Genomic DNA, 102,595 nt, shown 5'->3' with positions numbered 1-102,595 from the left:
CCACCTGGCCTATATTACTCCCCGGTCCAAGCTACCCCTATACCCCAAATTTCAGACTCGGGGCAGATGTAGCCGCCAACACCGAACAGACAGACTTTGCTCGGGGGTCATAACTCCGAAACCAGAAGTGTTAGACTAACGCCACCTGGCCTATGCTACTCCCCGGTCCGAGCTACCCCTATACCTCAAATTTCAGACTCGGTGCAGACCTAGTGTAGCCGCCAACCCCGAACAGACCGGCTTTGCTCGGGGGTCATAACTCCGAAACCGGAAGTAGTAGACTAACGCCACCTGGCCTATGTTACTCCCCGGTCCGAGCTACCCCTATACCTCAAATTTCAGACTCGGTGCAGACCTAGTGTAGCCGCCAACCCCGAACAGACCGGCTTTGCTCGGGGGTCATAACTCCGAAACCGGAAGTAGTAGACTAACGCCACCTGGCCTATGTTACTCCCCGGTCTGAGGTAACCTTATACCCCAAATTTCAGATTCGGGGCAGATCTAGTGTAGCCGCCAACCCCGAACAGACAGACAGACAGACAAACGACAGTCACAAATATATATATAGATATATATATATATACTAGCAGGATACCCGGCTTCGCTCGGGGGTCATAACTCCGAAACCGGAAGTGGTAGACTAACGCCACCTGGCCTATGTTACTCCACGGTCCGAGCTACCCCTATACCCCAAATTTCAGACTCGGGGCAGACCTAGTGTAGCCGCCAACCCCGAACAGACAGACTTCGCTCGGAGGTCATGACTCCGAAACCGGAAGTGGTAGACTAACGCCACCTGGCCTATGTTACTCCCCGGTCCGAGCTAACCCTATACCCCAAATTTCAGACTCGGGGCAGACTTAGTGTAGCTCCGAAAGTGGTAGACTAACGCCACCTGGCCTATGTTACTCCCCGGTCCGAGCTACCCCTATACCCAAAATTTCAGACTCGGGCCAGACCTAGTGTAGCCGCCAACCCCGAACAGACCGGCTTCGCTCGGGGGTCATAACTCCGAAACCGGAAGTGGTAGACTAACGCCACATGGCCTATGTTACTCCCCGGTCCGAGCTACCCCTATACCCCAAATTTCAGACTAGGGGCAGACCTAGTGTAGCCGCCAACAGAATACCCGGCTTCGCTCAGAGGTCATAACTCCGAAACCGGAAGTGGTAGACTAACGCCATCTGGCCTAAGTTACTTCCCGGTCGGAGCTACCCCTATACCACAAATTTCAGACTCGGGGTAGACCTAGTGTAGCCGCCAACCCCGAACAGACCGGCTTCGCTCGGGGGACATAACCCCGAAACCGGAAGTGGTAGACTAACGCCACCTGGCCTATGTTACTCCCCGGTCCGAGCTACCCCTATACCCAAAATTCCAGACTCGGGGCAGACCTAGTGTAGCCGCCAACCCCGAACAGACAGACAGACAAACGACAGTCACAAATATATATATAGATAGATAGATATAGAAGATAGATTTGTTTGTTCCAAATGAAATGTCTGGTTACAATTCAAGCACAAAATCCAATTATTGCTAATTTGGAGTCAATATATGTTCAATTGAATATCCAAATATCATGTTCAAAAAGGGGGTGGGATGGGGAGGGCGAGTCAGTCTAAATGAAATTAAGACAGAGAAATTTCCTTGCAAAAACATAGATTTTACTGGTGAAATTTAATGGTGGTCTGCCTCCGGATGGGCTTTAAATGTAGTTGTCTCCCTGGACTGAAATTCTTGTCTCCAAGTCCGCTCAAATTGCGTTATGGCACCCCCCCCCCCTCAAGGTACTATAGACAATGGGCAACTACGACCCATTTATTAATTAACATTGTTTACGATAAAAAAAACTAAATGAAAATACATATTAAGATCTACAAATGATTCTCTAAATCCACTTACAGGTAATGGTGCTATTTTCAACTCTATTCTATTCAATAATTCTTACAAATTCTACAAAGTATTCAAGAATACTTTAAAAAAATGCTAAGGAATTCTACAAAAAATGGCGTCACGCTGCTTAGCATGATGGGAATTTGGAGGGAACCTTTTAATATTTTCATGCAACCTTTAACTTGTGATAACAAAACATAAATATAGAAATCGTTTCAACACCATCACAGCAGAATTTGTCGTCAGAATAACCATCACAGACGAGGACAATTTTCTATAGATTGGTCTCAACTGCAGGAATTGTCGTTAGAATATTCACCATAGAACGAATTTTGGTTAGATTATCCATCACAGCAGAATATTTGTTAGTTTATCCATCACATCAGAATTTTTAAAAAGAAATTATTTATCCTCAACCCCACCTCCCCGATTACGCTCTCCGATAATTCCTGAAGAACGCCAAATTGTATTCTGTTTATCATGGCATTTTGCCCTGGCCGATTTTGAGTATGATTTTGTCTGCCATATTTATCATTGAACCAAACTGCTTTGGTTTCTTTTGCAATTTGTTAAGGATAAATTGTAGCCCGTAAAACGTTACACCAAGAAAAAATAATAAAGCTATATGACACCATGACGTCATAGTTGGGTTCCAAAATGGCGCCTGTAAATGACAATTGACAATAAATTGTTTATTGGATAAAACACAAACATATTTTGAAGCTGCAAAATAATATACAAAAAATTATCATTTTATATAGCGTATTTCTACTGCTGATTAAAGTAATCAATGGAAAAAGAGAAATGGGGTTTAACGTCCACTCGACACAAACTAGGTCATGGTTGAATTTTATTTCAATAATTCGCTTGCGCGTAGGAGTCTTTAGCAGTGGAAGGAAACCGGAGAACAAAGAGAAAATCCACGAGGTTGAACAGGTGACCCCATTCCAATTGTCACGTACACCCAGGGAATCGAATCGAAACCACGCCAGTTGACTCAATGACAGACCTTAGGGATGGGCTTAACAGGAGTATGGTATCGGGGGTCCCGAAACTAGTTAATGTTCTTGCGTAGTTTGGAATCCCCTTTTAATCATAAATTATTTTTTTTGCCTACTATTCACATATCTGTATCATTTGCTTGATAAAGACGAGAGTATCCTCGTCGAAACGTCGCTTGGTATTAAACTCAGTAATTGTGTATCCATAAAATTGTACCGCCCCTTGTGTATCATTAGGGCCGACATTAACCACAGGTCCATTTCTGCCTGTTTTTTGTGTAGTGTCTATTGCTGAACTTGTGAAATGAATAACAGACAAAACTGAACCTGTAGATGAAATCATGTACGGACCGGGGGTCCAAGGTCACAGAACCTGGTCTCGCGAAGCGTTGCCACTTCATGGGGTTCCGATAGGATTCTCCTTGGAAAAACTGTCTGTAACTGATGTTTTCTATGATATGTCGTGATGATTCCAGCTTATGCACAAATTCTATGTCTGACAATCTTATCGGAAATTAACTGTTGAACCGCATATTGAATTCAGTAACTCGGAAAACTTTATTTTTCAAGGGATATCCAAGAGAACGCAAATCGCCATATTGGATTCTATTTTCATTGTCGCTTTACATTTACCCCATCTGGGCTATTCAAAATTAGTTTTTTGTATAGAAATTGAACTTTTCAACCTCAAAACCCCTAGCCTATAGGCTATAAGACATATTACAAGTCATATCTAACGGAAGTAAAACAAGTGCATCGCTAACGCTGCAATATACGTCCACATTCCTGCTTTGATTGATATGGTACTTTTTTAAATGAAGAGAATGAAATATGAAATGGCTGTAATATGACAAGAGGCAAAGAAGGCTAGGCGTTGGGTTTGTTTTGCCAAATTTTCAGACAAAATATTAGGAAAAAAGTGGGTGTGACACTGCCCCAGGGGGTCGGGGCATGCTGTCTTTACGGTATAAGGAATAAATATGCAAAGTTCCAAGATGATCCATTCAGAATTGCAGCCTGTAGACGATAAATACAAAAATTGGGCGTGGCTCTGCCTCTGGGCATTGGATATGGAACAATATACATAGGTACCCCCTGTTATTGAAATGATTGGTATGCTCAATTTGAACAAAATCTGTTAATTATTGCAACCTGTAGAGTATTTACCAATAAAAACTAACAAAAAAGTGGGTGTGGTACCACAACCCCGGGGGGTAGGAGAGGGGCGGGACATGCACCAAAATAGATAGTTGCTATCCTAACAGAATAAGGAATAAATATGCCAAGTTCCAAGATAATCCATTTAGAATTCCAGCCTGTAGACAAAAAACAAAAAAGTGTGACCTCTGCCCCTGGGGGTCGGGGCATTCATCGAAATGAATAGTTGATGCCCTTAAGCTATAAGGAATACATATGCCTAGTACCAAGCTGATTCATTCAGAATTGCGCCTGTAAACGACAAACACAAAAAATTGGGCGTGGCTCTGCCCTTGGGGGTCGGGACATGCAGTTGTCGTCCTTAGGCTATAAGGAATACATATCCTTCAAAGACGACCCACTAAGAATCGTGGCCTGTAGACAACACACACAGACACAAAAGAAAAAATGGGTATTCCTCTGCCCCTTGGGGTTGGGCAATCACCAAACAACAATAGGGGTCATCCTTAGGGTATAAGAAATATGTATGCAAGGTTTCAGAAGGATCTGTTAAAACTGCAGCCTGTAGGCCAAACACACGACACACAAACATTGGGCGTGGCTCTGACCCAGTTGGTCGGGCATGCACCAAGAAATAAAATAAAACCAAGTACGAAGATTCCAAACCATAAGACAGAATTCGAAGTCCTAAAAAACGTTATAGGCAAAATAGTGTATTCAAGCAAAATAGTGTAATCAGCAAATGGACAGCTCCTCGTGTACAAAATACACGAAAAACGGTGGTAACAGGTGTCCGGAAAAGTAAGCTTACCCTGCCTGGCGCCACACCCGCCATAGCTGCATCCAAACTATTAGGCGAAATGTCGGTAAACTAGCGTGATTGGCCAATGAACTATCGGTATGCAAAATGCACGCGATGAACTGTGTTAACTATGTAGTAGGCATTATCAGGGAGATAGTAATAGTATACATGTCAATTAAATATATCTAGAATAATAGCCGAGAGAGACACGTTATATTTACCAATCAAATCAATATGACGGCCATAAAACTTTTTAAAGGTTTTAATAAGTTTAGTGCGCAAGTATCCTTGTAGTTGAAGCTTAGATGACAAATGACTCGATCTACGTAAAAAATCAGAATAAAAGGAACAAGCTCTCGCGTAACGAATTAGCTGAGAGTAGTGGGAATAGGTATAAAAAAGTTTTCAAGACAATCGATTAAGAATTATGGGCTGTGGGCAACACACAGACAAACAAAAAGAAAACGGGCGTGGCACTGTCCCTGGGGTTGGGCATGCAGACCCAAACGATAGGTATGTTCCTTAGGGTACAAAGAATAGGTATGCAAAGTTTCAAGATAATACGTTAAGAAATGCGACGACAAACAAATACAAGAAATGGGCGTGGCTCTGCCCCGGGAGTTGGGCATGCACCAAAAACAATAGGGATCATCCTTAGGGTATAAGGAATAAGTATGTAAAGTTTCAAGATGATCACTTAAGAATTGTGGCCTGTAGGCGACACACGAAACACAAAAAGAAAATGGGCGTGGCTCTGACCCTGGGGGCTGGGCATGCACCCCAAACAAATACAAGAAACCGTATATCTAAAAGTCATTTTACAAAATAGCTGACATGAAAAATACATTTTTTGAGGGTTTTTGGTCCAATTCGTTATTTCAGCACATTTCGTCTCTATCACCATTTGTGTTTGAAGATTTTAAAACAAGAGTTATTCTCCCACCATTAAACACACTGATTACCAGATCACGCTCTGCGAATCTTGTTGAAGATCACCATATTGAATTGGGGGATCACGTGGCTAGGTGGGTAAGACGCAGGCAAAATTCCCTCATAGCACACTGTATGGCGTATGCCGGTCTTCATTAGTCCAGGTTAGGAGCAGAACAGTAGGACGTTAAACCCCATTTCATTTCATTTCATTTCCATATTGAATTAGAACCCAATGCACCCGTATTTTCACTGTTGACCATAACATTTATAAGATTCAGCCTGTCATCAGCTGTTGAGTATGTTTTCCCACCCAGTAAAAAGAAGGTTGGGACTCCTTCAAGAATAATTGAGTCAACATATGATACATAATAATTACCAAAATCAACGAGGCGACATATTGCAGTGAAGACTTTCAAAAATGTCAGTAGACAAACGAAAGGGGGAGGGGCAACTCTTTGTAACCGCCCCTTCACGTATTGTAAAATTTGTGTGAGCCAAGAATTATATCAATTATTCTTACCCGACTTGTCACTACTCACCTCTGTACGCATTGTACTGAGCTTTATTGTTCTGTGGTCGGGAATAAGTTATTTTAACTATCAATAACTCGACAGTAAAATGAATGGCAAGGTAAATAAGGTAGTGATTGCAGTTGCATTCGTCCTTTTAATAATGTATGTTTTGAAGGATTATTATACAGACGTTAATAATCAGGTAAGGAAATTTATAACATTATTGTGTAGCTTGAGCGATTATCGAACATCTTTTACACTATAAACCTCAGAATGCCTCGTTCGGCATTTTTGTCCAAACGTGGCAAAAACGTGCTAATAAAACTTTTGCCACAATTTTGTCACGTTTGTATGGAGTTCCAAACCGTATTTTTTTTTTAAAATTGCCATGTTTTTGGAACGAGGTATTTTGTCCAGAACGAGGCTGATCACAAGGTTGGATGCACGACTTTTCAAAAGGGTTGGGGGTGAGGTTCAGTCAAACCATATATGCTGTTCCTGTTTTTATATAATAAACGACGGGTTTAAGATGAAAACGTATCATGTATATTGAGTAGGTTGCTCGGACCAAGGGCTTTTAACACAAAATTAAGAAAACACAAAACACAAAAGAAAATCCCAAACCTTGTAACCACTAAAAAAATATATATTCCAAATATAATCCATTCTATTAAAAATAACGTCACGGTCACAGAAATTTAATTTAAACTAATGTCCAAAATATACACTGATACGATATTGGCTATTGCTGAAAAACGTGCAGCAGTAACTCTTGTGGAAAATCTTATTTTCGGTCGGGCTTTGCGGTATTATGTGAAAAACAAATCTCTGAAAATTAATGTTCACAGGGTTACAGTTAAAAATAATATAACTCTGCACAAAATACTCTGCAATTTCGATATTGGTTCTTCTTATGACTAGCCACAGCCTGTCATTACCAGTATATAAAAAACCCCTCAAAAACTCTGACTTCTCAAAAGGTCTGAGATGGAAAAGATGACCTGATAGTGTTAGAAGCCTGTGGAACATCTAACAATTGCTTAAATCCTATTTATCATATCTCTCTTCCACCATTTCCTCCTGGAATAATTTTGGAGAAGATGTTAAGCAACGTTCAACGACTAAACGTCTCTTGTTTGATTGATGATACTTATAGCATCCTGTTGGTTTTACTAACTGTTTCGTAGTTGATGATACTTATCCTGTCTTTAAATTTATCGTATGATGTTGGGTTTACATGGGGCCCCACTACTGGTGATACCTATCGTGTCCTGCTGGTTTTACTTACTGCATATTTGATTGATGATCATACTTACCCTGTCACCATCTATTGTCTTGATTAGTGATACATTTCGTGTCCTAGTTCTACTTACCGCATCTTGGATGGTGATATTTGATATGCCCCGATGGTTTAACTAACATTCTCTTAAATGATTATACTTATCGGGTTCGGTTAGTTTTACTTTCCGTTTCTTGATTGGTAATTGCTATCGTGTTCTTCTGGTTTTACCGCCTGTCTTTTTATTGGTGATACTTACCATGATCTGTGAATCTTATCGTGTCCTGTCGGTTTATCTACTTTTGATTGGCGGTTGTTATATATATTTCCTACTATTTTACCAACTATCTCTTGATTAATGGTTATATATTGTGTTCTGCTGGTTTCACTTAGTGTCTAAAAATATTTTGTGATTAGTCTTATTTACGGCCGCCATTTTGGATTTATAATGTTCCCGTCTGGAACTTAGTGAAAGCATCTAAAGGGAGTTAAGCATCTAGCTTAGTTACGGAAAGCACCACACACATTTTACTTTTGTGCTCGAGATTTCGGGAATTGCAACTTTTGATATAGTCGCCCATGGAATTATATTGAACCACCTTCACAGAAAATCTAAGAATTAAAGAGCAGCATGGTTACGGTCGATTACATCACGGATGGAAGAGAATAAGGTAAAACTAAATGATGAAAAAACCGAACCTATGCAAAATTAAGATAATGTAACGGAAGGAAACGCAAGGTTACCCTATTGTCGAAATTCCTTGGTGTAGGTCTATATCTCGAGTCAATACTTACTATCGAAACACGTTTATGACGTGGAGGCGACATGGCGTCATTTGTGTGAAGTCATCGACGCGATAATGGTTAACCCAACAGCGTTAACTGGTGTTACATAGTGTGAGAGACAGTGATAGGTAAAAGATTATAATTATCCTATGACCGCATGTGTAATAAACTCTCCACTGTTCTCTAATTGACCACACTATTGTTCATTTAATAAAGAACCAGATGCTGCCATATGTATAATGGTCAAGTTAGATAATCCGCTGATCACTAATGACGTTTACTAGCGTTAGCTGTCACACATCAATTGTTCTGAAGCCTGCCATATGCTTATAGTGAGATAATCTATCAATGACAAATGATTTAATTATGTAGTCTTTACATAAGTCATTTTGTTCCATATTATTAATTACCCGTGTTATCAAAGTGAATTTAGTATAAATTGGCTTTGGTTTTTCATGTAAATCAGACCAGCTTTGGCGGCTGACCAGGTACGACTTTATAGTAAATCTAGTATGCTAGAATAAAATGTTGCATCCAGATCATGTTTTATTTCTATTAACTCAAACTATGTTATAATCATAATTTGGTGACCGTGTCCAGCGAACAACTGAGGTTGTATGGAAAGATACAGAATAGAGTAGTGGCAGCCGAATTCTCTCCAGTTTGAACCAAGTACAGAACCAGTCAAAGTCAGAAAGGTACGTTAGCTTTGTTATTTGTTATTTTTCGTAAAAATGGCTGAACAAGGAGATGTTTCTGCGCTATTTCAAGGTTTAACTGGGGAGTTAAAAGGCTTGTCAACTACTTTAAAACACCATGGCGTTTCTCAGTTAGTCGAAACATATTCAGGGGAAAGAAAAAATTTTGAAACTTGGATAAAAAGCATAGAGAAATATGCAATTTTAGCTGAAATTGCCATTGAAAAAGTGAAATTAATCGCTTATCAATCTGGTAAAGGTTCTGTTAGTGACTTTTTAAGTAGACATTTGGCCGACAATCCAAATTGTACTTGGGAACAATTAAAAAAAGAACTATCGAACAGATATGGTTCAGTTGCTGACCCTCAGTATGATTTAGTAGTTTTACAAAACGCCCGTCAAGGTAGATACGAGAGTGTTCAGATATTTGCTGAGAGATTATTAGATTTAGCTAAAAAAGCATACAATGCACAAGAAATTGTGTTAGTACCAATACAACGACAATAGTGTTGACAAGCCATGGCCTCATTTAAGTTTTGTTGTAAGCGGTTTTGGAATACTTTTGGGAATAATTACTGGTATTTACTTACTAGTAAAATGTATTAAAAAAAGAAATGAGAAATCAGCCAAATTATACGAAAATAACAAAGAAGTCAGAGCAACGTATTCTGCTCTGACCGAGATGGTGTCGGCGAAGACCGAGGGCGAAAATGCTACAAGGAGAAGATATTAGCTCCACACCACCAAAAGAAAAGTTAATTTATCCTACGTTAACTTTGTCGTAAGAGGAAGAAAATTGATACAAATGATATACGGAACAAACTGGCTGTTCCAGTTATAGGAAATATAAATAGTTCCTGTTGAATCAACGTTGAACGGGCCTGTATATAGAAGATCTGAATAGATGTGCCGATAATTTTGTGGATCCTGTTGTTGCTGTTGTGTGTGTTTTATTTTATTCCGTGGATAATTAGTGTACACTGTGAACTATTAATGTGTTAAAATTGGATCATCATTATAACAATTTTTCAGAGGAACTTTTCAAATAATTTTATATATATATATATTACTTTTTTATATCCATTAAGGATAGGGTGATTATATTTTTTTTGTTTGTTTCACAAACTGTTGGCAATGGAGGTATTGTTACATAGTGTGAGAGACAGTGATAGGTAAAAGATTATAATTATAATATGACCGCATGTGTAATAAACTCTCCACTGTTCTCTAATTGACCACACTATTGTTCATTTAATAAAGAACCAGATGCTGCCATATGTATAATGGTCAAGTTAGATAATCCGCTGATCACTAATGACGTTTACTAGCGTTAGCTGTCACACATCAATTGTTCTGAAGCCTGCCATATGCTTATAGTGAGATAATCTATCAATGACAAATGATTTAATTATGTAGTCTTTACATAAGTCCTTTTGTTCCATATTATTAATTACCCGTGTTATCAAAGTGAATTTAGTATAAATTGGCTTTGGTTTTTCATGTAAATCAGACCAGCTTTGGCGGCTGACCAGGTACGACTTTATAGTATATCTAGTATGCTAGAATAAAATGTTGCATCCAGATCATGTTTTATTTCTATTAACTCAAACTATGTTATACTGGTTTCTTCTCCTACTGAGGACTATAGCGAACGAACAAGGTGGATTGTTTAATGGTGCATGTACGTACATTGAGAAGGCACATTTTCTGAACAGAAAGCATATAGCCACACACCTCTGGTTGGAAATCTCACCGGAACACAACCTATCCGCCCATCACGCCTCTGATGAAGTGTGTCATATAGTATGTATAATTGATTTTTCACAAATCTATACAATCTGTTGCATATAGGCTATACAATATATAACTTTATCGATTTTTAAAGTTACATTATGGAAGATTATATAAAGAGCTATTAGATCGCGCTATAATAGTTAAAAAAAAACCCTAGATGATGAAGGCTAAAGGGTATCTGAAAATTTCAGTCAAATTTCTTCACTCTAAGCCGAGAAAACCTTAAAGTCTCGATTATCCATTTTTGCGTTAATTATTAACGAACGTTAAATAGCAGATCAGATTTAAATCCTATGAAAATCGAACACATAAGACGGCATCGACAGTTGAGTCTGGTCTTTTCATGTTAATAAATGTCTAACTAATATGGAAGGGTATCGCTGCCAATATTAAAGGCTTTGCGACTATGTCGTTTCCATTGATTATATGTAAAAAGTACAATGAATAAAGTCCTAATACCGATAATGTTAAAGTCAAAATACCTCTAAGGCAAGAGTTAAATATAAAACGTCAAATGTTAAGTGTCAAATGACAAATGTTTTGTTAGAAAATGCTTTTATTGACGTGTCTACATTTTACATCTCTCTCTCTCTTTACATTTTACATTTGCGCTCTGCCACATCTCATTTGTCCCTCATGCTTTCTACATAGGTTTATTTATTCCAAACAACCAATTTATTTCAAGGTTTTGGGTTAACCAAAATGGCGTCACTGGCTTCAATCGTCACAATGGTAAAATGGCGTGTCTCCAGATCATTAATTAAAGCTTCTTGGCCATTCACCACTCCACCACAACATTATTCTACCGTGAACTGTATATAGATGGACAGGCAACGCCCACGAAGCCGCGGCAAAAAGTAAACCTGACAATCGTGACTAAAATAAAATTATCTCCCCTCGTGCAATTACCAGTATTAAGTTTAAAGTCAAAGAAACAGAAATCAATTCATAATATTTTTATTAATCTTGCTACTCTTTTTTTCAACCCATACATACATAGACTACTGACGATTGGGGTGTGAATGTATCAAAACAATGTCTTTGTTTATTTCGGACTTCGAACACACCCATGTGGATCCGGAAAAAAATGTTCTCGACAAAAACGAACCTACTAAAACACTCTTCTAATTTTTACTTCTGAACAATTAATCATCATTCCGAACATTATTATACCTGAATTTTATTTTCATAATTTTTCATTCCTTTATACATACGAGAATTTTGATTATTTAACAAAACCAAAATGCTCACAAAAACTACGAAAATATTGAAATCTATCATTTCACAATTTTGAACTGCTGCATTTGGATATTTCAAAGTTCTAAACTAGAAAAGTTCGTCACTACCGGATAGAAATACTTATCGGGTTGAAAAATTACCATGTAACCATAAGAATACCGTAAATTCTAAGGAGTTCAAGAAATTAATCTGTATAAAATCCCGCAATTGCAAAAATCACGTCGTTTGGTTTACCGTTGACATTGAGATCTCGTCGTGACTCGCGCGAGCGGCAAAGAATCGTTGCCTGTCCATCCATAAACGGTCCGTGATTTTACTTATGCTAGGTTCCCACTATCACGATTCGTGCTGCAATTGTAATCGTGGTTTAAGTCGTGTATTAATCGTGGTGATCCTATCAGGTCTTATATGCATGTATTGAGGTCAGTCGTAGCAGTCGTTGAGTTGGGTAGAGTCTAGGCAAGTCGTGGCGGTATGGGCCGGGCTTTAGGGACAATCCTATCGTAAGTCCAGTCACTAATACTGATTCGAACTGCATGATTACGGAAAACGACTCCTTTACGGATCCATTCAAACACTTAGACTCCGTTTATACGGCGAGATTTGCACGTGTGTATCATATATGTACATGCAGATCTGCTTACCTGAGTAAACTTGGCAGCAAGAACGCAATTACTTATATGCAAAGTTGATTCCTTTACGCAAATTTGCACTCGGTCTGGACTATGTGCAAATTTACTACAGCATGTGAGTAAAATTATTTTTTCTTGCCACCTGTGCAAATCTGGCCGTATAAATGCGCATCAAATTTACACACGATAGGCATCATTGTTATTTGAGGGGTTACCATTAGCTTCTATTGCTGAATGTTGGAACTTTATGAGAGCCAGAACATTTAGGTAACTATATTCATGTTCTCGCTAGCCTGGAGGTCGGATGTTCGATCCCTGCATTGGCCGAGAAAGTTCATCCTGATTTTCCAGCGTAGGTTCCCCCTTGTCAGTGATGCAGGATGGAGGGCATGACAAGGACAGCTAGCTAGTCATTCGGATCGGACGAAAAACCGAGGTGCCGTGTACACATCGGTGGGCACGTAAAAGATCCCTTGACAGTTGGAATTCGATGTAAGAGTAGGTCGTAATGCCGTTGTCCGGGCAAAACTTCCCCCATATTACACTGTATGGCGTAGCCCGTCTTCATTAGCCCAGTTAGAGGCAGGACAGTAGGACGTTAAACCCCATTCCATTTCATTTTATTTCATTTATATTCATGGTCGTAACAAAAATGATCAAATTAATGAATGTATAAGTAAGTTTTTAACCAGGTCCAACATAGTGTTTTCCAGTTTTAAACATGTTCCTTCTGATATTCTTTATGGGCTGTGTAATATTCTTGTTGTGGACAGATAGGGTAAAATAGTGAGTTTAGTGAAGAGACAAGAAGCTGACAACAGCGTGGAACTGTGCGAGATTTACTACTTCCAATTATCCCATAATATTTTATAACATGACGTCATACGTCTATATTTAGATAATTGGTTGACATCCCCCTTCTTAAGAAATTGGAATAACTTTAAAAAAAAAAAAAAAAAAGAAAATGTAACACATTGTAAAGCAAGAATGTTAATTATTTATAAGAGTTTTTAAAGTTATAGTTCACAATTTTCCAATAAGTCTAGATGGTTTCTTGACTGTCCTTCCGCTGGTTTTATTAACTGCAGCCGGTTCGGGTTGATCATATTCTAAAACGTCCTGTGTATCAGCAATTGAAACTTGTTTATCTTTACTGCTGCTATCGTGTACAATATCCTGTGTTTCGCTTGGAGCTCAGTGTCATTAAAAGTTACTGTTGTTTCCATTGGAAATTTACGTAGGAATGTACGATTTCGTCGACATCTAGATCCATCAATCGTTTGAACAATATACGACCGTGGTTCTTTTGATGGTGAAACAATAGTAGCAGGAAGCCAATTTAAATCATTTTGTGATTGTATCATAACTGTATCTCCAGAATTCAGTGGCTTTAATTCACGAGTGCCATTGTCGAAGTAGTACTTTTTAATTTCCTGTCTTCGCTTTAAGAGTTCCTTCGTTTTCTCGTTTTATAAATGATGGTAGTAGTGAACGTATAGGTCGTTCGTACAGCAATTAAGCAGGTGATGGAAGATGACTTGACAGTGGTGTCGATCGAAGAAATAGTAAAGCTATTTGTGGATCTTCCCTTGCGGCTGAACATCTTTTCAATGTTTGTTTTACAACACCAACCATTCTTTCAGTAAATCCATTATTTTGAGGATAGCGTGGACTCGGATGTAGTGTGTTTAAATCCATAGCACTTTACGAACTGTGAGAATTCGTAGCTAGAATAACATGGACAATTGTAGCTGAATAGTTCTACAGAAATTCCATGTTCAGAGAATATTTGTTTTAAATGTTGTATTACACAAGTACTAGCTTGTATAAATGGTGGTGGTGTTGGGGGGGGGGCATTTGCAATACAATTTCGTACAGATTAGATTATAATTTTCGTCGTTTGAGGGTTCACAAGGTTTTACAAACTGGAACAAAGATTGTTGAAATTCGATAGGCTTTTTTGTTTCACTAATTTAAATTATGCATTTAATTTCATACAGACCTTTGTCGTTCGAGTGCTCACAAGGTCCAAGAAAATGAAACAAAGCCCATATAACTATATTATTAATTAATTGAGATTTCTGAAATTCAATAGGCTTTTTCGTTTCACTTTTTTAAATGATGCATATAAATGTCATACAGATCGGTACATTACTCTTGAATTTATGTGTGATCGTTAATATCACTCACTAACTATCCCCTATTAAGACAAAAACTATCCATTATTTTATATTTTTTCGGACGGTTTCTGTTAATAATGAACACTTTTTTTTATAATATATGAATCATAAATATTATTGTAATATAGTGAATATTTTATTCACACCATGAGAATTACTAATCAAATTTTACATGGATCGATAAGTCGTTCGATTGAATATTTATACTGCGATGGGTTTTATTGATATTTTGTATTTTATTGCCTTTTTCATTTTTAAAATTCTTTAAAGTTTAGCCCTGTAAAATTGAGATAACAGTTACCTGTGGTCACAATAAGTTATTGTGTAGGATCGTAGGACATTCGAGCGATGGCTAGTTTTTCCACAATTGTTTGTCTTGTATCTCAGAGAATGATTGGTGAAAATTCTTTTGAATCCATGCAGCTATTTCGCTGTTGAAGCATGTGTGTACCTTTAGGTGAATCACAAAACCATGACCTTGAACATGCATATTTTCGTGGCCTTAAGTACAGCGCTTGACATGCGCCACCAGCTTGCCTGAAATATAACAAATAGCAGGATGAAAAGTTAAAATTCAAAATTCGCAATTTCTATTTATATAAATATAGAAAAAAACTGTTGCAAAAAAACTACTGTATATTACTAAAGTGGGCATGGGCGACATAAAAGTGAAAATTAAAAGTACAAACCTTAGATTTAAATACATGTTATATATTCCAACTGGACATCTACTTGGATTAGTTTCATCTTCGTGTGCTCTCGGTATTTTAGGTGCTATTTTTCTGTGCAATAAGTCTCTGCTATTTCATTTAGCAACATCTTCGGTGTATTGTAAGTACATCCCCTCATCTTCATCTATTTTAACACGAATTTGTCAATGTAATCCTAATGCATACAATAGTGTGTCTAACAGCTTTTGGGGTGTGTCTGCTCCAAGAATGCCTCGTTACCACAGTTCGTTTAATATGATGTCTGCTTGTTTGCGGGTAATCTCTTTCTTTGTCTCGACAAATCTTTTATCTTACCACCAAGAACTTGTCTCATTCCTAGGAACTCCATTCTGTCGCAAATAATGGTGGGTGGCTACAACTATTTCGCACAGCGTATCAGGATTCGCCGCCTTTTTCATTCCTCGCTTCTGCGTCAAAGTATATTAAATATTTATGTAAATCGTGTCTGTTTATTTCCAGCAGGTTGGTATCTTCAATGTTATAAGCACTAGTTGGGGACTGATTACGTTGTTTGAGCCATGTATGAAATAATCGTACAATCAACTGTGTCTTGTATTCCGTTTTCTTAGAATATTCCTTCAGCAAAAGGGCATCTAATTTAGTCTTCTCCAGCGATTTGCCAAATCTTATTGACGGAATCTTATATGTTTCTAGTCTACTCTGTTCAATGTTAATACTTGACTAATTTATCTCCATGGCAGACTTTTCAACAGATTCCGATTCTGGCGAAATATCCGAAAATAAATCAGTTTTAAGAAGACAATTTGGTTGTTTCACCTCTATAATACACTTAACTTAATACGTGATCAGTATCTTGGTTCGAAGTTTTTAAAAATAAATTGAGTCTTGCACATCGTTGTTCTGTATTTAACAATATCTCATCTAATCGAGAGTGAGTTAAACTTACTTAACTGAAGATTTTAGTAGGTATAACCATGATCAAAATAACTCATCTTCGCTTTGCCCCATGACATCAACATGTCTTCCTCTAGTGGAAATGAAATGTTTTTGACAGTCAACAAGACGCCCCTCACACTGACCATTCTCTGGCTGAATGGACGCTTTGAGTACTCTATCCATTTCTGAAAACGCGCAATAATGAGAGAGAGAAATGGGGTTTAACGTCCACTCGACACAGACTAGGTCATTTCGAGACTAACATATCGTTTAATTTTATTTCAATAAGAGGTCTTTAGCAGTGGGAGGAAACCGGAGAAAACCCACTCGGTTGGACAGGCAACCCTAGGCAGCATAGAGAATCGGGTCCTTAAGGTGTACTTTCTGTATTAAATCTATGTTTGTAATTAGTGTATTATGTATGTATTTTTCTTGTAATTAAAAAATGCACAATACATAACTAACTAGTAGATGTTGCACTCTTTTTTGGTCAGTGGTGGTGGTGGTCGGGGGAGGGGCTGAAAGAGATATGCTTTCAAAATTTGGCGGGGAAAAAAATGGAACACAGTGGCCACACATAAACAAACTACCGACGTATTATAAATATAATATTTTATCCATAGCATTAACAGACTAAAAATTATAGCTAAATTACTCCACATCTATCATAAACATTGTAATAATAAAATAAAACCAAGTACGAACAATCCAAACCATAAGACAGAATTCGAAGTCCTAAAAAACGTTATAGGCAAAATAGTGTATTCAAGCAAAATAGTGTAATCAGCAAATGGACTGCTCCTAGTGTACAAAATACACGACAAACAGTGGTAACATGTTTCCGGAAGAGTAAGCTTACCCTGCCTGGCGCCACACCTGCCATAGCTGCATCCAAACTATTAGACGAAGTGTCGGTAAAATAGCGTGATTGGCCAATGAACTATCGGTATGCAAAATGCACGCGATGAACTGTGTTAACGATGTAGTAGACATTATCAGGGAGATAGTAATAGTATACGTGACAATTAAATATATCTAGAATAATAGCCGAGAGAGACGCTTTATATTTACCAATCAAATCAATATGACGGTCATAAAACTTTTTAAAGGTTTTAATAAGTTTAGTGCGCAAGTATCCTTGTAGTTGAAGCTTATCTGACAAATGCCTCGATCAACATAAAAAATCAGAATAAAAGGAACAAGCTCTCGCGTAACGATTTAGCATAACTCTTCGGTTAAATATCATAGAATTGGGTGGCCAGATGGTTTAATGCGTTCGTGGCGTGGTTTCGATTCTTAGCTCGTATGTGACAAGGAGTAGAGTGGTCTGTCCTACCTCGTGTTTTTTACGGGTTTCCCGGTTATCCCAAACCGCGAGCAAATTTTTAATATATAATTTAATCATATAGCACACGACCAAACACCCATTCATAGGCCAATATGATTTTTCGGGATATTGATAAAATAGACACTCAAAGTTGCGGTTATGAATTACCATGATACCGTATTGTGTATGGTATTTACAAATGCACCAGCCATATTCAAGGAATTTTAACAACGCATTGTTTAGCATTCAATAGGTTAATATGGGAGAAATCGATTCCATTAGTACATTATATTATGCTAATTCTTAATGGTAATGAAAGAACAGGTGTTATTGACATACCATTTCTTCAACTTTTCATTATATAAATTTTACATTGCTAAACGTGGCAATACTGTATAAATACATAATTTATGAACAGCAGTTGTCGGCAAAATTAACCATTCTTTAATAATCGAAAGGTGGATGGGAAAATAGCATATTATTCTTTAATCGATTGGGTTTTTTGGGGGGCTGTCTGATTACGTTCAATTGAATAGTATGGGGTCATGTACACTTTACTTTAGTAACTGAACCCTCAAACTCAGAACAAAATAATGGGAAAAATTCAAAGGAAGCGAATAAGTTCGGACAGTGGAAGCAATAAGATGAACAATTTATTCCCTTCTATACTAACCAACCATAAAAAAAACCTGCTTAAAAGTACACGAATTAACACGACGCTCTAATTCCCTCAATATAACTCTCAGGTTTGTTCATGTTTGAAAATCAGTCAGACCTGGCGTCTATTCGTAAGAGCACCCCCCACCCCCAACCACACACACTGACGCCTTTAAAGCGCCACTAAAAAGTAGGCTATGGCTATCGATTGCTTATGTTATTTTTGATTCAACACCTTGTACAGATAGATATTAGTTTCGAGGAGAGAATCGCCATCAACTTTTTCACCAGTGACAAGTCTCCCATGCTGGAATTAGTGATCACTCGGTAGTTCATCCCTTGTAGTGCACTACCCGTGATCACTCGGTAGTTCATCCCTTGTAGTGCACTACCCATTTCAACAGTACATTGGAATTGTATAGGATTGAATATAGAATTCACGTGGTTTTCTTTTTGGGTCTACACTTCTATAGCCTCAGCAAATTACCTATAATAAAATGTGGTCTTCGATCTGTTCTTTCTACTTTCCACGGGTCTTTACGTGTGTCTGTTCTCGTCGCGGTTTCTCGTGCTCACTTTGATTTATAAAGAAGAGGCACTGCTGATCTCTTTATTTGGGGCAAAATTTCCGTTGTCCCCAACTGTTTTTACAACAGTGCTGTCATTATTGAGCTTTTCGTCGGGCTATAAAAATCAGCGGCATCAAGCTAACTTTCGCATACCAAACTGTTTTGCTGGAAGAGATTGTCCCATTTGATGAGATATTTCGATTTATTTCTTAACCGCCTTTTAGCACATTGTCGGTGACTCTGACGCGAGTTCCTGATCGAGTTGAAACAGTTGAAAAGACGTTTGCAACTGGCAGCTTTTGCACGGGAGAATTCATATATTGTAAACACTTCGCAGCTGTTAGTTTGGTTGCCACAGGTATTAGTAATTGCAACACAGTTCAGTGAGGGTTCGGTATTTACGCGTATTTCTATTTATACGCTTATACGCGTGGCTCCTGTACCAGTCGCTTCTGAGATTTCCTTTTGATGCTTTGTTGATCGGTTTAAACGACATACCATGTCAGCATAACATTAAAACTGCTTCCCATACTTTCCAAAACGCCACTGATTTGCCCTGGAACCGGTTCCTAGAAAATTCTTAAAAGTAAGCACAAAGTCATGCTTCACTTTTGCTTAAGTAAGAAACTTTATAAAATACCGTCTCTAGAAAATACTCAAGACCGTTCTTACGTAAGCAACAGTGATGCCTCCCCACACCATAACAGAACCACCCCCAAATCGATCATGTCTGATGACGTTAACGTCTTGGAAGCGCTCGTTTCGACGACGCCACACCCTCCTACGTCTGTCCAAAAAATCAACAGTGAACCTTGACTCATCTGAAAACATCACATTGCTCCAGCGTCGATTATCCCAGTGTTGACGATCACTACACCAACGACGTCTTGCCTGAATGTGATGATCTCTCAAACAAGGGATCACGCGAGGACGTCGGGCGCGAAGGTGACCCCTATGCAGTCGATTCCGAATCGTCTGGCCACTCACTCTCACACCAGTGTCTGTTTGAAGACGAGCGCTGATCTGATTTGCTGTGATGACACGATTTCTCAAGGCCAAGGTACGGATAAATCGATCCTGGGCTTGAGTTGTCGCCCTTGGTCGACCTGAGCGTGGTCTGTCCTGTACAGATTGTGTATCACGGTATCTGGACCATAGCCTGCTTATGACAGACTGAGAAACATTCATCGTCCGCGCCACAACCGCCTGTGTTGTGCCGATCTGTAGCATGCCAAGGGCACGTAACCTTTCATTTTGGGTAAGCCGACGCATATCAAAATTTGTTTTCTGGTCACTAAAACAATTAAACTGATGTTTCCACCCTGGAATTCAATGCCACAATGACTGTAACATTCAAAGTCAGAGTCGTGCAAATCTTGGGTTGGACCCCCATGATGATCCCAAGCATCACATGCATTCCATGCGGTAGCTATTGGTGCGTTTGGGCGTCACATGTAACTGGAAATGTTTCTTCTGTTAGGTTCTATAGTGACTTTTTCGTAGTCATTTGCATATTTTAGTATTATGCCCCCAAAATCAAATATCCCCTACTTTTTTTGAATAGTATAGATCGATGACATTAACTTCCCGGCAAATAGTCGATTTAGATGGATGTGACATATCCCCCATACACATATAAAATGTGCCACAAGCTAAAAAAAAAATAAAAAAAATAGATTGCCAGGCAACTAAATATACGCCCACAGCAGCTAAGTCTTCCGTGCGGTCAACAAGAGTTGTGGCATATTTTTTTCTATTCTGACTAAGAGTAACAACTCATTAAGTAATTATCCGAAAATCATTAGAAATGGTTTGGCTTTTAGTTCCACCCTATGCCAACTTTCAGTATACAAAATATTTAATATCATGGATTTAGCTGTTCAAGTTATCAAAATTCATTGAAAATCAATATACTCGTTCGCCGCATGACCTTAAACACTGTGTATAAATTTAAAGTCAATCGGGTATTAACTTTAGCCTCTAGAGCGTCCACAAGATATTTCAAAGCGATCAAGGGTCATAACGCTGGCAGTAATTATCGGATATCGTTGAAAAACAATAGGCTTAAACACTAAGTTTAAATTTAAAGTCAATCGGATATTAACCTTAGCCTCTAGAGCGTTCACAAGCAATTGTGGACGCCGGTCCGACGGACGGGGGCGACGACAATATACGACCACATTTCAATGTGGGGGTAAAAAAAACAAGCACATGCAAACAGACAGAATAAATGTGAGAGCGCCTGATCTTAAAGTAGCCCGCGTTGTTTACTTATTTGTAAATAAATAAAATGGTTTCAGGGTAGAAGCGAAATTTTCTATAGCATTCTTATCGAGAATATGTTTTAAAAGGATTTTCTCTTTCTTTCAATCCGGTTTCCTCCCACTGTTAAAGACCCCTACGCGCAAGCGAATTATTCAAATAAAATTGAACCATGTTTTAGTCCCGAAATAAACTAGTTTGTGTCGAGTGGACGTTAAACCCCATCTCTCTCTCTCTCTCTCTCTCTCTTTGGTCGAATAACTCTACGGTTAGTGATCTTGTTTGAAGCAGAAACAGGCTTGAGGTTGTTGGTAAGCAAGCCGTATACCTTGCTTGGGACTTGTGCTTAGATTGACAATGTTTAAGAACGAAGTTGTGCTTAAGTTTTTTCTTGGAACACATAATAACGTGATTGTGCTTACACTGAAGTCTACTTAAAATCTAAGGACAAGAACGTTGTTAAGCATTTTCTGGGAACACAAAATACGATAAGTTTACTTAAATGCAAAGTCTACTTAAAATCTAAGCACACGAACGTGTTTAAGAATTTTCTAGGAATCGGGCCCTGATTTTGATAATCGTCACGTCAGGAATGATGAAATGTTCCATTACTTAGGTACCCGTTTTATTAAGAGGTTCACATGGTCCAGTAACTCCACCAATTATAAACGTGGGGTTTTCTTGCCTTTTATAAAATATAAATATAGGTATTGCAGTTGTTAGCATAATTCATTCAAGTATAGTATGACACAATAATAAATAAAAATGGACATATATAAACAGCAGAGGGTGGGGGATAAAAGAAATAAAAACAAATAATATGGTTGTGACCCACCTTTCGTCACGATAGTCGATAAAGAAGTGTGACACAATCTTGTGTCACTGCTGTGGATTTTTTTGCCTACGTCCTACTCCTACACCGAATTCCAAATGCAAATGGTCCTTTCATGTTTACGTTTTTCGTCACACCCGAACGACCAGAAATTGTTCTTGTCAGACCCTCCGTTCTGCTCCACTGACAAGGGGACACCCCACAGGAAAATACCAAGGGTCATTGTGGGCCAATACCGATAGCGAGCTTGATGCCTCCGTGCTATAGTCCACGTGACAGGCAGATATTCATTACCAATTTGATGATTTGATTTAACTATGATTTTCAGTTAGCCTTAGGTCTAAAGTGTCCAAAATTGGTTGATGGACTTCCGGGTCACTTTGCCAAATGTCAGTTTGGCGGCCATCTTTTAAAAAAATGGACGCCGTTTTTTTTTCTTATTTGAAATAGTGCGAGTCGGGGAAGCCTCCATAACTCCTCAACAGTTTCACCTATATGGATATGTAATATATCTCAAAATGTTCATAATATAATTCTGCATCTGCTGGTATATGATATATGTTGTTTAATCAATACTATCAGTTTTAAAATAAAAGATTAATCTGAAAAAAGCAACATTTTCGATTTTTTTTTTCATGTCTGTTCGTATGTTTACTAACAAATCGTGTCCAGACCCATATAAGCCAAATTATCTGTTTGGTCAACTTAAGTGATTGAATAGATATCAGAAACATTGATCATAAAAAATAATCTCAAATATGAGTGTCCCAGATCCAAGATGGCGGAAATTCAAAATGGCGACAAAATTTCCTAAAATGGTCAATATGTCAGATAATAGTCATTTCATTGTTTGATATGACATGTACTATCCAATGAGCTTACAATTAAAGATTCATTACGTAAGATTTAGATAAAGAGCTAGCCATTCTTGCTACAATAGTTCGAAAATAGATAATGTAAAATGAATAATTTGACAATTTCATTCAAATTACTCTATTGCGAGCGAAGATATTAGCCTTTGAAGGTTTGACAAGACACGTGCAATAATTCCAACCACTGTACTGGTTGCTCGAAGCTAAGTCTCGCTCCTCCATTTTTAGATTAAATCAAAATATGACTGATACGTTCTAATTTATTTAATATCGGAGAAATCCGATGCCATCGAGAGTTGATTATGGCCTGGGTCAGTTAATTAATGTCTAAATAATAATTTAGAAAACATTTCAGGCCTACAGAAAGACCTGCAATAGGCAGATTTAGCTCTTGCACAATGTTTGTTTAATCTAAACAAAGAGTTTTAAAAATCCAAGATGGAGAAAATTCAAAATGGCGGTCAGAATTTCCATAACATGAATGACTGTTTTATATAGCTTATAATGTCTCTTTTATAAGGTTTTCAGAGTCACTGAACATGAATAAAAACTCAAAAATAATGCTGATACTGCTAAAAATGACACACACACACACACACACCCCCCCACACACACACCCCCCATAAACAATACAATGGGGCATAATATGGAATTGGTTATTTTGTATCTCACAGATCACAAGACATTTCACCAAAATAGTGAGTCATTTTAATTTCATCTACTATGCCTTTGCACCATTTTAAGCCGTATTGAGAATTATTTATGATATATCCAGTTGTTAAGAATTTAAGATCTCTTATTCGTTCAGAAATGGTAATGTGGTCCGTTTTTACATTAACGCCTCTATGCCCGGCAACTTTTGTCGTATAGTCTAGTAGGCCTGCAACCAAAATTTTTAGCTTGCTTAGAAACACAGTTCCGCTACAAGGTCCTCCCTATTAAACAAACTATACATATTTGGAAAGCTTATAACACCAGGAACACAAATCCAATTAAAATGTTTAAGGCCAGATGAAAATTGTGATAATTGTCAAGTAAATGTTATATTTATACTGACAATTGTGAAGTTTGACAAAAAAATTACACATATGATACCTAGGATAGGACAGGCTTATCTTTGCTCCGTGAACGACGGGGTTCTCTACAACCAGGCTCGAAATATCTTTTGAAAAAACTGACTGTAATTTAAATGGTACTTTCTAGAGTATATCCTGGTGTTTTTAGCTTATGCATATATCTTAATAATTCATCAAAAACGACATAAATTCATAACTACGCGAGAACATTGACTAGTTTAGGGACCCCCGAAACTATCATACTCCTTTTGAGTGTCCATCCCTGAAAAGGGAGGCAAAAGATATGATGTTAAAACGATAATTCATATATTATTTTACAGATATATATATAAAAAAAATGTCTCCTTTTTATCCAATAGACAATTTATTGTTAGTTCATGTAGAAAGATATGGTGCTTATAAACGTGTTGCAAATTTCCGTATTACATGGTAGACTTCAACGTATCATATGCACAATAGGTATTTATTTTACAAGTATAAAAAATGTTTCCGTTTTATCGAATGAACAATTTATTGTTAATTCGCGTGGAAAGATATGATGTTAAACATGTTACAACTGGTATATTAGTCGAGTATTTTACATTTTACAGAAAGTTTACGTTTAATCGAAAATTCCAATAAACAGTTTATTTTTAAGTTGAAGGGAGTGTCCTACAGGTGGTAGACCATATTAAATGCTGCTTGAATGTGTATTTTCATAAACTTTGTATGCATATAGATTATTATACTGAAGGTTCGTCTGGATAGAAAATAAGATTTTGTGTGAAACAGGTGTCCTAGAAAAAATGGGTTCACTAACATCAAATATCTGGTTCTACAAATTGTATTTGTCCCTTCTAAGCTAATACCTGTGCGGAACAAACCTTTCCGTTTCATCGAAAATTCCAATAAATAATTTAATTTTAAATTCAGTGGCTACGAAAACCCTATACATGATATATCACAAGCCCTACCTTGCATGATACTATAATAATAATAATAATAATAATAAAAACTTTATTTAATGAGGCAACGTATTTAGTTTGCAAAAAAACTAATCTTCCATAGGTCCCTCCTAAGCTACAAAGACATATATACATGTAATATCAGGATAAATTTAAAATCATTAGAAATGCAATAGCAATTTAAAGTGGGGAGTTTGATAAGTCACTCCCAAACTTCAAAACATATACATTATACAAGTAGAAAATAGGAAGAACACTATAATTACACACAACATAAAATAGAATGCAGTTGCAAGTTAAAAATAATAAGTATGTCGTCAGTTGAATATTATGGTTCCTTCAGTGTGCAAAATAAATGACTTTTCAGTTTAATCTTAAAATTTTCAACATTTTTACACATCTTTATATCAAAAGGCAGATTGTTCCATAAAAGACATGCAGAATAATGAAAAGTACGTTTCATGGATTCTGTTTTGCAATTTTGAAGAAAAAGAGATTTACTGGTCTGTGAACGGAGCAAGATATCCGTTTTGGAAACAACAGATTTTTCAATAAAATAGAAATTTAGATAAAGTGGAGTATTAAATGTAATAATTTTGAATGCTAAGACAATTTTATTGTAAAGAATCCTCTGTGTAAGGGTAAGCCAACCGAGTTTAGTAAATAAAGAGGTGGACGGAGTTTCAATCAGTGCATCAAGAATAGTTCTTGCTGCCCTCTTTTGTAATTTTAAAAGAATGTCTAATCTACTTTTGGTAGCATTTCCCCAAATAATAGAGCAATAATCAAATATTGGTAATATGTAACTGTTATAAAACAAAATTCCGGTCTCGTAAGGTAAATGATCTTTTATCTTATTTAGGAGAAATATTTTTGATGCAAGTTTTTTTAGACATATCTGCTATCTGTGCTTCCCAATTAAGGTCTTTGTCAATTTGAATTCCAAGTAATTTTGCGGTAGTAACCGTCTCAATTTTCTCACCATGGAGTGATAAAGTTAGGTTTTTCTGATTTCTTTTGTGTTTTGATGAAATCGGCATTGATTTTGTTTTCGAAGGATTGATTACCATCCCATTGTTTTCACACCATTTAGCAACCAAATAAAGATAATTTTGGAGATTATTGGCGATGGATTAAATATCTTTGTGTGAACAATGCAGGGTACTGTCATCAGCAAACAAATCTATCTGACTTGATTCAATATTGAGTGGGAGATCATTTATAAAGGTCTTTGTCAATTTGAATTCCAAGTAATTTTGCGGTAGTAACCGTCTCAATTTTCTCACCATGGAGTGATAAAGTTAGGTTTTTCTGATTTCTTTTGTGTTTTGATGAAATCGGAATTGATTTTGTTTTCGAAGGATTGATTACCATCCCATTGTTTTCACACCATTTAGCAACCAAATAGAGATAATTTTGGAGATTATTGGCGATGGATTAAATATCTGTGTGTGAACAATGCAGGGTACTGTCATCAGCAAACAAATCTATCTGACTTGATTCAATATTGAGTGGGAGATCATTTATAAAAATAAGGAATAGGAGAGGACCCAGGATCGACCCTTGTGGAACCCCGCATTTGACTGTAGTAATTGAGGAGGTAATTGATCCTAAACATACTTTTTGCTTCCGTGAGTCAAGATATGATTCAATCAAAATTTGTGAATTATTATCAAATCGATAAAGATGTAGTTTTTCAATAATAAGCTTATGATCAATGAGATCAAATGCGTTGCTAAAATCAAGATACACTATACCACTCATCGCACCATTATCGATAGCATCAAGCCAATTATCTGTCATTCGGATCGGTGCAGTAGCACATGAATGATTTGATCTAAATCCAGATTGGTAAGCATAAAGAACATTGAAGGTTTCCAAATAAGTTTGAATTTGAGTGCTCAAGTGCTTTTCGAATATCTTTGAAATTGTAGGGAGAATTGAGATTGGCCTATAATTGTTCGGATCATCTTTAGCTCCCTTGCGGTCATTTTGGACATCGGACAGAACCCCAACCGAAAATGACGTCACAGAAGTGACATAATCTCAAAATTGTCTTTAGGGACAAATTGTGACACAGAAACAACCCGTCCCCAAATATCGTTTCGATTGTGACACACTAGCTAAAAGTTCACTAAGTTTGTGCCCTGCCTCGCCGACGTTCAACATTTTAAATTTGACAGTCTACTTACGACTTTTGTTGAGTTTGCGGCCACCGCAGCTGTATAGGGAGGACCACTGGGCGTATTTATTTATGCTAATTGAATAACTTAAGAAGATCACACACATAATTTGGCTAAAATTACTCTGAACAGGATTTGGTAGTAAACTTATAAAATAAATCATGAAAACCTGGGAAAATAAAAATGCCAAAAGGTTGCTTTTTCCAGAATAATCTGTTGATTTGGAAAATATATGATTCATTCAACAACAAGTATCATATAGCACCAGAAGAAGCATTTTCTTGTGAACATTGTGAGCCACATTCCACATCCATAGGTCGATCTTTTCAGGAGTTATGAAGGTTTCCCCGATGCGCTCAATTTCAATGAAATAACGGCGGCCATCTTTAAAGATGGCCGCCAAAATGCAATTTAGCAAAGTAACCCGGAAGTCCATCAACCAAATTTCAACACTTCAGCCACCAGGCTAACTGTAAATCATGGTTGAATTTATTCATCAAATTGGTAATGATGTTCCAAAATCCCAGGTCTGTCACATGGACTACTAGCGGTCCAGTGTCTTACTCACATAGCCACCTCGGATCCCTTATATACCGATATAACATCAAACTACAGAGTGTGTTTCTCTCTAGGAATAACACATGGTGATCTGCTGGCTTTCAAGACTGCCGTCTAAGAAGCGAGGAACTTTTATTCTTGATTGGCCACCTTCAGAAAGGCCACCCTTATGTGGAATCGCTGGGGGCGAATACGAATAATATCTGGATCACCAGACATTCTTACGTATGGGTAAATAAATAAGGCTGAATATCGATATGCCCCCCCCCCCCCACACACACACACACCTATCATCTCCTCTATTCTTCACACCAAATTTTACAAAGACATGTTATAAACTGTAGCCTCTATAACGACTAGAAATTTTACTTGTTAGGTCCCCACTTACTGACTGGCCCACCGCGGCTCCCGTTCTCCACAAACAGTATGTCTAGTGTGTATAGCTGTAAATCCTGTTTAGGATACGATTTGAGGCTGATTTTCTAGGGAATAAAACTGTTATTTGGTCATAAACAGATGTTCTCTACTACAAATGAACTGAATTTTATTGTTAATATAGTTAAAATATCGATAATGTAAAGAGAATATGCTGAAAATTGCAGTCAAATTGATTCACTCTGATTCGAGAAAAACTTATGTCAAAAACACCGTAGCGTCGATTGTAATTGATACGATAATAAAAAAAAGTCTCAATTATCCAAAATAATCGGATTCAAATCTAGATGCAGGTTCCGGAGTCTGCCGAAGTTGTAATTAAATATGAAAATGTAATTAAATATGAATAAAATTGCACACAGACTAGTATGCTATCCAATGACGATATTAAATGGTATAATATTGTAATCTCCAAAGATATATAGAATGGAATCGGATTTAACGTCTTGTCAATACATGTTATACTTCAGTTCAGGGTAACATTTGGTAATCTTTATTCTATGACTTTTTGTGAAATACAAGGAAGGAGAATTTTGACAGAACAGCGTCTATCTATCTATGCTTCTTTGATTTTGAACTGCCAAGCGTTCATTTACATATATGTTATGTACATGGTTTTTTTACGTACATATGGTTCTTTTACGTCATATGGTTCTTTTACGTACATATGGTTCTTTTATATACAGGTTCTTTTATAATATACATGCTATGTACAGGGGTTTTTTTTTCATCCGAATTTCTAGACAACACCTTTCTTGTTAGAACAATATTAATGGCAAATATTTACACAACAATAACATACCGATACATTGAAAAAAGTACTCCGTTTTTCATTTTTTAACAATTACAAATTAAACATGCATTATGTAAGATTAAAATAAAGAGCTGACAGCTTTCGCAATAATATATACTATTCAAAAAAAGTAGGGGATATTTGATTTTGGAGGCATAATACTAAAATATGCAAATGACTACGAAAAAAGTCACTATAGAACCTAACAGAAGAAACATTTCCAGTTACATGTGACGCCCAAACGCACCAATAGCTACCGCATGGAATGCAGGTGATGCTTGGGATCATCATGGGGGTCCAACCCAAGATTTGCACGACTCTGACTTTGAATGTTACAGTCATTGTGGCATTGAATTCCAGGGTGGAAACATCAGTTTAATTGTTTTAGTGACCAGAAAACAAATTTTGATATGCGTCGGCTTACCCAAAATGAAAGGTTACGTGCCCTTGGCATGCTACAGATCGGCACAACACAGGCGGTTGTGGCACGGACGATGAATGTTTCTCAGTCTGTCATAAGCAGGCTATGGTCCAGATACCGTGATACACAATCTGTACAGGACAGACCACGCTCAGGGCGACAACTCAAGCCCAGGATCGATTTATCCGTACCTTGGCCTTGAGAAATCGTGTCATCACAGCAAATCAGATCAGCGCTCGTCTTCAAACAGACACTGGTGTGAGAGTGAGTGGTCAGACGATTCGGAATCGACTGCATAGGGGTCACCTTCGCGCCCGACGTCCTCGCGTGATCCCTTGTTTGAGAGATCATCACATTCAGGCAAGACGTCGTTGGTGTAGGGATCGTCAACACTGGGATAATCGACGCTGGAGCAATGTGATGTTTTCAGATGAGTCAAGGTTCACTGTTGATGTTTTGGACAGACGTAGGAGGGTGTGGCGTCGTCGAAACGAGCGCTTCCAAGACGTTAACGTCATCAGACATGATCGATTTGGGGGTGGTTCTGTTATGGTGTGGGGAGGCACCACCTTGTTGCTGGAAGAACGGCTTTACATGTTGTTGCAGGGCGTGTTACAGGCCAGTACTACCGGGACAACATCTTGGCAGTCCATGTTGTGCCGTTCGCACGACGTCATGGCCGCCGTTTCATCTTCCAGGATGACAACGCAAGATGTCACAGGGCCAGGATCGTTACAGGTTACCTCCAACAACAGAACATCACCACATTACCTTGGCCAGCACTGAGTCCCGACCTCTCCCCCCATCGAGCATGTCTGGGACATGCTTGGACAGAGGTTACGTCAAGGTCAACAACGTCCTGTCAATGTCCAAGAACTTGCTGCTGCGTTGCAACAGGAATAGGACAATCTGGACCAAATTGACCTTAGACGTCTCATTAGGAGTATGCCACGTCGGATCAATGCTTGTTTGGCAAACAGAGGAGGATTTACCCGTTACTGACTTGGTTGTGATGCTGTGGTAACTTTGCTGTTTGACCCCGGGTATCATTTTACCCTTATAATGGTCAGTCTGTGCCTTACTTAGTCTAACGATCATTTGGAATAAATCGATGAATGTGAACTTCATTTCATTTTGTCATTTGTTTCTTCGTCAGTTTCATTAGGTGACTTTAATAACACTTAAAAATCAAATATCCCCTACTTTTTTTGAATAGTATATTTAAAAAGAAAATATATAATGAAAAGAGAATATGGAACATTTCAGTAAATTTACTTCATTTCTCGATTTTAAATTTAAATTTGGAAAATTTAAGTAAAAAAAAGTTCAAGCCCTCTTTCAGATCAAAAATAAAAATATTGTGGTTTTTATTCATAATGTGGACGTATATTGCCGTCGCCCCCGTCTGTGTGTGTGTGTGCGTTTGTATATGGTGTATATCGAGGACACACATCTGAATACACACCTTCTAATCACGGACCTGTGTCAACCGAGGACGTCCTCGGTTCAACCCAGGACTTTTTGAACTAAATCTAGGACTGTAACGATGTTCAGACGCCCGGATTTAATATCCCATTTGATTTTAAGGTCGATCTGAGGTGATCCGCGTTAAGCGGTATTCTACAGTTGGGGTGTATCTTTCGTGTGTGTGATCTTAAAAGGGAAAAATATGATTATGTGTATCAAGTCCGCAGTGAGTGTTTATTGGACACGGAGTGTATCAAGTTCTCAGTTAACCGATGTCTACCATACACATCATATATGGTCACGTGGGAGAAATAAGTTATTATTTATACCATATCTAAACTTAACCGTTTTAAACCCGCACGATATTAAAAATCTAGCCATCTAGTCATTATATTACTTCTGGCGTAACTTATATTACTTATTTTTACCTGGCGTAACATATAAGATTATTGCCGAAATGATAAAGATAAAATAATGAGTAATCAACAGTTGAAATATTAATAAGTCGCGCAATTTCAAGTAGTGTTATATAATGCGTAGGTACCAATGGGCAATTTTTGCCTTGCCGATGTACTAAAGATATAAGGCATCGGGAACAGGTTTTCAGGTGTCCTAGGGGAGCTCCTGGGGCATCGCGAGCCACGTGGACCCATCGGGAGGTGTAGCACTATCATCGTTGCGACATTGTTTTTAAATTTATAGACAAGGAATAGAGAAATAAGATCGGTTAAAGAACACATTTTATCTTTACAAATTATTCTCTATTGTCAGTATAGTAGCTATGGTATGAGTTTATTTAAAACGCAAAATTAATTGTTTGTGATATAGCGTGAGAATAACAGGAAAGGGGTTTTAAGTTCAAGGATAGATTGTGTCGAAAAACATGTGACGGAAATTTGGCTTATTTGACCAATCTCTGTAATTATTTACATCATATTTGACCAATTAGATAATTGAAGATCCAAAGCCAAAAGCTACAAAACTATCATATTTGTGAGAATTCGTTAGACAGCAGCTTGGTTCTAGAAGTGAAAAGATGTAGAAGTTTCTATTCAGCAGACTCGCCCATATCGAGTCTGGCTGGCTAGGGTTTGAGATTGACTTTAGTATTGTAATCTATACTAATGCTTATATGTATCCAGCTTGATATATAAAATGTAAAAACGAACAGTTGCATTGTTATAACTACTGAGAAGACAAACGTCTTAAGAAAACAGTAAGAAGTAAATACACAACGTGAAGCAGAAGTAAAGACAGCTAGAGGCAAATTCTAGACGATAACAAGGCTACTAAGATATGTAGTAAGAAAAGATGCATGGGTCGTACGTAGGATGTGGCGATAGATTAGGATCTCCCGCTCTCCACGTCTGACAGAAGGTCCATGGTGCTACAGAGGTCACGGAAGAACTGCGAAAAGTTTCAATGCTTTCATTGTCAGGAAAATAGATCAGGAGGCATCCCCAGAGCTTTCCAGATTCACAAGGACATTCCGGGGATGCTTCCCTGGAGCTTCCGCGAAATATGCTCCGGGGCATGACCGAAGCATCGGCGATGTCTTGCTGATGTATCAGAGGACCTTTGAGGATATTTGAATCGGTGATGCCTCGGGGAAAAAGTATTCTTCAAGGAAGAATCTCGGAGCTTCCCCGTCGGGTAAACATCGGGCAAATTTTCAATACTAGCTTTGAAATTTATCGCAGTTACCCCAGGCTTCCCGATGGTTTCATATGGCCCGCGACTACTCCGAAGCATCGGCGATGTCTTGCTGACTTATCAGGCGACCTTTGAGTATATTTGAAGCAAAATATTTCGCTGAAGCTTCACTGCTCCAGGGAAGCATCTCCGGAGCTTCCCCGTCGATATGGAAAGCTGCCGGCATGCCCTCCCGGCCTGTTTTCTAGACAAAACGTCGGGAACACATCGGAAGAAATTTCAATGCCAGCTTTGAAATTTTTGGAGTTCTCCTGAGTCCTCCTAATGGTTCAACATTGCTCATGATGACCCCGAGACTTTCCCTTCACACCGGGCGCCTCGGGGGATCATCAATTTCAGTCGGTAGTATATCGCCGATGCAAAAAATGCCCAGTAGGACCTTGGCGTATGTGCCGCCGATTGAGATCTCCCGACATGAATATTCACCCGATGGTTTTGATTATCGGCAAAGGTACCCCGGAGCTTTCCCGGTTATTGGGAGCCATCCTCGATGATTCATGGCAATTGCTCGGGGCGGGGCATTCCCGGAAGTTTGTGACCATAGCCTAAGCATCAGTGCACATTCACCAGACCACTCCCGATGCTTAATAAGTTCTATTTCTGACGGGACTACTTCGTTTCTTTGGGCAAAAACATCGGGACCCATCGGGAGAAAATTTAATATCTTAAAAAGTTAAGTTCTTAAAAGTTTAAATTAACACTGTAAACCTCAGAATGCCTCGTTCGGCAATTTTGTTCAAACGTGGCAAAAATGTGTTATAATTTTTGCCACAATTTTGCCACGTTGTGGAGTATAAAGGCGCGTTCACACTGGGGGGTTAATCTGAATTGAACTCAGAATAAAGTCTTATTCCGGATTTAGGTGAAATGAAATAACGTCCTACTCTGCTCCGAACTGTGCTAATGAAGACGGGCATACGCCATACAGTGTGCTATGAGGGAAATTTTGCCTGGGCAGGGGCACTACTTCCTGATCTTATATCGAATTCCAACTGTCACAAGGGATCTTTCACGTGCACGCCAATGTGTACACGGGACCTCCGAACGACAAGACAGCTGTCCTTGCCAGGCCCTCCGTCCTGCATCACGGACAAGGGGAAACCAAGCCGGAAAATCTGGCTGAATTTTCTCGACCAATGCAGGGATCGAACACCCGACGACCTCCAGGCAAGCGAGCCAGCGTCTTACCCACTTAGCCACCGTGTCCCCGTTGAGGATGCAAATATCGATTTAAGCCGATAATGAATTTTGTTTCTAAATGTGCAGACATATTTATATCGGTTTCCGCATTGATGTTGTTAAACTTTTCCTCATACATGAACATAATCGACCCATAAGCCACGTTTATCTTGAATAACCAATCACGAGCAAGGATTTAAACACTAAAGCACCAATATAAAATATTATTTTCGGGAAAAAAATGAAAGCAACATGTCGACAAGAAGTTGATAGCTAAAACCTTTAGATCTAAAATTAACGACCACATAAAAGTTACTGATTTTATTTCCAAACACAATTGATGCATACTATTTACAGCGAGAACCCCCCAATAATTATTTCTTTTTAACGCAAGGATACTTCCCACAATTAGACTTTTGAACAATGGAGGTTATCATTTGTTTTATACACAAATAACTGATCACATGACGTGTTCGTTTGAACATGAATATAAAACATATAACGTTGCCATCTCATCATGATGGTTTAAACCACTCAATGTTCCAAATACACTGAAAAAACACTTGTGTTGGATCTCAACACAAGTACTTGTGTTAAAACTAATCTACACAAGTTATGTGTTGTTTTGCATTGCATTAACACAAACTTGTGTCGATTTATAAAATCTTGTGTGTTTTTTCATATCATTAACACAAGTAATGTGTACCTTCCACGATTTGTTTTCTTTTTAAGAAAAAAACTCCATACAAAGTCTGAATTCGGGAGTCGTCAAGTTTTAAGAAAAGTAATAAAGGGCTTAATTCACATCTCGAAAATCACATACTGTTGTTCTTCACTGGAAGGGAGTGAGTACCAATTAATCAGACAATTGCCAGACAGACTTGAATGTTAATTGGTGTTAAGTTGTCTGTATAGTTAAAATGTCTGTCTTTTTTTATTGACCCAATAAACTGATAGACCAAATGAATATATAGTGTACATGTGATTTTCAGCACCCTGGTGTTTTCGAAAATTGATTCAATGTGCAATGAACAAAAAAAATGAGTAAAACTCTTAATAATGTAATTGGTTGATGTAATCGAAATTGGACAGTATTGGTTAACTGAAAAGTAACCAATCAAATTTAATTGATCATCCACGTGTATCTCATAATCGACTTATTGATATAATGGTTCTCCAAGTTATCTATACTTTTTGTCTGCGATATCACTTCGGTGGAAGCGGACGTAAAATACAACTAACTAAGAAGAAGTATCTATACTTTAGTCATTGCGACAAATTCTTTCTTTGATATTATATCAGCGACATTCAGTTAGATGTAGTGACGTTAGCATCAACAGAGTGCTTTAGCCGTGATATTTTTTTAAAAAAAATTATAATGGTCACATAGAATACCAGACCGCAGGTTTGTAAATTTTTACAAAAAATAAAACCGTGTATTTAATTTAGCATGTATATATTGCTTCTATGTATATAATAATTCGTTTCGTTTAAAACAGTCAGATTTAGAACCACTGCCACTGACTGCACCGGAATTCTATTTATATAATGGCGCCACAAAGAAATTTTTTTTGATGTGTTCTAAAAGTGTTCCGCTAATTCAGCAATCTAATGAATCTGTCTTAATTTTTCTGAAATCGTGCTTAATTATTATTAGCTAATCGGCGCTACACCGTTGTTCAAATACTTATAATTGCAAGAAACCCCCGACTAGGACCAGCAGGTAAGAATCTGTCTTGATTTTATAGTAATGCCCGGTTGCAATTATTGGCCGCCATCTTTGATTTTTATAGACGTTCGGGCCAAAAAAAAAGGAGAAATGTATATCCAGACATGGACTATAGCTAGATACTAACTTTTGTGGTAGTTGTTTATTTGAAATGTAATCTTAATATTTCTGTAAAAGAAAAAAACAACAACAAACAAATCAGCCTTTTTTTTTATATCAATGTCATCAATGTGTAGGCCTAATAATTAGACTTTCAATGATTCAGAAGTTTCTCTACAGTTTCGTTATTTTTTTTCCAGTCATTGATGTTAGCATGTACTACACAAAGAAAAACAGGTAACAGAATTTCATTTCCTTTTAATATATTTTTTAAATAATGGCCAATAATTGTTATTGTATGTAACAGGAAAAGTATTTATCTCTGTAGAGAGAGGGCGAGTAAATGGGGTTTAAAATTCACTAAATTCACTTGACACAAACTATGCCATTCATTTCCTTGTATTAAATTGGTCGAATCAAGTAGGCCCATGCTTTAGGTCCTAGAATCAAGTAGGACGGGTAGTCTTCTTCCGTTTCCGCTCTTTTCCTGAACACTGTCTCATTCTATTGCCATCTGTGTATGTTGTGTTATATTAATTCTGCATAAACCTAGAGTTGTTGTTAGTGTTTGTCGGATAGATCCTTTATACTTACTGGCGCTAGGTAATTTTGAGGCTAATATTGTTCAATTTTATTTGAATGATTTGCTTGCGCGTACCGTAGGAGTGTAGAACATGAAAACACTTTCATGAGTCTCGAACATGAGAGAACGGTATCCATGGTAACAAGATGAATTAAATTTATACAATCTGTTACGATAACTTGTTTGGTATTGACTTCGCTATTAAGCATACTTTTGATAAATTATGACTCCGTTTTACTCCTGTTCAATTCTTTGGATGACGATTACATCACCTTTTGATACGCCCACATGGAAATGTGGTCGCATATTGTCATCGCCCTCGTCCGTAGGTTTGTCCGTCGTCTACAGACCTGATTATTTTGAAATTGATATGTTGTTTATTTTAATGAGATGAATCCTATTTAATTTCAATAATTTCCGTTAGTTTCTTCTGGAGTTATGGCCCTTGTTTCACTTTGTGAAATTCATTTGCATCTTTTAAATTAGTAAAACGAAGACGTCTATTAAATTTCTGCGATTTCCGTGAATTATGTCTAGAGTTGTGGCCCTTGTTTCACTTTTTCGAACCTTGTGAACGCGCGAACAACAAAATTATCATCCGATTTGTATGCATTATTTAAATTAGTAAAACACAAAACAAAAAAATCTGTCAAATTTCAACAATTACGGCCCTTGTTTCAGTTTGTAGAACGCGCGAACAACAAAATTATCATCCGATTTGTATGCATTATTTAAATTAGTAAAACACAAAACAAAAAAATCTGTCAAATTTCAACAATTACGGCCCTTGTTTCAGTTTGTAGAACCTTTGTAAACCCACAAACGACAAAAATTATAATCTTTTCTTGTAAATGCCCACATTACCTACAAAAGAATGAATATGCGACAATCCCTGTTGACTGAGCAAACGATTAAACTGCTGTGGGCATATGTTTCGTTGCCTGGCAACCTAACTTATTTGATGTTATACTGGCCACATACTACATCCAATTTTCGAACGGTATTAAACTTTTAAATTAATAAATGCACCCATGATGCTGTTTTCTCAGCAGTTATCGATGCGTCGACCATGTTTGTTCTCCCTCACACCAGCTATGAGGTAGTGTGGGATTTGAGAACGGGAACGTGTTCGTGAACGCATTCCAGACTGCTCAAGTCCGACAAGAACCCATTCTCCGTCCGTTCTCTGCACCGGAACACTGTTTCGAATACACCCTAGGGGTATTTAGCAAAGGGAGGAAACCGGAGGACCCGGAGAAAACCCACAAGGCTGGACAGGCGACCTTATTCCTAGTCACATTCAAGTGGGGAATCACATAATAATGGCCTATTTCAAATAAGATATTTGCATATAAAGAAAGTAGGCCTACAGCCTCTTTCAAATGTGATATTTGCATATAAAGAAAGTACAAACTTAAATCGTCAGTGCTGGATAAACTAGCCAAAGGATTCGGCTGAATCAATTGGCGCTAAACTTCACTTAGTTTATCCACTGACATACGCCCGAATCAAACATGTTTAATATATTTGGTCGAATTGTATTTGAGTGGTGTGTCCGGCTGTCCGCTTCGCCGAAGCATTCGTCTGATTTTAGAATTCATTAGCCAATCACCACTCATTTATATCGAGTGGGTATCACAAACTAGCAGTCGAACTGTGACACGGGTGCTACAGCCAACAAATTCCAACTACCATACTATCGGCTTAAATGCACGCCAATTGGACCTCAGGTTTTGTGTTCCATTGAAACGACTAGAAATGAAATGGGGTTTAACGTCCTACTATTTTGCTCCGAACTGGGCTAATGAAGACAGGCATACACCACACAGTGTGCTATGAGGGAAATTTTGCCCGGACAGCGGCACTGCGGTGTATCGAATTCCAACTGTCAAGGGATCTTTTACGTGGACGCCAACGTGTACACGGGACCTCGTTTTTTCGTATCATCCGAATGACTAGACAACTGTCCTTGTCAGGCCCTCCATCCTGCATCACTGACAAGGGGGAACCACGCCGGAAAATCTGGGTGAACTTTCTCGGCCAATGCAGGGATCGAACACCCGACCTCCAGGCTAGGGAGCCAGCGTCTTACCCACTTAGCCACCATGACGACTAGACAGGGAATCCATGCTGAAAAATCCAAATGAGCTTTCTCGGTCAACACTGAGAGCAAACCTGCAACCTCCCGGGTAGCAAGCCAGTGCCTTACACACTAAGCCACATGGCTCTCTTCTAATTACTGTGACAGTCCAGTCACATGACAAACAAGGGTTATTAAAACAGATTTTCACGGCTTCGGTAAGATCTTCGGGATTCAAATGGTTTTAGATATCACACAGTTTGTATATGGTAAGGTATCTTAAACAGTTAATTACATGTCACATATTTATATTTTTCAGTTTCCATATTAGATGCCATAGCAAATCAAAGATCATATAATAAAATAAATCAAAAAACCCAAATATGGGAAAAAAAGAGCTGAAGAAATGGTGATTTGAGCACCTATGATTTCTCATAGTTGTTTTTTGAGGGTGAGTGTTCAATTCTAATAGAAAAGATTGTTGTTGTGGTATTTTAGAATCTCACCATAATGTGTTTGGCACGATATAGCCCGGTTGGAGCTGATGTGACATAAACCTTGATTTCATTTTAATATTTTGAAATTTAAAATTCAGTTTAGTATAGTAAAACTGTGAAGTACATGTATGTGCACAGACAGAATCTTACTTATGTCCAGATACATGTAGATATGACTATCTCATCTGTGGGGACCTACGGTGACCAAGTGGGTTAGACACTGGTTCGCATATTTTAAGGTCGCGGGTTTGCAGTAAGACAATGCAGAACGGAGGGCCTTACCAGGACAGCTGTCTAGTCGTTCAGATTGAACAAAAAAACGTGGTCCCGTGTACACATTGGCGTGCATGTAAAATAGCCCCTGGCAGTTAGAATTTGATACAAGAGTAGGCCTTAGGGTCACGGTACCCGGCAAAATTTCTCTCATAGCACACTGTATGGCGTATGCCCAACCTCATTAGCCCAGTCGGAGCTGAACAGTAGGACGTAGAATCCCATTCCATTTCATTTTTTTCATTTTGTCTCATCTGTGACAAAGCAAACCAACACATTACAATACAATGTAATTAAATTAAAACTTTCATCTTGTAACTGTCGAGTCGATTTAAGTCAACTAATACATAGTATGTTTTTTTTCTCTGTTAACTACATCAGAAAGATCAAGGCAGTTGAAAATGGCTATTCATATTATGGAAACTTTTTCTCACAGAGCTTGATAATCAGGTAAAATGTAAGTAACATACATATTTGTATTTTTAATCATCAACTAGTTCTATACACTTGATTGGTAATCTAGTTATTCTTCTTGGGGAAATAGCTAGGACTCTCCTATTCAAGTCTTGGCATTCTTGATTTTTGACAATCACATCAATTGATTTTCTTCAAGTTGTGATAGACCCTATATGTATGTTTTACAGTAAATAGCAGTATAAAATTGATGGACAATATTTTACTTTTCAAATAGATTTTAATAGGTAATATCCAATTTGTTGTCGATGGAAATAAAATATAATAATCTGCCTGGGTCTGTTACTGGACAAGACACAATAAGTGTTACCCAAAGATGAAACAAAATAGAGACTCAGTCTGATGTGGCAAAATAAATTGTTTATTTAAACATTGTGAACCATAAATAGTAAGAAAGTATTCTTATTGCCTACTTTTTATTTTTTAGGCTGGAAGATTATTTGATGTATGATAACAACAAGAGATCCCAAGCATCAATTTATTTTAAAATTCTGGAAAAGAATGCATTTGACCCAATTTTTGAATATTTATTTATTGTTTTTACTGTTAAATATTCTTCCCAAACACAATTAGATTTTAATTCTCTACAGAAATTTATGTATAATATAGAATGTAAAGTGACATATTAATCACTTAGAATTTGGTCGGAAATCATAAAGTATTTAATAGGCATAATCTAGAAACCAAATGTAGATCAAATATACCCAGAATTACAAAAAACCTTGACCTACATTAAGGTGACTTTCCCTTGCTTATGAAATGAAATAGGGTTTAAGTTCCTACTTTTCTGTGTTAATATGGTGATTCTGCCCTACAACCTACTCTTATATCAAATATTTCAACTGTCAAGGGTTGTTTAAAGGGAGCCCAGGAGGGCCGAATGGTTAACACACGCACATTGGATCAGAAGGTCTGTCATTGAGTCAGATAATTCAATTGTCAAAGGTTCTTTAAAGTAAACGCAGTGGGGGTAGTTTCAATTCCGGGCTTATACCCAATTATCCCTTGCCATGTCCTACACTACTGACGTGTGGGAACTATGTCGGAAAATCCAATTGAAATTTCTCGGCCAATGCCTTATACTCACTGAACCACATTGACTCCTCCTTGTTTTTGACTTGTGATTATTTATATATATTTTGTACATATTATTTAATGTTTGCGATTTTCTCTGATATTTTTTTATTTTTCAATCCTGTAATCTTGATGCTTTGCTCCTTTTATGTACAAAATATTCATTTTGTTTGTTGTTTTTTTTCATGAGGAAAAGGTTCTACATCATTTTATTGTAGCACTTTTCAGTTTCTGAAAGTATTTCAATTTAGTGCATAATTAATCTAATTAGGGCTTGGTTTGGATGTTATTAAATTTAGATATATTTGAATTATATATTTTTGGGGTATGGGGTAGGGATCTTTCTTTTCTCAGTTCTTGTTTTCGGGTAAAGAAAAAATTAAATAGCTACTTTGTATTTTGTGATGTGGGGGAGGGAGCAAAGTATAACAAAATTTTTATTAGTATTAGAATTATATCTCTGTTTTTCTGTTAACATTTCAAATGATGTCTATTTAGTTTTGATTTGGTGGTGTTAATTTACTTTTTCCTATCATTTTATGAATAAATGATAATTTAACAAATAAAATTATTGTTACCTCATTTATCAAACGAAACGAAATAGCAGGTTTATAGTACTATAATTAAAACATTGTTATATTTTTCCCTAGGATAAAATGGTTTTTAAAGTGTCTGGCTTCGAAAATATTCAACCTGCCTTTGAAGATGAAAGGGGAGTATGGGTTGATTTTGAAGATTTCTTTTCTTTACTAAAAGCAAACTGTATGAAAACAGATAACATTAAACTGAAGAAACACAATGTCTTAAGTGCATTTAAAAGAACTGATCAAAACGTGAAGGAAATTGACAAGAAGATTTATGTTAAAAGTGTATCTATATTAAAATCATACCCATTGGCTTAGTAGAATTGTGATATAAATCAATGAAATTAAAAAAAAGGTTATTTTACTTAAATAGCTGGTATAAAGTAGAAATATACCGATGCTATAATAACTATCTAATCAATATCAAATCTTATTCTTACACTTACAAAATTCATACAATATAAAAACATAAATAAAATGAAATAGGGGGCGGGGGGAACATTCCATAGTTTTGCTCCGATCTGGCAAATAAAGACGGGCATACGCCATACAGTGTGCTTTGAGCTATAATTTGCCCAGACACCGGCTCTACAGCCTACTCCTATATTGAATTCCAACTGCCATGGGATCTTTTACTTTTGCTCCAATGTGTACACAGGTTTTTCATCCAATCCGAATGACTATACGTTATCCCTTGGCAGGCCCTCATTCGCGCCACTGACAAGGAGGAACCACTCCGGATAATCCCAATCAACTTTCTTCCTCAACGCAGGGATCGAACATGGGACCTCCAGGTTAGCGAGCCAGTGTTTACCTCACTGAGCCATCATGACTCCCGAAATAAAGTAAAAACATTTTACATACAATAAATAAAGAGACTTACCTTTAAATCAAAACAGAGTTCTAATATTGCAGTTATTAATTCAAGTGACGATTAGATGTTCGTTCGTCATTTGTTCCTGACTAACTTAAATCCTTCAAGTGTCATATTGAGTAATTTGTATATAATTAGTGTTAAGCTGTTAATAAAAATGTTATATATAAAAAGAGCTTTTTATTTTAGAAATTAAAATGTTGTCATTTGATACTCACAATGGCAGGTTTATAGCTATCAACACTTATCTAACTGAACTATTTATATCAGGCCAATAATGCCACTCAAGTTGGACATGTTGTTTAGAATAGCATTCCAGGCAATTAAAAATCAGTGAACCGGGCCAAACCCAAACATCCAAAATTTAGCTCTTTTTTCTAGATGGTCCTAGGGGTGTATTGGCTTGCTTTTCTTCTTATGGCAATGCCTAGTATTGTGCTATTTCAAGTGTAGGGAATCTAGATTTGGAGACATAATGCATGTTTGATCTGGGTGAATAGCGGCCCTATTATTTGACTTTAATCCCAAATTTCAAGACATTTGTTCTGACTTCTGACCCATTTGAGCATAATAATCTGCCTGGGTTTGTAACTGGACAAAACATGATATGTTTTATGCAAAGCTGTAACAAAATAGAGACTGTCAAGGGTTCTTTTAACGGAACCCAGGGGGAGGCGAATGGTTAACACGCGCACATTGGATCAGAAGGTCTGTCATTGAGTCAAATAATTCAATTGTCACGGGTTCTTTAAAGTGAACGCAGTGGGGGTGGTTTTGAACCGGGCTTGTACCCAATTGACCCAGCCTGTGTCGAGTGGAGGCTAAACCTCATTTCTCGCTCTCTCTTTAAAATGCATGGCAATGTGTATATGAGACCTAGGTTTATTGTCCTATCCGAACGACTATATATTGTCCCTATGCCATGTCCTACACTACTTACTTGGGGGATCTATACTGGGAAATCCAGTTGAAATTTCTCGACCAAAGCCTTATACTCACTGCCCCCCACCCCCCTGCTTATGACTTGTAATTGTATATAAATATTTTGTACATATTATTTAATATTTGCCATTTTCTCTGATATTTTTATATTTTAATCTTGAATCTTGATGCTTTGCTCCTTTTATGTACAAAATATTCATTTTGTTTGTCTTTTTTAATGAGGAAAGGGTTCTACATCATTTTATTACTCCTGCAAAATAGTGCATTTTTCTTTTGTTAGTTTTCTGTGTATGCTAGTTATTTCTAGATGCCTCACATGTCTTTATATTCTCAGTACTTGTTTTAGGGTAAAGAAAAATTTAAATACCTATTTTATATTTTGTGAAGGTGGGGGGATTTTGTCACTATATAACACAATTTTACTAATATTATTTCTGTTTTTCTGTTAATATTCCAAATGTCTATTTAGTTTTGATTTGGTGGTATTAATTTACTTTTTCCTATCATTTTATGAATAAATGATAATTTAACAAAAATAATTATTGTTACTTCATTTATCAAACTTTACAGGTTAAACAGAGCAAAAGGAGGGGTGTTGAATGGGAAAGATTGCTATACTGGATAAAAATTGGGGGGAAATACTACACAAGTTTTTGTTGATGGTTATACACAAGTTTGTTTGAAACCACACAAGTTTCAACACAAGTTTCAGAAATTTCAACACAAGCTTCAGAAATTTCAACACAAGCTTCAGAAATTTCAACACAAGTTTCAAGCTTCAGAAATTTCAACACAAGCTTCAGAAATTTCAACAATTTCAACACAAGTTTCAGAAATTTCAACACAAGTATTGTGTAGATTTTTGCACAAGTTTCAACACAAGTTTGTGTTGTTTGACAAATTTTAACACAAGTTTTGTGTTGTTTCGACATTTAACACAGGTTTGTGTTGTGTTTGTATTGTTTCAACACAAGTTTGTGTTGTTTCAACACAAGTTTGTGTTGTTTCAACACAAGTTTGTGTTGTTAAACAGAGACAGCTAACTTGTGTTGAAAACAACACAAGTTTTTTTTCAGTGAATGTTTCTTTTACATACATGTTCTTTCAAGTACATGCTATGTACAGGTTCTTTTTTCATCCGAATTTCTAGAGAATACCTTTCTTGTTAGAACAATATTAATGGCAAATATTTACACAACAATAAGATACCGATGCATAGAAAAAAGTACTCCGTTTTTCATTTTTTAACAATTACAAATTAAACATGCATTATGTAACATTAAAATAAAGAGCTGACAGCTTTCGCAATAATATTTAAAAAGAAAATAGATAATGAAAAGAGAACATGGAACATTTCAGTAAATTTACTTCATTCTGAGCAGAGCTATCGTCAATTACAAAACAGTGTAGTCACGATTGTCATTGCTACCGTTGTTACGATAATAAAAAAAATCTCGCGATTAATTAAATTATGAAGCGCAATAAATATTGTTAGGAAAAAAACAACAGATTCACTATCAGATATTTAGACTTATCTAGCTTTATTGTACCTAATTTTAAATTTAAATTTGGAAAATTGTTACATGTTATTCAAATTTAAGTAAAAAAAAGTTCAAGCCCTCTTTCAGATCAAAAATAAAAATATTGTGGCTTTGTTTTTATATAGACGGTCCTTTTGTCACTTGCAGACAGAGATACCCATTTTGCTTTGATTTTTTTAAATTTCAGATGACTCGCTTATTGTCCACAATTTCTGATGTGAAAAAAGACCAAGGTACATATTTATAAATATATTAATGATCACAAAATCGACGCCTTTTCTCAAGGGACATCTATTATCAGTTTGTACAGTGTCGTCACATCGGAACGCCTAGATGTGATTCGCCATCGGTCCCACAAATAATAATTATCTTAATCTGCCGGTCAACTACTGATGTCAAATGTTCATTTGATATATAATTTCCCGTCTTCATTAGCCCGGTTGGTGGGGAAAAGTAGGACGTTTAACCCCAATTACATTATCATTTCGATATCTAATTTGTCTAAATAATAATCCACGGTGGCGAGTAAGCTAAATATAGTATAGATCTCGTGAAAGAACGGGTCATGGCAAGATATACGGTCTGAAATTATCATCATATTATATAATACTGTTAAGGGGAAGTATCACATGCCAAGGTTGTCGGTGACGAAACGGTAATGAAAGTCGTCGTTTTGTTTTATCTTTGTTATAAGAATCATTCTACTCTCTTTTATAGGTTCGCAGAAACAAGAAATGGTAATATTTATTTTTCAAATCAATCGAATTAAAGGAGAATTCCTAGATTTTGCCGGTCATTCATTATCGTCAAGCCCTCTTGCCCCGTTACAGGAAGCAATACGACTGGCATGGTTCCGAGCACGCCATCAATGGGACATGGCGAATAATTCACTGGTCGGATGAGAGTGTCCTTTTCTTATCCATGACGGATGGCAGAGCGCGGGTATAGAGCGGGAGCCCAGGGGGTAAACCTAGCTGAAAAGTGAACCAATTTTCTCCTGTATATCATATCAATGCATGTATATCTGGTATCATCAAAATGTAAGTCTGCTAGGTTTCTGGTGGTGGGTGTGGTATTACACGCCCAAAATGCAATGCCCTCCAACTAGGCTAGATTAGCTCAAAAATGTACCACATGAAAATCGTACAGCAGTGTAACGTACATCTTCAGGTATTACAAAAACACTCTGACAGACATTTCTAGTGGTGGAGTACCCCCGACAGAGCTATGTAATTGCCAGACATTTGTAGTGGTGAGTATTCCAGACCACAGTTAGGCTAGATTAGCTGAAATCTGTACCACCTAAAACAGCTTTGGAGTTGTTCAGTATCACGACGGGAATCATAAATGACCACTGCCAGACAATTTGTGCGGTGGGTAACCACTAACAGACAAAATAAAATGGTCCAAAAAAATAAAAATTGTGCCAGGATACATAGAATACTAATACCTAGCACGTATGGAAGAGCTGATTAATGCGGTTGCAAGAACCTTTTTTTTTCAAAAACGCATTTTTAGCCCCATAAAACGTTTTTTGCCCAAAAATCAATTTCTTGCAACCGCAGTTTATCGCCTCTTCCATAGATCATAGAAAAGGTTGTAGTGCGCCAGTTTGAGAATCACCCTCTTCTCACATGGCCAATCTTTATGGACGCCATCTCTAGATTACAACGTTCGCGTGCCATTGTTGATTTTCTACGACAGGAGACCGTTGCTACACTACCATGACCAACCTGGAGCGCCGACCTGAATCCATTTGAGCATATCAGGGAAATTATTGGGCGTAAAATTCGTCAGAATAATTAGGCTGTGATTTAGCCCCGAAAATCGTTTCATCTCGTCCCAGCAAATTCCGGATGAAAATCTGACGCTTTGTTACATGAGTAAACCAGTAGGCCGTCACTGTCGCATACATTTCTTTTCCGATGCATTGCACAATACTTCTTGCACTCGAATTACGTCTCGAACTATATTTGTCAAGTGTAGCCATAATCGGGTAAAAAAATCAAATTCTTAGCCAATCAGAAACTATAAAAGCAAAGATCGTCATAGGGTCACGGGTCAATAGCCATAAATAGACCAGTGAATACCTTTTATGAGTCGTAGCACGTTGGCTTGTTTACATTTGTCAGAGAGAACTTCTCTGCAAATATGCCGGGATTACTGGATAATACCACCTGTTAAATATTGCATTGACACGGTGAAGACGGCGAAGAGAGAGAGAGAGGGGGGTCACTTCCACTCGACACAAACTAGGTATTTTCTGGAATAACGCATGGTTCCATTTTATTCCAATAATTCGCTTGCGTGTAGTGGTCTTTAGCTGTGGGAGGAAACCGGAGGACCCGGAGAAAACCCATGAGGCTGGACAGGCAACCCTTCTCCCTGTCACGTACAACCGTGGAATCTAAACCACGCCAGTGGACAGACCTTATGATACAGCGCGCACATGCTACCCATTCGGCAACCCAACCCCCCTATAAGAGGGTAAAAGATATGTATATTTATTTAAAGAAAGAGATAAAAAAAAAAATAAACAAATTGCAAATTATATAAATTTCCTCGTACACAACAATACCATACACCACTAGTATTAATGAAAAATGTATATAATAATAATAATAATAATAATAATAATAATAACATCAGCATTTATAAAGTGTATTAATACTGGAGAACGGTTTCTAATGTGCTGTTCAGGTTCTTATATTCACAGAATACATGTATTTATACACAGATCAGGTCTTGTTCCGCTATACACTGTACCAAATTAAAAGATATATACCAACCAGTAAATAAAAGTACATATAAGAGAAAAACAAACAGTAATTACCTAAGCAAAATGGTTCTAGTAAAATGAATTAGAAATGAAATGGGGTTTAACGTCCTACTGCTCTGCTCCTATACATGTACTGGGCTAATGAAGATGGGCATACGCCATACAGTGTACTATGAGGGAAATTTTGCCCGGGCACAACACTATGGCCTACGCTTATATCGAATTCCAACTACCAAGGGATCTTTTTACGTGCACACCAATGTATACACGGGACCTCGACTAGACTGCTGTCCCTGTACCTTGTCAGCCCCTCCGCCTGCACCACTGACAAGGGGAAACCGTCGGATGATGATGATGATATTGATGAAATTATGTATTTTTTATTAGTAGGCCTACGCCTGTATTTTTACACAAAAACACATACTTATGGAAAAAACAGCTACTTATTTATTTGGGCGACGTTTCGAAGAGTATTCTCTCAACGTTATCAAGCAAGATCAAAGCCAACCTTCCGATAGAAAAAACCCGCAAAATTATTGAGGCCATACAAATAAAAAGAAACAGTCCAGACCCCAACCGCGACACAGGGATATTCCTGCCTAGTGCTTATGATGAACTTATCAAATACACCTAAATTCTTCATTTTTTATTAGTTTTATTTTTTTCATTTTTCTAATATTATTATCAACTTATCAGTTATATCCACTCTATTTCTTAGATTTATTACAACTTATGGTTTATTCTAGTCTAATTGTACACTTAATCATACAGATAAATAAAGTTAATTACCATTATCTAAACAAACCATGGTATATCATAATTGTATTGTAGGTACTATACTGTCGGTAGTATTGTATCTATCATCATAGCTACTTAATTGCTTAAACTATACCCAATGGCCTCACTTAACACTTAATTAGTTTTTTGTAGAATAAACCCCTTTGATCTTGTTGTCCTGTATGGTTTCATGAATTGTTGTTATAGTTTTTCTGTATATATTGATCTCATAATTCTTGCATTACTGTATTAGCTTGATAACGTTGAGAGAATACTCTTCGAAACGTCGCCCAAATAAATAAGTACCTGTTTTTTCCATAAGTATGTGTTTTTGTGTAAAAATACAGGCGTAGGCCTACTTATAAAAAATACATAATTTCATCAATATCATCATCACTATTAAAATCAATGTCACTGTAAGCATATGTTTGGCTGTCACCTTTATATTTGAACAATATACACAAATCCATAGAAGAAAGTTTTCACTTGTAACAAATACATCTATCTGTAGTGCAGCTTGATTTACATTCACATTGAAAATTTTGTTTGGTGCTTGATCTCTGGTCATCCTAACGGCTCTATCCCTGGGGGGGGGGGGGCATTCACCACAAACAATAGGGATTTTCCTTAGGATAGAAGGAATAAGTATGTAAAGTTTCAAGGTGTAGATGACAAATAAATAAATACAAGAAATGGGCGTGGCTCTGCCACACAATAGGGATCATCCTTAGGGTATAAGGAATTCATATGGAATTTTTTCAAGACGGTCGATTAAGAATTGTGACCTGTAGGCGACACAGACACAAAAAAGGAAATGGGCGTTCTGCCCCTGGGGTTGGCATGCACCCCAAACGATAGGGGTGTTCCTTGGGGTACAAAGAATAAGTATGCAAAGTTTCGACATGATACGTTAAGAATTGCGGCCTGAAGACGACAAACAAACAAATAAAAGAAATGGGCGTGGCTCATAGGGATCATCCTTAGGGTATAAGGAATAAGTATGTAGAGATTCAAGATGATCACTTAAGAATTATGGCCTGTAGGCGACACACAAAAAGTATGCAAAGTTTCAAAATGATACGTTAAGAAATGCCGTCTGTAGACGACAAACAAACAAATACATAAAATGTGTGTGGCTCTGTCCCTGGGGTCGGGCATACATCAAAAAACAATAGGGATCATCCGTAGGGTATAAGGGATATGTATACAAAGTTTGAAGAAAATCGAGTAAGAATTGCGCCCTGTAGGCGACCAACAGACACACACACATATACATGTAAATGGTGTAAATCGAGGACTTTGACTGGATTCTCCTAATCGAGGTCTTGATAAATATTGCATGTAGCTGAAAAGCACCGTTATTTATGAACTCTATTACATTAAACGATTATGAAAAGATATAAATTATACCTCAATTTATATATTTTATGCATTTGACTTTTTACGGCAGAAATGCAAATAATTGAGGAAATACGACCGACCGAGTCCCTATGCTAGTCACGCCTAATGGAAGACATGCATGGTGTAAGTATGAGAACGCTGCCAAACGAGGTCCCTTGTCAGTCATGCAGGACGGAGGGCCTGACAAGGACAGCTGTCTAGTCCTTCGGATGAGACGAAAAACCGAGGTCCCGTGTAAACATTGGAATGCACGTAAAGGATCATTTGGCAGTTGGAATTCGATATAAGAGTAGGCGATAGTGCCGCTGCCCGGGCAAAATTTCCCTCATGGCACACTGAATGGCGTATGCCCGTCTTCATTAGCCCAGAATAGAAGCAGAACAGTAGGACGTTAAACCCCATTTCATTTCATTTCTATACTATCATACTGTGGTCTTGACACTTATTGTGGTCTTTAATCTGTAAAGAACTACGTTTTTGTCCCCCCCCCCCCCGGACCACACATGGGAAAAAATACAATATAACTGTTTAAAATTGATGTATGGCACAATTTAGCGATAGAACAGTTATTATTAATGTGATCAACCGAGGACGCATAATTTATGTTTTAATACCGACAATTGGGGACTTTGTGCATGGTAAACACCAACAACCGAGTACACACACACTCACATCCGAGGACGTTACAAGTGTATCTCAATAATATAAATTGAATGGGTTCAACACTCTATATCCGAGAACAGACCCCTTTGACACAGGAGCAGCTCACTAAAAGATTCGGCCACTTTAAACTTTTAATTTTCTAAACCAATCTGACTGAGGTAGTACAGACGATATGTGAACAATCGACTTGTGGACTTTAACCTGTAAATAACTATGTTTTTGCCCCCCCCCCCCACCTTTGACCACACATGGGAAGAACGACAATGTAACCGTTTATAATTGATTTGCGGTGCAATATCGCGATAGAACAGTTATTAATGACCAACCGAGGACGCACATTATGTTTTAATACCGACAAATGGGGACTTTGTGTATGGTGAACACCAACATCCGACTACACAAACGCTCACATCCGAGGACGTTACAAGTGTATATCAATAATATAAATTGGATGGGTTCAACATTCTATATCCAAGAACAGGCCTTCTTTTGACCACAGGAGTAGGTCACTGAAATAATATTTTTTTTTATTGATTCAGCCACTTAAACTTCTAATTTTCGAAACCAATACAAGTGAGGTCGCAGTCTGTATGTGAACAATCGATGACTCGCACACGATCGAATACACGGGAAAAATTATTTCTGGTACATTCCGGTAGCAATATACCGGTAATTTATCATCAGCATCATCATTAACATTATCATCGTCATCATCCGTTTACAATGGGCTGAAAACGATTGGAAAGGTAGAAAAATGAGAGGCCGCACAAACTCTGTAATGATCGTTTTTGTAATATTACTTATAATCATGATAACCCCAATATGGATCCTCACTGAATGATTGTTTGTAATTGTTTACAAGTTGGTACTAACTTGAATCTTCAAGATACTACCATGAATTTCCAAGGCACTAACTTGACTTCTAAGAAACAGTTTAAAGTGATAATCGCCCTTGTATTGAAGGTAAAGAGTTAGATAAAACTGATTTGTCTTAAAAATACAAAATTGTATCTTGAAATCTCAGATTAGTGTCTTGAAATTTGGTGTCCTGTGTAGCACCATGGGTCTTTCTGTCAGACGTGGAAAGTGGCACACTACTAATACCGGTCGCTACATCCTACGTATGACCCATGGATCTTTTTTCTTACTACATATCTTAGTAGCCTTGTGATCGTCTAGAATTTTCACTTTGCTTTTCCTTCACGTTGTGTATTCTCTTCTTATCTAAATAGTTAATACGTCTGTCTTCTCAGTAGTTAAGATGTTTGTCTTACTAGGAATAACAATGCAGCTGTTTTTACATTTTATATATCATAGCTGGATACATAAATACAAACATAGTAGATTACAATACTAAAGTCATTCTCTCAAGCCCTACCCAGCCAGACTCACTGGGGCGAGTCTGCTGATAGAAATTGCTACATCTTTTCCGTGCCAGAATCTGCTGTCTCTCGAATTCTCACAAGTATGATAGTTTTGTAGCTTCGGGCCCTGACGCTCAATTATCTAATTGGTCAAATATGATGTAAATAATTAGGAAGATTGGTCAATTATTCTTATTACGTCGAAACCCACCCTTATATGGACAGTGGAAACTTACCGGAGAAATTTCATACAAGATATGTTATCAACATATGGTTATCAACCACATTATGACTCTTTTTTATGTAACAATCTGTCACTCATTCGCTCATTTTGATTTAAGTAGCTACATATATGTGAATCCAATAATTTGCCTAAGATATTAATTAATTCAGTGCTACTAATTTAAAAAGCAAAAATTCTACAAAAGTTTTACACCTGGTATCTTGAAAATTCAAGTTAATATCTTGAAAATTCAAGTTATTATCCTGAAAATTCAAGTTAGTACTTTGAAAATGCAAGTTGGCATCTTGCAAATTCACGATGGCAGCTTGAAAATTCATGTAAATTCATGTAAGTAGCTTGAAATGCAAGTTTGTTTCTTGAAAGTTAAAGTTTATATCTTGAAATGTCAAGTTTATATCTGGGAATTTCAAGGTAATATCTTGAAATTTCAAGGTAATATCTTAAAATATGACCTGATGTCCACAGATAAGGACAATAAAATTCTGAAGTGAAAGCCAATGTCCCTCGATGGGGACATAAATTTTGAATACAAAATTCACTTAAATAGAAAATTGATAGAGATTCCTATGAATGTTTTCAGAAACCCCCTTTGTTCAAAAGTATTTCAGTCACATCAAATTTTCTGTGATAATTCAGAATTTTAATGAAATCAAAAACATACCTGATGAAGTGAGTATGCTGTCTGCTTCAGCAACATCCGCCATTGTCCTCTCTACCTCCAGTATGAAGAGTTCTCAGATCACCTCCCTTGATAGTTCCAAAAGGCACATTAGGAGGGTCCACTTACGGGGACAGTAGGTTTTTAGACTCTGATTAAGTTACAAAGGCAAGTGGGGTCAATTTTGTTGTTTGTTTGTCCTCAGTTGTGGACGTATTTTTTGTTTGTATAGATATTTGAAGGATTTAATGTTGATTGATTGCTTTATGGGGTCCTCTAATAATTCCCAATCTCGAATTGTTGTGGGGAAGTACGAAGTTTGGTGTAATGTTGTTCTACAATAAGGATATCTATATTGGCTAATGTTTCTTAAATTGTATTTTTTAGGTGTTTGTTGATACTATTCTAGAATGTCATATAAGTATGCTGGGTTTCTCTGATGTTTAATTTGAAAAAATGTAGTTTGTCGCTTTTGTGTACCTCTGTCTGACAATTTATTCCATCCGGTTTCAAAATAAAGCGCTTCACGAGAACAAGTTTTAGTTAGTCCAGTGACAATCCTGGCAGCTTCTAGCTGTACATTTTCAAGTTTTTCGGTATTGGAAACGTTACACCCATCCCACACTTCACATGCGTATTCCAATTTTGGCCTTATGAATATCAAATATACGTTATTTAGAGTTTTCTATTAAAGGTGAATTTTAGTTTACGCAAAATATTTAATAATTTTGAGGTTGACGAGATAATAGTTTCTATATGGATGGTCCAAGTGTTTGTGACATTTAACCACTTTAAGTGCTTGATTATCGAATATCAGACTCGGATAATTTTCTGGATTTTTTTGGAGCTAAATAAAACAGCTTTTGTTTTGTTTGGATTAAAGTTTATAGGCCAATTATTCGCCCAAATGTTGAGATTTGTTAGATCGTAGTTTAGGGACTGTTCTATCTCTGAAACTGACTGTTTGCTACACCCAAGTGCCGTGTCGTCTGCAAATAATCTAGCCACATTATGGAGTACGTCAAAAACAAAAAGGGGCCCAAAACTGATCCCTGGGGAACTCCTGATTGAAGAGTAATTTCTGATGACACAGAGCCATTTACGAATACCCGTTGAGTCCGGTCTTGGACATAACTAGACAACCACGTAATTAGCATACCTGAAACCCCATATTGGCTTAATTTGTGTATCAAACCAGGTAAATATACGCGGTCAAACGCTTTAGATATATCGCAAAAAACATAGCAGGAATATAGTTGCTTATCTGTTGCAGATGAGATATCATGATACACTTCTAAAGGTTGATAAACAGTAGAGTAGTCGGCCGAAACCCTGATTGGTATTTGTACAAGAGATTGTTTTCATGAAAGTAGTTAAACAGGTGTTTGAAAACTACCTTTTCTAATAATTTACTCAAAGTACTTAATAGGCTTATAGGTCGGTAGTTTGAAACTAGAGAGCTGTCTCCTTTTTTATAGAAAGGTAGGACATTTGCTTTTTTCCAAATTGTTGGAAAAACGCCTGATTCTAGTGATTTATTAAAGATATATTTTAATGGTACACATATTGAGGTTTTGGTATATTTCAATAACTTGTTACTAATATCAAATCCATTGGCTTTTTTCAATTTCAGTGTACTTATAACATCTGTGATTTCCCTTTCTTCGACTAAAGGAATATCAAGTAGACAATTTGTTCGCTTATTGAATTTTGGTAATTCTCCTTGCTGAGTGTTATTTGAAATTGATCCGAAATAGTTGTTAAGTAATTCAGCTTTATCAAAATTTGAATGAACAATTCTTCCATTGGGGTCTAAAAGTGGAGGAATATCATTTGATACATTTTGGCCTAATACTTTCCTTAAATTATTCAAGTAATTCTGGCTATTAGTATCGTTAGAATTCAGGAAATTTGTGATTTCTTCTTTGTATTTTGTTTTTAAAGCTTTTTAAAATTATTTACTTTATTTCAAAGCTTTTTTGTGTAACCTGTTTCTGATTCTTATCGCTCTACGTATTTCTGTATTGAACCACGGTTTATCAGTTAGTCTTATAGTTATTGATTTCTTTGGTATGTACAATGTAATATAGCTATTTAGAATTTCATAAAATTTTGAACATATAGTTATTGATTTCTTTAGTATGTACAATGTAATATAGCTATTTAGAATTTCATAAAATTTTGAACATACTAAGTTAATATCAGAATTTGCAAAGGTACTCTCCCAATCGTGTTCTTTGATAAGAGTATTTAACCTATTATAATTACCATCCTTATATACAAATATCTCCCGTTTAAAATTCCTGGGACTTGAAACTGGAAAATCTAATAATGCATAAACACCCTTATGATCGGATATGTCAGGAGTGACATTAATCGTTTCACTGGAACTAATCTGAATTTCATCATTTACTAAAATTACATCTAATACGGTTGATGACGTCAGAGTAACGCTTGTAAGTTCATCAATAACATTTCTGGGATTATTTAAAGATAAAACATCCCGTAGCTTGCAGCGTGGTGCTAGCAAGTCATCATTTAGATCACCTAAAATTACAACCTTAAGCGTGGTTTGATAGGCTAGTTCAATGGATCTTTCGAACAATGACCAGAATTCAATTGTGCTGTTTGGCGGGCGGTAAAATAAGGCAACAAGTAATACGGTGTTTTGAAATTTGCATTCCACCCAAATACTCTCTATACCTGTAACCTCAAGATCATCTGGCCGTTTGCAATAAATGGTTTTATTAACATATAATAATAATCCGCCACCATGCGACGTCCAATCCTTCCGGTATGGAGAATGGTAACCGGCCCATTTTAGAGATGAATCCAACACCTAGTTATCCAGATGAGTCTCAGTGAAACTACAAATATGGTAATCATTGACATCGTTGTATATTGTTTCAAGTTTGTGTGTATACTACGTGCATTTAAGTGATAAACTGATAGGTTTTCATTTGAATCGTGATTTGAAGGTCCAGGATTTTTATGAACGTCTCCTGATCTTAGAACTAATAAGGCTAAAATAGTACTTAGCAGACATAAAACTATTAGAGATATTATTCGACATTGCCATTTCTCAGATGCCTCGTGCTTTACTGTGTAGTAAATGTCAACTATTACAGTAGCGATGAAAATATAATGAGTGTTGCACTTACGCCAGTATTGCACGAGGGGACTGAGAAATCATCAAACAGTTAGATCTTAAATATTTAGTGGTTAGTTTTGGTGGATATAGAGACATGAGACCATGATGTAAATAACTAGTAAACAAATAAAACATATACATATATTTACAGTTAAAGCAATAGTATAATACATAAACATTGAATGTTTCGGTCTTAGTTAAGTTAATATAACAATATCGTACGATGATATCTAAAGCAGGCAATTTGGACAAAAAATGAAGATGAAAGTTAAAGTGATAATACTTAGAGGGTGGTCAGTTTAACAATCCGATATGCAATTTTGATGCAAGGACTGAGTTGACAATTATTTAGATAATTGGCTGTTTACATTTCAGTAAGTTAAATGGAATAAATTACGAAATCAAAAGTTTAAACTGAGATGATAACCCAAATAGCTAATATTTTAAGTAGATAATTGAGAACTTTTAAAAGATACGCCCATTTTAAATGCATAAATAATGTGGGCATAGTTTTATACATTCGATTCTTTTTATATCATAATTAGTTATATAATAATATAAATGTATAACTACATGTAACTATGTATTATAAACTAAACAGTGGTCTAAGCTAATATTACTCTGTAAAAGTTAGACAATAGGGAACAAACAAGTAAAATACATGTACATGACTTTACTTTACAGAAAGATTTTGTCATTGTTTTAAAAATCTAAGCAAACTTATTATTACATGAAGGTTAATTGGGGCAATGGCGAATGCATGAAACGATTTGAGGTACTATCCAGTTGGTCATCAACTTAAAGATACATTATCGGCGATTAGATTAAGAGCTGGCATCTCTCACTATAATAGTTAAAAACTAGATAATGTAAATGGAATTCGATTATCCATTTCATGATTAAATCATGAATGAAAGCTGAGCAGCAAATCGGATCCTAATCCAGTAAATATCGCAGGCTAGCGATGACATCGAGAGTTGATTATGGTCTGGATAAGTTTTAATTAATGTCTTAATTAATAATTTAGATAAAATTTCAGACCTAAAAAAGACATGCAATATGCAGATTCAGCTCTTGCAATGGATGTTTAAATATAATTAAATACGAATATATATTCATGCATTTGTAGACATTAAGAAAAACAGGAAAAATCAGTATGATGAATGAAATTGGTTCAAAAATATAAAGATACTGTCAGGCATCATTATGACTTTTTATCAGGCTGTGGGGTCGAGGCAAATCCGACAAAATCTCGTAAGGATTGTTGTTTTAATGGCCCAACTCTGTTATCAACGTCTATACAGTCGGAAGATGTGTTGATTGCAGAATGTGATAAAGTAGCTTCGTTGTAATTAAACAAAGACTTATTGAATTATTAGCTTGTGAATTTACTCTGTTTGTTGATGTATGAAAGTTATCGAAGTCCTGCTCACAGGTTATGACAATATTTCGGTCGTCTGCTAGAGGTCGTTTGTAAACTCGACCATCATACGTCCAACAGTTTTTAATTAGCTTTGATTTAAACATATCACGACATCTTTTGTAAAGTGCAGCGCGTTTACGAGTGAGGGCTCCATTGATAAATATCTTGTGAATTTGGGTGAGGTTTCTCTGTTTTAAGTTGCGTTTAGAACCATATATCCCTGCCCTGTCTCTATAACTATTGAAATGTACTATTATATCACGGCCCTTTTCTCTGCGTTTAGCATCAACCCGGTGAGTTTGGCCTGTTTTTCAGGAAGTATGTCATTGTTAATAATATTTAAAACTATATTATCAGTGTTTTCTTCAGGTGTTTCGGGGATGCCACTAAATTTTAGGCATGTTCGCCTAGAATACTGTTCTAAGTCATCGACTCGGTTCTCTAAATCATCTATACGATTGCGTAGAGGGTCTGTTAATGTTGGTTGAATTTTTTTATAATGTGGTCCATGATCAGATCTCGTTTGAATAATTCTCCAACGAACGACTTTAAGGATGATTCATTCGAAAGAACATCATCTAAAAACTCAGGAATGCTATGGGAACTGGCACTGACTCATGATTTCCGGGTTTACGTTTTATGGATACAGACCGACCTCTAAGTTTGGATACAACCGGTTCTTTCACTTTAGGCATGTTTGGTGTTTTAGTGTAAGGTTGAACGAATCTGGCTGTTACAAAATCTACTCACAACAATCTCACACAACTGAGTATATGTCAACCGAGGAAAATATCTACACTTGTAAACATCAAATATTTTAAAATCGGCTCTACATAAAGTTAATCTAATTTCACAGAACACTTCGTCTTCATACTTATCTAAGCTATGCAGTTTTTAGAACCATAATTTAAAGTATATCACTCATGATTTGTAATAACTTGCTATGACCAGGTACACGTCTAACTTCTGTCGGCCATCTTGTTTTGGGAACATTGAGGGGTTTAAACGTACAACAGGCTCTGTAATCAAATGGCAGAAAAAGAAGATAGCAGAAGATAATCAAAGAATTTACTTAGGCTTCAATATGTACGGTAAATAGATAGTAAATGTTTTGAGATTAATTAGTATGAACATGTTTTTAGTCCAATTAATATCATAAAATCACCAAGTTTGTACACGAGAAGGCATCTTCAACTTATTAACTTAATCTTTTAAGATATTAACCTAAAATTTTAACATATTAACTTAAGAGTACTTAAACTTTTAACATATTAACTTAAACGAACTTAAACTTTTAACATATTAACTTAAACTACTTTTAAACTACTAACTTGAATTTTCAAATACCGACTTGAAGTTTCAAAATACTAACTTGAATTTTCAAGATACTAACTTGAATTTTCAAGATACTAACTTACATTTTCAAGACATTTAATTGAAAACAATTAATGAATGACCAAATCTTTAACGTATCAATAGGCTACCGTAGTCCTTCATATGAAAACGAGATATTTTTGGACTAAAATTCCCCTTTATGGAACATTTGTTTATGAAACATTCATATCAAAACTCTATCAACAATTCATCAATCTAACTGTTAAAAAGATTTTCATAACAAGACAAGTTTAACTATTATGTATGTTTATTCGACATAAAACTAAAAGTTAAGACATACTACTTGCATGAAATACACTGTTTAAGGTAAGCGTGGGATCTTCCTTAACCATCAGCCATTTCCTGTAGAATGCAAAGGGCATACATGGGGACCTAGTATAACTTAAGATGTGTGGATCAAAATGTCAATAACAAAACCTAGTCTTTCACACCGAGTTCTTTGGTAATTTGGAGAATGCCAGATCACTAACTATATTTTTCACAACTAAAATAAAACAATTGCTACTGGCTTAATACGTGCTAAGAAGTGTTACTACTTGAACTTGCGCGACATCTTAATATTTCAATAATTGATTACTTATTATTTTATCCTTATCATTTCGGCAATAAGATCTTATGTTATGCCAGATACAGATAAAACGATCAAAAATTTAGCCAGAAGTAATGACTAGTTGAGTTGATTTTTAATATCGATCAACGGGTTGAAACCGGTATCTTACACAGGTCATCGGATGTTTTGTCAAAGGTGTGATAATAATAATAATAAAAAAATTAACCTTATGTAGGCTCAATTAAGTTTAGATTTAGCAGAAATAATTTATTTCTCCGACGTAACCATATATGATGTGTATAGTAGAAATCTATTAACCGAGGACTTGATATTCTCGCTGTCAAATAAACACTAAACGCGTACTTGATACACAAAATTATATATTTCATTATATATTTCATTATTTGATTTAAAAGCATTTTATAGAACAGACAGCTGGTTTATATTTTAATACCAGCGGCTGCCAGGCAGGATACGCCCACATTTTCGAGAGAAGGATAGAGAACAAGCTAAGAAGAAAGTGATTTTTCCTACAATCAAGGGCCATAATTCAGGAAATTACAATTCGATATGCGCAAATATCGAAAGGAACCGAAATCTTTGTGTTATAAACTTACATTTCAAGTTTCAACAAAATCGGATAAAAATTGTGACTTCTATAGGGTCCACAACTTTGATATACCCTATTTTTACGCTATTTGAGAACGAAGGGCGGCCATTTTATCTGTCAGTTTTGGGCCGATTTTCACGAAATTCGAACTCAGTCGTGCTTAGGGTGTAACGGTGATATAATAATACGTTTTTTTAAATCTGATAAAAATTATAACCTCTATAGGGCCCACAAGCTAAAAACGCGATTTTTCGTACAATCAGGGGCCATAAATCAGGAAGTTAAGGTCCGGTATGCACAAATATCGAAAGGAACCGAAATCTTTGGGTTATAAACTTACATTTCAAGTTTTAACAAAATCGGATAAAAATTGTGACCTCTATAGTGTCCACAACCTTGATATACCATATTTTTACGCTATTTGAGAACGAACGGCGGCCATTTTGTCTGTCAATTTTGGGTCGATTTTCACGAAATTCGAACTCAGCCGTCCTTATAGGCTAACGGTTTAAGCCCATATTTTTTCCGATACCCCTACCTATGGTAGAACAAAGGTTATTTGGTATGGTTGGAAAGGTAATTTAATCGACATTATGAAATCAGTTCTTGGGCGATTTTCAAAACGGGCTATAATAGTTATTTCTCCTGGTTTCCATAGCAACTGCAAAAAAATCCCCGATATCAACTGTATGCGTAAAATCCAACTATTTAACCATTAAAAAGCATCAGATAACTTATATTTTGTGTTTTTCTCCAGCACATTCTGTGATTTAAATAAAATAATCGCAAATTCAACATGCAATATCATTTTAGGACCAGTAATTGGCCCCTTAGCCCTACTGATCCTGTCTTTGTTGTTCTTGTAGGTGGCGCTTTTCGAAAAAAAGCTTAAGGCTCCGTCAATTCATGTACGATTGACATAAAACTAGCCATGATGGTTCCTTGGACAATTGCGCCTCAATTGACTGATTTCGGATTTGAATATGACGTCACAATTCCAAGATGACGTCACACTCAGTTTCTTGCCCACAGTATGCTACTATTTGTTATATTATATGGTTGCACAAACACAGCGGGTCCGTAGGCCATGTGTTTTATATGTTTCTTCTGTGATTGAAATACAGAGTTAAATTTATTCCGTAATATGCTATACTGATTAAAGTAATAATTACACGGTTATTTTTTTTTAAAGTAACGGTCAGCGATTTGAATATTTCTGAAAATATCCAATTCCCCATGGCCTAATCCCCGCGTTATGTGTACTAAAATTGATAATTTAACATTTAATTTAGGAAACAAAATCAAAATAATTTCAACGCTAGCTTTTCTCCCGGTTTGTATGCAATCGGATTATAAACAGAACCACCATTTAGATTTCGCGAACTCGTTAAGATGACGGGGGACGTCACCTGACAACAATCAGCCTTCTTCCGATTACAACTTCCAAGAAATATAAGCCTGTATTGTTCGCAGATTATGTCGAGCAAAAGAAGTAAAATGTAGCCTACCATTTGCATGGAATTTAGCTTCATCATGTGTCTTTCAATACCATGAATGGTATTTAACCATTTTTGGACTGATAAACGTATTAGAAATTCTTTATATCTGTACATTGCCATTCTTCGGAAAAACGTTGAATTAGTAACTGGCGATCCTTAAAAATCGTTTTACACATTCCAACGATAATTTTAACACATAGATCTTTGATATGATCTTTGAAGGATCAGTAAGTTACGCAAAACATGAGTTATCCTTACTGGATCAGTGATTACACACAGTCGATTTTCAACCGAAGACGAAGTATTGTTATACGAGACTGTAAACTGATATATGTTCGAAAAGAACTATTTTTAAGAGAAAGTGATGAAAATAGAAAATGTTTTAATTAATTCTCTACTTATCGTGTTAATGACATTGTTTCCTGGTGTAGTTTAATTCCTGTTTAATTTATGTAGCTGTTTTATATTTATGTTCCTGATGTAAATAAATTTTATTTTTACAAAACTGATATTCTGTTATCATTGCTAATAGTGTTACATTATCTGTTATTGAATATGACAAAGTTCTCAATAACTAGTATCATATTTAGACTATAATTTATACATGTAAAATATTTATTTAGAATCGGAACCAATTTGAACCTGACATCTGCGAACCCTTTGAAACTCACGTTATTGATCTACGATATAAACCATACTGTCCACTACATAAATACACGTCCAATACATATTTACGATCAAAACCAGGGGGGGGGGGAATTAATATGTATCATGCTTTGGAGAGATATGAAAAACGCTTGAACGCCCAGAAACGCCTATTGTTCCAGAAACCACAAGAAAGTGGACACAAGGGTTTTGCTGCATACAGTTGACACAGTGGATAACCATTCTCGTGTAATAATTAGAAGCGATGATACAGATGTTATTGTTCTGTCGGCTTCCTACTGTACCACCAACTATATCAATATTGATACCTGACGATGAAGGAAAATCAACTGTTCATGAAATTTAAACAAGCCTTGGAGAAAAAGTCAGCCTATGTTTACCTGCAGTATATGCATTATCTGGTTTGACAACACAGCGGAATTTTTTTTACAAACATACCTTAATAGCTTAGCCCCACAATCGGAGGGGGCCTTGAATTAACTTATGATATAATGTTCTCTGTAATAAATTTAACAAGGAACAAAACACGCGTCTGTTGTACACTTGACGAATTGCGTTACCTTGCGGCTATATTGGCATCCACTCTTCCTCGAACAGACGACGTCTTCCACTTACACACCAGATATACATGGTGCCACATCATGTGGCGAAACCAAATATCCCTTATCCAATTGATCATGGCTGGCGAAGAAATGGCGATGGTAAAGTAGTACCTGTTATATTTGTGAAGGAATCTGCGAGAACTGCACGTTTTCCCCTGTGATTCATACTCACTCTAGACTGCTTGGCCCGTGTTTCAAGACAAGTCGGGACAAGAGCCGCCAAGGCCAGCCGTTGAACCACTAAACTGTTCACCAATTACCGCCGACCCACCGTCGAAGACCCAGCCACCGCACTTGTACTGTTAAGTCCATGACACCGGGGGGAGCTAGGACGGTGTCGTTTCTCAGCCCGGAGCTACGTAAAGCCGTAGCGTCGACCAGAGCAGACAGTCCGAAGACAGGCGCGACACCTAGAGAGACGCGCTCTTCGTCTAATTACAGCCGAGGCGAAGGACTCCGAGCCGCTTGAGCGGGGTTGGGTGGCCGAATGATTAGCGCGTTGCATCATATGGTCTGTAATTGAGTCAAGTGGTGTGGCTTCGATTCCCCGGTTGTACGTGACAAGGAGTATGGTCGCCTGTCCAACCTCGTGGATTTTCTCCGGGGCCTCCGATTTCCTCCCACTGCTAAAGACCCCAACGCGCAAGCGAATTATTAAAATTTAATTGAGCCGTATATTAGCCCTAGTTTGTATCGAGTGGACGTTAAACCCAGTCCCTCGCTCTCTCTCTCTCTCCAAGTCGGTCGCAATTCGCTACACACCGGGCGAGATATATATGCCGACGGGGACGAACCCTTTCCCATGACCGAGCCCGTCCTCTGAGAAAACCATGTCCTTAATGCGTCAGGCCTCGCTCTTCATCGACGCTTTATTGAACGGCTTTCCTTATGCAGACACTGTAAATGTTATATTTGCCGGGTGCTGCAAGGGCATTATATCAAATGATGATCTTTTAAAACCGATCTGTTGGTTAAATTTACTCATTTGAATATCAAGGTAGTATTTAGAACATTTGGAATCTCGTAAAATAACAAAAAGACTATGATTTTAAGTTTCTTGGTGGACTCTTTATATGGAATAAACCATATTTTATTACGGTTTAAATATGATAAATTTATTAATCCGTTGCAATGGATTATTCAAACTCAAAATCTGTGTTTTTAAAGTAAGAATTCCGATGTTTAAATAACAAATTACTCTTTAATTGGTACCCTCATAACAATATGATAGCAATGACGTCACAATTACATCACAATGACGTCATATATGCAAATTTAGAAGTTTTGACCAAAACCAATACTGTTTCAGATGATAGTAACAAATTTTCATGTTTTTTCAGCACCATGGAGCAAGAACCAAAAATCTATCCTTACCCCCATCAAATCTATTACCGTTACAGAAACCATGACCATTGGTAAAAGTGCAAAAAAATATATTGGGCCATGTTGAAAATTTGCCCAAGAGCCAGTTTTGGGTTCTGGTGATATGACTCTATCAGGAAATATCAAAAGTGTTTTGTTCTACCCCGGGTAGGGGTATCCCGTTATTTAAGCCCCTTTTGGGGCCTTGGCCGCTAGTCTATTAGGGTGTAACGGTGATATAATAATACGTTTTTTTAAATCGGATAAAAATTATGACCTCTACAGGGTCCACAAGCTAAAAACGCGATTTTTGGTACAATCAGGGGCCATAATTCAGGAAGTTACGGTCCGATATGCGCGAATATCGAAAGGAACCGAGATCTTTGGGTTATAAACTTACATTTCAAGTTTCAACAACATTGGATAAAAATTGTGACCTCTATAGTGTCCACAACCTTCATATACCATACTTTTACGCTATTTGAGAACGAACGGCGGCCATTTTGTCTGTCAATTTTGGGCCGATTTTCACGAAATTCGAACTCAGCCATCCTTAGGGTGTAACGGTGATATAATAATACGTTTTTGTAAATCAGATAAAAATTATGACCTCTATAGGGTCCACAAGCTAAAAACGCGATTTTTGGTACAATCAGGGGCCATAATTCAGGAAGTTACGGTCCGATATACGCGAATATCGAAAGGAACCGAGATCTTTGGGTTATAAACTTACATTTCAAGTTTCAACAAAATCGGATAAAAATTGTGACCTCTATAGTGTCCACAACCTTTATATACCATATTTTTTACGCTATTTGAGAACGAACGGCGGCCATTTTTACTGTGAATTTCGGGCCGATTTTCACAAAATTCGAACTCAGCCATAATAGGGTGTAACGGTGATATAATTGAACGGTTTTTTAAATCGGATAAAAATTATGACCTCTATAGGGTCCACAAGCTAAAAACACGATTTTTGGTACAATCAGGGGCCATAATCCAGGAAGTTACGGTCCGATATGCGCGAGTATCGAAAGGAACCGAGATCTTTGGATTATCAACTTAGATTTCAAGTTTCAACAAAATCGGATAAAAATTGTGACCTCTATAGTGTCCACAACATTGATATACCATATTTTTACGCTATTTGAGAACGAACGGCGGCCATTTTGTCTGTCAATTTCGGGCCGATTTTCACGAAATTCGAACTCAGCCAACCTTTGGGTGTAACGGTGATATAATTGAACGTTTTTTTTAAATCGGATAAAAATTATGACCTCTATAGGGTCCACAAGCTAAAAACACGATTTTTGGTACAATCAGGGGCCATAATTCAGGAAGTTACGGTCCGATATGCGCGAATATCGAAAGGATCCGAGATCTTTGGATTATCAACTTGCATTTCAATTTTCAAAAAAATCTGATAAAAATTGTGACCTCTATAGTGTCCACAAGCTAAAAACGTGATTTTTCGTACAAACAGGGGCCATAATCCATGAAGTCTCAATCCGATACATGCCAATATCGAAAGGAACCGAGATCTTTTGGAGATAAACCTATATATCAAGTTTCGTCAAAATCGGATAAGAATTGTGACCTGTAGAGTGTCCACAAACAAATTGTGGACGTCCGGACGGACAGGGGTGACGGCATAATACGTCCACATGAAAATGTGGGCGTATAAAACTGGGTAATATGTAAAAGGTTTATATTTTAATAAAATATGGGTTATAAAAGATCTTTTGTATGTAAAGTACACATATGTTTCATAAATGCATAACTTTATGGATCAATTCATTCCTATTTTATTACATGAAACGATTTAGTACTCTTACTTTATCAACACGTAATGAGTTCCGAATAAACACATGGTGCATTTGTCATGGCTTTTAGTGTATGAAACATACGCCAAAGTTATATGGTGCGATGTCTAGACTATTACAAGACACAATGTAGGCCAGATGCCCCCCCCCCCACACACACACACACACGTGTTGATTGATGGTCCTTTTCGAGGACACTAGTAGACGTTTTAAACCGTATTTCGATGAAATAATTACCAATTCCAGAATGTTAATTCAGTTCTTTATCAATATTCTCCTCCTACTGTTTTTAAGAATGAGAAGAGAGGACACACACGGATGATTTTGCGCATGTCACACATCACTGACATTCAGAAACCGACGACACTGTATCAACGCCGTCTTTTGTGGTGATAAGATATGTATTTATCACCACATGTCTTCGTTACTGACTATACGAAACACCATGTATCATTCACTTAAATTAACCATCCTCGATAATGGGGACCTTCACTTAATGTATATGTGTATGACCAGATAAACATGAATCTAAAATGAGCACCCAAACACTGGACTCATGATAGATTGTAACTTGGACACGTGATAGGAGGTTTCACTAAGCTAAGAAACGGAAAAACTGTATTTTATAACTGGTGATATGAAATATGGGTCATATGCCGGATGTGGCAACCGGTTTTAGGGTATTTCCGCTTTCCACGTCTGACAGACGACCCATGGTACTACACGGGGACCGCCAGATCCAATGGTCCTTCAACCAGGGTGTGGTTTAAAGGACAATATTGGTGCCAGTCATTGTCACATATGTGATAGAGCTGGTTAAACACATTGCAAATATACTTTTAACACAGAGATCATTGCGACGATAGCTGAGTAATACAAGTTTCCCGAATCGGAAGTGACGAACGCCAAAGGAAAACACGAGTCACCGCTCTATATAACTGAATGAAGCGACGAGTGATAACATATACACGGCCGAATTTCTGCTCACTAATAATTCCTTCGAAGACCAAAAGTTGTTATATGGGACTGTAAGAGGATATCTGACAATTCAATAAAGTAATTGAATGTCATTAGATAAGAGAACACGAGAAAAAAAAATTCCTGCGTGTCTGAATCTGTCCCCGGTGTTCATTACTGAGTAATAAAATTATTGTGTTGTATTGACTTATAAGTTGAAATAATTCCAAGATCAATTTTGTATTTGGTGGCTTCAGTGTTCATTTTATAACAGCGATTGTTATTTTTCGCTGTCTGTAATACAATGATATTTGTGTGAAATTGATTGGCGCTAGGTTGTGTAATGTAAAATCGCATGTCGAATGTGGGGTTGTGTTAAATAGATCTATCCAGGTCAAATATTTGCAGTGATAAATCAGTGAATAAAATATGATATATGTTTTTAGAAATATAGAAATAGGTAGTCATTAAGCCTTTAATCAAGAAGTCAGCTTATCGCCGCGCAAATAGCACTGCAACAACTGTGGGTTGTGTCATCAACGCTTTAAAAGGATCCGTCAATTAAAAAATAAATAAATAAATAACTTTATTCTCAAATAACCGTTACAATAAACAGTAAGTATCAGTGTGCTAGCCTTTTTAGATTTGTCAGCTGCTTTCGACACAATCGACCATAGCAACCTACTTGACCGACTGATGACTGACTACGGAATAGCTGGATCTTCTCTACAGTGGTTCGGCTCATATCTAACCAGTCGGATTCAGTATGTTGATATTAATAACTTTTATTTACACTTAATACTAAATCCCTTGGCAACCTCAACGATAGTTATAACCATCTTTATGCTGATGACACACAGCTGATCGATAGATTTAACCTCAACACTGTCAGCCAGCTCTCCACAATTGGCAATTTGGAAAGTTGCTTAAGCAGCTGGATGTCCGCCAGCATGTTAAAGCTTAACGACGACAAAATTGAGCTTTTCCTTATTGGACCTGATCACAGACTTAATACTTGCATTGTGAAATCTCTCAAAATAGGCAATTCAGATATTCCGATATCAAATGTCGTGAAAGATCTTGGCGTGTTCTTAGAAGATTCAAACCTCGGTTTTAACTCTCACATAAACAAATAGGATTAATCCGTCATCTTATACCTGAAAGTGCAACTGCTGCACTGGCTCGATCATTCGTGCTGTCCAGAATTGACTACTGTAATGCCATACTTTCTGGAGTAACTGATGAACAAATTTCTAAGTTGCAAAGGATCCAAAATCGTGCTGCACGCATTGTGACTAAAGCTAGAAGTCGACATCTTGAAACGTCAAGTTGACATCTTTAAAAGTCAAGTTGACGTCTTGAAAAGTCAAGTTGACATCTTGAAAAGTCAAGCTAATATCTTGAAATTTCCAGTTAATGTCTTAAAATAAAACCGTTTAAGATATTAACTTCAGCTTTTAAACTACTAACATCTTCAAATATTAAGATATTATCTTTTAAGATATTATCTTTTAAGATATGCACGATACAGTTTCACGAAAGTATTTATAGGGTAGTTATTTCCAATAGAAGTATGGCAAATTCGGTATGCATGTATATGGAAAGTGGAGACGCCCAATCTTACTAGAAAAATACCGGGTGGAGCAGGCACTAGGCAAGGATGTCAGGATATTACTTGCCGTCAGCCCGGTGACGTATTGTCAGCTAGATTGACTTGGGAAACGGTTATTATTTCTTAATCGAATAGTTATGTGGTTTTGGGAACATTGAGGGGTTTAAACGTACAAGAGACCCTGCAATCAAACGACGGAAAAATAATTTTGCAGAGGATAATCAAAGAATTTATTTAGGCTTCAATATGTACGGACAGTAAGTAACAACAAATACATTCTGAAATGGACCCTCAATCAAGTAACATGGCTTCTGGAAATAGATTTTTACGTCTTGGGGTTTTCTCCCGAATACAATATTTTGAGAGAGATTTGAGGCAAATTTTTGATAGATTAATATTAGTTTGAGTATGTTTTTAGCCCAAATATATCATCACGTTATACAGTTTGTACATTGGAAGGCATCTCTAACTTAAACCTTTAAGATTTTAACTTTTTTAGTTATTAACTTAAACTTTTAAAAATTTAAAATATTTAAGATATTAACTTAAACTTTAAAGATATTAACTTAAACTTTAAAGATATTAACTTAAACTTTAAAGATATTAACGATATTAACTTAAACTTTAAAGATATTAACTTAAACTTTAAAGATATTAACATAAACTCTGATATTAAACTTGAATTTTCAAGATACTGACTTGAATTTTCAAGATACTAACTTACATTTTCAAGATATTTACTTGAAACAAAAGACTCCACTAGTAGTTATTCATATAAAATCGAGATATTTTTAGACTAAAATTCCCGTTTATGGAACATGTGTTTATGCCACATTGATATCAAAACTCTAACGACAATTCATCAATCTAACTGTTAAAAAGATTTTCATAACAAGACAAGTTTAACTATTATGTATGCTTATTCGCCATAAACGTTAAGACATTCTACTTGTATCAAATACACTGTTTAAGTTAAGCGTGGAGTCGTCCTTAACCAGCAGCCATTTCCTGAAATGGGGTTTAACGTCCTATTGTTCTGCTCCGAACTGGGCTAATGAAGACGGGCATACGCCATACAGTGTGCTATGGGGGAAATTTGCCCGGACAGCGGCACTACGGTCTACTCTTATATCGAATTCCAACTGTGAAGGGATCTTTTACGTGCACGCCAATGTGTACACAGGACCTCGGTTTTCGTCCCATCCAAACGACTAGACAGCTGTTCTTGTCAGGTCTCAGTCCTGCATCACTGACAAGGGGGGAACCACGCCGGAAAATCTTGATGCAGAGTTTCCACAGTGTAAATGGCCCCCTAACCATATCGAATTCCAACTGTGAAGGGATCGTTTACGTGCACGCCAATATGTACACGGGACCTCGGTTTTCGTCCCATCCAAACGATTAGACAGCTGTTCGTGCCAGGCCCTCCGTCCTGCGTCACTGACAAGGGGGAACCACGCCGGAAAATCTGGATGAAGAGTTTCCACAGTGTAAATGCCCTCCTAACCAAGGGCGTTAAGTTTTAATTGTATTTGATTGTTATTTTGTTGTACATTCTGTATATAGTTGCCTACTATTCAAATGTCCGTGTAATTTGCTTGATAAAGGCGAGAGTATCCTCGTCGAAACGTCGCTTAGTATTAAACTCAGTAATTGTGTATCCATAAAATTGTACCTTGTGTTAATATGTTCAATTACTAAATCAAAGAAACGGAGTAGTCCCGTGAGAAGCATCGGGCGTGGTCTGGTGAATGGGCACTGATGCTTCGGCTATGGTCACAAAACGTCCGGGAATACCCCCCGAGCAATTGCCGTAAATCATCGGGGATGAATCCCTATAATCGGGAAAGCTCCCGGATACCTTCGCCGATCAACAACATCATCGGGTGAATATTTTTATGAGCCCACATGGCTCGCGATGCCCCAGGAGCTCCCCTGGGATACCGGGAAACCTGTTCCTGACGCCCCCCGAGGTTCATAAGACATTATAGTGTGGCAGCCCAGGCCCTCGAACTCCAACGAAGGAGATACCAATGTTCACCTTTATTGCAAGTTGCGGGTATTTCCTTGAATAATAAAAGTGGAAGTCTGTCAGCATATATCAGGGGCCTGACCACAGTAGCCCCCTTAAAATGACCCCTAAAAACATGTCTGGATCCAACATTAGAGGTTCTGAGTGAAACCAATTTATACATGATGAATGAGGTGTTTTAATTATGGAAACAGTAATGACAGACAATATTGGGGGTAACACCCCCCTGACAGACATGCCCCCAAGGGGGGTCTCTATGGGCCTAGATCCAGTATTGGAGATACCAACTAAAAATTTGTCAGACTAAGGGCCATTCGATAGTAAATCATCTACTATGAACGACAGACATTTTAAACGGTGCTTGCCCCCTGACAGACGCCCTCTAGTGAGGAATATTTATGTTGGTGCCAGATTCAATGTTTGAGATACCACACCAAATTGATTTCTATATTACCTTAGTGTACTTTAAATAAGTAACAGTAATTGACAGCCATTTTAAATGGTGCCCACTAGTGCTAAGAATTACTAAGCCATTTAGGCTGATTTTAAAAGCCCCATTATTGAAAGACGTTGTTTCACGACGTCGTGACGTCATGACGTTGTAGTAGCAGGCATTCATAGAAACACAAACAACCCCAGGCAAGCAAAGGACATTTGTCAGCGTATACTTTTTTTTCTAGTGGGTACCTAAAAGCAAACTGTTGATATACATGTATATCCTAGTACTTGTTTAATGACTCAATTGACTCCATCTCGAACTTAATTGTTTGGCTTGCCAATATGTTATAGGCTGGTAGGAGAACTTCGGATTTAGGTGAGCTGGAGAAAAAAAATCCGAAACAAATCATTCTTGCTTTTTATGAAAGGTCTATATGAGTAAAACTTCAGGAAAAAATCCACCAAATTGGCCTTGGGCAAAAAAAGTTACAGACGTTCTGGGTTTCGTGCCCATTCGACTTATAAAATCCACAATTTTCGGCATGCTGATAATATTATTGTGCATCATAAATGCTTTTCTGTTATTAGACAACCGATAAAATCAGTAAGTTGATTCCAATGATGGGAAATACTAATCGTAAAGACGCCCATAACTGCTCCTGCTAGATCAGCGCATTTTCCAACGTCACGTGCATCAAAAGTGCCAAGTCTACAGATGATACTGACATGATCAGCTCTCGCCCCTCTGATAATATTACATCCTTGAATGTTGAAGCGATATCAACTTCCACAATAGAGCTGCATGTACCTCAAAAGTCTGCGGCAGAGAAAAATTCGATATACTTAAAAGCGCATTTGGAAAATGTAGATCTGGACAACTGCAGACTATGAAAGAGGGTTTAGTTGACAAAACATTATATATATAAAAAAAAAAGCAAATACAGAAATTCAAATGAAAAATTGGCGGAAAAAAAGTGGAACCCAGTGTGAGTACTGGTGCCAACTGTCCGATATTGTCAGTGGGGAGTTCGTCAAGCGTCCATAATCGCTCATTTACTAACCACATGTATTAACAACGACCACCTCCAGACATTTTCAGTGGTGGGGTATCCTCGCCGGGCTGGGCAATTTACCCAATACTAACTAAACACTACCTCGTTATTATGGGAAACTATTATAATACTTCAATTATGTTGGGTAGTATTGGGCAAACTTCTGCCGTCCCTTTTCTCCAGCAAAACAGTAGGACGTTAAACCCCATTTCATTTCATTTCATTTCATTTCTCCACACAAAAGGCTATAACCCAGATAAGCATATTTACTTATCGCACGAAACTTGTTGCAAAATGCTCAGCATAAGAATGGCAATGGCCAAATTGTTTCAATAGTGGGATATCCCAACCAGAAATCTAATCGCTCCACCCTAAAATCTATTCTACATTACCCCATGACTAACGTATAGAATGTAAGTAAAAATCGTCAACATATTCCAACTAATCATAAATGGCCACCCAGGCATTTTCAGTGATGACTCACCGCGTTCACTTAACTCTTTATCTCGAGAACGAGCGCATCTCTTGATGACTTTAACTATTCTAGTCATGAACCCTGGACACACGAATCCAATATTGATCCAGATGAGGATGTATACTAGCTGCTCACTGACCATTGAATCACCTATTACACAACATTTCCGATGTGTCGCATGACCAAAGCCCAGCTTATCTGGACCGGGGCTCTGGGCCTGACTAGAATCGCGGGGCCCCTGACGCGATGAAAATATTTTTTCATATCTTTTTGAATGGCGCGCATGTGTAACACACAATTAAACGGTCTGTAATACAAGAACAAATACATAATATCTGATCACATACGAAATCTATTCAGTTCCGAATGGCATATAAGTCTAGAAGCCTATAAGACCGATCACCGAGTGTAGCTACATAGAAAAGGTCGAGGGATAGCTCAGTCTCCGCTCTTGCAAAGCTAGATCGATTACCGTGAAAATTTCATCTTGAATTTAATTTTTTCTGTTTTTGCCATGAACCGCGGGGCCCCCTAAAGTGCGGGACCCTGGGCTCCTCAGGAACATGCCTAAGCTGGGCTTAGCACATGACACAATTGTAAAAATCACAGATTACTAAGATGTTTATTTCTGGCAAAGTGTCGATGCTGATTCTCTCGTCGCTATTAGGGTATGAAAAACACTTCAAATTATATGAAGTTCAGCGTAACAAGCTCGCCCGCACATAACTCCTGGTGCATAAAACGTTCTTAACAACAGATTGAAGCCAATGCCAAACTATACATCCTTGTGAAATGCAACCATACCAATAATATCAACCAACTAAATCTCAACCCAAGCACCTTCTAAAACATCTCAGAATGAAAATATAGTGTATTACCAAAACTGTTATCAATGTTAGCCTCCTCACAGGTGACAACCCAACAACCACACATAAAGCCCCTAAAGAACTTCAGAAAGACAGGGTAATCACAATAGTACCTGCGGACAAAGAGACGGTAGCTGTAATAATGGATACACCTGACTGCGTCAGCATTGTCAACACTCTTCAAGAAGAATCAAACTACACACTACATTAAAATTTCTACTCATCAAACCAAAGACCATAGACACGTCTGCCATCATCAGACCCCATCCAAAACTAGGTTACACGTGTGCACCTGTGGTTCTGTCGTCTACAGAACAGCCCAAAACCTTTCGAAATATTTATTCTCACATGACTCCAAAGACTTTTGTAATAACGTGAACGTAGGTTCGTCTCCTACGATGTTGTCGACATGGTCACGCCCCCCCCCCCATCTCCTTACTAGACCACTGCAACACACAGCATAATGAAATTATGTTCACCGTGGTCACAGAACAAGACAACAGTCTTCCCTTTCTATATATCATTATGAGAAGAAACAACAAACTAATTTATGGGGAACTAGTCCACAACAACCAGTATCTCCATTACAAACCAACGACTCGTTTCAGATCAGATCAAGAAAGCCACCATCACAAAACTCACCAGCGTTCCCTCAATATTTGTGACCATTATATTATCTACTCAAAATTTAACCAAAATCCTGCTACTCAGCACCACAAAGTCAACAAAAACTGAGCCATCTCCTATCCGCGTCAACATACAATTCAATGACAGTTCATCCTACCAAATCAGACGAGTATGGTGGCTATAAATATGTGCGCTAATAATATTTTTTTAAAAACATCGCCGTATTGAGTGTGTTTATGGTTACTTGCAATTTGATAACATATTTAAAGTGCGTAAAGTTGGGGCACCCTGCACGTTTCAAGTCAGTAGCTTGAAGCGTATATATGGTATTAGTGTCAGTGGCTTGTGGCACGAAGTAACAGTATATTGTCGCATACATAATATATTATGTCAACGCTTGGGCGACATAATATATTGTGTTGACGCTCCAAGCGTGTTAGCATATTAGACCTGTAGACTCAGTGGAATGTACGCGTCATCAGAGCGGATCCAGGGGTTGGACCATGGGGACCGGTCCACCCCCTTAACAATAGAAAGTGTCCCTGTAAATAAAAGAGGGCATCCTTATCAGAAAAAGGGCACCTGTGATGTCAGAATTTCAAAAAAGGGCACTTTTCTTTCGGATTAGGGTTAGGGTTAGGACACAGAAAAGAGAGAAAAAACAGAAAAGAAAAAAACAATCGAAACTTACCGATTCCATGATGGAAAATACCGCCAAAATATGTCTCCAAAGCATTCATTGGTTATCAAAGCGCCAATTAAATCTATCGTTGCAAGTTCATGCCTAGTCACCTCCATCCTAGTTCCAAGCGTTGACATAATATATTATATCGCCCAAGCGTTGACATAATATATTATGTATGCGACAATATACTGTTACTTCGTGCCACAGGCCACTGACACTAATACCATATATACGCTTCAAGCTACTGACTTGAAACGTATCGCCTGGTTGGGGATAACCTAAATAAGGCGGTTTTACACGGATCATTCATTTTGAGGTCGGATACCAAACCTAAATCGTCCATAAAAAAAATTACCCAAGGGTACTAGATACATACCTCCTTACAAAAAAGCCGGGTCCTCCGGTTTCCTCCCACTGCTAAAGACCCCTACGCGCAAGCGAATTATTGAAATAAAATTAAACCATATGTTAGTCCCAAAATGACCTAGTTTGTGTCGAGTGGACGTTAAACCCCATTTCTCTCTCTCTCTCTCCTTACAAAAAAGCAAAAATCATTTGTTTCCCACAGATCGGGGTGTCTCCTACCAGCCTATATGTAAATATTTACAAACGCCCTATCCAAAAAATGTTAGCCATGAAAAATAATTCATTTTTTATCACATAATTATTTATCTTCCATATATAGGCCATAGCGGCATTTTACAGCGAAATTTGATTTTTAATTCATACAAATGAAACTATGCAATGGGAGAAACGCTGTGAGAGTATTGGGTCTTTAAGTCGGGTTCTTGATGACAACACTGGTTTAACATCTTATAATACTTTTATTCTGCTTCTTACACATCAAGTACAAACATCTTAATGTTAAAGAACCCATAACTAACTTGTATTGAGGGAGCCATGTCCTAGCTTGGCACAAATGCGCCATATCCCAGACGCTCTCCCTCATTCCGTCTCGCCTAGCCTCGTCTCAAGGTGCCCATGGCCCCCCGCTCTAGCCTCGTCTTGACCTGACTGTCTGTCAATTACTGTAACTTATTCAAACTACACTAAGGTAATATAGAAATCAATTTGGTGTGGTATCTCAAACATTGAATCTGGCACCAACATAAATTTTAATTATGGAAACAGTAATGGCAGACTATATTGGGGGTAACACCCCCCTGACAGATATACCCTAAAAGGGGGGGGTCTCTATGGGTCTAGATCCAATATTGGAGATGGCAACTAAAAATTTGTAAGACTAAGGGCCATTTGATAGTTAATCATCTACTATGAACGACAGACATTTTAAACATTGCTTGCCCCCTGACAGATGGGGGCAAGTTCCCCATAAATTAGTTTGGAGCGATTTGTTGTTTCTTCTCATAATGATATATAGAAAGGGAAGACTGTTGTCTTGTTCTGTGACCATGGTGCCTACAACACCCTTTTTTTTATAATGCTCATATTCAGACACATTTTGATTACTGTTCTCCAATCTGGGACTTATGTGACTCCAAATCTATTGTATGTCTTTCTAGACGACAATTCGTGACTTTTAAACTACCACTTAATGCCGATCATACCGCTGAACTGTATTACATTTTTTCATGAAGGACAGGATGATACAAAGGCTTCTGCAGCCTAATGATGCTAATCCTCTACCCTTCGTAAATAAAGTTATGTTATTATTAATGTCCTTACAATGAAACAAATATAATCCTTTAGAGGCATTTAGCAGTTGACTTATAATATAATACTAGTTTACTTGGTAATGTATACAATCCCTTGGTTTAGTAAACTAAATGATCGTATATCTATACCACTCCTTCCAGTATTACATATCAAGTACTCTTGTATTACATATCAAGTACTCTTGTATTACATGTCAAGTATTCTAGTATTATATATAAAATCAAGTATTCTAGTATTATATATAAAATCAAGTATTCTAGTATTGTATATCAAATTAAGTATTCTAGTGTTATAATGAAATTAATGTGGGTATTATTAGTTTAATTACAGGTCAATCCGAAAGCAAATTCCTGGGGGTGATAGGGTGGGATACTGGGGTCTGGTAGAGACACATCTGTATGTCCACGGCCGATTGATGCACCGGCAGGTATCTTACTTTTTTCCTTTTAAATTTCAGACGACTCTCTTAAAGTCTGCATTGGCTAATGTGAGAAAAGAACAAGGTATTTATAACTATGTAAATTGTCACTAATTACGCGCTTCTTTGAAATGAAGATTGTCGGTTTCCATCATCTGAGCGTCTAGCGGAAGAGTTGAGTGGCCGAATCACAAGTTCTGTAAAGTGGCGCGGTTTGATTGCCTGCCTGCACGTGACTAGGAGTAGGGTCGCCTATCCCACCTCGAGGGTTTTCTTCTGGTCCCCCCACAGCTAAAAACACCCCTACGCTCAAATGAAATTGAACCACCTGTTAGTTCCGAAATAACCTATCTCCCGAACTCCATGTAAGAGTCATGTTATTCTTTTTTTCAGTGGCACAGAAGTTAGAACAGGTAATAAAGTATTTTATTTCAGTAAACGTGTGGTTTACCTGGGTAGAGCCTAATCTAGTAAAACCATCCCTTCTTAAATTAGATCTTTTTATGGATTTTTTAAGCGGCATCCAGCGGCAACTTCTGTAGGTTGTTACACCGGTTTGCAACGCTAAGTTTCCCTATTAGGTCCGGCAGCGTGACACCCAGTGGACTATTCTTGATACCCCAAAAACTATTACAGAAAGAGATTCCAGTAATTCCACCCGTTTGCCACTGATTGGGGTAATCGATCAAAATAAAGATTCTGACCGCTTCACGCCGAAGAACTATTCTAGGTAGATATTCCACCGCATAACATCGTTTGGAGTAATCTAGAAAAGGATTGCTTTGACACTCAGTGGACTGTTATAATTAAGATTTCGACGGCTTGGCATCCCGAGAACTATTCTAGGAAGAGATTCCATCCGCTTGACAAAGACTATTATCCACTTGACACCCCTTGAATTATTGCAGCTGAAGATTTGTGTCGCTTGACACCCTGGGAAACATTCTAAAAAAGAGATTCCCACTGTGTGACACCACTGGAGTACCTAGCTAGATACCCAGTGGACATTCTAGTTAAAAATTTCTGCTTGCCACTACGCTTATCATTTTACACCATTTTTGGAGTATTCTACAGGAAGATTACAATTACAATATAGAATTGAATATATTGAATATTATTAGTTCTTAAATGTATAAATAACATTGTACCTACTTATCTTAGCACCTTTTATGTTTTTTAAGAACCTCGTCGACAAGTACGGTCTTCATATTGACAAAAATGCTGATCTCGTCAGTTTCGGCGAGAAGGCCTTTGAGGTTGCTGCCCCAAAACTATGGAATAAACTTCCTTTTTCCATTCGGTCATGTACTTCTCTGTCATCATTTAAGATTTCTCTTAAAATCCACTTGTTTAATAGGGCTTTTAATTATATCTATAATTTTATACAGTACTTGATTTTACTCAACTTTTATGTATATTATCCACTTTTTATGTTTTAATCCTATATTTGGTTTTTCAATTTTTTAAACGTCATTTATGCGTTTGTAATAATACACAGTAGATAATGATATCCGTTGAAGTATTCTATTCTTCATGCGGATGGAATCTCTTTTTACTATAGTTCTTGTGTCAAGCGACCAGCATCTTTAACCCAATATTATCCATAATATACGAAATTAAAAACACGCATTATAATTAAATATTGGTCCATTTCGATCAATGTTGATGTTATCTTATAATGAAAATGTAGAATCCTAATATCCAATATTTGAGATACAATGAATATTTTAAAATCAGTACACTGCGTCGAGTTCTCTATACTTTGGAGTGCCATTTGTTATCAACAAAAAAAAAACATATCCCACATGACAAAGCGGAAGTAATTTAAAAATAGTTGATTCACAAACAACAAAATAATTTTTATAAGACTAGTAAAATCGGCTAAGGCAGCTGAAACGACTGTCATTCAATTTGGACTGTTCACGCGTAATTCCTTCATTAGCCCAGTCGGAGCAGAAGAGTAGGACACTAAACCCCATTTCATTTCATTTCATTTATAATTTCAGGCGACTCTCTTAAAGTCTGCAATCGAAGATGTGAAAAAAGAACAAGGTACATTATTGATTACGTAAATTGCCATAGCGAGCAGTAGCGGATCTAGAAGATGTGGCGGGGGTGGTGGGGCGGTTTCTGTTTTGCTTTATAGTATGAAAACCTGAAAGATTATATTAAACTAAATAGGCTTGTATCGATAATAGGTAGGCTAGTTGTAACACTGTCTTAGTGATAACAGATCAGTTTCATATTTATAAGGTTTATTTGCATCGGAACAGAATATAAAACATCTACATAAATACAACAGAAACATAAACGATAACATTAACATGGTACATTAAGACAAGCACCCTGTCCTCCTGTCACGGCAGCGGTGGAGTCCATACGCCGGACTCTCCGTCTCTGGTTTCGTTCCCCCTCGTCTCTCTAACTGTCAGCAAACTCCGACATAGGGAAAATAGATAAAACTCATGATCATACATGCAATTGTCTTTTATCACGTTTACTGACCAGTCCGTATGTCGTGTATTTTGTACACGAGGAGCAGTCCATTTGCTGATTACACTATTTTTCTTGAATACACTATTTTGCCTATAACGTTTTTTAGGACTTCGAATTCTGTGTTATGGTTTGGATTGTTCGTACTTGGTTTTATTTTATTTGAAGTCATGCGGAGCTTGTACGCTGATATAGTTTGTAACTGACATATGGGATTAATTACATGTTTAATTAGATCATAGTCAGTTCGTGCTTTATCAGAAGTATATACAGAGCTGCAAAGTCGATATCATCTATCAAAAACCAGCTGGGGTCAATAAGTTAAATGATTGTTCAGTTTGATGAAAGTTATAAGCATGATTGTAAAAATAGTTGAAAGCGTTCGCAGTTGTATCCCTAAATCTAGCAGTACGGGTCGTGTTTTCTCTTTTTCAGATACGCAGCAAAAGGAACAGGTACTAAAGTATTTATGGTTTGACTGGATTGAACCGAATCTAATGGATTTATTGAGAGGAAGGGATCTGCAGTGTTTGAATGACACTGGACGGTCGCGGCAAAACGTGATTGTATACTTGCTTGACGAAACATACAATAATGACGAAACGAAATACGACTGAAGACGTCCTGAAACCTCAAGAAATATTTTAGGAAGAGATTACAGTCGCTTGACACCGCTCTGGGTACTCTACTGAAAAGGTCCGACCGCTTGACAATCGGTGGAGTATTCTTGATAAAGAATAAAAACTACTCCAAGGAACGATTCCCGTAATTTCACTGTCTGTGCCGTTGATAATCCTCGGTATTCCCAGTGGTATCATTTCGCTTTACTTCACTAACCCCTGGTTCCAATCACAGGGGAGAGAACTCGCATTTTATTGCAGCTAACCCAATCGTTGATGCAAACTCTGTCAAAATATTTAAGGACATCGTTTTGTGGGAATATGACTTCTGTTAACATTAAATTTCTTGCAACCCTTCTCAAAATCGAGCGTTTTACTGTGGTGAACGTAAACAGTGACGCTAAGACTGGGTTGATTGGTTCAAGAGTGGATAATTTGAATTCATGAAAATCCCGTAAATGAACCCAGGGGTTGATGAAGTAGAACTGAACGATACCACTGGCGATACCGAGGATGATCCCAAATATATGCTAATTGTTCTCTTTTCTCCTCCTTTTAAAGCAAGGCGCATTAACATACTTCCGGGACGGTATCTGGGTATTGCCTACAACAGAAGAGCTGTCCAAATTAAGTGCGAAAGATCTAACGATTCTATATTTTGGGTAAGCATTAAGATATGTTTTACAGCAGTGCTTCGAGTCACATTCAACAATGTCTGTGAAAGGGCTGTCTTTAATCAGTTAAGCACGCATCGTTCTTTTGACAACACCATTCTGATTGCCCGCAACCAGCTTTTTTTTTATCGCCATCTGTGTCTTTTACATTAAACAGTGGTCGTTAGAATGTTTATATAGTGGTCGTTGGAATGCTTACACGCTTTACGACAACCTGCGAGTGTTGAGCTGGTCAGCTTGTTTTATAAGTTTAGTTTTCAGTACAATATAAATGGATAATCAAGACTTAGTCTAATTTGTCCAGTACCGTTGCTCCTATAATAAACAATCAACACATCTGCCAACAGTCTTAACTTTGCTCACAATAAAGTAATTTGAATAAAATATTCAATATATTCATTGTTTAATATCCATTTTTAATTATTATAGCATGAAAGGCCAACTCTATATCTAAATCTTACATAATGCTTCTTTAAAGGTGACCGGATGTAAGTGACGTCATTTAAGTCCTTCTCATATTCTAGTCTATATTTCTATGAGCAGAAGGACTAAAATGACGTCACGGATTGTTTATTAAGGGAGAACGGCGAAAATTACTAACCTTGAAATTCACCTGTTGCAGGTAATATTGACATTTAAAAAAATTAGGAAGCTTTTCGGGTGACCTTTAAGTTATTTTAAAGCGATCAAGTGTCCATTAAACGGCGAAAATGGGCATTTGTCTGCGAATAGATAATCAAAGAGATACTTCTTAATGTATAAAATACAATTTTATTACATGCAACGTTCCAATATATTACAGGTGTATTGCGTGATAAAGATACTTGTCAGATTAAAAATGTTGCTTTTAATAAAACAAGAAGTCGGTGCAGAACAATAGGAAGTTAAACCCTATTCCATTTCATTTCATTTTCTAAGTAAGAAGGTTGGTATAATTAAATGAGTCCAAGGTTATTCAGACAATCTTGTATTGTGTTTGATTTTTTTTTCTACTGACAGATATATAGAACAAATTCAAGTACCGTGTAATAAAAGAATACGGCTAGGTAACATTAATGATGGTGGGTGGGATTTATGTGAAGATAAGCCATATAAACCTGAAAATAACAGTCTAGTATATTCTTTTGGGTAAGTTAATTACAAGATTAAAATATGACCGTTTTCATGTGATTGAAGGCTAAGCTGCCGATTTTATTTATGTGATGTGATATTTCGATTAGTGATGGGACAATATACAAGCTGTAAAGATATAACAACATTTTTTGTTTCTGTTTCGAAAGATTAAGCGAAAGTTGACTTGTTTAGATTTGGTTTTATTGTTGGCGTAAACTGTGACGTAACATTTTGAATAAAACAAGTCATGCAAAACATCAATTGAAAAAAAAACAACAGAATTTTAGTTTGAAGTTGGGTGTGATCTACTATGCCAACAGTGGAATACAAAAACGGTAATATCTCAACACTGGGTTGAAAACAGATTATCACCTGTTGCATATGTTACTTGTTAAAATTCGGGAACATAATAATACATGTTTTATTTTTTTGTTTCAGAATAAACAATGACTTCAGTTTCGATGATGCTATTGGAAAGAGATTAAATGCCCGTGTTCACTCTTTTGACCCATCGTAAGTAAATATTGGACATAATTTCATTCTATCTTTGTCCTGAGCCCTTTGAATGCTGATTATTAAAATAGGGTTTGTCCGTTTGTCTGCATGTCACACATTTAGAAACACAACCCCTTGATGTAATGCGAAATCGAATCGTTTTGTGGCTTAAGGCCACCGTGTTACATAATGACAGATGTTATAGACGCTTCGTGCCATCTTGACACCTGAAAGCGGAACTGATTTTAATATCAATCTCTGCTATCGACACCCATGGTGGTGGTCCTGATAGCATTCATTAGTCATTTCCATAATATAAACTGATGGTTGGCCTGTTTTACTGAATTTACTCTGTCTCATAAGCAAACTGTACTGAATGTTAAATCTGATATGATGCAGTAGCCAGATGTGTAATGAGATCCTTTTTCTAGAAGGGTTTAAAAACCCAGAGATGAGACGAGACGGTGGAGACTAGGCTATTGCGTCTAGAAGGTAACTTGGGACCAGACAGGTCTCGAGTTAAGACCGGGAAGAGGCCATGTAACTTAGTTGGGGGTTGGCACGCAAGGGTGTCAATGTGAGCTATGACCATGGCTCCCTCAACACAAGCTATTGGAGACTAGGCTATTGCGTCTAGAAGGTAACTTGGGACCAGACAGGTCTCGAGTTAAGACCGGGAAGAGGCCATGTAACTTAGTTGGGGGTTGGCACGCAAGGGTGTCAATATGAGCTATGACCATGGCTCCCTCAACACAAGCTAATTACGGGGTCTTACGTTTTGTGCATAATGTTTAAAGAAGAATAAAAGTAAACCAGTGTTGTCAAGAACCTAATATAAAGACCCGATACTGTAACAACCAGTAAAATCATAAAGATGGCCGATTAAGGGTTAAAGTTATTAGAATGTTTAACAGCTTCGAAAAGAATATCACAAAATGTGAGAAACCCCAATCCAGATCATGCATGTGAATTCGCTGGATACAATTGGTAGCCTATTCTAAATAAATATCGACATCTAAATTGCAAGACAAACGTAATTCGGAACTCTTTGGGGACTACAACGGTATCACCATGTTTAAAACTTCTGTTTTCAGTATGGGGAAAACCAAAGATCATAAAAGAAACGAACACGTCTTCTTCCATGCTACTGGTATTGCTGATTACACTGGCAAAGTTCCCGGTAATGGCTGGAAGATGCAAACTCTATCGGCCATTAGAAAAGAACTTGAGCACGAGGACGTAAGTAACCAGTTTCATGCTTATGAATTCAAGCATATTTGAACTTCTATTCGTACAGTGTTTGTCCCAAGAATTTAATCATTCAAATGTAATGATTGTAATTCTAGTCAACTGATTTATGTCTCCCGTATAAATTCGAAAATCAATGTCACACACGCGTATATATTTAGCCGGGGTCCGAATATCAATGTCATCTGCCTAAATTGAACTATTCTGCTCCAACCTATGTTTTGTATTCTCCATATGAAAGTTTAATTTCGTTTATTGGGCAGGGGACAACAGCTAACCAAAGTTCATTAATTCATTTTTGTTTTGGGGGATTAACCACACCTCCCGAACAATTATCAAATATTTATTGTGGAATATGAATCTGTCATACTTACATCCCTACATTGATAAAAGATCTGTACTCAAACCTATTTACTATACAAGAAACCATGGATCTTGTCACTAACATACAATATTTAATGACTAAGATAAACCTAATAAGCTGCCAGTTACAAGATGCAGCTATAGTCGGTACTCTGTCCCAGAGAAATTTAAAATGTATCGAGTTGCCCATGAAATCATAACAATATAAAGGGATGTTCTTGCTCCAATTCATACCGTTGGCGGCGGGGGGGGGGGGAGGGGGTATTTGCCAAGCAATGATATGTTTCGGTTGTGGTTGGAGATCTTTCAAAAATCTACATGTAGAAATTTTATGATTACACTGTAAGTAGGGGTGTCACAATCGGAACAAAATTTGGGGTCGGGTTGTTTCTGAGGCAAAATTTGTCACTGAAGACGATTATGAGATTATTTTACTTCTGTGACGTCATTTTCGGTTGGGGTTTTTCTGATTTCCAAAATGGCCGCCAGAATTTGACGAAAAATTAATTTCCAGATAGTATGGGTGATTATCACGCAAGGTATTGCTTGTAATATATCATATATAAGGTTTTTTAGTAATTGAACTGAAAAAATAATCTCTAAAACTAGTTTCCCCAAATCCAAGATGGCGGAAATTCAAAATGGCGGCCAAAATTTACCTAAAATGGCTGATTTGTCAGATAAAAGTCATTTCACTCTTTGATATGATTTATAATATGTAATTTAAAGGATTTTCAGTGTCATTAAACTTAAAATTAATCTAAATATAACGGGGTTCCAAAATCCAAGATGGCGGAAATTCAAAATGGCGGCCAGAATTTCCCTAAAATGGTCGATTTTTCGGATAATCGTCATTTTTAAGTTTGATATAGCTACCATCTTATGGAGACATAATGTGTGGTGCATTTACGGTCTTATAAAGCTCTATTCTTACATAAAAAATTCTTGATTCGCACGGAAGTGTTTTAGCCGTGATCATTTTAAGTCATGCTTATGCCAAGATCTGGGTAAGTGTTAATTTAACTAGGTATCAGAAAAGTACCACGTTTTCATAAATGTACTCTTTAGATAAATTGTACAATATTTATCAGTTCACTAGTTACGTGTTGACCTTTAACATCACACTTAGATCCTGTACGCTTTGTGTCTTACAGTCAATACATGTCATGAAGAACTCTTTAGACATAATTTCGTTTATAATACTTTACTCGTTTCTATTGAGTTGTTTAGCAGAAGTAACCCATGACAACAATATGTTGAGACGACTACGTAACAGAATAGGACGATTCAATGTTATTAAAATGACACAATGACAATTTTAATTTTATTACCAACCCTTTCACAATATTTGAATGAAATATCTCACACAGGGTGTTAATCTGTTTTCAGTTTCTATTCTAATTCAATAAAACATTTAAAACATTTAATACATGTCTTGGCTTGATTCATTATTTACAATTTAATACGTTAATCGTGTATTTTAAATAATACAGTTCAAGAGATCAAAACATTTCCGAATTTATACATTCAACATTACACGTAGACCTAAATGTATTTTTCAAATACGTCTATAAACATTTATATGAAATATATTATAAACAGATATGTTATGACCAGCGTTGCCATTATCTTTATTATTCGACTGGAAAACTCCTGTCATTCACTCTGTCGTTCGACTGATCCATCATTCACGTTGTCATTTCCGAGTCTGAAATTTGGGGTATAGGGGTAGCTCATACCGGGGAGTAACATAGGCCAGGTGGCGTTAGTCTACCACTTCCGGTTTCGGAGTTATGACCCCCGAGCGAAGCCGGGCATTCTTCTAGTATATAAATAAATATATAAATAAATCATCTTCATGGTCATCATCATCGTCATCATCATCGTCATCATCACTATTTAACACCAATCATCGTCGCCTGACAATTACCTTATCTATTCAAAGCGCTTGTTTAGTTTTAAATACTTGTGAACTTTACTAAAACTCACTTTGTTGAACGGGTTACTTTCGTTGGTATCGCCATATAGGAACGCTTTTGTATTTATGGATTTAAATGGGAGGGTATTTAATGTTGAGATACGCTGAGACGAATAATTTGGGCAGTGCAGAAAATAATGGTCGCTGTCTTCTTGAGTATGACCACAACTGCATGTCGGGTTATGTGAAATATGCATTAAAAATCTATGGAAGTTTAGAGCACTTTTACAATTACGAAGTCTGGAATGTATAATCTGAAATTTACGTTCTCCATAGTAACATCTTACTGACATCAATAAATACAAAAATATAAAATGGCTGATTTGTCAGATAAAAGTCATTTCACTCTTTGATATGATTTATAATATGTAATTTAAAGGATTTTCAGTGTCACTAAACTTAAAATTAATCTAAATATAACGGGGTTCCAAAATCCAAGATGGCGGAAATTCAAAATGGCGGCCAGAATTTCCCTAAAATGGTCGATTTTTCGGATAATCGTCATTTTTAAGTTTGATATGGCGAGTGATATGCGATTTAAAGGGTTTTCTGTGTCACTCAACAACCTCAAAAGAAGAGTTTCCAAAATCCAAAATGGCGACCAGAATTTCCTAAAATGAACGATTTTTCAGATAATCGTCATTTTTTCGGTTTTGTATGGTTTGTAATAATGTCCTTTATTAGGATTTCAAAGTCCACGAACTTAAAAATAACCTCAAAAATGAATTTTGAAAATGAATATTACCTCAAAAATGAATTTTGAAAATGAATATTACATCAAAAATGAATTTTGAAGATGGTAGATGATTGCTTAAAAATACAACAGGACAATCGTGAATTTTCCTATGGGATTGGCTTGTAATAGCAAAGAGTAGTAGTTATTTTGATGGTAACTGGAACTGTTATACTGGATCTCACATAAACAAGATTTAATATTATTCCAGCAAAACAGTGAGGTATATATATCCAGTTGTTAAGAATTTATCTATTGTTTATTCAGAAATGGTTCGAAATAGTGGTTCAGTGAGTAAGACTCGCTAAGAACGAGATCTGGGGTTCGATCCCTATGTTTGCTGAAAAAGTACCATAGGATTTTCCAGTGTGGTTTCTCCTTGTCAGGATGCAGCACCGGGGGCTTCTCGAGAAACCAGGTTTATATGTACACGTTGACGTGCGCATACAAGAACCCTAGACAGTTGGAATTCGAAATAAGAGTACACCATAGTACCACTGTCTGGGCCAATTTTCCTCATAGCACACTGCTTGACGAATATCAATATTTATTAACTTTTGTTCAGAAGACTTATGTCCGGAAACCGTTTGTGGTATCATCTAGACAGATGAATTCATATTTGTCAGTCATGTATTTCATAAAGTGAAAAGTGTAAAATGAATCATCGAAGTCTCTGTGTCCGCAACTTGTGTGGTATGGTATCCACAGATCATATTCGTCTGTAATGTAATGCACACCAAGTTTTAAGTTAAAAATAATCATCACGAAAATAATTGGAAATGCATTTACGACTAGGTATCCCAAAAGTCATCCCCCACGATTTTCTCTTTTCTTATGTGTTGTTCTTACATGTAGAACTTGTTGTGAAATACGTAACTGACGAAAATGACCTGTGGATACAACATCTAGACTATACCACAAAAGTTACTGGACACGGAGTCTTCGATGCAAAAACGGACCACATTACCATTTCTGAACGAATAGGAGAACTTAAATTCTTAACGACTGGATATACCACAAATGATTCTCACTCCGGTAAAATGGTGCAAAGACAAAGGAGATGAAATTAAAAATGCGTCAGTTGGCCCCGTTGTATTGTTATGGGGGTTTTATGCATAAAAACAATTAAGCTACATTTATTGTGTCTTAAGGTTAAATTCTTTGAAATTCTAATTAGCTGACTGGTAAGTTCTGCACATGGTTTATTTATTGACAGGTAGATTCCTGGGTCAGGTCAAATTAAGTTGCCCTTAAAAAAGTATTACAATTTGCTATTATAAACCAATCCAAGAGAAAGATTGATGATTGTCCCTTTTTTTTCTGAAACAATCATCTTCAATTATCAAATTCAGAGAGAAAGAGAGAGAAATGGGGTTTAACGTCCACTCGGCACAAACTAGGTCATTTCGGGACTAACATATGGTTTAATTTTATTTACATAATTGGCTTGTGCGTAGGGGTCTTTAGCAGTGGGAGGAAACCAGAGGACCCGGAGAAAACCCACGAGGTTGGACAGGCGACCCTACTCCTTGCCACGTACAACCGGGGATTCAAAATCACGCCAGTCGACTCAATGACAGACTTTATGATACAGCACGCGCATGCTAACCATTCAGCCATCCAACCCCCCTATCAAATTCAGTGACTCTGAAAACTTAATAGAGGACATATTACAAGCCATATCAAAACAGAAAATTGACGATTATCTTAAAAATTGATCAATTTAGAGAAAATCTGGCCGCCATTTTTTTAATTTCCGCCAACTTGGATTTTGGAAACTCTATTTTAGATTGATTTTAAGTTCAATGACATTGAAAACCCTTTAAATTACGTGTTACAAACCATATCAAAGAGTGAAATGACTTTTATCTGACAAATCGGCCATTTTAGATAAATTTTGGTTGACATTTTGAATTTCCGCCATCTTGGATTTTGAAAACTCTTTTTTTCTTTAGATTAAGGTAGATTCCTGGGTCAGATCAAATTCAGTTGCCCTAAAAAAAACTATTACAATTTGCTATTATAAACCAATCCAATAGAAAGATTGGTGATTGTCCCTTTTTTTTCTGAAACAATCATCTACAATTATCAAATTCAGTGACTCTGAAAACTTAATAGAGGACATATTACAAGCCATATCAAACAGAAAATTGACGATTATCTTAAAAATTGACCAATTTAGAGAAAATCTGGCCGCCATTTTTTAATTTCCGCCATCTTGGATTTTGGAAACTCTATTTTAGATTGATTTTAAGTTCAATGACATTCAAAACCCTTTAAATTACGTATTACAAACCATATCAAAGAGTGAAATGACTTTTATCTGACAAATCGGCCATTTTAGATAAATTTTGGTCGACATTTTGAATTTCCGCCATCTTGGATTTTGAAAACTCTTTTTTTCTTTAGATTAATTTTAAGTTCAGTGACAGTGAAAACCCTTTAGATTACATATTACAAACCAAATCAAACTGTGAAATGACTTTAATCTGACAAATCGGCCATTTTAGGTAAATTTTAGCCGCAATTTGGATTTCCGCCATCTTGGATTTGGGGAAACTAGTTTTAGAGATTATTTTTCAGTTCAATTACAACAAAAACCTTATATATGATATATTACAAGCCATACCTTGCATGAAAATCACTCATCCTATCTGGAAATTCATTTTACGTCAACTTTTGGCGGCCATTTTGGAAATCAGACAAACCCCAACCGAAAATGACGTCATAGATAAAAAAAATTCTAAAAATCGTGTTCAGCTAGCAATTTCGCCTCTGGAAATTGCTGGCCTGAAATGATTTGTAAAAAAAATGTCTTATTGTGACACCCCTACTGTAAGGTTAATATATTTTTTATTGTCCCCCGTCTTTCGAAGAAAGCAGGTGACTATTAAAATGGGTTCGTCCGTCTGTCTGTCTGTCACACCATTTGTTTATTTTTGTTTTGGTTTACCTTCAGGAAGATATAACAGTCTTAAAAATGGACATCGAGGGCTGGGAATGGAAAGTTTTACCAGAGGCCTTGGCTGCTGGAGAACTGAAAGATATAAAACAGATTATGTTAGAATTCCACACATGCGGTAACTGTAATGATGTTAGTAATCGATTGACCGGGGCCTTAACACTTCTTAAAAACTTTTACGATATGGGTCTTAGAATATTCTGGATGCATAAGAATCCTGCATGTCCTTATACTTGCAAATTTACTAATGTAAAACGTACTAAATGTCAGGAGGTTTATTTCTTAAAAAAACAATAACGATTTTTCGTTAGCAACTCATTGCGATTGATTGTCGACGCCATGCCATGTTGAGATAATCGCTCATTTATTAAAGTACACTCATACTGCCAACAGTCCGCATGAATGTCTGAGAAAATGATACGAAACCAAATCTTACAATACTTCGTTTCGTATAATTCTCTCAAATGCCAAGTCATGCGTAAATTGATAGATTTGTATGTAAAATGTCTTTATATGTCTAACGAAACAATGGTGTCGTTCCACAATCCGCAATGTCAATGAAGTGTCTATGGTATGAAATATTGATTGACGCTACTGTACATTTATTAATTATTGGTAATTTATATGACCACTTTCTGTTATTTATATAGACAAGTGCTTTATGGTTTTTCCAAAGGCTATATCAACAGGATTTCTTCCGAACATTATAATAAAAAGGTGACTAAAAAAATCTAGATTATGTTCAGATGAATGAATTGTAAATAAAAAAAAAATAAGTAAGAAACGTGATCTTTCCGTCTCTGCTTGGGTTGTTACTGGAGAATTCTTTGCACATTCAAAAGTGTTCGGTTAAAGCGTGGGTGATGTGTAGATCTTATTATGCCGAGAATGTTACAAACTTAAATTTCTTCCTTGGCTCTGTTAGATCTTATTATGCTGTAAATATAAGCTTAAATTTCTTTCTTTTTCTTTATTGTATTCCGTTTTTGCACGAATAAAGAAATTTTGAGCTAATGCCCCTGTACTTTTGAAGTGATTAGTGATGACTAAAATATTTTCAATGCCACAAACGAGTTATGATGATTAATAAGCTTCAATGCTGTCTAAGGGAGTTTAATATTCTGATGAGGAATATTTCGACATCGATGACAAAAGAGACACGATTTCGACAAGTGTAAAATATGATCTCGTCCCATGTGAGAACTGAAATGCAGTGGGGCTTAACGTCCTACTTTACTTTACATCGACTCGGCTAATGACGACGGGCATACGCCATGTGCATTGGGAGTTAATTTTGTCTGGACAGCGGCGCCACACAGCGGCAATGTGTACGCATGGCCTCGGTTTTTCGTCCCATCTGCATCTCTGACAAGGGGAAGCTACGCCGGAATATAACGAGGAACTTTCTAGGCGTAAACCGGGTGTTAACCCGAGACCTCCTTACTAACTTCAGAGAACGACGATCGCGTTGTGGTCTTGCCCTGTCGATGAAACTCTGTGTAGATGCTTCGGGCTCCATCGAACCGTGGGTCTCCAGGGTTTGTCGCCAATTCGGGATCTGTTTTTACTGTAGGTTTATGAGCTGGTGTGGGTGAAAAAACTCAAAGGGTACTGATAGGTAGAAATGTATTCAAAGTGATTAGAAATGAAATGAAATGAAATGGGGTTTAACGTCCTACTGTTCTGCTCCTATACTGGGCTAATGAAGACGGGCATACGCCACACAGTGTGCTATGAGGGAAATTTTTTCCCAGGCAGCGGCACTATCGCCTACTCTTACATCGAATTCCAACTGTCAGGGGATCTTTAACGTGCATTCCAATATATATATATACACGAGACCTAGTTTTTTCGTCTCATCCGAAGGACTAGGCAGCTGTCCTTGTCAGGCCCTCCGTCCTGCATCACTGACAAGGGGGAACCACGCCGGAAAATCTGGATGAACTTTCTCGGCCAATGCAGGGATCGAACACCCGACCCCCAGGCTAGCGAGCGAGCGCCTTACCCACGTGATCCCCCAAAGTGATTGGGAAAGAGGTATAGCACTCAAACTGTTACATCTTGTAGTTCGCAGAACGTATCTGGGAACCGGAGAATTGGCGGATGTGACACCATTGATCGTGAATAATTGATACAACCAAATAACAGCCCCTGCCTTGGTGTTTATTTCCATCGGGTTTTAAATAAACGAGATCACCCCTTATTTAGCTGAGCACATAAAGAACTGCTGGAAGCATTCTTAGATTTTGCATTGAAGAGGGTGGTTACGTAACCGTATGTCATGTTGCTGTAAAGTGTAAGATCAGTTGACGAGCTGACAATGGTAGTAGTGTATATTGGTAAATTGACATCGCGGTGATATCGGCAGATAGTCCTCTGTTCTGTTCCGTACTCATAAGTTAAGACGGGCTATTGCAAGAGCTAAGCATAGTGGGGTTAGTGCTCCACCATGTGAATGTTGACGTAAAAGTTCGTCTTCCAGTTCTGCAATGGCCATTTTCGCTACTGGGTTTTTGTCAGGATTATTGTTTTTCGACCAATGTCAAGTGAGATACCATGCCTGTGAAGGGTTTTATCATGTAGCATAGTTTATCAATAGTCTAGACGCATGGTGTACTATCCGTAAGAACACTCTTGTAGTTTGGACTGAATGATATATGGGATGAAATATCGCACTGACCCAGCGATGTACAGGGCTTCGACTTCGCATGGCAACCACGGACCTTGGCGCTCTCGTAGCTTGGCACTAAACAAATCAGCAAAGAAAGTCTTATTGGCACGGGTGACATACATTGTTGCTCCAATACCTCATTTGGAAATAGATGCGTCGGGTACAATCCATAGTCCTTTACGCTGAGGGACTGGACAGGTCCCATATTGATTATGGCATCGAATGGTCAGGCAGCACCGTTGTAGCCGCGGATGGTTGGGTCAAAAACGGAATTTTATGTTAGTTTTGGAGTGGGTGGTTATGATGATATGAGTTCCCACAATGCCCTGAATGCGATAGATTCATTCCTTTTCTATCAAAATCAACAGATTATCACGATGAAATGAATGGAAAGTAAGTATTGTTTTAATGTACAGACTTTTATATCAACAGTATAGTATTTCCATATGTGGCCTTAAAAGGGGATAATAAAATTAATATCACCTGTATATATTTTTGAATAAATGGTTTGAAGAAACCCTGATGCCCGCACTCCCTGAACCAAGCGTCATTGTGATGGACAACGCCCCTCATGTTACGCGTCCACATAGCTCCATGAAATAACCCACAAGTGAGTGGATTGAAATTCATTTGCAGCTTTGATAACATGATCTATTGTTTTTGCAGACATAATTATTAAGAATGGTGACCTTACATCGTCCTCCACAGCAATATAGGACTGACGACATAGCCCATCAGCATGGAATTTAGTCCTACGGTTACCAGTAAGGCACTGCGAGTTAAATCCAATAGAGATAATTCAAGGTAATGCTTATCGCTGAAATTTGGGCGGCAGTGATGTTGACGGCATTGAAAAATAATAATTCTTTTCTTATTTGTGATGTTAAAAAGTGGTTAAACCATCCATTTATGGAAGCTTTTACTACACCTTATAACATTTTAAAGTGTCTCCACATTAAATTAAAAATACTTCCATTTTAGCACAAGAAAAGAGCTATGTCGCCCGGAGGAACGCCACTTTTAAATTCAAAGATGTTAAGCGTCTGTTCCAGGGGGCGAAAGCTAGTGTGACAACCGGGAACTGGGCTAAGGCATGTCAACGCGTTATAGACAAGGTGGAGAGTCGGTTTTGATAGCGGGAAGACTGAATGAAGAAGTACAGCGAGTATTGAGTGTGAGAGTAAAGAAGATTGAAGATTTGGACGAAATGTCAGTGGAGATAGTGAAAATGTTGCTGAGAGTATGTATGACGGTGGTGTTGCGAATGGAGATTCGAGTGCTGAAGAGAGAGAGAGAGAAATGGGGTTTAACGTCCACTCGACACAAACTAGGTCATTTCGGGACTAACATGGTTTAATTTTATTTCAATAATTCGCTTGCGCGTAGGGGTCTTTAGCGGTGGGAGAAAACCCACGAGGTTGGACAGGCGATCCTACTCAATGACAGGCATTATGATACAGCACGCACGTGCTAACCATTCGGCCATCCAATCCCAAAATAAAGTATGGGAATGCATTTCCAAAGAGATGTTTTGTATTTTGCTTTGTATTTTTGGGAAAGGTTAATCGATTGGTCTACAACCATTTTCCATATTTTTAACATTGTATCCACCCAATGTTATACGGACAAAGTTCACCAAATATTTCTACGCCGTCACTATTTTTAGTCTTTCTCTTCCTTACCCTTTTCCCCCTTTTGCATGGCGATTTGTTTGTGTAGAATCGACGAAAAGAGTTTGAAAATACATTTCTGCCAGGTTTTGGTGAATATTCATAATTTTGAGACGGAAGGATACAAGAGTTGAAAGGTTGGTTAGGTTGAAATGCAGGGCAGAAACTTGCATGTCTCTACTTCCAGCTTGTGTATATCTAGGTTTTCATGAAGAATCTCATATTTGCCTTTGGGAAAGAGGTTACCACATGTTGCTCCATCTGTGGTAGAAAGCGTTCTACCCAACGAAAATTTGGGAAACGTTAGAGCCGGTCTAAGAGACGAGAATTAACATTAAAGTCAATGGGGAAATCATTAGTGATCTGTGGCTATACGGAGGCAGACGACCACCATTAAATATCACCATTGTAGTTCGTCTATTTATAGCAATTCTCTCTGTGTCTCTTTTTTCCCCTTTTACATGCCCATTTTTGTTGATTTTTTGGTCTAGAACGGGCAAAGAGGGTTTGAATTAACATTTTCTGTCTGGTTTTGGTAAATATTCATGGTTTTGAGGCGGAAGGATAACGGGGTTATCAGGTTGGCTACGGTGATATGTACAGCAACTAGTTACATGTTTTCAGTATGCTTCTTCAAGTTTGTGTATCTCAGTATGGAACTCAGTTTTAGTCGAACACTATCCCCCTCCTTTCACCAATATTTTATGTTTTATTCAATGGCCTGTGACTCCCAATTTGAGAGTGTTCGGTAATCCCCTACAAATCAGTCAAATGAAATGCCAACTGGCTGTAAAAATGATGATCTATGAAATAGTCGGCCATATATGTTGTAAGTCATTTGGTTCAAACCTAACCGGATCAATTAGTAGATGAAATATATGGGTGGTGGTAATGGATTGTGACCACTTAAAGCTCTCCATTTAGGGATGGTTGAGACTAATTGTTTTTACGCCCATGTGTTCGCCATGTGTTTGCTTATTGTCGTCTTATTATCTATATATAACTGCACTGACAGTAAATATCTTATCTCTGGCCCATGAAGTAGTATTCAGCCAGTAGTGAGCGGATAAGAACTGGTGGTATTGATGGTCGCAGACATCTTCTCATATGTTTCTTTCTTTTCTTACACCTGAGGCCTCTCCTTTGGATGAAATATGTCTTGGGCGCTTCCCTGAAAAGACATTGTGTCTTACCCAAATAAGCTAGATCAAGCCTATTTTGTGACTACCTCTGGCAAGTTTCTCAGGAAACACTTGTCTATGATATCACCCTCGGTGGAGGTGGTACAGATTGGTACCAACCTCTTATTGTATTTATAGGGGTCAAGTTTTATGGTAGAGCTCTTAATGATTATCCACGGTGTTACCTAGGGCATGTGATGTTTACTCTATATTTTCTAGCCTTGGCTTTCCGGCTATTGTTTGCGTCATGGCATAATTCTAGAAACAAGGTACCGTTTAGGACATTGTCACATAGAGACTAAGGTACAATTGCTCATCCATTAATAATATTGTGATTCCTCTATATACATATCCAAGAGTTATTATTTCATTTATTTATTTGTGTATGTGTAAATGTAAAATGGCATATGCCATGGAGCGTCAAGTAATATTCAAATAGGTGACCCATTAGAACAATTATTGTCTCTATACAGTCTCAAAAAATAAAATATACCCGAATGTTCAAACCCCTTGTAGTCAAAACTCGTGTTTATTAAATGCGATGACGGTAAGTGGGGGTTTGCTGGGCGACGCGGCCGGTTTCGATGCTCGATACTGATGATGGCCATTACACGCACCTGCACTCCCCCGGACCGGTTAGATGCGCGATACTAATGCTGTTTATTACATACCCCCCACACAAAATAAAAATAGCATTTCTTAACATCCCTTTCAAGCTAGAGTCCCAACCAGAATGTAAGTACTGTCAAATGCCATCATCACAAGGACATTACATTAAATTATCACCTCTGCTCGTCGTTACATCACTCATCTTATTAAACGCAGCTATATGCTAAAACGTTTAAAAAAAATAAAACGTTTCGTTTTTAAATATTTAATATTCTGTTATATTTGTTTTTATTTGTTACATCACTCCTTTTTTAAACGCAACTATGTAAAATGTTGAACTTTTTAAAAACCTTTATATAGGAAATTTATTTATATTGTTTTTTTTTTTTTATTTTTTACTTATTTAATATTCTGTTGTATTTGTTTTTATTTATGTATAAAAAATTATTTGTGATTATATTTAATTACATTTTACATTGTCATTTTTGTTTATATTTGTGTATATTTTGTGATTATATTTAGAAATGTGGATGTATCCTGCATGGAAACCGCTTGTTAAATATATACATACTTATAAATAATGTTATACGTTTTTAATTACATTTAATATTGTCCTATCTGTTTTTATTTATGTATATTTTTTGATTATATTTAGAAGTGTAGATGTAGCTTGCATGGGAACCGCTTTTTGAAAAAAAAAACCATGAATTGGCGGTTTATTGTTCTGCTCGGACTGGGCTAATGAAGATGGGGCAAATTGGGCCCCGGGCGAAGCCAGGTATCCTCCTAGTGTTGAATGGACGTGTGATGGCGTTACCTATGTGATAACGTCTGAATTTCAATCTTGTCCCATATCATCAAAGCAACTTTTAAAAAAAATGATTGCATTGAAAATGTATTTGCTCTGTATCACAGACGCTAATTAAGTAATGTACGATTGGATTTAGCTTACAAAGAGAGAAAGACATACAGAGAGAGAGACATTGGTATGAAAGCTTCTCCTTGAAAACAGTTTTGGGCCCGTTTCATTTACATATACTTTTCCAACGATGCAGCATTTTTCAATTTTAATAGCTGACATTATTTGGGCAATGGAGAATAAACAATGTGATATATCTTCGATGTTATTTCAAAACCTCGTAAGTCAGCATTTTTCAAAAATTATTGGTGATTAATTGGTTCACCTGGGTCAATCTAGGAGGAAATCCACTTAGAGAATGGGGGATTAACGATACTAATACGGTGGCCTACATCAAGTATCAACTAAATATTATTTGGACTCTCTGGCCTACCACTGGCCTTACTAACAGCTCAATGCGGAGGCGATCTTGAAAGGGGCCACTCGCAGCTCACTGCAAACGCCGAGTAGTGGAGCGTGTCTATGTTTGGTCACCAACCGCGAAAATTTAGTCAAGATGGGGAGGGATAACGTTTACCGAAAACAAATTGCAAAAGAACCCAATGCAGTTTGGTTCAATGATACATATGTCAGACAACATCATCCTCAAATTCGGCCAAGGCGAAATAACGTAATTAACACAACTCAATATTGTGGTCTTCAGGAAGTTTCGGAGATCGATATCTCGTAACCAGTGTGTTTCAGTGGTGGGAGAATAACTTATTCTTTTTTAAACTCTTCAAAGTAGTTATAGAGGCGAATGTGCCGAAAAAACGAATCTGAAAAAAAAATGTATTTTTCACATGGACGGCTAATGGCTGCCTAATTTGTTAATAAAAAGGCTTTTTCCCATATAACCACAAGAATCTCGTTAGATGTGACATTTACTGTGTCTTTTATATGGTTTTCGATGTCTCTGAATTTAAGATAATTTCAAAAATCCAACATGGAAGCAATTAAAAATGGCAGTCAAAATGGAATCCCAAAAAACGGATTTTAAGTTAAAAGAAATTTCCCGACAGGGAATGGACACTAGAGAATTCATATCGGTGAGGGGAACGACCGGGCTCTCTCCAACCAAGCTCGAAATTACTTTTGAATAAACCGACAGCAAAATGTGCTTTCTGGAGTATATATCCTGGTGTTTTTAGCTTATGCACATATCATTAAAATTAATCAAAAACGACGTAAATTCATCACTACGCAAGAACATTGACTAGTTTAGGGACCTCTGAAACTACCATACTCCCTTTCCGTCCATCCCTGAAAAGGGAGGGGAAAGATTGGACGTTTAACGGGGGCTGTCCCAATTTGAACAGAGTCTCAAAAATAAAAGTCCGTGTACGTGTGAAATTTAAGCGCCAAAATATAGAGGAATGGTGTATTTACCTTGTCTCAAAATTTCAGCTCAAAATATTGAGTCGTTTGGATGTGAATGTCAAAACTGATTATCGGGCCACGTATTCCTTTTAAGATTTCGGATCAATTTTTTCGGTGAGTCATCCTCATAATCGATTCCCTTTCCTTGAGAGATCTATGCAGTGAATTACCCATGTGTTGTATATTTGATAATGAAAGGTAACTTTCATCTACACATTATTATTATATTAAAAAAAAGTCTGGTTTTATCTAGACACCGCATAATACAGCTTGGGACATCGGTCTCCATTTCCAAATGAAGACTGACGATTTTAAGTTATTTGAAAACGTATCACAACATTGAGTTAGTTGCCACTATAAACCTCAGAATGCCTCGTTCGGCATTTCTGTCCAAACTTGGCAAACACGTGTCAAAATTTTTGCCCCGATTTTACCTCGTTTTAACGAGGTAAAACAATCACCTCGTTTGTCTGGAGTTCCAAAACGTGTTTTTTTTAAATTGCCCTGTTTTTGGAACGAGGTATTTTGTTCAGAACGAGGCTGGGTAAAATTGCTTCGTTTATTAAACGAGGTATTTTATCCAAGATCATTATTAGCGGTATTTGTTGTCAACAAATAGAGCCATACAAATAATGTTCGGAGATCATGTGACCAATTGCCGATCTACAAATTAGATTATTTATTTGGGACATGATATTGTTCATAGTTATGGCTTACTACACTGGAGTTCTATTGTGTATAATAAACGCTTGCCAAGCGAAACAAAACATAACAATGTCACGTGACAATATTACATATGGCGGATACAAGCGTTCTTTGATTACATGCTGTTTGGCAATCTGTTTGACAGAGAATTACGAGTCTCGTATAATATCTCTGTCATAGATGACTGCCTTAACACGTGCTGTCACAGCACGCGGTGTGAATCATTGGCTGAACGGCGCGTGCATTGTTTACATAAGACATAACTGCTTCGGTGAGAATGCTGCATTTTAGTCATTTTAATACCCATTTACACTAAATGGGAAATAATTTTTACCTACAAATACGTCAAACGCCTTTATTTATTTTTCCAATATATACAAAAAATGTTTTAGAATTTAATTTGTCGCAGGAAAAAAGTTAACATTTCTAGCTCATTAAGCCGCATCAATGTCATCCTTATCAGTGATTGTCGCGGCCAAGCAAATATTCACTGCGGATCAGTTTGGCTGTTTGGTTTGATTATAAAACACCATTCGGTTCGCGTCACGGGTTAACGGCATATTAATAGCTTTATTCACTGAGATGGTTCCTTTACTTGTGGTTTATTTTCGAATTGCTTTTTGTATTTTGTATTTATTTACAGAGGTTAAAAGTTTAAATGGAAATATTCAGCACCTTCTTGTAAACCGTTGAAAGATTTAAAGTTTGGATTAAGGTTAAGTGAATGTAGGTCAAACATGCCGCTGACAGAGTGTGTATTAGGGTGTTAATGATTAAAAGTTATTCCCTACAAGGTGGTTCTACCGTTCTTAAAAGATTTTAAGGGATTTTAACACAAAATTAATCAGTTTTATTCTCCAAAAAGTATCGGGATTAGACATTTTGCAATTTCCCGCATTACTCGATTACTTTAATTATCAGTAAAAATACGCCGTATAAAATAATAATGAACAATTTATTGTTACGCCGTGTAGAAAGATGTGATGGATAATGGCCGAAGACTGTCCGTTATGTAGATAGAAAGAACGTTTTCTTTGTATTTACATAATGGACAGTCTGAGGCTATTATCAAACTTAAAACATAGCACCATAGATATACAAATAATGGATAGTTTTCTAAAAGAACAAGCCACAAAATAATGGATATATTCTTAATACAAAATGCACATGCTCAGGAATGCATGTGACAAAACATTCCAGTCATACAATGCAAGCATACACAGACAGTCCAAAATATTCGACATGGGGACGACATGTTTATAACACAATCGAAAACAAATATTAATAATGAGAATATATGTGATAAGCATTGGGATATTGATTACATTTGGTAATGTACTCGATATGGAAGATAATAGTTTTATCCAATGAACAATTTATTGTTTAATCACGTAGAAAGATATGGTGTTAAATGTGTTACAAATTAACAATTGACATCGAAATTTCCAATAAACAATTTATTTTTATGTTGAAAGGAAAGTGCTACAGGTGGTAGAAATTATTTAAATGTTGTTTAAATATGTATTTTCGTATACTTTGTATGTAGATAGATTATTATATGGAAGATAAGCGTGTCCTGGAAACAAATGGGTTCAATTACATCAAATATCTGGTTTTACAAATTGTATTTGTCCCTCTTTAGCTAATTCCTATGCGGAAAAAACATTTCCGTTTCATCGAAAATTCCAATACATAATTTAGTTTTAGTTCTAGGGGAAAGTGCTACAGGTGGTAAACCATATTTAAATGTTGTTTAAAGGAGCCAGGTCTTCAACTCAGTATCATCCAGTGTTTGACATTTCAAACACGACTTAATGGTTAATTTAAATCAACGATGTTGTTATATTACCTTGAAAAGATGGATTTCTGATATCCAATATAGACAAAATGAACATTTTAAAATTGGAACACGATTCGCGTGCCAGAATGCTGTTGAGCGCTATTTGTACGAAGCGGCTCGATGAACGAAGCTAAAGATATTCCATGTAGGAGAATACTACCGGTGTAGACTGGAATAACCAGACGCCAAAGACCCATTCAATTCGGACTTTTCGCGTATTTCACCGAACATAACTGATAATAAATTACTGTTTAAACAGAAACGATTGAATGTTAATCAGTTTATATACATTCATATTACATTTGTGTCCATTTCTAGTTATCATAGAAGAGCGATTATTTAGCTCCTTTAAATGTGTATTTTCTTATATGAACCTGTGGTTACTATCGGTCTATAAGATACCAGGGACGAACTAGAGGTCCTGATCCTTACACTATGTGGGAAGGGGGAGAGGGTTTCTCTCCAACCGGGCGCGAAATGCTTTTGAATCAGCGACTGACATGCAGGATACGCCCACATTTTCGAGAGATGGATAGAGAACAAGCTAAAAAGAAAGTGATTTTTCCTAAAATCAAGGGCCATAATTCATGAAGTTACAATTCGATTTGCGCAAATTATCGAAAGGAACCAAGATCTTTGGGTTATAAACATGCATTTCAAGTTTCATCAAAATCGGATTAAAATTGTAACCTCTACAGGGTCCACAACCTTGATATACCATATTTTTACACCTTTCGCGTACAAGCGGCGGCCATTTTGTCCGGCAGTTTTAGTTTGATTTTTAGGAAATTTGAACTCAACCTATATTATGGTGTTACGGTGATATATTCAAACGATTTTTAAAATAAGATAATAACTGTGACCTTCAGAGGGACCACAAGCTAAAAAAAGGCGATTTTTCGTATAATCAGGGGCCCAAATTTAGGAAGTTACAATCCGATATGTGACAATATCGAAAGGAACCAAGATCTTTAGGTTATAAACATGCATTTCAAGTTTCATCAAAATCGAATTAAAATTGCGACCTCTACAGGGTCCGAAACTTTGATATACCATATTTTTACACTATTCGCGTACAAACGGCGGCCATTTTGTCCGGCCATTTTGGTCCGATTTTCACGAAATTCGAACTTATGGTGTAACGGTGATATAATAATACGGTTTTTTTTAAATCGGATAAACATTATGACATTATAAACAGGGGCCATAATTCAGGAAGTTACGGTCCGATATGCGCGAATATCGCAGGGAACTGAGCTCATTGGGTTATAAACTTACATTTCAAGTGTCAACAAAATCGGATAAAAATTGTGACCTCTATAGGATCCACAAGCTAAAAACATGATTTTTCCTACAAACATGGGCCATAATACATGAAGTTTCGATCCGATACATGCCAATATCGAAAGCAGCCGAGATCTTTTGGGGATAAACCTATATTTCAAGTTTCGTCAAAATCGGACAAGAATTGTGACCTGTAGAAAGTCCACAAACAAATTGTGGACGGACCGACGTCCGGACGGACAGGGACGACAATATACGTCCACATGAAAATGTGGGCGTATAAAAACTGTATGTAAATAATACTTTCTATGGTATATTATGGCGCTTCTAGCTTATGCACATATATAACGTGTGGCATTCTTAACAATTCATCACAAACAACGTAAAATCATGACTAAAAGAGGGTCCTAAACTACGCAATAACATTAACTAGTTTAAGAGACCCTTGAAACTATCATACCCCTTTTCAGTTCATTCCTGGAATTGATACCACAAGAGCTGTAAACACAGATCGCATAGCTATTTCTGACCTAATATTAGGGCGCAAGTTCTGAACAACTAGATTTATCAAAACTATTTTTAATCCCGGTGAAGATGGTGCAAAGACATACCAAATGAAGAAAATTGCACTTGAAAAAGGAGCGCTAAACAGATGTTTGGAATTCTCTAATTTAATTTTGAACCGAAAATAGAATTCAGTATCCCTAAAAACATGATTAGATATCCACATGGAAAAATCGTTATGGATTCTATTTTGATTGCCGTTTTCAATTTATACCATCTGGGCTATTCAAAGTTAGTTTAGGAGTTAGAATTGAGCCCAGTAACATCAAAAACCTTACAGTCCATATGCTGATTACACTATTTTGCCTATATCGGTTTTTTTAGGACTTCGAATTTTGTCTAATGGTTTGGATTGTTCGTACTTGGTTTTATTTTATTTATAATTACATATAACAAGCCATATCCAACGGAAGAAAATGACGATTAATTAAAAATCCGCAATTTCAGCAGCCATTTTGGAATTGGAAATTAAGTTTTGAGATCAGAATTCAACCAAATGACATCTAAAACCACGTGAAAGACATGTTACAAGTCGTATCCAAAAGGGAAAAATAACAATTAACTTAAAATTTGGATTCCAGTTTAGATACTAAACTTCCGACCGTCAACCCGAAAATAACGGGTAATGAATACCCTATTAATAAGCTAAGCTGAGGAATGATGGTCGTGTTTTCCAGGTCGGTGATGTGGAATGTCGCAAAAATGACTGCCATCCAACTAATACAGTCCTGAGAC

The 102,595-nt window shown here is 37.0% G+C and overlaps 1 protein-coding gene across 2 annotated transcripts; it reads left to right on the top strand.

Moving 5' to 3' along the window:
- Window positions 1-6,294: 6,294 nt before the first annotated feature.
- LOC126820835 (uncharacterized) lies at window positions 6,295-90,072 on the top strand. 2 transcript variants are annotated; one of them, XM_050548966.2, is made up of 12 exons: window positions 6,295-6,501; window positions 44,761-44,806; window positions 45,291-45,310; window positions 76,419-76,464; window positions 76,773-76,792; window positions 78,386-78,431; window positions 79,308-79,327; window positions 80,054-80,154; window positions 81,166-81,294; window positions 81,718-81,792; window positions 82,869-83,013; window positions 89,056-90,072. In XM_050548966.2, the coding sequence occupies exons 1-12, from the start codon at window positions 6,406-6,408 to the stop codon at window positions 89,353-89,355; spliced, it is 1,044 nt and encodes a 347-aa protein (XP_050404923.1). In that variant the 5' UTR covers window positions 6,295-6,405; the 3' UTR covers window positions 89,356-90,072. The 2 variants fall into 2 exon arrangements, with proteins under 2 accessions (XP_050404923.1, XP_050404925.1); XM_050548968.2 differs by lacking the exons at window positions 44,761-44,806; window positions 45,291-45,310.
- Window positions 90,073-102,595: the final 12,523 nt, after the last annotated feature.

The sequence above is a fragment of the Patella vulgata genome, chromosome 5 (assembly GCF_932274485.2).
Source record: "Patella vulgata chromosome 5, xgPatVulg1.2, whole genome shotgun sequence".
NCBI lineage: Eukaryota > Metazoa > Mollusca > Gastropoda > Patellidae > Patella > Patella vulgata.
Note: the sequence above shows the minus strand (reverse complement) of the source record. Positions and strands in the feature narration are given on the sequence as shown.

Bases quoted from the DNA above. Each gene is read 5' to 3' on its own strand.
- LOC126820835 (XM_050548966.2), top strand. From the start codon at position 6,406: ATGAATGGCAAGGTAAATAAGGTAGTGATTGCAGTTGCATTCGTCCTT. The intron at 76,465-76,772 runs GTATTTATAACT...TCTTTTTTTCAG, and splicing joins TAATGTGAGAAAAGAACAAG to TGGCACAGAAGTTAGAACAG. The intron at 78,432-79,307 runs GTACATTATTGA...TCTCTTTTTCAG, and splicing joins AGATGTGAAAAAAGAACAAG to ATACGCAGCAAAAGGAACAG.